General features: G+C 36.8%; 1 protein-coding gene across 3 annotated transcripts; it reads left to right on the top strand.

Moving 5' to 3' along the window:
* Positions 1-27,870: 27,870 nt before the first annotated feature.
* On the top strand, positions 27,871-85,413 carry HGF (hepatocyte growth factor). Of its 3 annotated transcripts, none has more exons than XM_027795421.2 (18): positions 27,871-28,129; positions 40,201-40,366; positions 45,079-45,191; positions 45,791-45,905; positions 50,434-50,561; positions 52,263-52,383; positions 57,187-57,305; positions 67,257-67,431; positions 69,413-69,540; positions 71,081-71,183; positions 73,147-73,286; positions 75,382-75,420; positions 75,894-75,990; positions 78,711-78,785; positions 79,376-79,522; positions 80,234-80,340; positions 82,224-82,369; positions 84,563-85,413. In XM_027795421.2, the coding sequence occupies exons 1-18, from the start codon at positions 28,054-28,056 to the stop codon at positions 84,731-84,733; spliced, it is 2,166 nt and encodes a 721-aa protein (XP_027651222.1). In that variant the 5' UTR covers positions 27,871-28,053; the 3' UTR covers positions 84,734-85,413. The 3 variants fall into 3 exon arrangements, with proteins under 3 accessions (XP_027651222.1, XP_027651223.1, XP_027651220.1); XM_027795419.2 differs by having other exon boundaries at positions 27,872-28,129; positions 50,419-50,561; XM_027795422.2 differs by lacking the exon at positions 84,563-85,413 and having other exon boundaries at positions 50,419-50,561; positions 80,234-80,404; positions 82,224-82,355.
* The last annotated feature ends 58,766 nt before the right edge of the window (positions 85,414-144,179 follow it).

Genomic DNA, 144,179 nt, shown 5'->3' with positions numbered 1-144,179 from the left:
AGACTGTACATTGCAGTACAGTGTCAACTATTTCCATGTCATGTTGAAACTTTTAAACCTCAGCTATTTCTTGGGCTGGCCTTTTTTAAAAAAGGCACATGATGTGGAATTTTTTTTTAAACAGGAAAAAAAAAAAAGTATGTATATGCATTTTCATTCTAATCAAGACCTCATTTGTACCAACTATAAAAACTTGCCTTTTGGAGCTCAAAACAATTATAGTGTAGGAGGTGGGAAATTATATCCAAGAGGAGGATGTTCCAGTAAGCTAAGATGGTCTGAAGAGCAAACTTCATAACTGACACAATTTTGAAACTAATTACTTGCTACAGTGTGTTTGAGAAAAGAAAGTGACATCAGCTTGGCTGTTTCTTTTTTTTTCTTCCCCCTCCCAAAAAATACTTCTGGTCTACTTTAGATAATACTTCAGATGAAGAATCACCCATCAAATAAGGCTATCCCTGACTCATATATTTTGTATCCTAGATGTATTCTGTCTCCGACATGCCATTAATCTATCTCATTTTTTTTTTTGCCAAAAACACCCTTTCTTTGCATTTGGGGTGTAGAATAGCCATTGAGGTAAAGGTCTAGTGGCAGAGTTAGTAGTTCCATCTGCTAAGGTGCTGAAGATAGGAGTTCAAGCTTTACCCCGGACTTGCACTTAAATCTCAGCTGTATAAGGTTATTGGGAAGGAATCAAAGGTGATGCTAACCACACTAATCTTTTTCTTCCCAAGGATGTAGGATCTGGTGCCCTATAACTATCCTGGCCTGTTAGGTGACTTATCCTACCATATGGTCTTCGCCTTCTTTCTGATGTGGCAAAAAGGAAGGAGTTGGATTTTAGATAAAGTGTGAAACATTCTCATAGATGTTTCAGATTTCTCTGTAGGTATTTGATACAGTGCACTATAATAAGGAGCCACATTGGCTATTTCTTTGTCTCCCAAACAGTCCATACTTCCAGTGGAAGCAAAATGTACTCAAACAGCCCTTGAACTCTTATGCTTCCACCAATATGGAGATATGCTAAATTCCTTCATTTAAATTCGTCCCAGTAAGAAGTCAGTTGGACTGTGAAATTACTTTCTCTTTTGTTCCTTCTTAGAGAATTCTTTCTTTTTCTCTTCTGCCGTGCCTTGTAGTTACAATAAAGGATAAGAAATAAGCATAAGAAAAAACTTGTAACACCTGCTGGAGACAGCAAAGCAGAGATAATTTTGTACCTTTTGTATAACACCTTCAAAAATTCAACTCATACTGTCTAAGGATTTTTATTTCCAATTCCATATGATTCCTCTTACAGGTTTCTATTGCTAATGATTGATAGCAACATGGTAAGCACATGACTTCAGGAAGAAAAAAACCACAGTTTGTGATGAGGAAATTGATTAAACAATATGAAACTGCCAATCTAAATTTAAATGTGCCCTTCAAACAAACCCATTTTCTCTACCTCTCCTTTGCAAGCGCTGTAAATGTGTCACTTCTGTTTTCATAGTTTCAGACTCTTCTTATCTATTAAGAGCCTCATGGAAGTATCCCACTAGCTCTTTTCCCCTTTTAAACATGTTCAGTGAATTAGGGTTACAAAAACCAGGGCAACACTGAAAAACTTCTATTTTCATGATTGTATCTGTTGCCAGTTTTCACTGCTGCTCTCAATTTAATCCACACAGCTTATTTTAATAACAATAACAAAGTTTTTGATATGCACAGTATGGTTTTTTTTGAAACCCTTTTTAAAGAAGTAGGGTAAAAATTTCCAAAGGCAGCTTTTAATTCCTGGTGCGGTGATGATTTAAGCATCCAAATTAAGACAAGTGAGAGCCTATTTTAGAAGTGCTGAGCGTCAGCAACTCTGAGTTCTAGAGCATTAAAGCTCAGCACAGTCAAAGGATCAAGAAGGCACATACAGGCAACTCCAAATCAGAGACTGCTTTTGGAAAATTTAGCCTTGTTTCTTAAGGGTGAAATCTCAGCCCTTCAAAGTCAATTACAAATCTCCCAATGACTTCAATAGGCTAGGATTTCACCCTTTATATTTTATAGGAAAAAACAAGCAACATCATACAGAAGTTTCTCTTTTATGATTTTCTTGATGTTTGCTCAACCCTGGCTTCCCTTTAGGTAGGAAAAATCATGGTTTTAATTTAAACTCCATAAAAACAAATAAACAGTAGCTTAATTACAAGGGTGGATGGGATGTTTCACAATGCTTAAGCTAATGTAGTAAAACACCAAGTGTTTGAAAAAACATTTTTAAAGCTCAGAAAATTTTAAACTGTAGTGTGTTTTCTCCTCCCTGTTCCCAACAATGCTGGAGTTGCTAATTTTACAGCACAAATGAGAAACTGAATATCTAGTAAAGTAGGTTCCACTTATTTTGGCAGATGACAACAGCAGCACTATAGGATAACACTTTAAACTGCATTATTTGTAACACTTTTTAGGTGCTTCAGTGTATACCTGTAACATACATTGTGTCTCTGCTCCAGCTATATATTGATCTTTTCTCAATCACTTAGGTATGATCATCTCCTCTTTATAAACGTCTTATGTTTGCATAAAACACATTTCTGTGCCTATAGTTGACCACACTATGACATTAATTTATAAAACGCTGGTTGTCATCCTTAAAGATGACATCTTTACTGATGATTCAGACATGGAAATTATTGCAATTTAAAAGCTGAAAAACAGACAGTATATAATTTTTTAATGCAGACACTCTGCTGGTCCTTGAGTTACTGTGGTCAGGTAAAAATGGACAATGTGCTAAATAAACCTTAGATTCTATAAAATCCCCAGTAAGATTTAAATTTTCTTCTGTTTTACGGCTATAACATACTCAGAAATGCTATGGTGCTGCCAGTTCAAAGGCTGAATGTATGGTTTAGCTATTCCAGTCCTCCCACTAGCCCATTTCTTCAGGTGTTTTCAAAACAAGAGTTGGCGATGATAGGGTTAATTAACATACAAAATATGGTTCTTTATTTTTGATTAGTACATGTCCTGTCTCTGTAGACATATTTTCCATAAGAGGATTAGATATGGAAAGAAATTATCTGACAACTTTCTGAACTCTCCCTTTAGGGTCTAAAGCACAACCAAGAACATTGTTGGTCTACATATTGAGCATCCTTGCATGGAAGACAGCCTTGAGAAAAATCATGGCTGTTCTTTGGAGGAGTAGGAAAAGGATCACTCTTATTTGAAAATTATGCTATTCATCTTCTGTTTAATGGTCAGAGATTTGAGGACAGATTTCCTTTTCCCTGTAGGAGGTGGTATCAGTGGTGCTCACATTACAGTGTTTTAATTTCACTTGGTGCATCAACACGAGCAGTCATACAGTCAGAAGCCTTATTTCCTATTTGGGTGATTTGCTCCCTAAGCCAAGCAGCCTACTTAGACTACAGCTACCCTTTATAGGAAAAAAGCACAAGAAAAGGAAGTTTGTGCTCCTTTATTTCAGTGCTAGGTTGTTTTAAATGCGTTGGTGGTGGTGTCTATGGCTGAAGGGTTCCATTTGTGGAAATGCAGAAGACAGGCAAACTCTGATCATCATGCCCGAAGCACAAAACTGGATTCCATTTTAGACCACAAGAGTAATTTTAGAAAATTACAACAGCTAGCAAAGGTAAAATAACAAGAATATGGAAAAGACTTTCCTTGCTGTATGCCTAGAAGTCATGTTTTCAGCTGAGCTCTCCAAAGTCTCAATTTTTCCTTTCGTAAAGTACACTTATTGCCATTCAATATCAATGCTAAATTGGAGTCATCCTGTTAAACAAATTTTTTACTGGCTTTTTAACCAACCAAAAATCTACCAGGTATTTCTATAAATAAAGGACAGCACTCACCCTTTTTTTATCTGGATCTGCTTTTGGGTGCTGTAAGCTTGTTTCCAGGATTTTAAAGGTCTCTTAATAGATAGAGTGTACCCTTACCTACCCACCTATCAATTCTGTATATATAATGTGCTTAGGAAATGTGCTGCGCTAGTCTACTCTACCTTTTCCCTGGCAATACTCCTGAGGCATCTGTTCTCAGATCAAGGGAACATTGAAAGGCCTTAAATCTGATCTCTCAGACAGCTGCGCTAATTTAACTAAAGGGGCTACAAGTGGGGATGGAGAGAAATCTATAAAATATTTGGCTGACATTTGAAAAAAGATAGGATGTTTTCTTGTTAACCTTTAGAGCAGCCCATTACATAAATTGTGACAATGTTCTCAGATTAAATGAGACTGTATTCTGGCTTAGCTTTAGATTTATCACTCCAGCAAATGAATTCTACTGTAAAGCATGGCAATATATCTTTTAAAGAATGCTGTTTATCTCACTGGGGAAGGAGAGTGCTGATAAATAAGGGGCATAGCCTTTTGGATGAAACATGGTAAAGATGGATTGGAAAGAAGATTCAATAGCATTGCTTTCCTTCTTCAGTGTAGGAATGTTCTGTGGTATATATCTGATTAAAATGAGAGATTTCTCATAGCACTTCTGCAAGTTTTGACATGATAAACAAAAGTATTGAAGAAATGTTACCTTCTCATAACATTTGGATTATGTGAATTCTAATTGCATCTGAAAAGCATTTGCACAGGATTCAATGATGAATGGTTTTTCGGTAGTAGCTGCAATTCCTAGTTATGTTTCCATTCACTCTGACTTAATAAATTTCACCAGTTTATGTCTAGAAGAGAAGATTGAACACTGACATTTTAAATAATATGATTTTAAGCTCCACTAAAATTAAAATAACTTCAGTGGAATTTTTTTGATTTATCAAAAAACTAAATCCTGCACTAGCTTCTAAGCAGTGAAAATTTCTTTGTAATTACCCAAACCTGGAGTAATATGAGAAGCTGTAAATATAGAGCTCTTACAGAAATCTAAAAGGCCTATGTGCATCTTTCAGATGAGAGAAGAAAAAATTTTGAAAGATTATTTTAGATTAACTAAGAAGAAAATTGAAAATACTGTACGACAGTATGAAATATCGGAGAAAGTCAGTTTATAAAAAACGTTTTATGGTAATTAATTATTCAATTTCTGGAAGATTGTATTTTAAAAGATCAAGAAATTAGGTATTAATAAGGCAAAAGATAATTAACACAAACCTTAATTAAAATGATGAATTTTTGAAACCTAAGAAAAAAATATTTTCAATGTTAGCTCCTAAACTGCACTGAGGAAGCTGCTGTGAGTTGCCTAAACTTTCAGGGAAAAGAGCTTACACAAATTACAGTGTTCAGAAAGACCCTGCTTATTCAATGAGTAAAATATCAGAATTGTTATAAAGACTATAAGTTTCAAACTGTAATTGTGTTACTCATAAAAGTAAAGCCTACTTGCCTGAATAAAGCAAAGGATGGTTCTTCCTTATAGGGTAAAACTTATTTTCAGTAAGATTTTGTGTTCTGGGGAATTGAACATAGCTGACCAGAAAGCAGAAGTATATAATCCTACCAGTCCCACACACTAATTTTGTTGAAGGTTGCACTGTCTCTTTATTTTATCTTTATTTACTGTAAAAAGTTTGTTGGGTGATGGTGACTAATAGTGGAACATCTGGATGCAGTGACCTTTAAAAGCCTTTAGTCATTACTGTGCCCAATTAAACTCAATATCAACAGAAGTGCTTGCATTTTGACTGGACTAGTATAAATCACTTTGCAAATACATTGTGCAAACAGGGGGAAGTATTACCATCCTGGGCTCATTCCCCTCTAAATGACTTCAGCAGAATGGGTCAGGAGCTAAGGATTTGTTTTTGGGTTTTGCTTCCAAAGTACAAACTTTGACAACTAAGAAAATTAATTAATGAAGTTAACTGGACTAAGTAGCTCAAAAATTTCAATGGGCAACGAGTGGAATTTATCTAAGTACGTCAAAGGTACAAAAATTATCTGGGACTCACATCTCATCCAGAGAGAAAAAAATCTTTTAAGAAAGCTTTTTAAAGGCCTAACTGGATAAACAACCATCTCATAAAAAGGATATTAGAAGTAAACAGGGAGCTTATCTGGAATGGGGAAAGGACTGATCATTAAGGGAAGCTGTACTTTAAAGGTCAAAAAGTGCAAGCACAAAGTGACAATTTCAAAAAGCCAAGTTTTGTTGGCCTTCACAATGGAAAATAAGTGAGCAAGAACGTCTACAACTTGGAAGTCTGACTCCTATTCAGCGAAGGGTACAGATAAAAGACAATCTCATGTGGCACCAAACCCCAACATTCAACAGAGGAACTGTCGGAATGAGGAGATCGATATCTGTAGTCATATACAATGGAAGTAAAACCCAGATCCAATGTCGGTCAGGGCACTGGGTGGGCCGGGGCTGGTGGCTCCCTGGGCCTGGGTCTGTCAGGGGCTCCCCAGGGCAGCAGGTCAGGCCTGGCTGCCATGGCCCATTCCTTGCAGCCAGGGCAGGCCAAGCCAAGGTGGCAGCTGAGGCAGCCCCAGCCCCAAGCCTCGGGTACCTCACTGGGGACAGTGACAGGCTGACACCAAGCCATGGCTTTGGTGTGCAGGTGGGGATCAGGATCCAGGCCAATGTAGGGAACCAGGGTCAGACCTAGTCCAGGATGGCTGGGCAGGGCCGTGGGGACAGGCATGGGTTGAGGCCAGGCTTGGACTTTATCCTGTGGTTGGACCCAGCTCAGCAGAGCCTATGGACAGGCAGGACAGGGCTGGAGACAGCATCCTACAGCCTTTCTGGGGCAGGCACTGAGAGTCCTGGGGGCTGGAATGGGGTCCTGGGCCATGGGCCGGGAGGGGGGAGCCCCGGATGTGGGCAAGGGCATTAGGGCTCCTGAGCCCATTAAGGCCCTTCGTGGTTTCCCCAGTGTTAAGCACTTAAGCAAAGCAACCAGAAGACTAGTTTTCCCACACACCTTTAAAATCAATGGAAAAAAAGTCTATAAATAGCAATTCAAACTCCCTGAGATCTAAACTGGTGTCTGAAAATTCCAGTTTCTCCATTGATGAGTAGGAGGTCTTTGGGCAGTGCCTGCATCTGTGTCTTATGAAGTTATATGCTGAATTTGGGAAGGCTGGTAAGCATCACTTCAGACCTTTAAGAAAACTGAGCCATAAAATGTTCAAAGAATAATAAAAAAATTGTCAAGTTTAAGATTGTCTTTTATAGCTAGAAGCTATACAATGCAGAATTTGTATTTAGAAGAAGAAAAATGAGATCTTGGGTGGCTGAGGAACAATTGTTTAACTTTTGTAACATGGAACAACTGGAGGAAAGAGTAACTCGAAAATTTTACAATAAACAGAAAATGACATAATACACAATAAGTTTATAAAGTTAATCATGACATGCCAATGGGAACCTTTTGCTACCACTGTTTGCTAGACTGTGCATTTATCCAAGGAGCATTTGATATAATTTCATGTAGGAAACTTAATTTTACTACAATAAAACAGATTATGAATTTGTGAAGGTAAGATAACAATAGATTTTGATGAAGGTAACTATCAGGGCAGAGAAAGTGCAATCTTTGGAGCTAATGTTGTTTAGTATTTCTAATTAGTGGTCACAGAACAAGATGTAGACACATTTCCATAGAGCTTGTTAATGGTAGGTTACCTAGGAGATGCTGGCTGTGTTTAGACTGGGGTCACATTATAGTACACAGCCACCAAAAGTCCCAGTTCTTGAATTGTTTGCATTGATGGCCTACCTGGAACATATCATAGTTCCTTTCTGGTCCAGATATCTGACTTTCTTCTGTAAATTGAAGCTTGGCAGAGATGAGACTGCTGTGTGCCTGGATCTTGCCCTGAGGTAGGGTTAGGAGAACTCTTAACATCAAGCAGGTTAAATATAAACATTGTCATTGTAAGAATGATGACTTAGAGGACTGAAGTGCTAGGAATAGATTGAAATTCAACAGTACAATGTGCCCAGGCTACATGGGAATCTCATAACAGAGAATTACCCTATAGTTCATCAGTCATAAACACAGAAGCAGAGGAAGATCAGGTACCTAAATTTAGGCTCTATGAATACTACTTGAAAGAACTCGGTCCATTTGCCCTGGTAAAAAGATAAATATTACTATTCTCTGGGAATGCATCTCTATTAATAACAGGAAGGCAGAAAAGTATTTTAAGATAGGCTGCATTTTAAGCACAAGAAATTGGCCATGAGCACCTTTAGCATGAAAATTAAACACTAACAATATAAAGATTTCTAAGCATCAGAGCAGCAGAATTTTGGAAAAATCTTTCTAATTTTTTCACATTCATAAGGTGAAGATTGATTTATTAATCAATTTTTAATGTATTTTTTCATCATTCTTATATTGAAAGACATTCAGATATAACTTCCTAAGAACTTCAAGAACACAGACTTTCTGTATGTTTTGCAGTGATGAATTTTGTAGAGTGATGCCCATACTTCAACCATTTTTTCTGTACATTGAAATAGGTGCCCTCAGGATGTGCCAAAGGAACCCTTTTATTTCTTCAGTAGGCAGGTCACTTCTCTGAAGAGAATGATGGACATCCTTTGCATTGCCATTCTTTACTATGCTTTTGATATGAAAAGTAATGTAGAGGTAGATTATCTGAAGATGAAAACTAGATTGTATCACTCTTTGGGAAGAAGAAGAAACCCACAGCAGATATAATAGGTAGATTGTTTAGTATTTATGCATGATAAATCTTGGTAAAACTTATAGGATTCTTTTAATCTCCCTGAAGTATTAATGGAAATGAAAATAATCATGGATTCAGTCTGTTGGTTTTGGCAGCAGTAAAATGATAGCAGGGTGAAAGAATTCAAGTGTAAAATGCATGCCTAAAAAGATTAAATTACTAAGAAAGAAGCAAGAATTAAAATCTGCTAGCTGGCAAAATAAAAAGTGATTTGGAGTCATTGACCCCAAGTTGGAAACTCTATAAGGGGCAAGTATTACTTAGAAGACACAAAGGCTTTACAATAAAAAACTCCTGTTATTTAGATATAAAACCTATGTCACAAGCCTAACTTTGAGGCAACGCCTAGCTGAGTAGCTTGACATCTGATTAGGCCTAATATAGATCATGTAAATTTGAGAGCCACATTCTGCATTTCAGTTTTCCTTTCTGCTTCCTGTCCTTCTGAGAAGGATTAATCAAACCTACCCATAGTAGACATACTGTCCTATCATGAGCTAGCACAGGTTTTCTGTGCCATGTATTGATGAGTGGCATTTATATCTCATTTCTTCTTCTTCCCTCCCCCTTCTCTTTACAGTATTAGCAGGTCACATTGACTGGTTATAGTGGTCTCAAAGTTGGTCCAAACTGATCTGTAGGTGTGAATGCAATGTGAGTCAAAACCTTTATACCTAGTAATTCAGATTAGGGAGCAGGACTGGACAGTTGCTCTGATCTATTCCAATTTCCTGGGTGCTACTGTCAGAAAACTAGGAGCCGAGAGGAGAAGGGAATATCATTTGTACCCGTTATGGAATGAATGCTAATGTAACTGAAGGAAGCAAGTGTTTCATTATTTGGGCAGCATCTAGTTTTATTAATTACCTGTAAGTCATATTTTCTCTGTGAGTTTCCCCCTCCATTTCATTCAAAAATTCATTAAGAACATGGTGTTTATTTCTATTTTCTAAAATATTTGTTATGTATTTGAAAACAAAGAAACTTTTTAAAAGTAATTTTAAATGTCTTTTTTTAAAAAAATACTGTGATGTGTTTACTGTGTAACATGCAATAGCCCAAACGTTTGCTAGCATTTTTTATAATGAAAGTTTGATGTTTACAGAGAAACTGAACTGAAGGTTCTACCCAAATTTAGTTGCCCGTGATGTAGATGTGTATGAGCTAGATATATAAGATCCTATTACCATCACTGGAGGTCTAAATTCACATCAATTAAATGCAGGCACTAAATTTGATTAGCTGACTAGGTTCTTTTGACTCTCTTGACTATGCTACCAAAGAACTTGATTCAATTGCATACACATAGGTGATTAGTTCAATCTGAGATGCTGCAGAGCATCCAAGACCATTGCACAGGATTAGAAGATATCATAAAGGATTTATGGGAGATCCACAACGGTGGGAGGTCAGGTATGTTACCACATTAGTTGAGATTCCCAGGGTATCTACCTGTATTTGCAAAGATTATGTAATTTGTCCCCTACATTTGCAGAGATTATAATGAGTTTAGTCACATGCAGACACAAGGAGACACATACAAATTCATGTGTCTAAATGTCCTGTCTAGTCTGAATTAGAATCCAACTCCACCTAGCTGGAAAACAGCTTTGCAAAAAAAGACCTGCAAATCCTGCTGGACACTTAGATAAACATGAGCCAGCAATGGGCCCTTGTGGCAAAAAAAAAAAAAAAAAAAGACAGGAGTATCCCCAGCTGCATTAGGAAGAGTGTTGCCAGCAGGTTAAAGGAGATGATCCTTTCCCTCTACTCAGCACTGGTGAGTCCAGACCTGGAGCACTTTGTCCAGTTCTGGGTTCCTCAGTACAAGAGAGACACGGACATACTGCAGAGAGTCCACACAGATGCCACAAAGATGATCAAAGAACTGGAGCATCTCTCATATGAGGAAAGGCTGATAGAGTTAGGACTGTTTAGCCTGGAGAAGGGAAGGCTCAGGGGAGATCTTACCAATCTATATAAATACAAGGAAGAAGACAGAGCTAGGCTCTTTTTAGTGCTACCCAGTGACAGGGAAAAAGGTAATAACCGCAAACTGAAACACAGGAAGTTCCGTCTGAACTTAAGGAAACAGGTTTTTTTTTACAGTCAGGGTCACTAAGCAGCAGCATAAGTTGCCCAGAGAAGTTGTGGAGTCTCCACCCTTGGAGATATTCAAAACCCTTCTGGACAATCTGGTCTAAGGGGCCCTACTTAGACATCCATAGGTCCCTTTCAACCTCAACCATTCTGTGGGGTTCCATGAAAATTACAATTTTCAGCCTCATAATCTCTTTGATATAGTGTCTTCCTTTACGGAACAGTAACCAGAAGAACTAACCAAAAATTTTTGAAGCCAAAAAAATGTTTGTAAAGAAGACTGAAAATCCTCTCTAAATAAGAATACTATGGCAAGCAGAGTACTCCAAATATATTAATCATAATGTTATATGCTGTCCATTTAATGCTTTGGGTTTTTTTTCAATGTTCTTGAAAATATGAGTTTCAGAACTCCTTAATGCGGATGACTAACCTTACTCTTCATTTAAGAGCACTAACTGAGACTTTTAAAAGTAAGTACGTTCTAGAATTTACACTGAATACATTATAAGTAAGTCAACTAAACCCTCCTTCCCAAAAAAGGACCCACAAATGCCAACTTAAACATTTTCAAGGCTCCCATTCATAGTCAAGGACTATTTAAATAATAAATGTTCTACAATTTTACCTGATGTGCTTCTCTTCTGAAGAAAATAATTGTCAGGGAAATCTCCGAGGCAGAGCATAAGAAGATCTAGATTCCTTTTCTGAAAACAAGACAAGTCCTGAAGTTCAAAGTAAAGCCCTCTGGATTTCTTCAAGAACTACAATTTGACCTTAAGTAGCCAAATTTAGGGACTTTGAAAGAGGAGATAAATGATGTAGTGCCACAAATCAAGTGACCACAAGGAACACATGCATATAATAATCCCATAATCATTAGTGAGTGGTCCCAATCAAGAAGAAAAGGCTGAGAGAAAAAAAAAATAAAATTAAGAAAGTAGTAATAGGAAAAGACATGGAACAATGTCTTCTCACAACAGACAAAAATTACAAACACAAAAATACAGTCAGGTTTCCCTTTACATTTAAGCCTCCATAAAATATTATGTTATGTAAGGTTAAAAATTGGTCTTCTCATTTAAGTCTGGTTGAAGAGTGAAAGATAATGGAATATATTTAAGCAATTAAGTCACATCAGATCTGTAATCAAAACTAAATAGGCATCTAACTTGACTTTTAAATGTGCTTGACAAATATGTACATTAAATATAATTAATCTTATCATCTCACTTTGTCTTTCTTATGAAAAGTACCACAGAGAAAATGAACTGAAATTTTCCTAACTATGTAAGTACCCACATAGCAGCCATTTTCTCAGACTTTTCCTTGCTCAGACTGGAACTGGTAAGCGTTCTTCTTCACTGCCTTCCAATGGACCATCTGGCTTCATCTTTGTTTTTCTCCCTCCTTTAGTTTTTATAGTCCTATTTCAGAAACAATTTGGCAATAAACTTTTTTTTTTTCACCCAGTCTGTGACTTCCCCACTTAAGATACTCACAGCCCACCTGTGGAAATAAAAGAAAGAATGTGCTATTATTGAATTTTATAATTAATGTCAGAGCTGATCTCTGTGAGTGATCTTAAGTTCACGAAAGAAACTGCACACCAAACTAATCACAAGACAATAATATGAAAAAGACATACAAATAAGACCAGTTGCTGTTTTCAAGTGATGTTGCTCTGTATGCTACAGTGAAGTCACCAGATTTATACCTACAAAGGATAGCTTTCTATATGTGTTTATATAAGTTACATAAGCAAGACATTGCATAAACCTGTGTTGTGAAGGACAATCAAGAGCATTGTCCTGAGACAAGACATGCAGCATGTTGGCTTGGAGTCATGGTTTCAGATATGTTTGGAAGGTGTCTCAGTTCAGAACTCCAAGCCTCCTACCTCAGGAAGATCCACAAACTGCTGCTGCTGGCCATGTCCAACCAGGCCCTCCACGAGGCAGCTTTGCGGAGGGTAAGAAATATGCACTCTTTTCCTGTAGAATTGCTCCTTAGGAAATTTGCAAAAATCACTATAGTCTCAGAAAGAATTAGGGCTTCAAAGGAAAGAAAAAGCTGCAGACAGTGACACAGTGCAGACCTCACCTCGCATATATACTCTAAATTGTTAAAGGTGGGATTTTTAATAGCCTTTGCAGCTGTTCGTGATAAAATCAATTGGCAGGTTTCACCCTAGATACATTGAGGCAGAAAGAGGTTAGCACTGAGTGGCAGTGATAACATCATAAACCAAAAAGGAATCTTCCTGGAACAGCCCTCTGTGCAAACCCTGGATTATCACACATTCCTGAAAATATCTGTGGTAATTTGCTGTGACTATGAGGAATTGTGTTCCCACTCACTGCATGTTTCAGCAACTGCAGCCACTCAGATCCTATATTTTGTGTACTTGTTATCTCTCTCCTGGTAGGTTACTCTCAGAGAAAGAAACAGTATGTCATAAGAGACTATACATTATCAGTGGTGACGATAGCAAATAAAAAGTGCAAGGTGCTACAATGTATTTACCTTTGACTGCAAGGTCCTCTGGATTTAGCAAATTAGCTTCTCAGAAATTTGCTCATCTGAATAGCAGCTGTTTGCCACATGGATCAAAACTGCATTTGGCAGATGGAATAATTTCCTCATGCCCATCTGATTTTCATGTACAGTCATATATCTGAATGTTTAAGGGAGGAGTTTGCTACTCTGCTGAGGGTGGTTTAGCTGGGAAGTGTTTATTTTGAATCCCAGGGTTTTTTTATTGGTTTATTTTTGTTTTATTTTGTTTTGGTTTGGTTTTTCCCAGAAGGATCTTCTGCAGAAAACTTGCAACAAAACCAAATAAAAAGCCCTAAACCCAAAAATTAATAAAATAATCTGAGGAAAATGAAAGACAGTGGAAAACTGAGGAAGAAATATTTTTTAATCTTAACAAAATAAGCCAAATAAAATATTCTGGATGAAATTCTGGCTCCAAAGAACTAAGAAACAATGTACTTCTTGTATCTTCTAATTACTTGATTTTGATCAATAAAATCAATAATTCAGTTAAAGAATAAATTATGATGATGACTGCCAGTTATAATACTATCGCAACAAACATTAATAGCTGTAATAGTTTAAAATGTTGATAAGGAAGTTCCCAATTTACCTAAGTCTATTAAACAGGATTGTGCAATTCTATAGAAGAAATACCCTTTTTCTGTATGGGTTGTAATCCTCATAACTTTTTTTTTTTTTTTTTTTTTTAGTTAGAGACTTCTAGCACTTCTAGCACAGCAGATTTCCTGCTTTTAATGAATGAACAGAGCCTTACAACACCTTCTGGATATTATGGGTAAGAATTGTTGCAACCAGTAGCTGAAGTGAGTGAGACTAAGAAATTTATTCATGGACATAAAGTATACCCAGATTTATATATTATATCCACATGTTCCTATGTGGATTCCTACACTAGCAACACAAATCAAGAACATCAGAGAGACAATAAATACATAAACATTAGGTAACGTAGGATTGTGGATTCATTTATTATTTTGGTGCGGTGTCCTCCTGACCAGACCACTGGTTTCATTGACCTTTTGAGCTCTTGAGTCATGACTTATCTAATCAGAACCATGGCTACACAGGAAATTACTTTTTATCAGCATAAGATTTTTTCCCTTTTTACTTTTCTAGGTTTTTCCTCTCCTTGATGAAATATCAATATCTGATCATTTGGGGAACTGATAATAAAAATCTATTGAATTGCAGCAATTAAAATGATTCATTCTATTTTAATTCTATTCTATTTTATAGTTCTGTCACAATTTAATTCTGATTTTAATTTCAAATATCTAGAAACTTTTTCAAACTGGAAAATGTAATTTTAAATTCTGATATCTGTCAAAAAGTTCAGATTGTTTTGTAATTTCAAAGTTCCTTAAAAACAGAATAAAGAGACTTGTGGAAGGTACTGGTTTTTCAGTTTTGGTTTGATTGCATTCTGATTTTAAAATATCTGACCTGCAAATTCCCAGTCAGTTTTAATTCATATTAAGTATTCTGTAAGCAGTTTGATGTAACTTCTATATACACTATGTATATTAGCAATACAGATAATTTCATTATTGATCATGCTCTGGAAGTTTAATTTGTTCAAAATAACATTCACAATTTGTCATATAAATGTTGCAAATCTCCAGCTGGATTTTTTCATTCTGTTTTTGGAGCTCCATTAACCTCTGTTTTCATCAGTTGTGATAAATTCAACAAAGAATGTAAAAGGCAAGGCCTGTAGGATTTTATAAAACTAGGGAACTAGTCCCCTTAAAGGAATCTATGACAGAGCTGTACACCTGAGCTACTTAGATTTTAAGAAGTTGCTTGATGTTCCAAGTTGAAAATATTCCCTTAGCTACCCTTGATCACATCAGTACTTTCACATAACAGAGTAGAACAATTCAGAGTTCTGCCTTTGGCTCCTGAAGAAATATATGCATACTAGCATGGTATACCTGACAGGTTTAACTTAATCTCAAACAGTGTAATTAGCTCAAATCCAACACAGGAATGTTGTGCCTCTTTTACTTCTAGTTCTAGAAACAAACAGGTGCAATTTTGGAGATATCCTTGCGTATATCAATAAAGATATATCAAACCTGGGTGTTAAACCAAGAAGAAAACTAGAAAAGCTTAAGTATGGTGATTAAGCCATGTTGGTTGTTTTTTTTTCCAGAGTTAAATTCTTGATTCATGTTTTCAGTGTCAGGGAATTAGAACCATTAAGTGAAACAGTAGACATTTAAAACAAGTATTGAAAAACTGCAGCTGAGGTCCTCCTTTTGTTTTGCTGTGGTGTACATAGAAGAACACTGAGAAAATGTGAGTTAACATCTCATATTCCCCCAAAATTGTGATTAACTAAGACTTAAGAAATCTTCATTTCAGCTTGTAGAGTTGCAGGATGGACTCAAGCCTGAGTCCTCTACTGAGCCATTGTGTTATCTATCTTTCAAACCAAAATCTGAAGTCCACAGTAAATTTTTTACAAATTCCCGAGAATTCTGTAATACATCATAAATATATGAAAATGGCAGTTACATGTGAGACCACTGGTTTCAAAATGGTTTTCTAATTCATTAGAACTCTTCTGCTGTGCTAGAACAACATAACTTCTACCGTTTACCTGCTTCTTGCTGCATTGGATGTATTTCCTTAATTCTTAGAACTTTTTCCTACTCTCTTCAACCGTTAATTTCATCATGTTCTTGCAATCAAAATCAATGAATAAATTTCAGCTAAAAGGAGTTATGTTGAATTCATAGGCAGGCATCTGAAGATCATACCTAAAGAAAGGTAGGCATCTGACCAGGAGGATGTAAATACTTTCAGGATACCTTGAGAGCAGCCTGAAAGTTGCCCTGAAAGTTTATTCTATCCAGTCAGATTAATTGTGCCCCAAAATGCCTATTTATTTCTGGCAATGCTACAATGAAAGCTAAGTGATTACCTCAGACATAATTTCCAAAAACATAGATATCTAGCTTTAGATAAAATGAATACCACCCAAAATTCATAGCTAGGTAGAAGCGAGAGGCCCATGTAAACATTTCCATTGCGAAAAGAGCCTGTAGTATTGAGTCATTATAGATTCTAAGTTTGTTAGTGACCAGTTAATATGCATATGTCATTTACCACGGCAAAATGGGGTGTGTGCTTTTTGGAGTTCGGTGCTGAACCAGTCGCTTCCAGCCCAGCTGGAAAGGTAGCTGAAGGCAGCACAGGGACAAACAGGTGTACACTCAGGAGGAGGCATGTGCACCCAGGAAGGAAAGCTTCCTTTGTACGGCTGGAGGACTACAAGAAAGAAATATGTTTGAAATATGGGGTATAACATGGCAGAAATACAGTGTAACTCAAGCAGAAATATGTTTTCCCATCTATTTATGATAGAATCATTGCTGTCAATGGTTTGCCTCCCTTGTAATATTTTTACAGACTTTCTGGACTAGAATATATCTGAAAGTTTTCTTATGTTCCTTATTTTCATTTTTGGTTCCCTGGTGCGTATATAAAAATGCCTTTTAAAATAGATTTGTGGGTAGGCAACCTTCCATTCCAAACACTGATGGTACAACAGCATTTATTATTTAGGCATGCTAAGTGGAACACTTTTTTACAACCTATTGTAATTTTTTCTTTGTTCTCTCTGGCTTACTAAATTTGGATATGATACAGTGACTCTTTTATTTAAAATAGAACATTTGTGCTTTATTACCTATATTTTTTTAAAAAAATGAATGAACTGCTTTATCCCTTTACTGCAGTTGCTATTCCACAGCCTTCTTGCCTGCAAAGATTTTACCTACAAAGAAGGCTGTGTCATTGCCTCATTGTTCACCAAGCATGTGATCAGTCTTGGCTTAAACAGTGTGATGCACTGCTGAAAAATGCTATTCCTTCCTGTTGCAGTTATGAGTTTGAATACTCATTTCACCATGGTTGCAATTTCCCTGGAATTCTGCTGGCCAGAAGACCTATGATTCTTAGTTTCAATGTGTATTTTACTGTCCTAACATTCTCTTCTTCGAATTACATCACAAAAGCTAGATGTTGATTCAGACTTGATTTTACAAGAGTGAGATTTGTATTTAATCAATTTTGTTGTGTTTTGGCTCAGGATAAATAAACAGGCTTTCCACTACACTCTACGAGTTTCTGATCAATAGTTTGTAAGATGTTTCGGAGTCAAACTCCTTTGAAGTAGCTTCTCCATTTTCATAAAAAATAATCCCATCTGCCTAGACCCAAGAAAGTTCTTTTAAATACTTGACTAAAAGCATGAGTAGTCCAATAGACATTAATGGGAGATAGGCAAGGATTTAAATTTGTAAGCATGTTTTATTATCCCTTGAAATGTGTCACACAGAACAACAGCTAGTTTATATTATTGATGATGAAGGATGAAGTTTAGGGCAAATCGAAACTTCACTTGCGTTACACTTTTTCTAAAACAGCAGTGGCGTGAAGATTCATGAGAATCAGGATGTCAGGTAGACTTTTACATGCTTTTCTGAAGCTAAGCTTTTATGTAGAGGAGAGAATGGCTAAAAGCAAAATCTAGAAAACTTTGGAGTTACAACAGTTGTTACAATTACTACTCTTTGGTCCACAGGATGCTACAGAGCTTATACAATATCACGGGCTCGGGGTAATATTTCTGATGGGTCCCTCTGTAATGCCTGCTCCCAGCTGTAACACCTTCAGTTGTGATCTCTGTGATCAGTGTAAAAGCTGGTCACCACTGCTAACCTCCACCTTTTAACTTCCCTGTAACAGGAGAGCCTTGGATATAAAGATTTCATAGGCTGTTGTTTACTGGGCCAGTAATTTATCTATACTAGATGGATGAACTGATGTAAAAGATAGAACATTTCAAGATATTATTCCTTTACTTTCTTAAAAAGCTTCTTTGACAATCTATTGCACTTTGGAGACATATTTTCTCTGGTTCTACTGTAACTTCATACTTCAGCAGTCATTCTGGTGCCTGCAAAGTCAGGAAAGAAGGCAAGTAACAGGATGGTAGTTAGCATATCTCAATATGCCATGTAAAATGCCTACTAGCTGGGGTTGTAGTTGCTAAATTTTGCCCCCAGATACATGATACTTTGTAAACTTTTCTTCTAGTGTTTGTTTCATAGCCCTAGAATTAATTCATAGGTCTTAGCCCATATAACTGTATTTTTAAATTGGCAATAGGCAGGAAGACTTCTGTAATTGTTTTATAAAACTTTCAGAAGAGAGGAATAGACAGAGAAAGAAAAAAGGGAGGAAGGAAAGAAAAGCAGAAAGGCAGAGAGAAAGTTAGAGGCTGATGGAGAGAAAGAAGTAGAAAGATAGAGAAAGAAAGAGAAAAATAGAAAAGAGATCAGGACAAAGAAAGAGAAAGTGAAAGAAAGAGAGAGAGAATGAAAGAAAAAGGAAAAAAAGGAAACAAAATATTATATTCCATATACATTGTCAGCTACTGCCAATGAGGCATATAAGTGGTTTACCAGAGTAATTAGTGCTCAAATATTTTTTTTTAAATGTGATATACAGCATTGCAAATTTTGGTTAATTATGCCTCCCATTAAAAATCAGAAGATTATTTCCAGATACAGAGTCAGCTTTCTACACCAGTGCTTTCAATGGGAATATATCAGACATCCTTGTCATAAAATACAGATTAATTGTAGATAGTGTACTTGCTATTTTAATCTTGGAAACAAATACCAGATTTAATTTTTTTTTCCTCTGGAGAAACTATAAGAAAAGTAGTTTAAATGTTGATCATCTCAAGCTGAGTGACATAGCCTTCTATTTCCTGTGGGTGCTCAATGCACATTCTCAGTGGTTTATTTGAAGTGATTCCATAACTGAAGGACATGTGCATAAAATAATCTCAGGCAAAAATAAAGACAGTATGTTGCCATTGCTCTTTAATATACGAATTGAAACCACATTGTTTTATCTACTGGGAATAAATACATTGGAATGGTAAACAATAGCTAATCAGATATGTGGCATGTAAATCTACATATTTTCAGAACTGATGGTTTTATTTTCTTATGAAAAATTGCTTGTTCAAGTGTTTACATGAAAACCAAGTAAAGGACAGAAGGTTTCTTGGGTTCTGGTTTGGTTTGGTTGGGTTTTTTCTTCTTAAGGAAAAGTAAAAAAATTATAACACTGAACATTTATTGTTCCATAGTATATGAAAAAGCTATTGCTTTCCAGGGGTTTATATATAAAACATTTTGTACCAAAAATAAAAAGCAACTCACAAGATTGTATATTTGAAAATTCCTTGTCCAGCTGATTTATCTCATTTTTTTTGTTTAGCTGTTTACATCGGAACCTTGGTAGGCTGCATAAAGAGAGAAAAAAGTAATAAATCGCAATTAAGATAATTAATTTCATAGCAGCAAAAATTGGATGACCATCAAATGTTGGCAGGTTGGAAAACATTCTAAGGAAACTATGACTGCAAACTGGTTCTGTTTTTATACTTTTCCCTAGACAACCTTCATTGATTACTGTCAGATAAAATTTCTTGTCTATGTGGACTTGTCCTTCAACCTAGTCTGTAGATTCTTAAATTAAAAACCAGTGTTACTGATGTGGGGAGTTAAATATACAATGAGTATTAATGTGCATATCGTTATTTTAAGAAAAACTTGAAAAAAATTTACAGTAATAATACAAAGTCAGAAATAATGTTTTTCAGTTTAGGATAAACCACAACTGCTATTCAGAAGAAAAAAAGTATTTTTCTGTAAGGTTTTTTTAATGCCTCTATTGTAAATGCATTTGTTGCTTTATGTTAATTCATAGCAATCTGATTTTTTAAGAAGATAGTTTTATTTAATAAACTGATAAAAAACATTGAAATAGACCATCATACCGGAGTGCTTAGCAGTGGTGTTCAAATTAAAAAACTTATTCTTTAATTCTAAGTTTCATTTTGGACATGAAGAATGGGATTAAAACTTTGGGGAAAGCTGAGAAAAGCTGATGCACATGAACAAGGAGACAGCTTTAGATGTGTAAATTTAGCCCATAGATATCTAAATTCTGCTTCAGTCTTGTTTTTGCTGAACATAGTACCAAAAAACTCAGCAGAATATGCTAAGGCAAGAATATACTCTGTCACTGCTTAATGTGCAGTGAAGCCTAATCATCCATGCTCAAGTTTCACCTATAAGGGAAAAGACTGGCAACAATTAATCTCTATGAAAAGCGGTGATTGGGTACTTTGTAAAAATAGATGCCATAATGTTGAGGTATGGAATACTAAAAATACCATAGAGAAAAGGTGCGTATGTTATATTGGCACAGCAAACATAGAGCAATCACTGTTACCAGAGTTATTTCAGTACCAGCATTGCAATACCTGTGGTAAGATCTTTAAGAGACAAAACTGTACTGTAAAATGTTTCTCTTTAGCATATAAAGAAATGGAAACAGCAAAGAAATTTAACAGTTTGCCCTAGTCTTCCTTTGAGAGTTCCTGTTCTGATTCTGCAGCCACACGTCCCTTTTCCCTACTTGACTATTTTCCAGTAGCTGCATTACAAAGCTCATATCCCAAACAAGGAGACTTTGATTCAAATAAAGTACCCAAAAGCTTGTTCTTGAAAAGAAGTCAAGCTGAGATTCCTTCTCTGATAACATCTTTTCTGATGTCTTGGCAAGCTTCCTGTATCTGGGGTTACAAACCTTCAAGCAGGAAAGATCAGTGCTTTATGGCCATCAGCTGCGAGTTCTTTTTTTCTTGTTTGTGTTTTCTCTGAGCTGCTATTAATACTTCCTCATGTCTGTGAGATTGCTAGGAAACTGATGAATCTCTGTTCAGGTTGCTTTCTAAAATCTTTAACAGGACCCTAGGCAGAAGTTCTCCTCTTTGATATGAAATCCTGGAGAATTTACCCTTGACAAGCAAGTTCTGGAACTTTTCATCCTCTGGAATTCAAAGGGCTGATGCTTTTGTCTCTGGATTTTCAAATTGCTGAAGTTATTCCATAAAGTACAATTCACAGTCAAAGACCAGCTTAATTTTATTCTTTGTTACTCTAAACATATTGAAAATACATTTTAAAATGTCTACCAGTCTGAGAGATATTAAAAATACTTCTACAGCTATACCTCAGTTTTTTAAACCTCTTTATATTAATATTTGTAGCTGGTCTTTCAGCATAAATTTCGGTAGGGTCTTTTCAACATCTTAATGATGTTTCTTTTACAGAAGCATCATATTGGAAGCTGTCGGCTAACCATTTTACATCCTTTAAAGGTAATGTGTACTACAGAGAACCTGTTTTAAGCTTTTCCCTACTTAAGAGCACACATTTAAATTGAACAAAACAATACATGGATTTGCATTGACATCCCTGCATTGTTTTTGTCAAAATTTTCCTGGAAATCCTTTTTGTTTGTTTATTTCTTTGTTTAGATATTATTTTCTTTTCGTACACTAATTTTTTATGGTTTTATTTATAAGTAAAAATGCTGTACTGATTTGAAACCCTTCAAAAATATTTTATTTTTAAAATGAGAGCAATTACTGGAAATAAAAAAAAAAACCTGCAGGAAATCCAAAAATTGCTCTCCAGTTTGGGATTTAACATATAAAAAGATCTAAGAAAAACTACCCTGGTTTAGCCAGTGAAATGAAAAATTATTCAGTCAGGTATGTTCAGTGGTTTTACTTAAGTACACCCTTGGTTTTTCACTAACTTAAAAAATGCAGAGGGAAGGCACTAAAATCATTGAACTGCTTTATAAAGCAGGTGTTTTAAAGATCAATGTAGTTTGGAGATTTCCGTAGTGGTTGAATAGTTTGGGTTGATATTTTCAAGGTTTTCAACAATAATAAAGATGAAATGTACTTAAAAATACATGTACAAATATAGATTCACTTGATTGTAATTAAGCTTTGTAGTTTACCTAAAAATGCAAAGGAATGAAGGCTTTCTGAATCAAAAAAAGAACAACAGCTGGAAAAAAGGAAATATGAAATCAGGGTGACAACCACTAATTTGGACAAACCTTTGATTTTCAGACTACTTTGTCCTAGAGAATATATCTTCTAATAAGCATGAAAAGCTTCTTTATTTGCTAAAAATGAAACACTTATGGAGAAGCACAAATGGATTCTTATTTGAATGGCTAGATAGTATCGAAAGTAACTGCCCTCAGAGAACTAGCTCTAACTGCAGCATGTACTTTAAGGGCTTCTGGGGCTGTGGTTTCATATCGAATTTATTCAGCTTCGGGGGTGGGATGGGGGTGGGGGTGGTTCCAAAGGCCAGTACCACAACTTGATTTTAGTAGACCAAGGTCAAGGAGAAGTTAATTTTTTCTTACACTCTTGCACAAAACAGTTTTTGTAAGGGTTTTGCAGATCAAATTAGGTCCTGAGTAATACAAGCAAAGCACATTAGAATCTGTTTAACAGTACCACCAATGACGTTTATCTTTTCCAGACTCTCTTGGTGCTGCAAAGACTAATAGAAAAGGAAACAAACAAACATAAACAAAAAGTTTAACATCCCCAGTCAATAAACCTCTGAGTATATACAAGGAACAATTCTTCTGAGTGAGGAATTGATTTTTAATTCCTAAAATTATATATATTGCTGCAATGTAGCACCTTCCCAAAAGCTTCAAATGGATATTACTGAGAATTTTTATGAAAATAACCATTTTGCATGCACATTTGTTTGCAAAATTTATCTCCTTTATAGATAAAGCATTTAGGTGTGGAAATACCTAAAATTTGATCAGATAAAATGTGGACAGATAATTCCTAGTACTAGCAATGTGCTGTATATAGGTTATTGCATTTTTTAAATAATTATTTTTTTCCCCAAAATATATGAAATATTTCTTTCCAAGCTGATCCTGAAGGGCTATATTATCATCCGCTGCTGCTGGGCACTATGCCATAAATGGCTTAAATGGCTTTCATACTGTAACTTAAGAATTGTTTTGTTATTAATCTTAACTATTGTTAGTAAGCATATAACATATATGTAAAGAGCAGTTACAGTATATGTCTTACACAGGAAAACCATAAAGGATTTATGCTATTATCTGATTGCAGGAATAAATGCTGGATTACCTGACCAGGGTTTAGGACCCAGACCCGAGCACCTGGGATTCTGGGTGTGGGGAGAATTGTGAATTATGTATGTTTGAATATTATGAATGTCTGTGAATTTTAAGGGGCAGAACCAAGCACAACCAAGTCACTTTGGAGCACATATTCTTTTTTAACCTCAACAACTTAAAAACTATACTTTTCATTCCCCAGGAGAATGCATCTGTGTATATAATGACAATATAGATTGGTTTGTATTTTGCATGTGCCCTGCATTATTTTGCATGTTTGTACCATGAAAGTGCTCAGTCAAGGTGTGAAGCTGCTTGCACAGGTCTGTTTTGGGGTAGAGGAAAGTGCAACTGTATAGTTTCAAGCCAATTCGTACCATACCTTGTGCCTACAAAGCTAAGTAGTAGCCCCTGGTTAATTTTTATTCATAAGCACTGATAGGAGGTGAAGAAATAAGAAATTTCTTAAAGCTATACAGTTTAGGTTATTAAATACACATGGAATTTTACCTGTGAGTGCCATCCCTGGAGAGGTGATTGCCTCAGGACTGTAGGTCAGAGCCTGCATTGCCAAGGGAGGTGTCTCTCGTCTTGGTCCTTGGGTTTCCCTGGTGCTAATCAACAGAAAGCCTCATCTCAGGTGCCACACTCTCCCACTTCACTGCATGGGGCTCAAAACACTTGATTGGTGTGGTGAATTTGCTCGCTGGGACTAGCACTTCAGATCTGCAGCATTTAGTATGATGACAGGCAAAATCCTTTGGGCTGAATCTAAAATGGGGGACTCAGGGGAGTTCCTGAGCTTCTGCTTTCAACTAGACATTAATCCCTATGCTTGGATCTTGTTATCCGCTTCTTCCTTTTCTTTCTTTCAGCTTTTTGGCCCTGTGACTTTGTCTTTCTGCATGAGGAAGGCTTGGGGATTAGGCTGGAAGGTGCCATGTGTCCAGCTGGGGCTCTGGCTGAGGTGACTGAGCAAGTATTGACCCCTGGCATGTGCTGCTTAAACTCTGCCTTTTCCAGCAGTGCTGAATCTCATAGCCCATACCTCAGTCTTTTCCCTTTCTAGTCTCAAGCTCAGTTTGTTAAATATATATATATATATATAAAAAATTTATCCTGCTTGAAACATGAAGCACAATTTTTTGTTTTAGACTTCTTGGGCAGCCTGAGACATTTAATCAATTAACTCAGTGTTGAACAATAATTAACACATGCATTTGCTTATTTTATTGGGCTTATTATCCAACAGGACTTTAACCTTCACCAGATAAATCAAGAGGTAAAACCATTTATTTTGAACACAAGAGGTGATTCACATGACAGATGCTGGTTCATTTAGAAAAGCTTTCTTAAAAGTTAATTGTGACTTGGTATTACTCTGTGTGTGTGTGAAGATTCCTGCCAAAACTGTGAATAGCTAACATTTCTGAATAGCAAGTTACATCTGATAAACAGATCCAACTGTGGTTATGGTCAGAAAAGGGAGTATAAAAATAGCAGTTTCTATGTATTTGGTCATGTCTGCTTACTTTTCCAACCAAAATAAAGTTTTTCAAGCTTTTTTATTCATGTAGGCAGTCCAGAGCAAATACATCTTTGGTAACTGTGCAGTAACTCTATTCTTTTTAGATATCTTATACAGAAATGTTATGCTGCTTTCCTAATACAGACCTACACTGATTTGAAAGTGAGGTTATCAGGGCAAGTTTGCAAAGCTGCCAAAAAAAATAGAAAAAAACCAACAAAACAAAACTAAAAATCCCCTCTCTCAGCTAAGCCCCCAAACCAGAGAAAGATAAAGAGATCTGTAAGTCAGAAAACATGCCCTCAAAAGGTCAGAAAACAAAACAGAATATTATTGCATAAAACCTACAACTATTGATTGTCATATTTAGATCTTTAGTTTCTCTATGCGCAGACTGAAACTTAACATGAAATTCTTCTGGAAAATCTAAGCATGAAATGTAATTTTTGCAGCCTTCCTTCATATTGAAATTCATTTCAAGGTAAAATTTGACCGAACTAAAATCTTATGCTTCAGTTGTAAAATACATGGGGCAAGAAGACACAGAAAATGGATCATACTACATTTTGCAGTATATGATGCGGAACCAAAGAGCATTTTCATTTCCTCGATCCAGATGCAAACCCTTGTCTTGACTGCCTGCAAACAGAGCATCTGAATACAGCATGTAGAGGAGCTTTCCCTTTCTAATCTCATTTCTGTCCCTGGCCCTCCACTGCGTGTGCACCAGTTTCCACTCAGGGGAGATATATAGGGCTTATGCAAAAGGCAGAGCTGTCCTCCAGCAGCTCCCCAAAATTGGACAAATGGAGAACCAGGACTATTGAGTTGCACCTGCAGCCAAAGAAGCTTATGCCCATGACTTGAGCTCTCAAGCAGAACTGCAGATACATCATGAATAATACACAGGACCATGTATTAATAATAGGAATCCATATAGCAAAATATTTTCTCCATTAGGGTGCACCCTAGTCGTCAAGAGACTGCAGAAACCTTCCTAAAACTCAGAAGAAATCTGACTACAGGCCAAATACTCCCCTCAGGGAAGTCAGTGGCAAAAAAAGTCTGCCTGACTGTAAGGGTGTATGATTTTCTGTTTTATACAAAAAGAAGGTCACTCGTCACATGCATGGACAAGTCGTCAAATACATCTGGTTAATAGAATGTGGCTATTTTGGGCTCAGCATGGTGCTATGATTTGCTATGATTATTTTTGTTGATATTTTAATATATATTTTATGTTTATGTATTTGTTTATATATCTAAATATATTTAAATATATGTTTATATATTGTTTATGTCTATGTTTAAGCACAGGGAGAAAAACAGAAGACAAAAACTGAGATATCCATGTTCCATCAGTTGCAGTGGACGCAGATTTCACACAAGGTCGTTGGCCAGTGGAATACATTTTCTGTGTTCTCATGTTGTGCATCTCTAAGGAACCCCTGTAAATTAACTGTTATTCTTTGGAGAAAAACAAGGACAGCCCCCGCCCCCCCAAAAAAAACCCCAAAAAACAACTCAAACAAAACCAAACCAAAACCAAAACACAACCTAGAAATAATTTTCATTCTGCAGCAGAAAACATTTTTTTCTCACAGAAATGTGTTTTCCCTGTAATGCCAAATGTTCAAAATATTTTCTTCACAGACTTTCAACTCCTTTCTGTCCCCTTTGTCTCACTTACCAAGGCAGTCATTCCCAAATGGAAATTTTATTTTTTACCACTGGGCGTAAATTGGGTGAAAACTATATGTTTTGTGAACATAGGAAAAAAATGAATAAAATTTAACAATGAATATTTGTGGCTTGGGAAACCACTCATTTTTGAGAAAAGTTGTTTCACTCCAAGGTGAACATCAGTTGTATGGACAGTGAGTCTGGGCAAAGGAGTCTGGGCTGGATAAGGAGACCTGTTTTCTGACTCACATGGCACGGGACCACATGCAGGTCTCTGGTTTATTTGTGGAAAATGGAGGCAAATGGTTTCCTGTCTTGTCACACAGTCATGTTGTAGATGGTAGGTGGGTGCATGGGAGAAAGGAACTGTTTAAGTTAAGGCAGAACTTTTCTTGAAGTGTTTATTTCTGAACACTTGTGTGTCACGAAGGCCGGTCTCATGACTTTTAAACAAAAACCAACGCCATTGCTTCCATGAGGTTAAAATGAAGTGCAACAGAAGAATTACAACCACTTTGCCTGTGACAGAAGAAGGTCAGGCTGCGCATTGGACTGAGGCTTGTCTTGTGGAGCGATGCCAGCCAGCTGATACTTGACCTTTAGATTCCCCAGAGTTGCCACAATTTTGGGGAAGTGGCATTTGGAAGATGGCCAAAGAGGGTGACGGAAAGGCCAGGCTGGTAGCCAGGGGCAGCCGTGGGCAGGTTGGTGGAACGGTGTTTCCTTACTGAGAAATTGGTGATGCTTTGCCCCTGGCCATGGGATTGGGAAGTCCTGCCGGAATGGCTGTGGATGAGGGTGCTGCCTGGGGATGGGGAGTCCTGCCGGAATGGCTGTGGATGAGGGTGCTGCCTGGGGATGGGGCCGAGGGGGAGGCGGAGGAAGGGGCAGATTGTGAAGGAGAACGGCTGCCGGGAGGGACAGGTTTGCCCTGGCTGCAGGTAACAGAGCAAAGGGGGCTGTGGGCTTGGGTGGAGGCTCCGCGGGGCTGCGCTGCGGCAGGCACCAGCCCCGGGACAAGGGCTGGGGGCCCCGGCCCGGCCCGGCTGCTCCTCCTGAGCTCCTAAGGGATGGAGGGAGGGAGGCAGAGGGGAAGGAGGGAGGGAGGGAAGGATGGAGGGAGGGATGAGGCGGTGGGAGCCCTCTCCCTGGGCTGGCCGCGGGGCGGGAGGGGAGGCAACTCCTGGGGAGGGGAGGAGGAGAGGAGGCAGAGAGGGGATGTTGTTAAACAGTTTCTTACCGTAAGAGGGAGTTGGGACCCAGATCTTTCCAGTTAATCACACAACAAACTTAGATCATCGCAATAAAAACCAGCTCGGCTCACTCTGCCTCCTCTAGTGACCGGCTGTGCACAGGGTCCTTCCGAGGAGCCATCTCCTCGCCTCCTCCCCGCCAGCCGCCGGGGGGGCCGCCAGCACCATGTGGGCCACCCAACTCCTGCCAGCCTTGCTGCTTCACCAGCTGCTGCTGCTTCCCACCACCACCCCTGTGGCAGGTCAGTTTTGCTATCACTTCGCCAGTGACTCCCCTCCACCTCGCAGCTGCATCATCCTCCCGCTCCTTCCCTCCGCCGCGGCGCGGGTGGGCGCTCGGGGCGGCGCACCGGGCTGGCCCCCCGCAGGTGGGGCAGGCGGGGAGACCCCGCCGCCTCCGGCGCCCCTCAGCGGCCCGGGCGGGGGCTGCGGTGCGCCGGTGCCCGCCCAGCGCCTCCCGCGCCCGCGGAGCGCTGCGCTGCGGAGCGGTGCGGTGCCGAGCGGAGCGGGGGGCAGCGCGGCAGGTCGGGACAAGCCGCGCTCTGCCTGCGGCAGCGGCCCCGCGGCCCAGAGCTTTGCGGGGAGACGCGGCGCGTTTCGGTGGTTTGCGGAGGGGCCGCTGCGAGCCGCCCCCTCCTCCCCGGCTGAAGTGGAGCGCGGGGTCGCTCCGGGAGCGCAGCCCCGCAGGCACCGACGGCGGGAGAAGGGAATCTCGTCGTTGCCCATAGGTGCTGCCGGCCGTTACTAGGACGCAAACACGCATTCTTAAATTTCCAAGGCGTAGAATAAATGTTAAATAACAGAAGTTGACAAGGAATAGCCAAAGCACAGGATGTTAGGCTGCTGAGAGGGAATGTCCTTGCTGAAGTTCATCAGCATGAATGTGCTATTTCCATACTTGTAATTTCATTAGACATTCCCGATGAAATCCGGGAGGCGGACAGGGGAGAAGGAGCAAACAATAAGAAATCAAGTGCTGGAAGCTCTCTAGGTGAATTTCTTTCCTGAAGTGTCCCCCTTGGACTGGATATCTGAAGAGCTAACTCAGTGCTTCTATCGGTCCTCTGGGGAGCCGCTTCAGGAATAAAAAAGTTTGCAAAGGTTTCTACAAACCTTTCCTTCCTTCCTTCCGACAACATTGTTAAGGTCAGACCTTTGCACAGACAGAAACAAAAGAGAGCCACAATTCAGGGAAAGGATCTGCCAGGAGCGGACAGAGCCAGGGCAGGCACACGCGGCGTCTGGGTCCTGGGGCAAGGTCTGAGGGCATCAAGCAACGTGTATGGCAAGTGATGTTAATGGCTTCCAAGACACGACTATGTTTTCTGGTTAAAAAAAAAAAAAAAAAAAAATCAATATTTTGAAACAGGATTTCAAAGTGGAATGTTTTGTGATCTGAGTGGGCAAGTCAAAAAAAGACTGGCAGCATCACGTGCAGTAAAACCTGTCATTTTTCCCCTACAGCAGAAGTGTGATTCTGTAGGATGTTGAGCATCTCACCAGAGCTTCTGTGCTCAGTCTGCTCAATGATGATTTTGGTTTTGTGGGCATTCTGAGCAGGTGACACAGTGATATCGAGACTGTGCTACTACACTTTTCTGAACTCTTTTTCCATGTACATGGTGATTTCCATGTTACGGACATGCGACCTCTCTGAAAAGTGATGACTAGAACTGGTTAAGAATTTTCTGAGGACATGTGTTGTGTTTTTTCTTACTAGACAATGCTGACTCATTAAAAGTTTTCACAAAAATAATTCCTTTTAAACAGAAACTTTCTTTGGCTTGGGTCTCCCAAATCAAATGAAAGATAAATTTACAGGGGGAGACATTCACAATAGATTGTGGTACCTGCTGTTGAGAAACCCTGACTTGTGACAGAAACTCAACAACTGATGGGCTAGTTTGAAAAAACCAAAAAAACAAAAACCCCCAAAAAACCCCAAAACACAAACAAAAAAAACCCAAACCCAGAATAAACACCTTCTCCCTAACTTTATTCTATAGGCCAAAGATACAGAAACTGGGTTATAGCCAAGTTCAGAAGAAGGTAGTTCATGCTTACTCTCTTGATAGTCAGGATGTTTTTCTTGAATGAAAGTCCTTGTTCTCCCTGACTGTAGGCTCTTTGCGCTGGTCTGTAGTTTACCAAGCTCAATGGTTATTTAATCTAATATTCCAACAGGAGAGATTGAGAGACAGCCTCAGTACTGCCAGTGTCAGTAGGCTGATGAATAGGGTTGTGCTCTAGCCAATGGGCTCTCCTGTTAAGGAGTAGATGGTTCATCTTGATGTGGAAGAAAATAAGAGTTCCAAAACTTCAGAATTTTTCACATGGTAGAACTTGTTTTCTGGCCAACTTTCATAGTGACAGTTTCTTGGCAACCCTCTCTTTCTTAACTTTCCCCCCTCACTCGCCTTAATATTAATCAGTCCTATTGTTTGCCTTATGGGCAAGAAAGATGACTCTTACCACACTGCCATTGTGCTTACCTTTGCTTTTTAAAAATCTATGTTCTTCAACAAACAACAGTCTGGATTTTTACAATGCAGGCAAGGGGAAGTTGTGCCATTCCTTTCTGAAAATATATTGATTTCTTTCTAAATATACATGCTATCATTGTACAGAATGTTGAATTCTTTTTACTAGGATGTTTTAAGAAAGATTATTATTTGCCTATATGTTTATTGTTTTTATATATGAAAAACAAGCTAAATGTTGAAAACATAATTTAAAAACAGGAAAAACCCAAGCCTTTTGCTAATGTATGTTCATACTCCTATTACTGCTCTGTCAAAGATGATTTGAAATGTACATAATAATGAATGTTGTTTCTTCCGTTAATGGATCTTTTAGGTTTAGAATCCCATGCCCTAAGTTCTGTGTGAAGACAATGTCCTGTGCAACTGAGGTTGCTGACTAATACATTTGGGTTATATTAATGGGTAAAGAATAAGGAGGGTAAAGAAAACACTGAGAAATTTTAATGTCAGCAAGCTGTCTACACTATCAAGTTCTGAGTTTCTTTTTAACATATAAAAGATGAAATGGTGATTGGCAAAAGATAAATGTGCAATGTTCCTATAGACTACTTGCCTGGTTATTATCAATATCCTATAAGTCTCTGTCACGTGCATGAAGAAATTAATCTGTAGCTAAAAACTATCAGGGAGGTTATTTCCCTGTTTCAGATACTTTTATTATTCAGTATTCTTACGCAGTATGTATTTAATAATGTTAATGTAGCCAAACTAAAAATTACTTTTTAACCAAAGGAAAAAGTATATCAAAATATTGCAAAAGAGTGAATGTTAAAGATGTATTTAAGTTAAATATGTATTTGTCTGTGAAGACACTGTCAGCCAAATTGTTTATCCAAATTTCTCAACACTTTCTGTAGTTTGGATTATCTGAAGCAGTTGCTAATGAAGATGTGGGAGTTGCACTTAGTTCCTATAAATAACAATAGCTTAAAAAAAAATAATCCCATAGCCATAATCGATGTATGAATGTTGCGTATTCCTGTGGTCTGCATAGCTAAGTATATTTTAAAAATTTAATGTGATTTATACTTTCCCATCCCATCTGTAGATAATCATTATACTATATACTGTCAACAAATCGAAATGATACTCTGCCTATTGGAAGACTGTATTCCTTCTGTTTAATGGAATCCTTTTGGTGCTCAGTGCCAGGGACTGCTTGTTTTGCTCTCCCATGTAATACAGCACTTACTCTGCTTAACAGATTTTCTGTTTCTATTAATGCCATTTTCATAAGCCACATAGCAGGAAAATATAGAGTTGAAAGACACGAGATTAAAATGTTGCATAAAATTCTGGAAAATTGTGCACTGAAGTCAAGGAAAGGAAAGCCTCTTATTGGAGAAGCTCATCTGTCATTATTGTAATACTTCAACTGAGGCCAGGGTTGGAAGGGAAATGTGCAGTCTCCCTCAGAGGGTGTAATATCTCCCCTTTGGATCTTTATGCTGAACATTACTTTGCCACCTAAGCATTTCAAACTTTTCCAAGATCTGAAAGCAGGATGACTGGGCCTATAGATGGGTAAAAGCTTGATGAGGAGAGGAGAGTGTTGCCCTGAACATTTTGCAATTAGTTGTACTGGTGGAGTGTTAGAATTTCACTTTCTCCCCATTGGCACTGAGGTGGGGTTGAAGGGCAGTAGAAGGCAGCATGGAGGTGAGAAGGGACTGATCATAGAGGTGAGAAAAGATTGATCTCCATGCTTGCTTGGGAAACATGAATAGTAGGAGAACTGGAATCATGTAAGCAATGTTTGTTCCTTGCAGTGGGGAAGTATGGCAACCACAAAGAACTGCGAAGGGGTGAGGACATCCTTGCTGTTACCCCATCTTTTTCCTGTAGGTTTTTTTGGCAGTGTACTTAAAGGGTAGTACAGCTGTTCCTGAACATGGTTAGTACCTACACGTAAAGCAGCACTACAGCAAAACAGAGCTGGGAACATGCTCCAGATTAGTCAGATGTGTTGGCAAAATCTAGCTGCAGTTTTCTTTCAATGGCTTGTGGGCCTCCACCCATGTGTTGTCTGATGAGCCCGGCCATGCCTGGCAGTCCTCAGTGCTGCTGACCCAGCTGGGGACTGGCTGCTCCCTCTGTCTCCCCTCAGCTCCAGCTCTTACGACTCCTGGCCTTGGCCAGCAGCACTGGTTTTATGTATACAACACGCAGCAAGGCTCTCATCACTCCTCACAGGGCTGGTTTGCTGCCCTCAGCGGTCCATCACTTTTTTTTTGCCCAAATCCCTGCCCTGCCTGCTTGTGCTTTTCTCTTTCTCTCACTGCATGCCCAGGCACCCTCAGCGGTGGCTGAGACCCTGTTGCAAAAGGAGTGTACAACGTGCTGGGTGCCTCGGAGGAGACACCAAGTGCTTGTAAAGGTTGTGGAACGCCATGTAAAATGGTGGGGATTTAATTCTTTTGCAAAATGCATTAAAAGGGAAAATCCTCTCAGTAATTTAGCCAGGGGTTAGATACAGCAAGTCAGAGTACAAACTACAGAACATTTGTTTCTGCCAATGGGTCCCAGCATCCTGCAGAGCAGATAACCTTGTCTTGGAAGAAAAAGAGCTGTCTTTTGCATCTACCATCCAATTTTAGAATACACTATCAGCTGTTAGCATTATCCTTAGCTTGTTGAGCTTTCACGCTGACTATAGGAGAGGGTTACAAAGGTAGGACTTAGCATAAACATGAAGCTGAGTTCCAAGAAACATGGCAGTTTTTGCAGCTGCTAATAAAGGGTGTGTGTGCATGTGGTCTGTGTGTGTGCATAGTAATATGCAATGTAAGGCTAATAAGAAATACCATTTTGCATTTCATGAATCTACTCAACAACTGGAATGAAAGACAATGTAAAAATAAGGAAAAAATATCTCAGTATTATATATCTACAGTTCAAGCTACTTTCTAAAATTGATATTTTTTTTTTCCATGATGGCTCTTTTGACAAGGAAATAAATTTCAGAAGTTAAAATAGTCACATCATCATCTGGATACCTTTCTGAGAAACTGTAATTGTGACAGACTAGGGATGCCTCCTTGTACAACTGGTTTTATTTTGGTAACTTTCCATCTATACAGCTGACTGCAGTATTTATGGGTATGGTTGGTAAACTTCTTTCACGCCAAATTATTGTCTTAAATAACCACATTAAACTTAATCTGGCATCAAAGTCTATTCAGTCTACAAAGTTATTTTCTTGGGCACATTTCAGAATTGCTTCAGTTTCTCCTTATGCTGGTCTTCTCTTCTTCCTTTTTTTCTTTTTTCTTCCAAATGAGAAGTCATTTGGAAAAGGTATTAACCTTTTTGCATTCTAGCCAGGAATCTGCGCATTTCTGATACTGAAACAGGCATAAAGAGAAGTCAAAGTAAATGAAAGTAAGTTAAAAATAAGTTAGAAGTGCTGAGCATTATTTTTTTTATCAAAGTGACTTTGTTAGGACTTGCTTTAAGAGAGAAAGTTGCCTTTAATGTATTTGTTTAAAAAGTGCTTCCTAACTGTTCTCATAGATAACAATACTTTGATGACCCTATTAATGATTTTAGTATCAACATGCACCTTTAACATCTTTGCTTTTACTACTGTCACCATACTGTTAATTACTATTTAATAAGCATGTGGTGTCTGAAACCATTTAGTAACAACTATTTTCACCATCTGGTCAAGTTTTGTTGGTTTTGGTTTTGTTTGGTTTTTTTTTTCTTTTTTCCCTTAATGAAGCCAGTATATTTATACTGTCATAGTATATTGGATATTGGAACAATATGCAATTTATTCTTGATGTTTATATCCTTTGAAAAACACTGTCTTAGAAATACATTATTGAAATATAGTAAAGTATCCCTTGAACCACATTTTATAGACAAGTTAAACACCTGACTGCATTTACATACTGTTTTTCAGTCTAAATATGCTGAAAACTGTTGCTTTATTTCAAACCCCACTCATTGATTTTTCTTCTTACACAAGCTTTGCCAAATGCAATTCTATGCGTATAGTTAAACATACTTTATTTTTTGTTTTCATATTAAATTGTCATTATTTATACTGAGATAAGCATTCAGCTGTGATATCTCTTCTAAAAAGTGTTGTCTGACACTATGATAATCCATGGTTTTGCATATTTTTGCTTTGTGCATTTTATTGAGATCTAACATTTGCTTGTTTCTTTTTTTTTTTTCCATTCAGATACATACTTATGAATACATTTTCTTGGGTGTTACTATGTAATTTTTGTTGAGTATGGTGTTCCCTGATAAAATGTTTGCTATGTTTATTGTGTTGAGCTGTGCTTTCCTACATTTATTTCACATATATTTAGGGTTAGGGTGGGGTTTTTTTTCCACTTTTTTTTTTTTTTTCTTGAAGGTCTTTCATATGATGGTAGATTTCTGATTCCCCGCCCCCTAAGTTTTAAATCACATCACATGAAATTCAGCTTTCATATTTTGTTGTAACACAACTATTTCAATCTCTAATTAGTGCATCTGTTAATTGCTTAAGATCAAGGGACTTCATTACAAACATGTTGCAAAATATTAAGCAGAGATGTAAAATGCCAATAGATACTAAAGAAAGGGACTATGTCTCTTTTATATTTCTCAAATAATTGAGTCACTTTTTATGACCCTTTTTCTTCATGGGAATATATTTTGAATCTTCAGCTTCTCTGATCTTCCTACAGTGTGTGGACAATTCCCCCTTTTTTAATTTTTTTTCCCAATGCCATCTTATTTTGTATTCCATTCTCTATTTTGAAGGACAGCAGTTGATTCCTGCAGTTCTCTGACAGCATCTGCCAGCCTAGGGAATATAAGTATCTTCATTTTCTTGATTTATTTTTTTTTCCCAAAGATTTAGTTTATCTCTGACATCTGACAGACATAATGAACAGTGGTGCTGTTAGGTGACTGTTCATATTCTTTTCAAAACTGAAAATTATAAAAGGTCTTTTTTCCGTCCATGGTATGAAGACCTGTACCCAACTTACTTACATCGGTAAATATGATAATAGATTAAAAAAGTATCATTACCACACACAGTTGAAAATCTAGCATAAGAAAATAAATAACTCCCTAGTAAAAAGCTGAAGTTCTGCAAGTGTAAACAAACAGAATAAGGAAATAAAACCTGATACCAAACCATTGAGATTTCATTAAGAAGTTTTATTTAACCATAAACCTTTAATTTGAATGTATTTTCTTCTCTTTTGGAAAATTTGGTCTTGAGTTGTATGATGTTTGTTCTGTATAATAAAGTGGGATGTAAAATTAGAAAGAAATGAAAGGAATGTGGCTTCTCACATTATCACAAGACTTCACGATGTGTTCCTTTAAGAAAGCACTAACTATTGCATAGACTAGAATGAAACTTGGAAACTCTGGAAGCTGACATGCCGAACGCATCGTAATTCCTATTTAATAAAAGCTTTCGAGAGTCTATGGCAGGTTCATAGAAGTAGTGATTTTTCTAGGGGAGACAGCCAGCATGCTCTGCTTGTACTCTATAAGACTGTAACTCCGAAGCCTAAATATACATCTGTATTAGAAAAAGCTGGGCTGGCAGAGGAAGGATAAAGGGGTTACCAGTGAGGTATATAGAGCCAGATAATCTAATTGTAAAATCTTGCTGTAGACAATACAAGCATTGTTTTGATCTCATTATAACGGACAAAGGTGATCTTTAGGCCTGTTGATGTCCTGTATGCTATTTTGATTACCAAAGCAATGATATCATATTGGTTATATTAGTTTTTTACTGCTAAACAGATAATGAAAACCCAAATATTTGTTATGGTCAGACTAAAATCTGAGTGTTCGGAACTTGCATAGGTATTTGAACTCTAAGTGTCCTGAAATTAGGCTTATACTGAATTTCTTGACTCATATAGCTCAATATCAGACCTATTGTTTTCTGCAAGGTGCAACTTTTTTATTTAGATATAGAACATAATCAGGTAGTTTCAGGACTGAGTGGTGTGGTGGTGTGGGAGTCCAAAGCCCTTTTTGGTGGGGAACACAGGGCCAGAAGAGAAAAGGAAGTTATTTTGCTGCCATTTTCCCATTAGCCTGATGAGTAGAAAATAGCTAGTGAGCAGGGGATCAAAATGCAAACACTTCTGCGAATTCAACCTATTTATTTTGTTAATTAAGGAAGTGTCTTAATTTCTATGATATTGAATATTGTGGTGTCCATTACTCTCAGTACTTGGTGTTTTACTTGTTCCATTTTGTATAAATATAATTAAAATTACAGTTAAGTATGTTCTGGAATACAGGTACTGCAACCTCATAGTGAGTTTTCTCACTAAAATGCTGTAGAAAAAAAAATTTGTTTATCTCTGATTATGGATTTGACATGGACTGGAACTGCTCCAAGAAAAGGTGTTGGAAATCTCCCCCAGACACTCTATAGTTTGAGCAGTCTCAGTTCATGGTTCACGTCTGAGAAGATTGTACAGACACCTTATACAAAACAGGTACCAAGGGAACCCAAAGGTGAGTTCTTGTAGCTCCCAGGTAAATATCTTTCACTGTGAGGAACGTTTCTTCAGTAAATATTTGCATTTTACGAAAATGGAAGAGCTGCAGCAGGGAGACTGTGGAAATCCCAAATGAGATTATGGAGTAGTTTTCCAATGCTGCATCCTTCTAGAGCAAATGTGGGCGTTCCCATTTCATTGAGCACTGGCTGAGCTATTTTTTCTCTTCAATCAAGGTTGCTATCATGTTCAGAAATATAAAGAGGCATCACCCACATCTTCTTGAGGCATTTTTTAAGACAACTGAAGAAATATTTTTAGTTAGTCGTTGTTTGTGTTGAAGAAACAAAATGTTGATTCATGTTAGACTGTATTCTTTCGTGTTTTAATCAGCTGCTATTTTTTTCCAATCTAAGTGGAATGTCAGACTTCCTTAGTAATATGATATTCAACTACAAGAAACATCAGAGGACATGGCCCACAAGATAACCAAAATCCTGACTGATCAAAGTTTAGGAAACCAAACGGAATGGCAATCACAAGTTAGGAACATTAGTTATAGCACATTGCATGATAATGTTTAATGTAGAACTTTTCTAGGGCACTATTTGATTTAAGATTTTAATAATAAACCCACCTAATCTGAAGTTAAAAGGCTCAATTATTTTTAATTATTTTGTTGTTAGAGTTGTAAAAGTAATGTTTTGCATTATTCTGATGATTCTAACAGTCACACCATGGATGCATTTGGCCCTTTGCCTTTTGGATTATAGGCAAGTTGTAGAATGTTGTTTGAAAGCTAAAGTAAATCAGGCTGTTATGAATTGCAAAATGCAAGATCAAACCCATAATCCTCTTTGGACAACTGCTAGGAAAAGAAGAAAAAATAAAACAGAACTCTGAACTCAGGCAGAACAGAATTTATTGATTTTTTTAATCATATTCTTGCATGTTAGCTGGTGAGTCTAAGAAACGCTTATCATCCCGAATTAGGATAATGACACTTATCAGTAGATGGGAAATGTTATCATCAGGAACTGAAAAAAAAATACTTTCATATTTCCGTAGAGATTCTTACCTCCATTTGACATAAAAGTCTTGGGTGAGACAACATAGAACTAACAAATATGTCTTGTAAGATAATAGATTGAGAAATTTACTATAAAAGCTTTATAGAAGACTTGTTATTCTGTGGTTGTCTTAAAAAGCAGATGCAATCCCACTTGCAGCACTTTGGCACTATCACAGATACAGCAAAAAATGAAGCAGCTTCAGTGTAGATGCAACAGTTTCCAGCAACAGAGTGCTGATACTTTAGGCAAGAGCATCCTAACAACATTTCCCTAAACATAATGATTCATTGTGGGTGCATGTGCACTGCACAAATACATCACTGAAAATGCTTAAGAGAGCTGATATGAGTCCCTAACACAGCACCAAAACTATTAATGTTTGATCTTTTTACCAACAGTTTCTTCATATAATAACAATATGGATTTGGATGTAAATAAAACCTTTTTTTCTGAAAACATTTGTAGTTGGAATTAAAATCGTGAACTTTTAAGTGCAGAGGAATAGCATAGTTCACCTTCAGCAGTTCAAGAAGAGTAGGATGGCGTGAAAATTATTTTATAGGGACATTGCAGCAGAGATATTCTACTCCTTTGATTTTCTTTTTTTTTTTTTTTTAAGACTGAAGCTTGATGAAATCTAATTTAAATGTCTTTGGTGTATTTTTAGGTGTCTTAGGGATAACTCACCACTGAGAGGTGTGATTTAGCTGAATCCAGTGGAAATGTCAGCTCACTCAGTGATCAGGATGGAAGTTCTGCAAAGGGAACCCTCTTTGGCGTTACAATATGTGGAGTTGTCAGTAACTCCTTCAGAGCCTAAATGATTGCAATTTACAGAAATATTCTGAGCTCTGCACAGAGTGCGCTGAGCAAAAATTTACTGACCTAAGTGCGCTCTGCACTTGCATGAGATATTATCTATTCAGGATAATAGAGCATTAGGTTGAGGTTTCATATGTTTTAAACACTCTGGCAAAATTTAATAAATTGATCTTGTGCATTCATGTTCTATAATTTCAGATTTTGTAAAGAAAAATGAAAAGACAGCTCTGAAAACAGTTATATGTAAAGAAGTTATGAAAAATACTATTACTTCATAAATTAAGGAGGGGTTTGTTTACGTAACCTTACCTGGATTAAAAAAAAAAATAAATTAAAAAAAAAATCATCCAGGATCATTGAGTAAAACAGGAAAAATAGATCCAAAGGGCAATTTGTCCTCCCTGTGTTACTCATCTGTCAGAGTAGGGAGAATCACTCTCCAGATGTATTCATCTGTCTTCACTGATGATGGAGCAGCCTACATTTGCAGACTGGTTTCTATGGAACAAAAATAAAATTGTGCATATATATTGGGCAAAATTGTGGGGGTTTCTTGCAAAAATCAAAGACTTTTTCTCTTTCACTTTAGCCAAGCATCTCTAGCCAATCTTCCCTGTTCCATTTTATATCTGTTCCTCTGGGCCTTTCCATAGTCAAGGAAACCAGATCAGTGCATTCTTTTTTGCAGAAATCTTTGCAACAGTGCAGACTGTTCCATGTACAGCCTCTGCCTGCCCTTGTCATCTTTTCTGAGGGTTAACAACTCTAATTTGGTCGCACTTAAACTGGACATAACACTCACACTGAGTCCTCACTGGAGCAGAGGGAGGAGAAATGATTATTTTGTGTCACTTCCAGGCTCCACTTCTTTTCACAATTCCTGATAAAAAGTTTACTGTTTTAAGAACAGTTTATCACAGATAGCGATTCTCTATATCTTTTCCTTCTGATTGTAACTCCACTTTGTCCATCCAAAAAAGACCTTTGTTCTAGATTTTATTCACATTTTTAATGGAAATATTTAAAAGATCTCAAGTTATTATCAGGTCTATTTTGGGGGTTCAAAAAAAATTTTACAAAAGATGAAAAACTTTCCTCTTACCCTTTTCCAGCATTCTGCAAGGCTTTATTTGAAAATAGTATTCCGATAATCCCTATCATTCCTATCTTGAAGAATGGAGACAGCAAATAAAAAATAACCAATACTTCTTCAGTATCTGCTTATACCTTATTTTTGGGAATTTCTTTATGCTTTAGGTACTGATATTCCTATAATTCCTGATAAATGTTATTCATATTTAATGCCACCTTTAATCTCAGCGCTCTTCTTTACAGTGGGTTTTTGCTCTTTTTTTTTTTTTTTTTTTTTTCTTCTTTGCTTCTTTCTTAGAGGGTAAAGGAAGAAGGAGAAATCCTCTTCATGACTTCAAAAAAACAGGAGAGTTGATGCTCATTAAAGTAAACAAAACACTGGAAGTAAAAACCAAGCTGTTAAATACCACTGAGCAATGTGCCAAGAGATGCAGCAGGAACAAAGGCCTTTCGTTCACTTGCAAGTAAGTTATCTACCTCTATTATTTTTATCATTTTTTCCTAGTAGAACCTCTATAGCACTATTTGACCAAAGATGTCTCTGTAATTGTCATCAGTGGTAGCTTGTACTGAGGAGAACCTAAAGCCTGTGCTTTTTGATTTCCATGATCTTGTTCTAACTGTCCAGAGAGTGTCAGTCTTTTCTGAAGCTTTATCTGAGTTGTTCTGTCTTGTTAGCTTGTCGGTGTGTAACCTTTTCCATAACATGGCGGAAAAAATGTACTCATGTTAAGATGTGGCTGACTTGTGCTGCACCATAGTGTTCGGTGAACATTTCTGAGATTTTTATGTCTCTTATAAAATGGTTATTGTCATACATCACAGCTGCAGTATTTCAGCATCACTTCAGACCATATTCTGTCTTCATTCTTTGCACATTACTCTTGCTGAAATCAATGGGAACTTCACACATGGAGCACAGATACACGCACTGCTGAAGTTCACTGGCAAGTACTATGATCTGATACAATGAAATCAAACCTTCTGGGCTGCACAGTCGTTACAAGTATATGATAGCTATTCTTCAGCATCTGCTGTCTCTTAGAAACACATCATTGCTTGTCTGCCTTGTACATATTCTCTACTATTTTTTGGAACAAATCACTATTATTTTTCCCATGTATTGGGCTTAAATTATTCCCCTGGCCTCTCTTAGTCTAGACCATTAGCAATAAATGAAAGGACACGAACACAGGAGAATCTTGGAAAGAATGGGTGACTTCTGTACTGGTGAGTACTGGGCTAAAGCTGAGCCTGATCTTGAAATGTGAGTTTTGACAGTTGCTACAAATGGAAGCTAGACCAGATATGATAACAAAAGCTCTTCCTCTGCAGAAAAGGTCCTTGACTGTAATTTAATCCTTCTTTAAGCCTTTAATTCTAGTGTTGCAAGATCTAGTTTTGTATCATTTTGTACTTTGACTATTTATATATGTAAACAATAAGCAGAGTTTACTTATTTCTGTTAGAAAATATTTCCCAGGCACTAATATTTTTCACATGGTGCAAGCCACTCATTTTCCTATTGGCAGAGCTTCCACTGGTAGCATTGCCAAGTGGATCAGGTTGTATTCAATACAGCAAGAGATCCTTGAGTTCTGATGGTCAGCAGCAAGAAATATTATAAAACTAGAATTCACAGTATAAAACAATTCTGAATGATGCTAAGCAAACAATAATTCTGTATTCCAATATCTGCTTAGGCAAATTGTCTCAAGCTAGTTGTAGCTGCCTGGATGGTATATTTTGTGTTCTGAAAATAAAAAAAATAAGTTAATATATTTGTTGATTCTATTTTACATGACTAATAACCTAGAATCTCTGAGTTTTTAAAGCTTTCTCACCTGTGAAGACCTTTTTTGCTATTGGGACAGTGTCTGATGGATTCGTTAAGGGGCAAATACTCCCTGCCATAATCAGTCAATAAAGCAACTTAAAGGAGCCATGAGGGACTTTGAGAACACAGCTTGGAAGAGTCACAGACAGCAGAATTGCAGTCAGTCATGTGATTATTTGGCACTGAAGATAAAAAAATAAATTAGAAATCTGGCTACTCATGCTCTGAATTTCCAATTTTTCCTGACAAAGTTTTAGCAAGGAGGGCTAGTAAGAGAGGTGTAGGTGATTAGGTCTTGCCTGTGCTACCACTATGCTGCAGAGCAAGAGGGATTTCTCTATCTGGGAACATTCTTGTGGTTTCCCATTTGGCCCCAGATGGGTCCTGTTGTAGTGTGCATAGCTCTTTGAGGCCACTGTAAACACATATTTGACATGTGTTCCCTTTTAAAGGAACCAGTGATTAGTAATGTTTCCCTTTTATTCCTAGGATCCCCAGTCTTTAATTTCATTCCAGGATATGTTTACTACAAGGTGAAATCTGTTGCTATCACAAAGTAAAACCAATTAGTTTACTGGTTGCTGTGGGGGCATTCTAAAATAAGAAGAAAAGTAATGCAAAATGGCATTTTAAGTACTTTAAATATAAGACTTGGATTTTCCTTTGGTTATTGATGTTTTCATGGCTCAACTCAGATACTCCAAATCCATGCAGTAGTTCTCCACCACTTGTGTCACAGCACTGATGTCTTGTTTTCTGGATGCAATCTCATTTTTTTTAGCATTAAGGTCAAATAAAATAGAAACGCTTTGTAACATAATTGTGACAGTAGCACTGGGAACAGTGACACCTAGGTCTGTGCCCTGTGAGGCACACAAGTAAGAAGAGGGTTGGGCTTCTTTTGTGCCATAAAGTGGTAAAGTAGCAGATGCCAGGCATTACAGACTTATAAAGGATCGGCCACACCTTATTTTCTGGGCAGGAGGGGTGGAAATAATATTAAGACCACTTTTGACATGATATTTTTTGTATCACTTGCAAGTAAACTTTGGTAATCATTAATCCTTGCTGTTTTTAACTCTGACACCTTTCTGTTGGAGCTAATACATATCACTTCTCAGAATGGACTTTTCCTCTTTTCCTTTGCTGTCACGCTTGCACAGATCTTGATCATTTCCTACTTAGTTACAAGATCGTTATCTAGACTTGTTTTTTCTTCATAACACTATTCCTAAAATCTCCCATCAAAGTACTGCTTAGATTCACTTGCCTTGTCTTTTTGACCTCATAACCCTCTGTGCATCTTTTTCTGGCTTCCCTTTCAGCTTCATTAACCTGCTGCTAAGTTGTTCTTATTCCTTTGTTTCACCACCATATGCAGTCCATTACTGAGTTTTCCTTCAGTCATCCTTGCAGCTTTCCCCCCTACATTTCTTATGGATGAGAAAAAGCTAATATAATTACAATTTTATTGGCTATGCAGATGACATTTGCAGACATGTCACTGCCTTACCTAAAAAGCTGTACCTGTTTTTTCCTTTGTTATCCGCTTAATTTCTAGAGTGTCTTTGTATGCAGACAGAAAGGGATTCCAGTACAGACCACAGGACTTTCAGAAAATCTACTGATTATCTCAGTACAAAGAGCAACAACAAAAATTGTTGTGATCGGCAGTATCAGTAGAAGAAAGTCCAAGGATTTTCTTAACTGTGTTGACTTTGGAAGTGTAAAAACCCTCCGGATTTGGGTCCAAGAAAAGGTTATTAGAAACTTTTATGTGCAGAAGTGGCTGAAGCCAAACTGGAAAGAAACCAAAAGGCAACTGAAAGGCAAAAACTGAAAGAAATGTTTGTAAACAGTGCATTCTGCATTACCACTTTAGGAGGCAGGAGAGGAAAAGAGAATGTAATTGGAAAGGCAGGAAAGGTCAAGGATATTTTTGTGAAGATGGAGTTAGAGGCACTTGGATACACTCAAATTTGAGAACCAGCCAGGAGAGAACAGAAGGCTGAACAAGGGCAGAAGGATGAAGGTTAGCAGGTTGGAAACATTTGGAGTCAACAGAGTAGAGAGAGCAGTTGGATGAAAAATCTGTTTGGTGATGGAAACGATAATGAAGAGGATGTTTTAAAGAGAGGAGTGGGGAGGTTGGATAGCATCTTGTAGTATCTTTAACTGAAGCCAGCAAGATCTCACACAGAAAAACTTGTATGGTGAATTAAAGGAAGATCAAAGAGTTTTGACTTGAGGCATTTAGCACGCCTGAATATGGCACAACCAAAGCATGGATGAAGTGTAGGAAATCTGTATGTATTTTGGGTAATATCAACTAGCGCTAAAATGCCTTCTAAGGTAGAATAAAATATTTCAGAAGGCTTGGGATGACTGACAGAAAGGTAGACTTGGTGGTGGGTTGGAGAAAGTAATATTATGTCAGTGATTTGGTTCTAATGAGAAAATAAGGAGGGGAAAGGATTTTTAAGGGGTTTTTTGTTTGTTTGTTTGTTTGTTTGGGGGGGGGTGTTGTTTGTTTGTTTTTTAATTGGAATAACTGTTCCACCTACCTGGACAGTCAACTGTGTTTTTAAAATACTTTAAAATATTTTACCTACACTTAAGGAATTTCCTTTCAAAATGGTGTTGGGAGAAAAAGGTTTGCACATTTCATTTAAAATATTGAAAAAAAGTAATTTTATTTATCTATTTGTTTTTCTTGTCCCCTCAAATCCACTCAATCCAAGCACACATTGTACACTGTCCTTGAAAGCAGTTAAAAACCAGAGAAAAAAAGAAACCAAAAGCAAAGCAAGGACAAGCTGTAGGTACGCTATCATAGTTTAGATTATTCATAAAAATAATCTTGTTTTTAAACAGCTCTGTTGCTCTAGACAAGAAACAAGACACCTTGTGCTTGAATTTTCCTTAAGCCATCAGTGTGAGATACTTAACTATTTCAGGCACATACTGTAAGCCCAGCAAAGATGTTTCAGAGTCTTCCTTCCCCCCTCCCCCCCCCCCCCCCGAAAGCAGCACAACTGGAGACACAAATGGTGTCTCAGTCACATTTATCTCAGTTTTAAAATAAAGATCTCTAATGACAAGGGAACTCTTAGATTAGTGTGAACAACCAAGTTGGTATTTAATGTAATGGCCACATCAATTTAATTTCTTTGTTTCTTTGTTCTTGTCAGCACAGTTGTGGGTTTAAATAGTAATTTGGACTGTTTCTCTGACTTTCCTAGTAAAAATAAATCTGATGTCATTGCATGGTCCTTGGCAGGCCATGTGTCATTATTATAAACCACACAGATTTTTTTCTCATCCAGATTTTCTTTGCAGGGCCTTTGCGTATGACAGAGTTACAAAACGGTGCCATTGGTTATCCTTCAACAGCTTGACAAATGGTGTGAGAAAGAAGCAAGACCATGCGTTTGATCTGTATGAAAAGAAGGGTAACTGATTTATTTACTGATTATTTTTTTTCCAGCTATGGAGGGGGAAAAAAAGGCTGAGGCCAGTCAGTGACTTTTTTGGCTTTAGGAGCATCCTGGGCATGGGATGGTTTTATGCATTTGGAAAGCTGTATCCTACAATTTTATTTACAAATATCCTGGTTTTGGTGTCATGCAAGTTTGTCTGCATATTTACTCTTACTCAGTTTTCCAGCCTAGATCTTTGCTTGCCACCTTATGTCCTAGTCAGAGTCGCTACTTCAGTTTACTACATAAAAGCTCAGTTTTATGATTTACTGTTATTGACTTAATATTGTTGTTAATTACCTCATTAATGAGTGGGGGACTTAAGTCCTCAGATATGGACTTTTGGTCAATCAAACACCTTGGAAATATTTTCAGTAGCTTTCATTGGGAAGTTAGTGATCAGTATTTTGAAAAAAAGACAAGAATGTACATGGGCAATTAAACAGTATTTTGAATAATGAAGTATTTAAAGGCTATCAAAAATATATTATTTTAATGTGAAAACTGATGATGAGCTCAAATTTTAAATGCATTAACAAGCCCCCTAATTTTCTTCCCTTTTATTTCAATAGACTATGTCAGGAATTGTATCATTGGAAAAGGAGCAGACTACAAAGGAACGATATCTGTTACCAAAAGTGGTATCCAGTGTCAAGCCTGGAATTCAATGATCCCCCATGAGCACAGGTAAGAGTTCAGGAGCAGAGACAATGGGAATAGTGTCCAGACAGCTTCCATAAAGCATGGTTTGACTTATTAGCAGAAAAAGAATTTATGAGAAAACTGACTTTAGACAACAAAATCTCTTAGGTATATTCTTGCCTGTCCCCCAGAGATGCCATTCTCCAGAGCCCAGAAAATCCTCACCTTCTTGGGCTTTCTCCAAAGAAGTCTCTTCTAATGCCAGCCTGTGTCTTTGAATCTCTTTCTTTCCTGTGTCGGCTTTTTTAGCTGCTTATATCCTTTTGATCTCTTAGCTACTGACAGAAATAAAACATCTGTGGAACTGCAGCCAGGGGTCTGGAAGGTTATCACTGTTTTCCAATATGACTCCCAGGAAATGGGTAATTTAAAAAAATGCATTATTAGGAAGGGAGGGATATTAGGGGTATTAGCCCATCTATTTGATCAGCATATACTTATTGTTACTACATTTTGCATAGTCAGTATTAATTCTCTGTTATTTGCAGAATATGTTAAACACTATAAAGCACTTAGACTAGGCAACAAATATATGGGCAGTAATGAACAGATTATTGAAACCCTTTCTTTTCAGATCATGCAAGCAATAAATAAAGTCTGATGCAGTAGGTATGAGACTTTTGAGTTTAAGACCAGATGTAGTGAGGAACTGAGGCCATATCTACACCTTGAGAGTAGACTTAGTTCAAATATATCGGCTAAGGAAAAAGAGAAGAAAGCAAAAAGCTGAAGCTGGTGAGATTAATGGTAAAACCAGATTCAACCACAGCAAACATTACTGGAAACTAGCAAAAGGACTATGAAGTATTGGTCTATAACTCTTTGACCATTTTTCTTTGAACGTTTTTGTATTGGCTTTCACCATTTAGATCATAAAGCCTTAAGAGCCAAAACCCTCACCCATAAGCTCCCTATCCACGTTGCTGTCTTTTGATCTGGACTCCCAGCATCAGCACTTTTTTTAGGAGGAGTCAAGCTGGAGATTGCTAGTGAGGAGCTGGGCTGTGGATTGCTTAGTCCTGTCCTGACTAAATCTATCCAGTGTGCAAGATGATATCTTGGAACAACATTAAAAGGCAAAGGACACTTGGGTTCTCTCCTCTTATGATGTGTTAGAAAGCTGAGCCTCAGGCTTGGACTTGACTAGACTTGGCTGCTTATAATATAGATGGTAGTGTGTTTGTTTTTCAGTGTGGGACCAGACTTCTACTTAATTGTGAACATAAGATAAATACCATCAGCTTCCACAGCAATGACCTCTTGAGGCTCAACACCTGGAAGTATACAATCCTCATCTTCTAGAAGTGAAAGAACTCTCAATAATAACAGCCTAAGCAAGAATGAGCATTTATTCTATATGATATACCTATGACTTTATATATTTAAAGAAAGAAAAGTGTCTGGATAGTATATATTATCACTAAATTGCATTTTAATATACAACATACACAATTTTATCTAATACATTTGGACAGCCACTCTTCTATGATGAATTTTATGAGAATGACTTTTCTCCTGCCTTGTGCAATAAGTTTAATTTTTAAAAGGTCACTGGATAAATGAGGTGGCTGCATGCTAATTTTGTTTTTCAACATCAGAAAATATGATTTCATCATCAGAGACATGAGAGAGATGGGAAGAAGCAGACAGTAGTGGTGTGTTTGGAACTTATTAGTATGAAAGGCTTAGATTTTTAGGTCAGTTTTTCTCAACATCTGATTATCACAAAGTGACATTGAAAAATAAATCCCTTTTTCATATACTATACTGACTTCTCATTATCTTTCTAGAAAGAAATGAAATAACTTCAGACTTTAAACTGGTACTTGTACTTAAAAAAATATATTTGTATTTATTTGTATTTCAGTAGAACCTGGAGACTCCCAGCTGAAATCAGGGTTCCATTATTTCTGTCTCCATCCCTTCCATCCCAGTAGAGATTACAAGACTGTCTTCACCCACACCACCCCCAAGAGTTTTTTTTATCTGAATGGATAAAGCCAATGCAAAAAGGATTCAAAGAGAAATGGTCAAAGAGTAGATTGGTACTGCAGAGGCTTTTGCTAGTTTCCATGATACTTGCTGTGGTTGAATCTGTTTTTATCCTTACTCTTACTGGCTTTAGTTTTTGGCTTTTTTCTTTTTTTCCCTTACCTAATACAGTTGAACTAAATTGGCACACAGTTTTAGGTGTGGCTCTGTCTTCCATTTCTGGGTGGGTCTTTACTGCAGGTATGTCTTCACTCCCTCAAGAATGTTGCTTCAGTACTTGTTGAAGCCATTTGTATATCTGACTCATCTTGAGTTTTTAATGCTGTTCATTTAGACTTTTTTTTTCTTTTAATGTTCTGACAGCATATCTGACATAATTTCAAATGCCTTTTCCCTATATTTTCTAATGTCCAGTAAGATCTTCCAGCAGGAAAATTAAATAGAATATTTTAAAGTGCACTGACATATGAGATTAACGCATATGCAGGTTGCAGTGTCCCATCAGAAAAGTTTGCCTAGGGCTGTCTTTAGCTAAAAAAAATCTGAAAGATTTATATTACAAGACTACAGAGGAAAAACAGAAGCAACAATTTTATAGGCAGCAGTAATGACATAAAAATTATTCTCTTCAAGCACTGAAAATAAGAAAAGCACTTTTAAGTAATGCTTCCACATTGCATTGACTAGAACCACAATGTGATTAACAGAGGTATTTTCCACTTCAGTTAGTTCAAAGATTTCATTAATGGGAATAAAACATGATTAAAGTGTCACAAAATTATTTTTGTTTCTTTCTCTTTCTTTCCCTCTCTGTTTTAATTTTTATTTATTAATTTGTAACATACAATTTGCCAAGGACAGCAGGAACCATACATTTCTCTTCTGCTTTTGTATATAAATTAAATCAGTGTCTGTGTATAAAGACTGTCCCAAGTGCTTTGTTTAGTTTCCTAAGTTGCAAGTTTCTGCAGTCTTCTAAAAGAAGTTAGGTGAAATTTTATTCCTGTTTTCCCCCATCTAGAATACAGATACAGCTGAGTCCCCTTGGTGATTAAAAAAAAAAACAACCCAACACACCAAACCAAAATGAAATAAACAAACAAACAAACAAGACACCACTACCCCAAACAAACACCCAAAATAAAGTATTAGGCATTTTCAGATTAAAAGGTGCACTTTATCTGTGATATTTCCACTAGAATTTAAATATGCTGCAGCAAAAGACCCAAAACAAATCTTAGCTCAAAAATTAAATGTGATTTTTTAAGTTGAATTATAGGTATTATGTTATCCTCTATGTATTTTGCCCAACTTTTCAATTAAAAAAAAAAAATCCTCATGGAATTGAGCATAACTCTGAATTTAATGTGTTTTTTAACCACGGAGATTTAGCTGCTGTTTAAGCATCACTGCAGTGAAACTGGCAGTGAAGTGCCACTGGGTTTGTCTGCAATGTGCAGCCTGAGTGTGGTCATGAGCTCTAGCAGTGCCGTTGAAAAGACCAGCTCTGGGGTTGGGCTCCTTAGTATGTTAGCTATTCTCTAGTTTGTGGGGAAAAATAACTAGTATCAGTTTTATCTATAAATATGTGTATATATATACACACACATGCCTACATATATCTCTGGATTTTTTCTAGAGGTAAGCACATAATTTTACAGACAGCTAAGAATACAAACCTTTGACCCTGGACAGTTTAAGTCAGCTAGGCTGCTGTTAAATGACTTGACTTGTACAATTACAGTGATGAGCGGATCTATAAGTAGCAAACCCCAAGGTGGCAACAGTGGGGCTTGTGGCAGAACATAAAGCAAGACAGCTCAAGTGGGATCTGGAGAAATTCCTGATGCTGAAATGCAAAGCAGTCTGTGTTTCTGGGTGGTGAAAGCCTCTTGGCTGTGGTGTGTCACACCTCTGGGTCATGCTCACATGCTCCTGATGCCCAGTTGTGGCTGCTGCCTCACCAGTGACTGGAAGAGGTTTCTCTGCTTGTGGGCTTTAGGTTGAAGGTGCACACTAATCCCAGCCAGGCCTGCTATATGTGCACAGCATGCATAGGAAAGGCAGGTCTGACATGGCTATGGACCCAATGAATTTTCCCCCTATGCACCCAATAAATTTTTCGCCCTTGTCCAAGGGCCTTCCACCGTTGTGTGAGCAGGGACAAATTCACGAAGGAGAGTGCAGTGTGGGTTGGCAGGGAGTGTGCTGCTGCCTCTGGCTCTGCATCAGATAGCTGGCTCTGGATGCCTGAGGGTTGGGAGTAATACTTGCTAGAGCAAGCTACAGGCTCAAAAAATTGTCCCAGTTTTAGGCTATTGATTGAGTAATCCTTACTGAAGATGTGTATTTTTGTATGGACAGATATTCGGATGTGTGCATTTGTTTAGGCAGGGGGGAGGGAGAAGGAAGCAGAAATGTGATTGTTTCTGTTTGTAAAAAATAATATGAGTAAGACCAAAGTTTGCATGCTCTTATACTGTAATGATTGTCATTTTAAAACTAGCTTTTTGCCTTCGAGCTATCGGGGTAAAGACCTGCGGGAAAACTACTGTCGAAACCCCCGAGGGGAAGAGGGAGGGCCCTGGTGCTTCACCACTAGCCCAGAGATACGGCATGAGGTCTGCGACATCCCTCTCTGTTCACAAGGTAACCCGTCACGGCTCACACAGAAAGTTGCCTTTTCTCTGCTGACAGCAGGTACGCAGAATTTCCAATAGTTTCAGTGACACTTGCTCACGGACTTTGGAGAAAGAATAGGTGATTTCTCAGCAAGAATAACTCAAGTAGCAAGACAAGTTATTAGAGAAAGAGGAGATCTTGTTATGTTCCAGTTCCCTGGAAGACTTGAACAAACTTTCATGCTCTGCAGCTCTTTTTCAGGTCATAGTGGAGCTGGATCAATGAAGTTGTGGTGGTCGCACAACTGTGCCCTTTTTTTCACTTGTCTAGTCTGTAGTGAATCCATTAACGATTTCAGCATTACTCTGTGACAAAATCATCTAGCGCCATTCAATGGTAAAATAAACTCATTTTTTGGATGAAAAAACAGATACTGAATTACAGGACAAAAGCTCAGTCTAAACATGCATTAGGATTTTCAAATGAATACTCAAATCTCATTCAACTTTCAAGTCACAGAATTCTAGAGACACTTCATGTGCATGATTGCATTTGTTGACTTTTAAGTTCTGTTAACCTCCAAACTAAGCTCTTATATCTTGCTAATCAGCCAATTCAGTTCCAATCAACTCATTTACATTCTCAAGATAGGATGCCTTTAATTTTCCTACTTATGTGTCATGTGCAATAGCTATGCAGTGGAGGGGGGAAGAAAAGAGAAGGGGAGGGAAGGAGGAACAGAATGATTTACAAGTAGCTTGAAAATCTATTGGAAGTTAACATTTAAACACCAATTTAAGTGAGCTTCAAATGGGATAAGACCTGGAGCTCACTGAAGGATGAAGACTTTGGTAGCAGAGGTTTGGACTGAAGAGCGAGATATGTAATTGCATAAATTAGTATTTACTAAGTGCTCCTTCATTACAATTACTCTAATTAGTGGGAACTTGAGAAATGTGACTATAGATGATTATGGTGAATTTATTTTATATTTTAAGACTTCTCATTCTAAATTATGAAGCATATTTTGTTCAACAGTGATTTCAAATCCCTTTGGTAGCTTTTGCCCACTTTCCCTTCACCCCCCACTTTCCCAAACCAGAGCTGAAAATGTATCATAGTTTAAGCTGCCAAAAAGAATTAGTATTGAAAAGAAACAGTATCATATGTAGCTGAAAGTGCTGGGAATTTAGGAAGACAGACTACTTCATTGAAATTATGATTCAGCCATTATTCTATACTTGTGCTGTAATTATACTATGACTTAGAATGATTTAGAATGTTGAATGTTACTTAATTAGAAAATCTCACCTCTAAGAAATACCCCTTCCTTAGATATGTGTCTCTCTGTTACTAAACATAAGTAAGATTAAAAATCTGCTAGGAGCAATGAATGCCTCTAGCAGCTCTCACCTACCTGCCTTGAAACCATAAGTGTCCTATAAAGTGATATCAGATTTAAGCATTTGTATTAGATCTGAGAAAGAGATGCAATTCTATTCCAAAGGACATTTCCTATATCAAACTAACTAAAGGATCACTTTTTTATACCTCTTTAGGTTTTTTTCAATTTATAACACCAGGGATATGACTGAATTTTTTTGTTGTTGGGTTTTTTGTTAGTTGTTTGGGGTTTTTTTGGTTTGTTTTTTTTTTTTTTTTTTGGTGCTACAAGTCATCAGTGTAATAAAATACTCATACCTTTATTTATTATTTTTTTTTTCCTAGTTGAATGCATGACCTGCAATGGAGAGAATTACAGAGGGCCAATGGATCACACCGAGTCGGGCAAGGAGTGTCAGCGCTGGGATCTTCAGAGACCACACAAGCACAAATTTCGTCCAGAGAGGTAACCTCTCTTCCTTCCCAAACAAATCCATGTGGTTATAATTTGAAAATTACACATGTTCTGGAACCAGTTGGGCAAAATCAGCATTAGCTGAACTGAAGTTTATGAAGTTCACCAGTTTTAGTGGCTTGTGCTCCTGGCCCATGGTGTGTGCAGGGTGGCTGCTGTTACGATGGAGATGCAGGATGGGGACTAGAGGCTGTTTTGTGCAGTTGTGCTACATCCCATGGCTGTGTAGTGTAGTGATACACATGTGCTGCATTAATTGATCAAAATTCCCTCCCTAACTTCATTGACAGTAAAAAGTTAACCTCTGAATGTTTCTGTATATGTTGTTATGCAGCTTCAGTCAGCTTAAAATACCTTAAAGTAATCACAAAGTAAAAGATTAAAGTCGTAATTTTGTGTTAGAGTTCCTAACACAACTAATGAATATAGACTTCCAGCATTGTCAAGTCAGAGTATGCTCCTTTTTTAAAAATAAACAGCTTTAAAGCTGTAGATGGTGTTCTCTTGTAATCAGGTTTAAGTCTCCAAGTTGACTAAAACATTTGCCCACTAGTGTTTTTCAGCTTGGGAAAGGAGTTCATTGTTCTGTTTAGTGTTTTATGCAGATGGATTTATATTTTATACTTTTTATTTCTTTTTTTTTAATTTAGACATATATACATAATGCCAAAAGATGAGTCAGAAATAGCAAGACAAATTGCATCCCTGTTAGGGTTTGTCCTAGAGGGTAAAATTCACCTGACCGCAAAGGGTCATCTATAATACATCCTTTTGGAAGGATTTTTTGTGGGGGTTTAGGCCACACAGGAGAGCCTTTGTGCTTCTCTTAAACTGAACTAAAGTTTCATTTTAGTTTTACTCTGGATTTTGGATGATCTCCATGTATGTAGCAGATTGTATAAACTTAAAGTGCCAGAGGAAGATTACAAGAATCAACGAACTCAGAATGATTGAGACCTTCCACTGAAAGTATCTATATATGTTTAACTGTTCCACTAAATAAAGCATCATTTTTATACTCTGAAATTCGTGTGCTGGTAGATTTTAGAAAGCCTGATTATTCAGTAAAACATTAAGGATCCGAAGTTTTGGAGTTTATGTGATATAACATCTCTTTCCTCTTGGCTCAGGTGATCTTCATGAATAATAGCAGGCTATCCCATAGTTCTGCTACAATAAATATTTTGTATTAGCAGACTGGGAAGGTAATCTGTTTCTGAATTCTGCCATGTGCTTGCTGTGCAGTCTAGAGTAAGTCAGAACTTTATTCCTTGGGAGTGAAACGTCTATAGAGCTTCTGGGTACAAACAATGATCATTTTGCTGTCAGGAGGAAATTTCTTTTGTCTGTTAATTTTGTATTGTTTGCAGAATGACTTTTCAGACTAACTGCAGTCTCACAAATGACTGCATTCCTCCTTGAAAGATTTCCTTCAGAAAATGTCTTCTTGATAGTTTTCAGACCGCAATAAAAATGCTTTTTTATGAAGAAGTGGCCCTTCCAAAATGAATTGATTTCTGTGTGCTTTCAGAAGAGTAACTGGGGTACAGTACCTTTCTAATACACTGATATTAATTAACTTCATGGAATGGTCACTAAAGGTAGTGATAACTATATTTTGATTATACTAGCTTTTAAAAACATTGTGGGCTTTGGTTTGCTTAGGCTTTTTCAATAGTCATTTATGCTGAAAATAAGAGAGGAGATCTGGAACAAATGATCCATTAAAGCACAGCAATCTCTGGAGAGGCTTATACTAGATCATCGAGGGGTAATGTGAATAACCTGGAAACCAGGAAGGATTAGCTGGGCATATTTAAACTTATTTTCATATATGGATTCATCAGTTACAATAATGAAGAAAGAGAGGTAAAAATAGTAAATTTTTGAAATGCTTCAGTCTATCTGCTGCTGGACAATTTTTTCAGCTTAGGGTGAATACAACTCACTTTCGCTTTTTGTCACCTCAATGAATTGTTCCACATTTATTCCCTTCAGAGGTCAGTTACTGAAGAAGATTGATAATACCTGTTTACTGATGTAATTCAAGGTAGCAGTGGGAATCCCCTCAAAGAGCTTCTTCATGACCCGGTTTTAGCTACTAGTGGATACAGGATTGTATTCTGAAGTTCCAGTTCTCTCATGTACTCTTCACAGGCAGGATTATGTCTCAGTATGGAAGGAAGACCGTTGAGGATAGTGACTTAGATAGGCATAAAGCAGCACAAAGAAGCAAGAGTTTTCTGCTCTTCTGCTCATATTTTCCGCTTAATATCAAATATGCTGTAAAAATAGGTGCTAATTATGTGCAGGAAAGTAGGATTGAAGTGTGGTATAAGAGTTTAACAACTGCAGGTATCCTTTTATTAAAATACTCTATTTTATATCTCTTGTATGAGCATTTACTTTGTACAAAATCAGGTTTCTAGTTCTGCATGTCTTTTAAAACAAAAAGGGGAAAAGAAATATTGGTGAACAATTTTAGACACTAAAGCTCCAGCAGAGCTAAATATCAGCACCTGTCTCTTTAAAAAGAATAAATGTTATCTCTGTCTAAAACTCTTTTTTTCCACCCTAGAAACTGAGAAAAAGTCTTGATTTTGACACCAGATGTGTATCTTAATGCTTCATTTCAATTTCAGCAGTGGAGTACAGCTACTATAGTTTCAAGGGTGGGGGTGGGGGAAGATATATATAGGGTTCTGAAAGATCATGGAAACCTTAGGCTCTTTGTTGGCTCTAAATAAGAGAACTCTGCTCAAGCATGCCGGGAAAGGAGCACTGTGCAGAGCAAAGGGATGAGCTTGCAGGGAATCCTCCGTGATCTCACTTTGAATTGTGTGGAACAGATTGAAGCCCTGTTGCACATCTTTTCCCTAATATTTGTGTCTTAAAAGTGTTAGTTGGCCTTTTCTGTAGGAACTGAGGAACTGTTGCTTGCTGGATATGAAGGGAGGCAGAAGCATGCCTGAATATTGTCGAAAGAAGCAGTGACTAGGAAGGCTGCTGTTGCTCTAGATAAGGGCATATAGCTATGTTAGGTGGAAAGAGACAGTTCATGGACACTACTTCATCCCACAAAGACACTCAGAGCTTGATCCTGGAAGAACTGTTACATCTCTACTTAAGTTTCAGTTAGCAAACAAAACTTTTGTGTCATACTGGAACCATATAATATAGTATTAGGAAGGAAAGAGCATTTAGTGCTGTGAAAGACACTCACCTTCTAGAAAGTGAATTCTTTACATCCCCAGTTGTTTTGAATGTTTTTTGAGAGCTAGGACTGCAGATACCTTGCCATTTCTGGACTCACCTTCGTTCCTGGGTAGTTCCATGAACTCTCCATTGCTAAATGACATGGAGCATGTGCTGACAACATCAAAAGTCATCACTGCACCTACTGGGTGGCCAAATCCATCTCATTTTCTGCTATGTTATTAACCCATTAACTGTTTTCTTATGAAATCCTTGGACACAGTGTGTTCCTTTACAGTTTGTCTTCTACCTAACAGAAAACAGGGCACTGCTGCTGGATCTGAAACTACCACATTCTTTACTGTCCTTGAATTCTCAGTTTTGTGAGGTTTTTCCTTAGTGGTGGATTTTTTGAGTTGTTTAGGCTGTGGTGGTTTTTTTTTGTCTTTTGTGGTTTTGTTTGTTTTTTTGTTGTTGTTTTTTTTTTTTTTTTAATTCCACTTATATCCTGTCCCTGTCCCTTGTATAGATGGAGGAACCTGTGTTTGTTGGTTTTTTTTTTCCCCAAGGAATGGGAGAACAAGTTGTAAATACACGAATCAAAACTGGGATAATTGTTTGACAGAAAAAGCATCCTAGGAAGAACATATGCGTGTAAATCATATTTTCCTCTGCTTGTACAAAACACATCTGCTTGCAGTTGTAAATGGGTTCAGGTTCCCAGGTAGTTAACTTTATTGTTCTCTTACATACTTTTCATGTTTCCCTCAAGGGTAATCTATTTTTTGTTTCTTTTACAAACATGTTTCAATAAAACTGGAAATCCAAGACAATTTGTATTCACTGGAGAAAAAAAAAAGTATGCATTTATCTCCTTCTCTTTTAGTTTATAGATGTTACTACAGCACATTTATACAAAAAGAACCTCCTTATCTTGAATATCTGCCTGATTGTTCAGTGATGGCAATAGGGACATGGAAACAATTAAATGGCACAATAGTTTGAAATCTTAATGAGATAAAGTGAGATGGAAGTCAATTCCTTATTTTTCTCCTTTTTTTTCCCCCAATGCTTGAAATGAGGGCATGACCTAGAATGAGCTCTGTTACAAAAATGGAGCTATCATTAGTAACATAGCTATTCAAAATGGCTTCCAGTTTGAACCCAGGGCTGTTGCACTGAAGAACCTGTTTTCTTAATGAGTCCAGCATGCCAAGCAGTGTTTATATAATCCACACTTAATTGGGCAGTTTAAAAAAAAATGAGTGGCTTTAGAGACTGGTCATCAGTTGACAGACACAAGAGCACAAGTGTAGCAATTAGCAGAGTTACCCCATCCGGTATCCTGTGCATTAGCACAGCAGGGAAACCCTTCAGTGGAGGTCTGATTCTGCTGCGTATTTGGAAAGACATTTTATGTTATTAACTTTCTAATAATTTAAAAGAGTCTTTGCATCCATATCACAGGATCAGACCCAAGGTTAATAGGAACTGGTTCTTGTTTGCCTCTGCCGAAGGTTGTCCTTTAGGTACCTTGTACAAACCAGTGAAGCGTTGCCAGGAAGACTTCCCTGACACATTTCTCGTTGTGGTTTGCAGATATCCTGACAAGGGCTTTGATGATAATTACTGCCGCAATCCTGATGGCAAGCTGAGACCATGGTGCTACACTCTTGACCCTAACACCCCTTGGGAGTTCTGTGCAATTAAAACGTGTGGTGAGTTCAAGCAAAATTTATTACTTCCTTTTCTTTTCCAAAATCTGGATGCAGATAATTCAAGCAATATAGGACCACAGCTAGTTCATTCATTGCCCTTCACTGACTTTTAAAACATAGCTTTGAAAGAGGATGTCCTATAAAGACATTATGTTTAATCTGGACAGGAAATAAGAGTTGTGTATTACTTAGCACTGGATTGTGTTTATATTTTATGTATAGGAAATTGCATTAAAATGTAGGAATATCAAGAACTAAAAAAACTGAGGCAACATTATCATGAAGTTCTCTATATAGAGAGTATTAGTCTGGCCATGCTGGTCATCTGCATTACAACTTGGGAATAGGTGCATGTGGACATTCCCTACTCGGTGCTCCTTTTCCAACAACCATTCATTGCTTTGTTTTCCTCTTGCATGTTGTGCAGTTCTAGGCCTCAGTTCCTACACACTGTTCAGCCTTGTGCTGAAGACAGAATTATTAATTTCCTCATGGGTTTCTCTGTGATATTCAGTACTCCACTATCAAAGCACTCCACAGGCAATTAATTTCTTTTTATCTGTCAACTACAAGATGCCGGGTTTTGTTATCCACACTTTACAGACAGGGAATAGAATCAAAGTGACATTAAGGTGTAAAAATATTGGATGCCCACTTTGAGATGCTTTAGTTCAGAATTTTCCATCTTCATGTTCCATCTTCAAAGCCTATATCCTCCTAACTGTTTTGGTAGCTCTGAAAGTTCTGTTCTACTGATAATTAATGTCTTAAATGAGCAGTACAGGGGCAATGAGAAATGTAAAACTACTGGACCTCCCTTGAGAACATGAGTAAACCGATTTTTCTAGACACTCACGGTAATGTTGGGGCTGAGGCAGATGATAGAGTTAAGTTTTGTTAGGACATGCTTTAATCAGGAAACTGAGATTTGCACCCCTGATATTGCTTGCCTCATTCACAGCTTGTGGGATTTACAACTGATAGTCTTCTCTCTTATCTCCCATCTTACTTATTTCCCATCCTTCTTACTGCCAGATTTGGGGTCCAATGTTTTGCCCTTAGTAAACTGACGTGAAATAATCCATGCACAAGCATGATATTAAAGGCAGTCTCATAATACCTAGGCAGATTATTTTATTCTTTTTACTCAAAATACTTTACTTATAACATCTTTTGAAAAAAAAAAAAAAAAAAAAAGGCAATTTCTGAAAATAAGGCATGACTTTAACTGAATCCATACTGTAGAAGCCTGTCAGCTTCATGTGCCCCAGCCCTGTGGCGGAGCCCCCAGCAAAACTGGCAGAAAAGGGGAAAAGAGTATTTTTGGATTTTCTGTCAAGGAGAGGCAAAGGGTAGCTTCTAAAAGGGCTCAGTGAAACTCAGTGTCATGTTAGCTCATGAGAAAGTCAGTTTCTGTTAGATCTGCGGTGTTGGAAACTACAATTTCCTTTGTTGTCCTGCTTCAGTTTTGACTAATGTTAAAAGTTAAAAAAAATCCCCAAAATCAGACACTCTGCTTTTCATCTAGCTTTAAGTGTCACTCCAGTAGGCTTATGTCATTGTAAAGTTCATTTGTCTTTCTTGGGAAGTGGATAAAAGAAAAGACTAGATTCTATTAAAAAGAACAATAAAGCTCTCCTGGAACTGGGTTTACTTGAGAATTAAATAAAAAAAAAAAAAAAAAAAAAAAAAAAAAAAGAAGGGGGGGGAGAAGAAAAATAATAAGCATAAAAAGAGTTATTTTTAATGACTGTTTCATTTTCAGGGTTCACTGTATTTTTTTGTTGTTATGTAAAACATTACTTGGGCTTCTAAATACCAGATAAAATAGACACAGTCGCGAATCTTACAGAAAGTGTTTCCATAATGTACTCTTGTATTTTTTCTATAAAGTTAGCATGTATATAAGTACTGGGGGCAAAGAGAGAAGAGGGAATGGCTCTGGCATGAACCTTTAAGTGTGAGCATTTGCTAACTAAAGGGGGAAGCATGGCATTCGCCATCTTCACTTGGAATGCTTACCAAACCAAATTATGCTGTGTTTTCTGCTTCCACCAGCAAGAGTTCAGTTTTCTCTCCTTCCTTGTTCTTTGTTTAGGCCAGTATAATGTCTTAGAGTGTCAGTCACTTCTTATCAATTAGTCAAGTGTTTGAAATCCAAAGGCTGAGTAAGAATACTCTTAATGTGCTTCCCTATGCGGAGTATTTGAACTTATTCTGCACTATCATATGTCATTATAAATCCAATATAAGGTAGTTAAAATTAGCAAAATTATTACACTGTAAAAAATAAGGGTTTTTTGCTACTTTGGACAATGTCTGTGATCAGATCCTCCAGACAGAAGAAACTCAACAGGACTACTGCTTATTTTGTGTCAAGCACCCGTGAAGTCGCACCCCTGTTGAAGGTCTTGCCTGTGAGCTATAGTATTAATTCATGCAATTGTACCTGGAGTTATTGATAATGTTTGGTCTTGGGGAAAGATCAGTCTTTTCCCATTGTAGACAGTCTTGCTTAGCTCTGTTACTACCTTCCCAATTATTTAGTCAATTCATGAAATTAGGGGTTGTTTTGAAGTTTTGGTTTGTGGTTGGGTTTGGTTTGGTTTGGGTTTTTGTTTGCCTTTTTTTTTTTTTTTTAACTAAAATGTGCTTCCTGCATATATCTAATTATTAGATAATATATTAATCATATGTAGCATACTAGATCTGTTCTTTTCCTCTGATAGAAGTGGTTTTATTATTTCCAAAGTTACAGAGTTACAGCTGACTTTCACAAATGCAACTTTTATAAACCTTTATCCTTTGGCATTTCCTGAGCTGATGTGTCAGTGTTCTGAGGATTCACATCTGGCTTTGTTGGTCACGTAAGCTCTACAGTCCATGCAACTTTCAGTATCTACAGTCTGGCCTAAGCTTTATAAAATAGTTGGATGGGAGATCTGTAGACTACTGTAATGTCACCTTTGTCTACCCAAGTCACAATTAGACTCCTGAAGGAAAAGTAATCATCCAAATGAAGTTCAAAAAAACCAGTCCACAATGTAATGATTTTAATGTTGTGATGAGAGAGCCTTTTGTCTCATTTCTAGGTAAACATTGACTGAATTGACTACAAATTCTTTTTTTCATCTTCAGTTAGAAGGTATATTAAGAGCAGTGGAAATTTCAGATGCAAAACTGTATTTTCACTGCAGAAAACTGTAGATCTTTGGAAATTATTAAAGCAATCTATGTGAAGAAGAATACAAAAATAGTGATCTTGAAAGTGCTTAATCCGGCAGATATTTTCAAAGGATGTTTAGCATAGGTATGGTACTGCCCTCTACATAGGATGGATGTGATGCTTCTTAGTGCTTTCCTTTATAACCCAGAGAAGGAGTTTATTGCTGATAGTACTGTTGTATCACCAGCTTGGTGACCAGAATACCAACTCAAAATATCAAAGCCCTGTTTTCAGTTTTCTGTTTTTCTTGAGGCATGTAGAAAAAATGGTTTCCCCACCTCCTAGCAGGGATCCCAAAACACTGGGCCATTCTGGGTTTCAATGGCTGCTCCATTTTCTGAAGCTGTGGCTGTGTGCAATCTCACTAAAAAGAGAACATCATGAGTTATATGTCTTTATAGCTTTGTGGTTTGGATTCTCACACAGGTTTTTAATTCCTATGCTGAGGACTGTTTATATATTTTACAAGAAATACTAATTAGAAAAAATGCTTTGCAAATCCAAGTCCTTGGACTATATACAAAAACGTAGGTGTCCTCTCTTTGGGGGAGTGACCACAAGGCAGCATGCTGCTTGTGGCTTTTGCTACATGTCATGAGTGCTAGTATGCTCTATAGCCAAAATGCTGACAACAGCTCATATACAAAATTTTCGGTGAAAAAGTCAGTGGAAGGAAGCATTCAGAAAATAAATATGTTTTTAAGACTGAAGAGACAGGAGGGCATTGTAACTTTATTTCCAAGCACAGAAAGCAGCATAAAACATTGTGGCTTACAGCCAGGGCTGTGAGAAAGAGATGACAGGAGCAATTAGGGATTAGAGATGGCTCAAGCTGCAAAAATTGGATCTGGATTAAGACTTCAGGGACCTCAGGACTGGTTTGAAGTTGCTCACATATGTGTCTGTGGTTTTGGCTTGAGACAATTTTTAGTTAGAAGAGAGGATAAAAGGACAACTATAACAGCAAAAAAAGAAGTGTAGGATGAAATGAAGAAATGGAAGCAGTGACAGCAAGTATATAAAAAAAGAAAATTACTTACTTTGGCATGAATGAGGACATGGACTACAGAGAAGACAGGAGTTGAGAACTAATACTCTTTTTTTTTTTTTTTTTTTTTAAAAAAAAAAAAAAGAAAAAAAGAAAAAAGCTGCATTTCTGTGGATGAGCTATAGGGCTATGAGAGAACTGCTGAGGGCCAGAAATGAAGCGACATATGTCAATCATTTGAGAGCTGCAGAGCTATATGGAATTACTATGGTAGGGACAGTGTTTGGTTGCTGCCTACCTGATTTCCAGCCAACCCAGTTGATTTTACCATGGATTTAGCCCTTGCTGTCAGTACTCATAGGCTACAGGCAGCAGCGACTGCAGCCTGGAAAGCCCTGAGAGAGTTCAATAAGGATTTGGGTTTGATGGGAAAGAGCAAGTAATGAAATAGCAAAATTGAGAATCTAGGACTGTTGGGAAGTCAATATTAGATTACTCATTTGTTGGAAGCAGAGATTTCAACTGTCCATTTGAATGTGAAGTTCTGATTAAAGAGTTACTTGTTGAATCATAGTATGTAAACAAACACGTGCCACTCAGTTTAAGCTTAACATTTATGTAGGATAAAATTGTTTATAGAAAGGAGGCAGTGAAAACAGACTGATATTTAGTAGTTAATGAAAGTGTTACCTTACACCTCACTTCACATGGGGGTCCAGCAGTCACTGGATATGTAAGGGCCTAATATGCGTTTCCTCAAAAAGGAATCTTTCATAGATCCCTTTCATCATTTCTGTGATAGTTTTGAAAGTAAGATTTAAGAACGCTGAACCTGAAGAGATCCAGATTCTTGTAAATGGTTTTAAACTTAAATTTGTTCAGATTTAAAGTCTAGTTGTGGATACTGGAATAACCTGGAAAGATCTCCCTGTGCTCAAGGACAGATGGACTTGATTGTGCAGGTTTTAGGTGACAGTGAGTTCCTCAGTTCTGTGATTCTTGAGCTTGGGTCTAATTTATTTCTTCACTTTCTCATATATTTTTATGGACACGCAACCACACCCCCTGAAACACTAGAAATTAATGAGATTTTTTTCCCTCCATGTGTCATGTACTGTGAGACAGTACGTTGAAGGAAACATGGAAAGAAAAGAACTGCCACTATCATACTGCCCAGAACTGTAGATGGTATTGCTTGAGGTAGGGACGTCTGGAGACAGTGTAACTGAGAATAAGCAGCTTCTCCCCGTAACATCTTTCAAGTTTCTTACTGATATTTGCAGAATTACGTGGATCATGTTTAATGAGGACTTTGCTGTGTTTAGAACACTTTCTTTACATAGTTAGGCATGTTTAAAAGCTACTTTAAAAAATATTTTATTACAAATCAGGGCACATTTTCTTTTTTCTTTTTTTTTTTTTTTTTTTTGACTGACACTCCATGAAAGACATTGCAACAATGTAAGCAAAAGTGGGAATTTTCCTGATGAGGTAATTTAGGACTCTGCTTCTTTTCCAACTATGTCTTTTTCCAAAAATACATAGAATTACTATGAAGGAACAGAATACTTCAGCAAATACCTACCTTCTTTTATGTCAGTAAGAGTTCCACCATTGACCTAAAATTTGTGCAGGATTTTCTTCTGGGTTGTTTGGTTTAAAAACTTCACTTTTAGAATACTAAAGTTAGTACTCTAACTGATTACTTCAGCTGTTGAATGTCTCAGGGCCCCTGCTGATTCCTTCATGCTGGCATTACTGTGAGAACCAGAACAGAGAAGACTATCTGTGGCTTTACAGATGAAGTTCTGGATAGTGTTTCATCCCTGTACTTAAGCATCTATGAATACGTGAGCTGGCCCTTATTAATAAGTTTAAATATTTAAAGTATCAAAATAAGGAGGGGTTTATGGAAAAGATGGAAACTTTGCATTATTGCACTTCGGTTGGGGATTTCAGAGTGAGCATGTGAAGGTGGAGATACTACTAACAGGAAATCCTTAAGTAGCTGTCTGAATTTCATGGTTAATTTTTCATCCAGAATAATAATAATAAAATAATAAAAATTGCAACAAAATTCAAAAGTAACAAAATGCTGCTAAAAAATTAGCAAATTCTTCTGTTCACATTAACTTCATACAGTAATAATGAGCAACATTTAATTAATAATTAATATTCTTTATCTCAGTTCAGAGCTATAAAATCTGAACTGGAACAACAACAAAAAGGGTACTTCTAGGATGGAATTAAAGTACTCGCCTGCATAGTGAGTATTGCTTATTGAATTTAGATTAATCTTCTAACTTAATTCGTAAAGTCTTTCTCACTGGATGAAGCCTTTGGAGTTGCAGGTTTTAATTTATATTTGAGAGGAATTGCTAGGATAAGGATGGGAATTCAGCCTTACTGATTGTTAGCTTGATCTTGTTTGCACCTTATAAGAGAACTGATGAGTCTTGTCTCAGGGCTCTTTCACCAGTGCTCTGCACATCCGATGTTCATACTCAGAGTTATTAAACTTTAGATAATTGACTATGTGGGTGACAAGAGCAATTAGCCTAAAGAAAAAAACACTGAATGGAGATGACTATATAAGTTGTAAGCTTGAACAACCTGGGTACTTCTTAAAGTTTGGCAACAGCCTTAGAGTCTGCAGAGCACCTCTGTAATGCCTGGTGAGACGGGTACTGCTCCTCAGGCTCTTGCATGTCCCTGTGCGCACCCAGTTCACCTTTCATTAACATAAACAGGGAGACTGTTCCCATCATGCCTGTCTGTGTAAATCACCGACTGAATGAAGGATTTCTTGAGCCTCTTGATAATTTTTGGGCTTTCTGTGAGGCTGAAGAGCCAGAATAAGAAATGTTGTTTCTGAAGTACAAGCCCTCAGAATTTCAGAAATAAATTTCAGAATTAAGTTTAAAAACTATTTTGGAGTCTTGTTTTTTGTGTTTGAAAAGTAGACATTAGTAGGAAATGCAGGTGATAGCAAGAAGAGTTTGAGCAGGGTTCTGTGGGCTTCTGGAATGATAGAATTGCTTTATTAAATCAAATAAAAACATTTGAATGATCCTCTTCATCACTAGGATTCTTACTGAGACCTGCCACAAAGTAGTAGTAGCAGATAATCCATCATACATTGCACATTTTGAAATCATTTCTCTCTTAGCTGTTATAATATAAGCCGTTCCAGTAGTGGCTTGGCTGTGCAAATATTCATGACAATGTGAAAGTTCAGTCTGTCAGGTTCCTTTAAATAGAATATTTTGATACTGACAAATTGTTGTAAAATCTGATCTACAGATAGAGGTCACTGTCTAGACACATAGTGTAAAGTTTAGTGATGAGCTGTGTGTCTATGGGTGTATAAGAAGGAATGCTCTACAAAATGACTTTATGGCCTTGCTTCAATCAATCAATGCATTAGTTATTTCATTTCAGGAATGTGATACATAATACACATGATTTACATCCTGATTACATTTTCCCTAGTATGACTGAGCACAGAGTAGATGTGCTGTACAGTTCATTACAGTTGAAACAATAACTTCTTGTGTATAGTCTTTGTAATGGCTTGTATTCACTTGAATTTTTATGCATTATTACTATTGTTTAAGAAGACTTTTTGCTAGAGTTATATAGTTGTGATTTATTGATTTACTTAGGAAATATTATGCAGCCAAGATGGCATATGTATGCTGAAATTTGTCATGACAGGTAGCTGTTCTTTTTTTCCAAATTATAGACCACATCTCTTTCATGTTTAATAAAAGCATTGCATTTATTTTTTAAAAACACTAATATGTATTTGAATGTGACACATCAATATTCAGTCCTAATAGCTCCAGCTTAGGAGCTGTTTTAGAATGTAATTCCAATTTGTTTTCATATAATAGTTATGATGGAAAACTGAAATATGCAGCTATGTATTTTTATTAGAGGTATGAATTTGTCCTTTTGTTGTCCAATTTATTTTAAAAGTGAGCAATAATGATTAAAAATATAGTTACTAGTTTGCAAGCCCGCTTGATGAATCCACTAGAAAGGGTGTATTTGTCAGCCTGAAGAAGCCTGTTCATGATATTTGCATTGTCATGTCCTTTTGGCGCTGGAATGAGCTTGGAACTCACAATCCCATTGGAACAGGACAACCTTTGCAGACAAAGTACCTTGGGAAGGAAGGACAGGAAATTAATTTGACTGTGAATCTCTGATGTAAGAACATCAACCAGATGAAGAGAGAAAGGGAATTTTGCTCTAGCATGGAGAAATCATAAAATCAGAGAATCATAGAATCTTGTAGGTTGGAAAAGACCTTTAAGATCATCAAGTCCAACCATTAACCGAGGACTGCCAAAGCAATCACTAAACTGTGTTCCTAAGCACCACATCTACACATTTTTTAAGTACTTCAAGGGATGGTGATTCCACCACCTCTCTGGGCAGTCTGTTCTAATGCTTGAATGTATAATTCAGCTGTACAACTTGATGTTATCATCTGACAGGCAAGTGATCTGTAATGTAGAAGATTAGACAGCAAATCATCCAAACCCATCTGTTATGACATTTGGTTTCCTTAAGATCCATATTCTCTGCAAGTTCATAGAACTGGCTTAAGTTACCAGGGATGAACTGTATTATGAGTAACACACAAATACTGTTCTAATCACTGGACAATTTGAGGAATACTAATTTAGAAACTTTATTGACATACTTATTGCTAGCAATTAATACTTTTAAGGCAATTAATAAAATTAGTGTTGTGAGCAATAGCAATTACAATCAGATGGGCAGTTACTTACAAAAATATTACCTTGGGAGTTTTTGGGGACATTGTAGAAGTGTTGTTCTTACTGCAGTGTCTTTAGTTTTGTACTACTTTGTATATATCTGATGCAATATCTGTGCCATTAATTTGCAATTATGAAAATTGCCTAAGAAATACAAAAAGACTTTCAAGTTATGTGACTGAGTCATTTAAAAAACCACTGTTTTTCTGAATTTAGTTCAAGACGGCCCACACCAGGGTGAATGCAGAGTATATCAACATCTGTAAAAGATCTTGAGTCTGATGAATTTGTTAGTCTTTAAAACATTTGTTTCTCTGTAGAGAATACTGATCTTTGATTTCCAAAAGCTGGCTTGGTTTTTTCACCCCTCTAACTATATGAGGCATAAAAAGAGAAACTTCAAGGAGGATTTAGCACATTATAATAGGATTTATCTTCCCCCCCCCCCCCCTTTTTTTTTTTTTTTTTTTTTTTTTTTATCTGCATCTTTTTTCCTGTGAAAATATTCTGGGAATTCTTTGGAGAAAACCAATAGTATTTTAATCCTGCAAACATGTATGAACATGTTTACCAGTGTGCACATGGGTGGTCACTCAGTTTTGTTAAGCTAAGCAAATGAGAAAATATTTGCTGAACTGGAAAAAGTAACCAAGAGTGTCTCCTGACCTCCGATGGTATAGCATAGGCCAGGTGTCTCACTAAACAAAAGCTCTTAAATGTTGCAGATTCTTTGTCTGCAGGTGGATAAACTAGCATGAGGTCTAACACCTCTTTTGATTTCATGGATGTAAATGTGAAGAGGAGAAAAGTATTCTGTAAAAGACATCAGATTGGCAATTTCACCAAAGAACTCCACGATTTGAACTGCAATATAGAGTTCGAACCTGAAATCCTATCCAGGCTCAGTCTTAAGAAAATGAAACAGCACTTTTTCTCTGGGTCTGCAGATGAAAGTGTCATGAACAGCACGGAGGTGGCAGCTGAGATGACAACATGCATTCAAGGACAGGGTGAGGGGTACCGTGGCACGGTCAACACCATATGGAGTGGAATCCAGTGCCAGAGGTGGGACTCCCAGTTTCCTCACCAGCACAACATTACTCCAGAGAACTTCAAGTGCAAGTGAGTAGAGACATGCAGATATCACTGCAGTGGGAAAAGAGCTTAGTTTTCAAATGTTTAGAAATTCATGCTGCCTAAGTAGACTGTAGGATTCCAGTTCCTGCTCTGCAACCTGGTACCTTCGTCCTACTTGCTGATGCTGGAGACCATTTGAACATGGGAAAACCAGTTCTTCAGATCTTAAAGCATTAGTTCTAGATGAACCTGTGTGAAACTGTAGGGTTTTTTATGAACTTTTTCTTCAAGCATGTATTCACCATTTTAAACAATTGTGAAGTGTATGGATGTTTTCCAGACTGGGACCTGAATCCCAATAGTGCTGGTACATTACTATTGTTTTTCTTTCATGAAGGTAAGTACTTGTTTGCAGTTGGGTTACTGACGTTAATTTAATATGTCCTAAATGTTACCTAAGCGTAATCTCCTTGACAATACCTGACATTTTTAATATTTGACAACACTTCTTTTATTTTCCATCTTTTTAATCCTTTTTCTATCTCATTAATAAATGTGCTTGCATGACTAGGACTGCTTTTACTTGTCATCTAACCCTTCTGTACAGTTCAAAAACTCTCAGGATGTCAATAATGTACTTACTTTAGGCAGTTACCTTAGCCACAGTCTTTCAGTTCTTTTTTTCACTAAGCATAGAGGAATCCTGGCTGACCAGCATGGGCCCAAAGCCCATTTTGTACTAAATGTCTTTATTGATGGCTAAATAGCAGTCTGGACTTGTGCTGGAATTTAATAGTATGGTTCTTTCAAGGCAAATAAAATATTCTTGTCTCAGTTCAGATTATCTCTCTTAACAACAGCTTGTGTGAGCAAAATGGTTAAGTTTGTTGTCTTAATCCCTTCACTACTCTTCAGTTTATTGATTAAATACTGTGCACTGTAACAAATCTACTGAAAATGTAACAATCACCATTGTAATGGAAAATATGAGTGATCCTGAGCCTCCTCTGTCAATCTCAGGACCACCTTGAATTTACCTGGAAGTTATTGCTTGAGCCTGATCCTACAGTTTTTTCTCAGACAAACTGTCACTTAAACTAATTTGTACTGTACCTACATAATATTGCTGCAGGATTAGGCCCTCATGCAGTATTAACAATGTTCCTAGCAGTGTAGAGGGTCTAAGAATATTAGGATGGCTGGTTACACTGATGCTTGAGAGCATAGTGGCTATTCAGGCCAATAGCTTGAGTAAAATCAACAGAACTGCTGGTACTACTGATCAAAACTCACATAACTTAGAATTACAGTATTAGGCCCATTTCTTCATTAGTCTGTTATCAGTAAGTGCTGCAGATGGAAAAATACAGTGAAATATGGAGATGCACAGAACATGGCAACAGCTGCCAGGAGATGGGAAAATAAAACTTAGGTTTTAAGAGGTTTGACTATTTCATGCAAGCTGCAAGAGACATTTAAAGATGTTCCCTTGTGACTAACTTTTACTTTAAAGGTAACAGCTGTATAGAATTTCAACACACATTTTTTGTATTCCAAGGTTCAGTTTCTTAAATGAATTGCGGACGGTCTACAGAACTGTTTCTCTAAACTCAGCAGAACCATTCAAAGTACAGGGAATTTTAAACACTTCAGTAATCTTTGTGTTTAAAAGCACTTGTAATGGATTGCAGGTGTATCCAATGTGAGCTTGCATGCAAATTTTGATGGAGAATCCTGAATAAAAATAAGCTACATTGAAAATATTGTTAATCTTCAAATGATGTCTTGTATCCAGTTAAACATTCGTCCACTGAAAATTAATTCCCATAACCATATTTTTGTACAATTGCTATCTTTTTCTGGATGCTGTGTTCTTACTGGCTCTTAATCTCCTTGCACTTGACACTGATCAGTAACATACAGACCTTAAGGAGCCTATATTATTGCTAATTCATAATAAAAAGCAATAGAATGCATCAATGGTTTTAGGTTATCCCTGTGTGAGCTAACATATTTATTTTTATAGGGATTTGAGGGAGAACTACTGCCGAAATCCAGATGGATCTGAATCACCCTGGTGTTTTACCACTGACCCAAACATCCGTATTGGTTATTGCTCCCAGATTCCTAAGTGTGATGTATCAAATGAACAAGGTAACAGAGGGAAAGGCAATAACATGATTATAAGTGAATGCTGCACTGTTCCAAATGGCAGATAGGCAGGCTTAAAAACTGAAGAAGTTGGACTCAGTACATCTGTATTACACCTGTGTAGTTCCACTTTGGCTTTATTTGCATACTTGGGATTCATCATGGTGTAAATGAGATTCATTTCTCAGTTCATATTTCGATTCCAGCAGGGAAAGCTGAAGCAAAGATTTGCTATTGGATCTGATTTTTAGACAAGGTGAATCTGTGTGCCATTTTATATTAGCTGGAGATCTGCTCCACTGTTTTACCTTTCTTAGTTTGAAAGGCATTTTTCCAGAGCTGAGATTATTTCCTTGGTTCACAGTCCTTTTATAATTACATATGAGGCCACCAAAAGTGATTTGAGATTAGTTCCTTGGTTCACAGTCCTTTTAAAATTACATATGAGGCCACCAAAAGTGATTTTTTATTTTTTTTTCCCCATATACCCCCTTGTCTAAAAGGAGTTGAGCTGAAAAAAACCCCACATGGGACTTCCCATATAGCCTCTTATCTTCTAGCTGTCACCTCTGCCTGTAAAGTCCACTCTGAGTCTTCAAGCAAACATTGTTCTTCCTATGAGCTCTTCACATTACTCTAAGGAGATTGCATACTGAGAACTGATGCCAATCATAGCATCAACTGAGGCTAAGATCTCAGACCTACGACCCTAATCAGGTTACATGAAGATCTCCATCTTTAAATTTCAGCCATATTTTCTCTTAAATTCAAGAGTTGCACTTGAAAGAGTTATGTCAGAGAAAGGATTAAACTTTGACTTTCATTCTATTTTTTTGGTAAAACAGGAATTATCAAAAAGTAAAAATACTGATTAGTATGAAATAAAATGCTTTATACAAAAAGTTTTTATAGTAGCGATCATTTTAAAGTATCCTCTTGAAAAATCTCATAAAGGCTTGTGACAAAAGCTGATGAATAAAACATGACTTCTACTGGAGTAAACAGGCACATTTTTGAATTACATTAAAATTAAAGTCATGTTGATTTTTTGATTTTGCCAAAGTAGAACTTAAGTGTAGAACTATATACTGTTGCCAGTATCCAGAATCTATACAAAGGTAAGTTGTTTCAAACAGGCTAAGAGTGCCTAGTTTTTGAGGAGGGAGGAACAAAGGGGTATTTTTACTTTGTTTTGTATAAACCAGCTCCTGAAAACTTCTAGAACATTCTGTGTGGCCCTTCCAAATTATCCATGAATTAACTATTTATGAAAGGAATTTTCCCAGTTTATCTAAGTAAGACAAAATTTAAAATGCTACTGTGTTGAGAATGAAGGCCTCAGGCAGGAGATATGTATCTAAATTTGGAAACTTTTACCCATTTCCTTTCTTATTTATACAGTTGTCTGATTTATATGGTATAGTGTTTGCTAAATATAATACTTGTCTTTAATGATTTTGATTACTGATGGAAAGGAAGAGTTTTCTTTTCAGTGTTGCACAATCACCCTCTACTTCTTTTTGTCTCAACATTCTTTATTCAGATTGTTATCGTGGCAATGGCAAGAGTTACATGGGGAATCTATCCAAGACAAGATTTGGGCTAACTTGCTCCACATGGGACAAGAATATTGAAGACTTACGTAGGTGTGTACATATGAAACAGAAAGAGATGGTTCAGCGAGTCCTGAATAAATACTGCCTCCAGATGGCATCTCTTTTTCTTTTCCAGTGATTCTAAAATAGCCCCTTATGCCCTGGAGCTTTTAGTATCTTCTATTTTTTTTTTCTTTTTTTTCTCTTAGTGTTTAAATATATTACACAACATGTCTTTGTCAGGCTAACCACTAATTGCAGTCTTTGGGATGTTTTTTAGTGTTTAGTTTACTGGCCGGGTTTACCCCATCTTTGTCCTTGAAGTTTTGTTCTATGAGAGGATAATAGGAATCAAGTAGGATATGGGTGTCTCATCAATATGATCTCACAGCTCATGCTGATTCAAGCAGGAGGGTGGACTTGAAATCACCTAAGGTCAGGTTTCAAGTCTGATATTGAACCTTGAGTCTACAATCTAATGACACTGACATTAAATGCCATTAAAACAACTTGGAATTTCTGTTGTCTGTCATTACTTTGGCTTCATATTCAAGTGGTGGAAACGGCAAGTCACATTATTTTTTAAAGTAAAATCAGCAGCATATACAAAAAAAAATTGTGAGATTCCAAGACTTTTCCAGTCACACCTGGATCCTCAGTGTTGCCTCTGCTGGTTCAGAACAGTAGATCAATAAATCTCAGGAGTGAGAAGAACAATGACTTCCAGGTACTGCACATAGAGATTCATCAAAAATTTTAACAGGTATGAAATATTACACATTAGTGGTGCAGATGGAAACAGTTTTCCCTTTGTTTTCCTTTAGTTTCTGAAGTTGATGTGACTATGTCTATATTACTTTTAGTACTTGTTGAGTTAGTGCTCGTGATCACCACAGTCATAGTGCCCAACATACCAGCCATTGCCCTCTGAATTTTGCTGTCCCTGATTCCTGTTGCTGACTTGATGGTCAGTCAGGTGAAGGTGTGTAAGTCGGTAAGTCAGCCTTGGGAAAGCTGTGTTGCGAAAGACTTCAGCAGCACTGTCTGAACTCACCAACTGGACTATACGTTTTTCCCCACACAGGGTCGGAGGCAGCATATATGTTCCAGTGTGCTGTCCACGTGAGGGAGGCAGAAGTTTAAGATAATGACTTTTGAGCACTCCAATAAGTCTTCAGATCGCCACAGATGAGACAGTTTAAACCTATTGGATGCTTGATGAAATTGCATTCTTATAATCAGCATAGACCAGCCTTCCTTCTCTTACTCCCACAAATCTTCCATCTGGGAACTTCTTTGGGAAGCTATCCGTCTCACTCTAGCAGTTACTTTGGTTATGGGTGTGCTAGAAGCAGCACGCATGGTTGGTTATGAACTAAAAGAGCAGTGCAGCTGTAATTTAGGAAGCCTGTGTGCTTCTGTCTGACAAGCCAGAAATAAACAACTTTCCCTGCTTCAGATATGCACCCCAAAATTTCACCTTTCCTTGTGTAGGTTTGCAACTTAGTTGACCTATCGCTGCAGTTTATCTGAGCCATTCATCCTTCTCTCTGCCTGCTGCTCAGCTTTGTTAACTTTCTTGTGTTTGTCTTTGCTGAAGATTCAGCTTTCTTTGCAGATTCAGTGCTCCCTTGTGCTGTTAATCTGCTGGGAGCAGGTACCTAGGCTCCCAGCGAGGCCTGCAGATTTACTGAGGGCAGCACAGACATTCTTCTAATCAGTGTAATGATCCCGCCTGAGGGTATCCAGGGATTTTAGCTCCAGTGGGAGATCTAGAAACCTCCCAGATGTCCAGTGGACACAGTGCTTAAAATACTAACTGGAGGAAAGTTGGACCCAGATCCAGCAAATATTTGGGTCTCATCTTCTCTTTGATTTCAACCAGCCCTAAACCCTGACCTGTAGGCTTCTCAATCAACTAATACTACAATATGGAGCAATGCAACATTTAACCTTTGAAAATTTAGGCTATAGTATAAAGCTTTTCAGCACTTTGAATTTTTTTTCCCTGTAGGCATATACAAATATTCAGAGAACCAGATGTTAGTAAACTGAAGAAAAACTATTGCCGCAATCCAGATGATGATTTTCATGGTCCCTGGTGTTACACAGATGATCCTCTCGTTCCCTGGGATTACTGTCCTATTTCTCGATGTGAGTACTTGGTATGCCTCAGGCGTTGTCAACTGTGCAGTCCCAGTGAAGCCATGGTGTCAGATGTGTATGCACACCTTTCTGTTGTCACTTGTGGCAGCAGAAAATGTATAATTCTATCAAGAATCAATTGTGCGTGATTGAGAAGGAATGGACTGAAGGTGCTTGTGCAATATATGAACAAGGGGTCCTTTTTCCTTGACCAGCTTGGAGATTTCAAGGCTTATTTATGCAGCAGGAGCATAACAGGGCTATAATAGATAAGCAAACATTTTCCATCAGATCTAGCAATTGAAAGAGGGCTGGACAGAGACAAAGAATTTTCTAGTGGTCAGAGTGCTGTCTGTGGCCTCAAGAAACACAGGGACAGGTATCTTCTGTACTAAAAGCTTCATAGTCTCTTTGTGTGATCTGTGTTTGTAAAGTTGGGGTAACGCACTATTTATATGTTGAAGTGTATACGTGCTATATAGATTAGATTCAGCTCTCTGATGTTTATGGGATGATTTAACTCCTGGCAATAATTAGAAACATCACATCTCCAAAGTTGCATGTTAAAATCTAAATAGCTTAAATAAACAGAATTAAAAATCCTAGGGAATTCAGTAATAAACCATCATTCAGTGGAAAAAAATAGATTTATGCCGAAAAATGTGCAATTCACATTTATGTTCAAATTTTTTCTCTTCAATTCTTATTTCTAAATTGCTGTGCTGAATACACTGGGAGAACATTTAAATGGTAAATCAACCTTTTGAACATATGTCTGTGATCTCTAGAGGTTAGGGATAATGTTACATTCATTCTTAGCAGCAATCTGCTGCATTTTCTCACAGTCTGAACTGTAGTACCTCTAAGAGGTGATATTTGAAGTCTCAGGTGATATTTTGGCATCTATGTGAAGAGTAAACAAACTGTGCAAAAGGTTAGTTGTGTCAGTGTAGATAAAGACCGACGGCTGAAGAAACATAAGTTTTATTCACTCACTCTGAGTTTAACTGGATCTATGAATTCCTAAGGAAATATTTGTAGGGTATATGGCAATGGTCAGTGTTATGATTTCTGAAATCAAACTCCAGAGCTGGAATATGTCTGTTTTACAATTGTAATTTGAATGGACTAGTATTAAACTACTAGCATCTCACTCAGGTACTGATAGCCAGCTCAACCGGTACAGAAAAAATGCTGGCAGTTCCCAAGTGTACTTACCTCCTGCCTTTAACTGGTCTCCTCAAACTGCAATGCTTATATGAATCTATCTCTGTGTGCATATGTATATATATATATACATGCACACACACATGCATAAGTACAAATACACATAATGTATATGTGTATACATACACATGGAAATTTAACTGTGCATATAACTGTATATCTTTTTATATGTGTATATTTGTTTATTGCTTGATGATGGAAATCTACTTGGATGAGATTTTTTAAATTTTGCCTGTGCAAATTCTCAGTAGCTATACCTGTACATCCAGTTCATAATGCTGGGTCACTCTGCAGACCTCACTAATGGCAAAAATGTAGAACCAAGTTTAAGCAACTTTGTTGTAACTGTATTTTGAGTTGGACTAGAGGGAAGAACCAAACCAAATTTTGGGGGACAGGTTTTGATAAGTATAATTTTTTGCTGACAGCAATACAAAAGGACTTTTGAAGATTCAAAAATTTTAGGGAAATAAGAAATTTTCATTAAATCTGACTTGGATTTAATCACAACTTCTACATTTCCTGAAAGCTTATAGAAAAGTCACAACTTAATTTTTCAGCATTTGCTTATTTGAACATTTAAATTGAACATGATAGATAGCCTAATGTATTCAGGATTGAGACAAGGAAAAAAAAAATGCTTGAAACTACTGTTGCAAAATGTTTAATTCTTACTTCATTCTATTGGAATGAGATTCTGCCTTCTTGTTAATCCTTACCGAACTGTGCTTCTGCAGACTGTTAAAGAAATCATTGAAGTTTAAAACTTTAAGAACTATTAAAATTAACAATATGCCATTTGCTGTTTATCTTTACTCCATTCAATTTTTAGATGCATTTTAATTTTGTATTATGGCTATTTCATGTGTCTGCCTAGGTGAAGGTGATACAACTCCTACTACAACCAGCTTGGATGGTAAGTAATTTTGCAGATGTACTCTGCAGTGCATGTATTCTATCTTTTCAGACTACCCATTTCTTTCCAACTGAGAAACAAAAGAAAGATTAGTTAAAGATACAAAAAAAATATACAGCTTGGGAAAAAATATTTTTACAATAGGAAAATGTAGAATAGCTTTACTATACTCTTTTTATCTATTCTCACTGTCTTGTCTGCCAGTGGTGAATTATAATGATTTTCAATGTATATTATAGCTATGTAAATCTCTGAAAAATCTATTTAAATATATATATTTTATATTCTCTCTGAATATTTATATAGACTCATCCGGGTTCACTGAAGTAGTTTTGATGCTCTAGAAATATATTTCATTAGTGCAGGAAAGTTAATCTGTAATAAATTTTGACCTTCTTGTGGTCCTTATGTGCAACTGTACAGGTTTCCTACCGCTGTTTTTAGTAAAATGTGATCTCTGGACCTGCTTTCAGATACTGTCATTCCTTGTGCCTCAACAAAACATTTGAGAGTTGTAAATGGAATCCCAACACAAACTAACGAAGGATGGGTGGTTAGTTTGACATACAGGTAAATATCAGTTTGATTAGAAAGAAAAAACATCTATTAGGATACTTGTTTTGCAACTGTAGAAAATATTGACCATAATGAGAATACTTCTAAATTGCAGTTAAATTATGTGAAAGCAGAACACCGGCATTCCTGTAACATCAGGCAATTTCATAGAATTCACTCCATCAGTTAAATATATTTCATTATCAAAAACTTATGGGCTTGTAAAGCATTCATAGAATTCTGCACTTTTGATTAGCTACTGCAGACCTTTTCATAAGATTGGCTTAGCATCCAGCATTCAACTGTTTATTTTAGAGACTGTTACCAAAAAAAAAAAAAAAAAAGTTTCATATCAATATTTTCACTTTAACAGCAGTGCATTTAGTTGTGAAGTGTTGGCTTCAGAATTTATACCCATGTCAAATTTAGCTGTCTTGTTATATCATTGCATGCAATTAAAATTTATTCTGTATTAAAAAACTAAGCAGGATCTATAAGGAAATCTTTTTCATTCTGTAAAACAAGACCCTAACATATACAGCTGGAAATGTGTATTACGTTATGGTAGATCTTACTTTGCTACTGTGTAAAAGCCAGAACACGGAATTACTGTTTCCTGCATTCATTACTCTGGTTCATAACTCATCAGCTGGAAGTGTGAATCATTAATGTATAACAGGAGATACATCGCTTGCGTCTTCTATCATGGAAAAAACCCCAAACCCACGTCTTTTTTGTCTGCTGGTACAGACTGAAGTACAGCTCATTTCCATTAGCTTACAATTTGTCATTTCTTCTTAAACCATGTTGCAAAATAGGTTTTAAATGAAAAAATGGAGTAAAGGAAAAGGTAAACCCCCTATTTCCTACATTGCTTTATTGTTAGAGAAATTTGAGAGGCCCTTCCCATCTCTGGTAATCTTTGCATTTCATAAGATCTGATCCAATCAGAACTAGACCTTTCTGGAAGTGTAGTAGATAGTCCAGAAAGACATTTCTAGAGGCACATCACTCTGTTCCTAGACTAAACGACCAGAGACATGGGCTGAATCACTCTCTGGAAAAGTTGATCTTTGCACTGTTTTTAAAGCAGCCGTGATATTTGAGGAACTTTTAGACAGGTAAGGTGCATCCAGTCTGGGTGCCTAAAAAGTTAAATAGCTAATGTTAAGGTAGTTGAACCTTTATTTTGTGCTGTGCAACAAAATTCCATTAAGTAGATGAGTGCTTAAATAAGTTCAGATTCTTTTACAAAAACGGGATTCCTGGAATACTCCAGCCGCAAAATATATTTTTAAACATTCCATGTGGGCATAAAAATGTAGTTTTGTTTGTTGTTGTTACCAAGGAAGCAAACAGAATGTTGTCTGAAAAAAGTATCTTTATAACTTCAGGACTTTCTACGAAAAACTAACTGTACACCTCAAAATGAAATTGCCATGTCTGAATGGTAAAGGCTGAGTGATACTTAGAAACTTGTCCTCATATTTGGCAACCAAGGCCCACCTCTAAATTTTAAATTAATCAATGACATATTTTCTTACATATCTGATCCAGATTCTGTTATCAGGTATATTTAAACATATTTGGATGAATTTCATCTATTTCATGGAATCAGCTCTGGATTTGTCCCACATTTAAGTAAGAAGCTTAATCTTCCTATGTGTACTAGCCAATCTTCTAAAGCAGATGATGCAATCTTGTAAATTCCTTTTGATAAATAGTGATGTAAACATAACATAGAAGAACACATTTGTACTCCTGATTGTGACATTTTTATAATAAAACTGGGCACAATCTATATTTTAAGAAGAACCCAGCCTTTTGGCTCAGATGTTTTGTTCCTCAATCAAAATACAATTAAAAAAAAAAAAAAAAAAAAAAAAAAAGAGGCAAGCATCTGTGTTATTCTGCTGTCTTTGAACTCCATATAGAGTCTGGGCTCCTTCCAGCAGTTCTTTGCAAAGCTTTCAACATTTGTGTGATTTGAATTTATAAATTGTGAGATTTTAAGCTTTTCCCAAATTGCTGACAATTCTGATTCACTTTCCAAAGAGCTGCAGAAAATAAATGTGATTTTGGAGGCACAAAGAAGGAAACTAATTAATCTGCATTCCACAGACATCTTTATTTTTGAAAGAACTGTCATGCTTAATTGCTTTAATTTTACTTGATATATTATGCTTCAGGTTTTCTATAATCACATGTAGGATGTCATACATTGCAGATTGTTTCCAACTGAAGTATGTGGGGATAGAAATCTCATAAGGTTTGTAATCAAATAGGAACTCTCCACCTTGAGGTCAATGCTCTGACTAATACCTACATGAATAATGACCAAATGTTGTTTACATCTGGTGTCAGTTTGGGGACTTGCTTGAATGTTCCTATTACAAAGAATTAGCTTGCCTTTTTTTTTTTTTTTTTTTAATTAGGCGTCTTGTTACAAATTCAGCTTTGCAACCACTAAATGAACAGAATAACTGAATTTCTCTTTCCTCCTAGTTTTTGTACATTGGAGTAAATCTCTGCAAACTTGTGTTACTATAAGCGTTGAAACTGTAGAGCAAAGGGACAGAGACATGTTTTCACAGGCTGTCAGTCAGCCACTTTTCACTAGCAAAAATACATGGGGAGCGAAAGTACTCTTTAAACTTTTTGACTACATAAAGACTAATACTATTATATTTTTTTTAAATGTTTTTTCCTTATTTTTCTTTCCCCCCCCTACCCAGGAATAAGCATATCTGTGGAGGTACTTTGATAAAGGAAGAATGGGTTCTAACAGCGAGGCAGTGTTTCCCTTCTCGGTACAGTAGCCTGTAGTTTTGCAATATTGAAATACATCTATTTTCAGGAACTTATCAACACAATAATTCTTCAACTTAAATGTAGCAGTTTTCCCTCCTGTTTGGCTTTAACATTGTTTTTCTGATATAAAAGTCCTGTGGGACCTTGATATTTTCTGTTAGCATTGTTGTCAATCTCAAAGTCCTCTGGCTATTTTTACATAGAAGTATATTTTCCAAGTGTGATGGTTAGACAACTGACTCTTTATAAAAATAATCGCATGCTTCTGCTTAACTGGACAGAATAAAATAGAAAACTTGGACAACTCTCAAAAAGTTCAAAGGTTCATACTGTTTAAGGATTTAATTGTTTGTATACTATTAGGAAAAAAAATAGATTTTAGTAACAGTTAAAGATAAAATTGTGTAGTGGCTTCGGACCAAAAACTTACAACTGAGCATGTTGATTTTGGAATAGCAGTTGGCAGCATAATCCCATTTCTGGTGAAGAGTATTAGTTAAGATCTTCTAGCATATTCATATTAAGCAGAGGTTTTTGAGTTATTTTATTATACACTCAGTAAAATCCTAACCAACTTTGCCTCATTTAGGTACAAAGATTTGAAAGACTACAAAGCCTGGCTTGGAGTCCACAATATCAAAGGAAAGGGAGAGGAAAAGCACAGACAAATTCTGAATATCTCCCAGTTGGTATATGGCCCCACAGGGTCAGATTTGGTCTTACTGAAACTTAGCAGGTTAGTAGATATTATGAATTTCAGAACTTTCAAGTGACGAATGAGACTCTTCCTGAGTAAGTTTTGCAAATTGAGTTCTCTACTATGTCTGATACTGCAGATGATGTCTCCATGGGGTAAACTTTGAATTGAAAGAACTTTTACTTGATATATGCAGAAATTCAAGTTCATCTTCTTTCCTAAGAAAAGAGACGTTACTTCTGAAAAAAATTGTGCCTACGGTTTTTTTTTTCCTGATTACCGAATTTAGGTTTGTTGGGAGTTGTTTTTTTTTTTAGTGTTGGGTTTGTGTTTTTAAAAAACAACCAACCAACTAACCCACATTGACAAGTATATTGTTTTAATTTATAGAATAAGCATCAGATTGTAACTGAGATCCTTGTGTATATATGAGCTTTCAAACTTTCTCCATATTAGCAAAACTATATATTCAAATGAAATGCCATCATTACTTATTTCTAAGATGAAAACCCAATTAAAGAGCATAAAAGCGGTGACAGCATTTCAAGAAATCTTTTGACAGTTAACAGCTGTAGCAAAAAAAAAAAAGGTAGAAAAATCCGTCATATTCTTCAAAGATGGAAAAGAAAGGAAAAAATTGGCACAGTTTCTAATTGCTGTGGTCTATAATAGACTTAACGTCATTTTTAAGATACATTTTAGAATGTTAAGTAAAATCCACTACATCTATTATTTGTTTTCTCTTTTCAGACCTGCCATATTGACAAATTTTGTAGAAATAATCCGATTGCCCATTTCTGGATGTACCATTCCAGAGAAGACCAGCTGCAGTGTTTATGGATGGGGATACACTGGATGTAAGAAACTATTTTTAAAAACTAAATGAATACGTTGACAGCTTACTTCCTCTTGTCATTATAGGTGAGGCTGCTGGTATTGCCTGATGCCACGGTTGTCCAACACTTTTTGTTATGAAATACGGTTTCAAATTTTTTTCTAATTTTGTAAATCTTTGAGCATTTTATCTAAGATCATTTAATATGAAATATTTTCTGCTAGTGCATCTTTTTTTGTTTGTTTGTTTGTTTGTTCCAGTGATAGACAAAATGATTCAAGCATTACAAAGAATGAACTAGAGAAAAATATTGTTCTACATGTTTAAAAAGTATGGCAGAAATGGTTTGTAGAGTTCTAACCCCGTTTTGAAAAAAATTCCGATCCATCTACTTGAGCTGTCTCTTTCTGTATTCCAAAGTAGGCTGCTCTGTGGAAAAACTAATATGGAATCATGTAATCAAAGACATAATTAACAGACACAAATGTGGTGAACTAAGGATGCAGAGGCAGCCCTATGTCTGGCATTTCCTAACTTTTGAGTACTTGACTTTACAACCTTACTAATGTTTGCTAAACACAGTTTTTGTGTGAAGTAAATAAAAGTATGTGGGAGAACAGACATTTATTTAGTCTGGTAAATACTGTATCTGGCTAATTATGTGTTGATGATAAAGTTAATAGCTGCCAGTTGACAATAATTACTCCAATAATTACTATGCTCAAATGTCATTTTGCCACAGACCCTGAGTAAGCAGCAGCAACATACTCACACTGCCCTGGAAGCAGAGCAGAAACTAAACTGTAATTCTGAGGCTCTCTTCCTTGTAACCATTACTCTGCATTTCTTTGTGAGTGGCAAATAATCTGTACCAGCCCTGTCCCAGATGACTGCCTTTGATGTTCCCAGCATGGCCATATTAGCCACCCTCCGGGGGGGGGGGATGGCTGTCTAGGGGACAGGGAAGTTGGGCTGGAACATGGTGCAGTATCAGAGGAAAGCTTAGCTTAAGAGAACTGATAAGGAATTTCCAATGTGGTGGAGTTATGTAATACAGTACATATTTAAAATCTGTCACCCAAGGACTTCGTACTATATTTTATGTACTACTTATAATGCTCACAGCGTCCTGGTCAGGGAAGGAAGAAGTGTTACATCCATTTTTTTCAAGAAAATAGGATAATAAGCCAGTGAAGGGCAAGCCTGGCATTTTCTTTTGATGGCTGGACAGGGAACAGGCAGATCCAGGCCCTTTATTTATCTTTGCTGCTTGTACAGACTTGTCTTCGACGTGTAGAACAAGAGTAAGCTCCACAGGGCTCCTGCTTCCTGACCTTCACACTGATGAATGGAGATTGCACAAGGCTGTGGGTCTGCCCTTGCAGGCACAAAGTCATTCAGTGTAGCTGAGCCAGCACAGAATGAGAAAAACTCTGCTCTGCTACAGTGTTTTTCAAGTCACACGTCCTTCCCTAGGCCATGGCAGGCACTGTTGCACATTAACTCATGTTTAAGGCAGGGAGCAAAATCCTTGCTCTGCTAATGGGAGTAACAATATTCCCAGGCTCACTTTTCCAATTTCTGTGGTGTAACAGGGCAAGCTGGTGGTGAACTGTAGAGTAAATCCAGTTCCCTACCCCCTTCTTCTAATACAAAAAACTTCTCCAGATCTTGTCGGAGAACTGAACAGACATGCACACCAAACAAATTTCTTGAAAATCTCATTTGTAGCAAATATAAGAAATCCAAAAGGCAAATGCATGGTAACAGTGAGGATGGACAAAAATGTGAGTATTGGAGAGAAAGTGCAACAACTGAAGTGCCATAAGTTTATCCAGACTGTATCTTCAATTATTTTTATTCCCCTAAAGCAAAATAATGTTTTCGTTCACTTTTCAATCCTAGTAATGAACTATGATGGCCTTCTCCGGGTAGCAAACCTGTTTATTTTGGGAAATGAGAAATGCAACCAATATCTCAAAGGGAAGATCACTGTGAATGAGTCAGAAATCTGTGCTGTGGCTGAAACCATTGGTGCTGGACCTTGTGAGGTAAATATTACAGTTCTTAGTTCATTCTTAGGAGCCATCAGCCTGTCTATTTCTTTCCCAGAAAAAATAAATAATAGAGTTTTTTATAATTATTCTCTTTGCATTGAAGATGTACATAATAAAATATTTTAGTCTTTTGCATTGGAAAACAATTTGTGTTTCTAGTGATCTATTTTCTTCCAGAATGCAGGAAGAGGTTCCTTTGCTCCAGTTCAGTTTCACCATACCACCACACCAGTAAGGGATTTACATGAATGTTAAATATATTCATAAGACTAAACATTTTGCTAGAGTGGGACAAATTTTTGTTCTGTATGATAAGGGTTAAAGTGGACTGTGTGCTAACAACAGCAGTTTATTTTGAGTAGAAAGCAAAGGCTGGAGCAAATTTAACTACTTAGGTGTAAATTTGCATGCAAAATACAAAAAAGACTGCTCAACAGAGTTGATAAAGTTATGAAGGAAAGAGAAAAATCCAAAAACATACTGAGGTTCAGTGTTAGTCAGAAGGCTGAACCATTTGATATCTCTAATCAGGCCTGAGCAACATGTTAGTGAGGACAGAAGAACTGCTTCAATGAAACTATAGTTTCATACATTTGTTTTGCTTGGGGCTAATTTTGACGATGGAGAAAAGATATCTGAGGAGAAATTCTGTAAATCATTTATTACAGGAAGATATAATTTTTTGTATGGAAAATCTACCTGATGAGATGAGGTGATGTCTAGAAGGAGGATAGTTGTGAACATTATTATGCATTAAATACCTGGAGTAGAAAAAATGATTTCTTTATGCCAATGTTAACCAAGTAGTGAAAATTTCCCTACCCAAGAGTACTACCTAACCATGGGGAAATGAAGTCTTCATCAGGCTGAGGCCTTTTCCATTTATTATTAATATTCCACAGGATTATTTTGTTATTGCAAAATATTTTCTTGAAATAAAATATTTAATCATAAATGAGCTCTTAGATGTGTTGAGGCTTACAAATGAAACATCTGCATGGAAGTCTGCTGGGAATCCTGCACTTTGTTTTCCTCTGCAAGAAGAAATGGACTGAATTAATATTAGCAATCAGTCTTAATCACTGCATGGTTTCCTGCTCCCTGAGTTCCCCTTTGAAGCTTCTTTCCTCAGCAGAGAACAGGCAGAGAAACAAAATCAGATTGGCAGGTGAAACTTCGCTCCTGAATGTGTTTTTTGAGCTGCTCTGATGGTACTGACATAGTTCATTGTTCAAGTGGGAACTAATCTGCAGCCACTCAGAACAAAAACCCCAAACCAAATAAAGGTCAAGCATTGTTATTTCTCTGGTGATCCAGAGAAAATATAATGCTAATTGTCAGCTTTTATTTTTTGAAACAGTGTCTCATTATCTGATATGAACATTTACTGTCTAGTTTCACATCTAGTTTGCCAGGTTCAGTATAAGTTTTACCTGGGTAAAACCCCCAGCATTTACGTCCAAGTGCCAAATCTGTGTGAATCTATCTAAATTACTGTTTCAATCTAATTTAAACTGAATGTACTTTAGTGCTAAACAAGACCCTGATCTGAGTCGGCCATACTCCAAATTTTCACCAAATATATATACTAGTGCATAGATGTCTCCTTCACTCAGAATAATGAAAAAGAGTAACAAGTTATGTCTGAAAATTGTGTCTACAAAATATTACCCTTTATTATGATTGGGATTCCCCACACACACCTGCCTATTTGTGACCAATAGATTCTCATCCTGGGGCCTTGCAAGATGATTGAATGACAGAGAGATATTAATCTGGCTCTGTCATCAGTCTGATGCAAAGCCTGTTATTATAACAGAGATGTTTATGAGTCAACACACTTTCAGCTCATCTGGTTTACATGCACATTGAAAAATGTTATGCTCGCAGGTAGCTGAAAAAGGAGAGTAAGATCTGGTAGTGAAATCACTAGAATTACATCTAAAGATGGATCGCAGGGTTTAGTTTGCCAGGAAAGCAACCAAAGGTCAAAGGCCAACGTGCCATTAGTTCTCGTAAATTCAGGTTGTGAAAAACATATTGGAAGTTGGGTTTTGTTCTATGGCAAGAATAACTATTGCCTGTTCATTAAGCTAGGTCATCCACTAAAGAAACCAGTTGGTGAGAGACAGGTGGGAGCTGTGTCTTCAAGCATTTTGAGAAGTGACGCTCTTTATTTTTTTCTAGAGAGATTATGGGGGTCCCTTGGTTTGCGAACAAAACAGGCTCAAGATAGTAGTTGGTGTCATTGTTCCTGGCCGTGGATGTGCCATTCGAAATCGTCCTGGAATTTTTGTACGGGTCTCATATTATTCCCGGTGGATACACAAGATTATGATGACCTACAGAAAACCCTGAAAAACTCATCAACTTCCACTCAAAGAAAAATTTTGGACACCATGGAATTAATGTGTAATGTAAAGATCAACAGTTTTTTTACTACTTGATAGTCACATTTGTTGAATTTCTTTTAATATTTATGGGTGTTTTTTGGTGTTTTTGTCTACCAGTGTTGTTTTATAATTGTTGGAGTGACTTACAGTATATGCAAGTATGGTGACATATCTCCTGAAGATACTTGAATGGGTAAACAATTTTGCGAAGATATTATTACTGGATGATAAATGGTTTTATAGAAATAAATCATATGACCTCTTTAATGCTGCTCTTCAGATTATCTTAGAAGGAGAAAAAAATTGCGGTTTTATTTAATACATCTAATTCTTTCTGTGAGCCATATATTTCTCTTCATATAAGATGAAAGACCAACTGAGAGAAATATGCATCTGTTAAGGACAGCACATGTGATTATAGTTCTCTTCCCCCCCTTATAGAGGTCAAAGATTTCAATATTTCATTTAAAATAATCTCTTTAGAAATTAATATTTTAATTATTGATGGACTCTGACAAGTCTGTCATAAGCAGATTTCTCATCAAATTCAATATCAATTCCTTTTACACAGTGCTTATATACTAGTTCTGTACTTGATTCCTTCAGGATATATGTGGTCCCCTAACGGATATCTCAAAAACCCTTTCGGATATCTCAAAAACCCTTTCGGATGAGGGAAGAGACACAGAAGTGGGTTGGTTAGCAAACTATCAATCATTTGTTTGAAGTTAGATCCAGAAATATCTGTGAATTTACAATGCTGAAGAGAGTATTTCATGCAGTTTGAAAAATTAATCCTAATGAGTTCCTGTCAGACTTTGGCATTTAAAAGAAATTTCAATCAAATATGTCCAAATCTTTCTCAAAAGAGAAGTGTTCAAAGTTCAGTTGGTTCTAGTTATTTCATGAAACTCTGTATTTACAGCAGGAAAAAGAATAGGTGAATCTGGCACCTGGCTGAGAGACTTAATACTGGGAAAAGTAAGTTATACATTAATAGTCTTTCAGAGACTTCAGATCTTTGATAAAACCTTACCTAGATTTAGACAAAATTATATCTTTTGTATAATTCCTTTCAGGGTAGTAAAATTATTGCAAAGATTTATATGATCTTGTATGCAATATGGAAAACATCACCAATAGTTTAATAGCTTGTGTTTCTTACTTGTATTTAGAACCATCATTTTTCCTTTATGTTGACTGGAAAAGGGAGCAAATAATCAGCATCTATGACAAGCGCTTGTTCTCCTTTAGGCATTTAGTTGTATGGCTGGGAGTATTATACAAATATGTTGTTAGAGGTGGCACCAATTACCCTGTAATTTCTGAAAAATTGATACAACATATATCCAATTATTAGTATTACTACTGTACCTGTAATTGCATAAGTTACTGTTACTTTACTTGTGACTACATAATTGTAAATGTTTCCAGTAGCAAACTGTATGTTATGCATATCATATCTAACTGCATAGCCACTAAGCTGACACCATGGTGTAGACATATAAAAGGACATTTCATTCAGAAGACGCAGGGTTGAATTCTGCCCTGGCAGAAAGTAACCACTTCAGGGGAGCTGTCTTGGGAGGCAGCCCTCATGCTGACTCGCCAAATTATTTTCCTCAGCAGTGCACTTGACTTCAGTGGGACTCAAATATGCTTACATATCCTGGTGAACTGGGATGTGTTTCAGGCCATGCTTAAGTGGCTTGGCTTGGTGAGATTTGTTTCAAGCATCCAGCAGATTCTACTGGCACATAGGAAGACGTCTTCCAGCAAGCAGAGCTTCTGAAACCCCTCCTGATGTAAATAGTCTCTTTGGACAGGATGCAACTTCTCTGTACAGCAGAACTGAGGCTGTGGATGCTACACAGATAGTCTGTCTCAACCTATTCTGGCTGCCTCTGAAGGCTTCATGCTCCTTTTGAGCTCTCTTACTTACCAGGCCTAAAGAGGGCAGGATTTAGCCTGTTGTATTTACAGTTAATTATTGCCATGTATGTGAAGAGTGTATTCTTACTAAGTATATACTGACCATATCTTACTGAAAGGATTAACTTTTTAAGAAAGACTTTTAAAAAACTCCAAGTGAGTTTTGTTTTCAGTCACAAGTAGAATGTGGATAAAACATGTAATTCCATGTTCACTCTTTGTATTCTAAGAATTGTTACGTGCTTACTGTATTATATTTGCAGGCATTTTGTTATGTCTTATCTAAAAAAAATCAAATCCTAAAATATTTTAGTTAAAAGCTTCTGCTGTGCAGAAGACTGTGATTTTTATATATATATATACACATATATATATATATATATATGATAAAAATACTGTTTTTTGTTAGACAACGTGTAAGGATTTTTACCTGTTTGTTCTGGGCAGCGCCTCAGTAAAATAAATTGTACAGAGTTGATGCTCCAGAACTTAACATGTTTGTATGCACTTGCTTATCAGGTGCCCTTGCCCTCCCTATCTCAGTATGGAGGGCATGCGAGACTCTGAAGAGCAAGGGAAGAGAAGAATAATGATATGTGGTAATGAATTTGTACTTCATTTATTCCTGTGAATATTTCTTGTTGGTACCAATGGTACCGTACCAGGCAACTGTTATAACTACAGGATTCTCTTAAGAAAGGACACTCTATAGATATTTTTTCACTGCTCTAATATTTTTGTCTCTGTAATAACAAGAGAACATAAACTAGTGCCCATCTAAATTGCTGGAAAGCCTCTAACTAACTTCAGTAGGATCTGGACTTTACTTTGTAGATGTGATTTTATTCATATTAGAATTGAAGGGTACAGAACTTAAATTCTTATCTAAGGACATTCTTAAAAGTCCATTGAATTTCACCTTCATTTTCCTTGCTGTAACTAATCCTTGGTCTCTGAAAAGTGTTGTAACTGGATATAAAAGTTTGGAATTAAAACCTAAGAGCTGATTTTGTGCTACTGAAGTTAGTTTGACTTAATTACTGATTTTCTTTGGGCATTGGAACTAGCTGACACTTCCTCCTTTCATTAATGAAAACAAATTTCCCTTAAAAAAAAGTTTTGTCCCTCTATCTCTTTTTCTTTTATAAACCTCATGACCCTCAGAGAAACTGTAGCTCTCATTGGGAATGTACTGGTCTAGATTTTTGCTGCTACTGCTGAAATCTTTTTCTCTAGTTTAAGATTAAAATTCTCTGAGGCGTTCTGCAAACTCTTGCTGCAGGTAATGCCAATATACTTGACAGAGCTACTCACTTGAGTTAGAGCTTTTCAGATGAAGGTCCAAATATATCTCTGAGGGTCAAAATCTACTCAGGCAAAATGTCCCTTGAAATCAGTGAATGTGATTGTCAAAAGAGCGGGGGCTGAAAGTTGCTCAGTGCTTTTCCCTATGGCTGTGCACTGAACTACATACATGCTTGTACACTGAAAAGCACATAGATTCTCAACTCCAAGACAACTGCAACAGGAGGTGAGGCTTTATCGCCACCCTTCTGGAAGGCTGGTTGTAAACTCGTTGACCCCCATGGAAACTGTATGAAACCTATTGCATTGGTTGTTTAGCCTTGTTTCTTTATCAATTATTTTCTTCCTCCCTCATGTGCACTGGTATATTATTGTTTTATAAATGTTGGGGCTGCTGGCAGGAACTAACATGGCTTTTCACCCTAAAATTTTACAGTGTTCCTTTTTAAACATACACTTGGGCATTTACGTATCGTGTTTCCTTGCATGGGATCTAACTTCAGGGAGCTGCCTGTGGAATTCAGTGTATGATAAGAGTATTTTTTCATATTTATGTGGGAAAAATAATGCTCCTACTAAATTCAACTACCTGAATGCCTAATGAAAAGGGAACACTGTGGTTATAACTTGTATTAAAAATCTTCTGTAATTAACGGCCTCTTCATTAGTTAATAAAGTTGGTATTTTTGTAACCTTGTTTACTCTTATTATTCTTAATAAAGTATTTTATAAAAAACAACAAATTAATTAGCATTATCTTTCTTATTTAAAGAAGGTTTGGAACTCCATTGCTAGGCTCCCAATTCTAATTTCAATTAGAGATTTTAGTGTGCAGAGTAAGGAGGACTGGTACTTTAAAGATCTTCATGTGTCCAAAAGCAGAGTGGCACATAAAATGGAAAATACATCCAATTCCATTCTGTGATCCTGCCAAGTCTCCCCAAGACCTTCCTGGTGGGATTCTGCACTGAGAATGGCCTAAGCATATTACAGAGAGAATATATTTGCAGTGAAAAGTATGTGCTTGACTTAACATGAATATTTACCAAGAGGTTTGTAGTTCCTAAAAATTTCTGTTTGAGAAGCCTGGAATTTTAACTATTTCTCATAATATACTTTACACTTCAGGGAAGGGCTCTTCTCACTGTATTACTTAGTACTAGTGACAGTTCAAAAGATGATGCAAAGGAGACTAATAACTTGCACAAACCTAGGTGCTGCTGCTGCACTTAATATCAAAACCAGCCAGCAGCAATAGCTAGCAAAAAAGGAAACAAGCAACACTATTACTAGCCCAACCCATTTAATACCTCTGTCCAGCCAAGTTCTGTCAAGCTCTATAGCGTCATAGCATGCTGGCTCAGTAAGTTCAAACAAGGGACAGTAAGTTCATTACTTCTTTTTCATTATCCAGCTGAAATTTCAAAGTTCTAAGCATTTCTGGTTACACTGCAGTTTTGATGATTTAAACTTATATTTACTAACTACTGCAGCTATATCAACAGTGAATCATTTTTCAAATAAACTCATATGCAGTGTTTGAAGTTTGATTTTGGATTTTCCATGGTAAACATCGCTTTCTTTTTGTTTGCAGTCCAAAAAATGGGATTTTCTAATTGATTCATAGAATCAGTGGATTTTATCAAGAACTCATGAAATCAATGGGAAACTTGCCAATAACTTCAACCATGTAGGGATGCTTCCAAAGTTATAAAAATCTAGAAATAGTCCATATGTCAAAACCATATCTTGCTATAGTTTCACATTCAAAGTGTTAAGGATGTTCAGGTGACCTCTCTACCTCCTGGAAGCCATAAGAATTAACTGTTTGTACAGCACTGTGCACAACAGAGATCTATAAAGTGATATTGCCTTCATATTACATTCTGTCATGGCTTTATCTTTGGTAGTTGCAAGAACACTATAATCTGCAGATGATAAACGATGAAAACCCACATTGATGTTCAGTACTTGCTTTCTGCTCTTTGTTACTTAACAAGCCTCATGTAAACAAAGGAGGCCATTTAGTAGAGTTCAGTTGCATAACTATTCTGCCTTCAAAAGCACCGATTTCTGGACGGCTACAGTTCCAATAAAAAGCACGTGCAATAAATAGGAAATAAAACAGCTGGGAGAGAAAAGGCAAACCATAAAAAGGTTAATACCAAAGTAAGCCCTAAAATGAACTGATAAACCTTTTTTTCATGTTGTCTAAGTTTTTATAATGTAGGATATACGGTGTGAAAAGCTGCAATAGAATAGCTTAATAGCCTTAGCTTTCCTAAAGCTGTTTCACTCTGGTTCAGAACACTTGGGAAAGTGCAATGATTTCTCCATATGGTCACAGAAGATGTAGTGCAAATTGTGCTTCTGTGCCTGAGGACCTGATACTACTTGCATTGAAATTACTGTCAAAACTCCATCTAGGGCTAATGGGTAGGTCCTAAGTCCTCCTTCTGAACCCCATGGACCTTGTCATGGAACTGTTTCAGATCCTGACTTAAGCACTCAGGGCACTTTCCAGACTGGTATGGCATGACAGAGGAGAAAAGCATGTTTTGTTTCACTTCAAACCTGGGCATCAGAGTTCCACTGCAGACTATCAACTTTGCCCAGTCAAAGCATATCTAGTCAGAGTCTAATTAAGTATAAGGATTAGTCAATTTTCTTACTATTAAAATATTTCTCATTAAAATAATAATAATATTTAAAAAAACATTATGGATGTAGTTACTATTAATGTAGCTTTTATAAAGATAATAATAAATTCCTAAGGGAATTCCTTAGGGAAAAAACTCTACAGTAGAGCAAAAAAACTGTACCACTTCAAAGCCCAAGAGAAGCTGGCATTGCTTGAGATACCTCAGGTTGTGTCTGTATAAGCTAGTGTTGTCCTCAATTATTTGATATATTCTACTGGGAGAAAAAATATATACAGGACAGTGCAATTCACAGCAGCTTACTAAAAATGGGGAAGGAAATACAGCATTAGAGGCACGCATTGGATTAAACAAGGCTAGTGTAACACACAAACAAGGATATAATCCTTCTGTCCATTTGAGAGAAGTTTTACCTTGAGTAACATATGAGTTTATAATGTTTAACCTAATTCAGATTACACTAACTGAAAATTTTCCAGATGGTTTTCTTTCCTCGAGGATTAATGTCAGCATGATACATAGACTGAGCAAATATGAATTTACATCGACATTGCTATTACAAACCATGTCAACAATGGTCTCATGTCTTGGGCGTATATATGCCATCTGCTGTTCAGCCTTGTGTTTAACAGTACTGTAACTTCACATAGCAGTTATAAAACTGCCATCACATAGTTTCTTCGCTCCTTTTTTTTTTTTAATTAAATGAAAGCTCAGAAAATTTGCTGTTCACAAGTTCTGGAAGCTTTGCATTAAACATTCACTTGAAAGCCTCGGTTTTCCATTGCTGTGCATCCTTACAAGGCAATTGAGTGCCAGTTATTCCCTAATCCTATAATTTTTTGAAATCTAGATTTCTGTGGGCAAAGTCCCCACATAGCCTTAATTGTTCTTGATGAAAATGTTCAGAATATGTCTCTAAATACCTGTAGGAGGTGAAAACTCATTACAGTCCTGAAATATCCAGATACCAGCCTTTGACTATCCACACTGACCTTCCTAGCTTGCCGTCAAGTACATTAACACAAGGAGAGGAATATGCGAGAAGGCTAGATGGCCTCTGCACATCCCACATCAGTGAGGCTTGAGTGCTCTACTGCCCTCTATACCAACCTGTCCATGCATAGCCAGAAGTTTGATGTGACTAAGCACTAAAGTACACAGATTACACATGGACACATAAACAAATGTACACCACACCCACATAAATGCACCTTCACAATGGTGCCTAGTGGACTAATTCAGAACTTCTTGGCCTACACAGATACTTCAGGTAAAGGTTTATAGCCTTGGATTTTCCCTGTCCCTCAGAGCTGTGCTAACTGAAGCACCTTAGTATAGGAACAGGACAGCCTAAGAAGAAAGGTCTTCCTACCAGGATCACTTATCTCACTTTGACCAATAGCCAAGAATAACAAGGGAAAGCTTAGTGGTGACAGCCAGAAGTATGAATTTTTCACATCCTGAATTTGCACATTTGTGATAGCAAACTTCTGTAGTGTAGGCCTGAATTGGGAGGAAAAGTCTTAGGAAATACCTTAGCTCCATTGCCCATGCTCCGGACTAGCTATATCCAAACCAAACAGTTCTGCAGTGATAGCATGTTTACATATTGCCTTTCTGTGCGTATGTGTTTATGTGTGCATATACACATGTATCTATTCTGCCTGAAGCAATGTTGAAGCTCTGGCATTGCTGTTTGTTGTCCTGGAAGCAGACCTGATTAGTGTTTGGCCAGCTGTGTACTGGTTTGGACCCATCAGTATAACTATAATCTGAATGTGAAGGACACAAAATTTAGGTATTAAAAAGCTCAGCCTTGGCTCTTCAGCCTTGGCTCTTCAGGTGCTCACACTCTAGGGAATCAATGCTAAGCACCTCATGTACACTACTAATTGAAATGGTGCACAGGCCTTTGAAGACCCTTCTGTATGCTTCCCCCCCCACCCCTCTTTTATTCCACTTTAATTTTGTTAGGTATCACCAGAGGGTGGTCTTAACATTAAAGCTGTCTTAAAAGCAAGTATTTTTTCTGTAGAAACCTGCTTCCTTACTGGAGCTCTTCCTGGGCTGTAATGTTAGTTAATTTGGTTGGGAGTCTCTTCTAAAGTTCTGGAGGGGCTTTTCAGGCTGACTTCTCAGTTTATCTTAGCAAAGATGCCAGGATGTATTTGTAAGCATGGCGTTCTATAATCCCCTCTGATACCACTTAGTGTTAACAACTGTTTAGTTCATATAACTCCCTAACAATAATCCCTGAGCATGAATTCCTTTAACTTTCTACTGAAGTTTTTAATTTAGCTTTACCTTTCTGCCTGGTTTATACGCGTGCTGGGGGCAGGGGCAGGGGAGCGGGGATAAAAAAGAGAAAAAAAAAAAGAAAAAAAAAAGAGAAAAAAAGGAAAAAAAAAGGTGGAAAAGGGAACAGGGTGTGTGTGTGTGTGTGTGTGTGGAGTGGGGGAGGCTTTTCAAGTTTTCTTTAGCAAAATTTAGTAGTAGTAATGCAAAGGCCAGCTATCGGTACTTTTTCCCACATCTTACCAACTCCGTCTGCAGGAACATGTCAGTTTTATTGGTATGGTTGACAGAGACCAGGCTGGTTTCCAGCTGAAATCCATTTGTTTTCCCTCCAGTGTGCTTTCTTACCTCCCCAGGCTCCCGCTCTGTGCAGCTTGCTCCAAAGAGGTATTTCACTGCCTATTTGAGTATGGACCGTGCATTCCCTTTCAAAACTGGCAGAAGAGTTCCCTGTCTTTCCCACTCCATGCTGGGGAGGATGGACTTCCCATTTCCCTGACAAATTCTTCAGGAGTGTAATATACTCCTTACCTTTAAAGCAATTTCCAACTAAATGCAAGAAGGAATCTGTGAAGCTGATGTGAGCTTGGGCAGCCAAAACTTACAGGAAGACACCTCACTTGGGCATAAAACAAAAGTTTTGGATGCGCTTCCCTTTATAATATTTAAATATAGTCTTGGAATCCCTGTATTCCTCTGAATGGTTATTTCACACACTTAAGAGTTTGTGAATTCCTTTCTTGGCTTGAACGTGGTGAGGCAGTGGTGTTTGCACAGGCTGCAGCACAGCGCGATCCAAGGGACTCCTCAATACTGATGACAGACAAGGACTCTGATTCTTTTTCTTCTCTGCTGGGTTTTCTTGCTTATTTTCTTGTTTGTCTTGTTTGTTTACTTGGTACTTTATTATTCTGTTTTAATGCTGACAGGAAGAAAATAAACAGGGAAGAGTAGGGCTGGTGCAAGCGATGTGTTTGAACTGGCTGCTGGGTAAGATTTATGGTCTGCTAAGGACAGCTTTTTGGAATGTTCTTCTCTTCACTCCTCTCTTGGCAGTTTTCTTGGCCTCCTCAGCTGTCTGAAGACACTTCACTTTCACTATTTGGAAAGTGCTTTCCTCATTATCATCTCTAAGAGTTGAAGTGATGAAGTCACTTTGTCTCTCTTCCCCCCTCCTCCCAGTCCCACACTGCTATCTACGTACCTCAGCACAGATTCAGCAACAGTACTGAGCACTTCATTGCAGTACATTTTCCCTCTCCGAAAAACAGAGCAAAGGGCTACTTGAGCATGGATGTGTTGCAGAACAAATATAGAAATGCACTGAGTGGAGCGGCATTTCTACATCTGCATTACACTCTCCAGAGATCATGCTGTAAAAACATAGTTCTGTGGTAGCTGAGAAAGCAGAAAAAAGAAAACTCTGGAAAAGAGAAAACCTGTTGGGAAATAGCTGCCCATACAGTAGGCTTCTGATTGCTCTTCAAGATGGGCTACTGCCTGCACATGAGTAGTAAATCCAAGCCTGGCTTGAAGTTGAGAAGTTCTGTAGAGACAGATGATAAGGTTAGAGACTATCCTCAGGGAATATTAGGTGTGAGAAAGCAGGGCAATAATTTTAGGTTCCAACCCACAGGAGTGGTCACTGAGGAGCTTAGGAATTATGCAGCTTCTGACCACAACTCATGATCCCTATTGTTGTCAGGTCTCTTTCTTTGGAAGATCAACCTATGAGAAGAAATTCATCTTTGAGTGAGAAATTTCAGCAAGCTCTGCTTGTGCCACTGAATTTCCCAAGAACAGCCCTTTGCACAGGGAGCTGGTTTTGTTTGGTTTGTTTTTTTCTGCCTGCAATGGACAGATTGAAAAAGTGGCCTGAACCAGTTTATGTTTGTATCTGAATTTAGTCAGTCTTTTGACACCAGCTTAGAAGATGAAGATCAAAGGAAGTTTTTTTCAAAAATGTTCTCTTTCAGGCCACATCCTTCCTATCATTTTCCCAATTTCACACATCCATTAAGAGAGGAAATATAGAAATGTACATAAACAAACCAAGCCATCCAAGTAAGAATATACAGTGATTTCATTCAGAAATACTCCTTTTAAGGCACAGGGTCTATAAAAACCACACCAAGAGAATACTATACTCTGGTCATTTGTTAGTAAAGCTGACAGGAAATCAAAACTGAAAGAATTCTTCTGTAACTGCCAACTTGCTGCAATGGAAGCCAGGGAAAATATGTTTATCTGTTTACTTGACTAAGAAGAAAGAAACCAAAACATGTTTTCCCCCAATAGCAGAGGCAAATTAGACTGTTAGTAGTCACTTGTGTGCTAGACTTCCCTCCAGGCCTTTCCTAATGTTTTGTCTTACATTCAAGACAAATAAAACAGCTCTATGGAAAAGAAAAAATCTCATAGAGTATAGAAACTAACAAGTTTTCTAAGTACCCAATATTTCACCTTTACAGCTTTCAGGATATCATCCAGTACTTCACATTATTAAGAACTATCCTTTCATAGATGATTTTTGCACAATAGAGATTGCATGTCTGTAATCTGGCACAGAACTGCAGCTGCAAAGATGGACAGCCCATTTAGAGTATGACTCACTAGGCTTGGTTTTCCCTCCAAAATTAATTTTTATTCCATTGAAATACATAGCATGAACTAGAATGTATCTGATTACAGGAGATACTGTAACCTTACTTAGGGCTTATTAGAATAGGTGCTAGGTCGGTTGAATCATATAAGAGAGACTACTACCGATGTGATATTACATGTGGTCTCTGTAGGCAGGATGTCTGTAAGAAACAGTTACATGATGATGTGAAGAATAAAAATAATCTGAAATATTCCAAGGGCAGGCTCAACTGAGGATTTTGTCTTTTCTGCATTGCTCTGATGATAGAGCTGCCTTTCTTCAACTGCTGCATTTACAGCACGTTTGCACTGCCATGTAGCAGGCAAAATCAGCTGGCAAATCTTGTCAAAGATATTTCATTTGAATAATTCTTCTCTCTGGGCAGATGCAGTGCAGTCTAACAAACCATAAAAAAAAAAAAAGAAAAAATAAAGAAAAAAAAGGAAATATTTCCTAGAGTCTGTTAGCTGGGTAAAACTGTGGTAGCTAGAAGAGGGCAAGAATCAAAAGTAGATATTTTTCCTAACAGTATATCTTTAATGTGAATCTTAACATAACTCATTTTAGGGAAGTTGCATGAGAGAAAGCAGTCATTTACAGTGTGCAAGATAGCTGAACCAGCTAACTAACAGATTACATTTCATACAATTTAAAAATTCCACAGCAGGAACCATCATACTTGTAGCAAGAAATGAATCCGTACATGTTATCATCATGCTGTGGTTTTTTGTGCTTTTCAAATTCTACCGTAATGTTCAAAGTGCTGAGAAAGAATCTTATGCATAGACTTTGTGACGTTATTCCTAAAGTAATGAGTGCACCTATAGAAATTCAGGCAGAGTAGGTAGACTGCCACTTCTGACATATTTAGTACCATAATATGGACATGTAATAGATTAGTCTCTAACAGTTTAGGTCCTCATTTGGGACGATAATTAAACATATGTTTAACTTCAAGCATAAACTTAAATCCATTGACAAGTGCCTTCCTTTGAAGACACAATTAATCCAGTGAATTTGTAAAGCATTGTGACTTTGGCTGAATGAGGGTAAGGATTCTAGCTGAGTATGGGACTTGTTTATACAGTACCTAAGCCAGCAACACCATAAACATAAAAAGGACTTCCAAAACTGACATTTTTAATGTTAATGGCTCTGTTTCATTCCTCTTCTCTTTTTAAAATAACAGCTTAAAATGACATTCAAAGGCTCAACCACTGCAGCTATATGAGAGAGGACATTCTAATTTACTTCTGCTTTAACCACAGTTTGTGTAACTCCTGTGAAAACAGATGTGGTGTTGTGGTTCAGAGTCTTATTAGTTGCCTTATTATATGTCTTTGTGTAGTTGAAAGCTAGTGCAGAGAACATTTTAATATGGTTGCATTTTAACGGCATTCAGTCCAATTATTGAGAGTCTGTTGGGAGCACCTATAACTGGCCTGTGCTCTGAAGCTGGATTTAGAGTATGTATCTCTGCAGCATCTGTATTACTTGTCTAGACATATCTCTGAGGATTCAGAATTACAAATGACAGATTGTATACCAGGTCTGACATTTATTTGATAGAATATAGAGGCATATTTATAACATGATGATAACTGTATCTGATACCTGCTTGCTTCATCTAAGATCAGAATGAAGCCCCAAACATTCACATGTGGCAGGGTCAAAACCTCTTTATGATTACATTATAGAATAAAAGTGTATATGTGCTAAAGTCCCAAATTTTGGCTTTCCAAACATTTTTTTCTATAAATTAAACTCTAGTCCATCCTCAGAAGGAACTCTGAAGATTAAAAAAAGACTTGAAAAGTACAATTGAAAAGTGTACTACAAATACTTTAGTCACATAAATTATTTGATCAACCTAATTGAATTATATTCAAGAAATTAAGTTTAGTCATATAGCAAAGCTCAATTCTACAGCTCTGCAAACAAGGCAATTGCTTTGAGATTAGCACAGAAAATTCATGGATTAAAACCAAATGTTGATGACAAGTGAGGATTCACATGGAAGAACCTGAGGACATGCTCCTCCCTATTCCTATCCTAGGAAGAATAAGCTCCTAAATAGTCCTTTGCAATACAGGTATGTATTAATACTTTATTATCATCAAACTTTTTTTTTTTTTTAATGACAATACAGATCATGCGACTGGAATTTACTGGAGTTGTATTCAATTCTTGTCTCTGCCTCTGGCTTGTCAAGAGTCACTTTGTCTTTGATTATCTGTGGAGACCCTCAGCACACCCAGGGCCCCTTAATATCCCTGCCCACCTCCAGGGCTCCCCCTGCCCTACTCATGGCCCAGGACCCCATTCCAGCACCTGGGGCCACAAGTCCCTGCCCCGTGAGGCCATAGGATGCTGTCTCTGCCTGTCCTGGCCCATTCCAGTGCCAGCTTGCCCTCATTCCCAAGGAGGTGCCTGACACCCAGGGCTGGGGCTGCCCCAGCAGCCGCCTGGCCTTCCTTGCCTGGCTGCGAGGGACAGGCCCTGCCCTGCTGCCCTGGCCCCCACCACCCCCGGCCCAGTGAACTGCCGGCCCTCCCAGAGCTGGGATAACATTGATTCTTTGTTTGTAAATAATTGTAGTAGTTTCTTTTCAGCTTAGTGGAAATGCAAAATCAAGAACAAATCTCCTGATAATCCTTCCTGCTGTGGTCAAGTTTTTGTGCCTGCAAAAAGGAGTGTCGGCCTGAATTGCTTTGTTTGATATGAAATGTCCTCCACGCCTTTTCACCATTCAGTAATTTAACTCTTCAAATTCCTTTTTTTCCTACTAAAAATCATTAATTTCTTATGGACAACTTTGTTTCAAAATGGAAATCAAAGACTGCTCATTAGAAAATGCAGGAAAAAATTGCTCATAGCAACCTAAATTGAAGGGTTTTTTCTTAAAAACACTCCCCTTTTAACAAATATCTTTAATCTTATTTCAGCCATAATTTAATCTAATTTAAAAAAAAACACTTTCTATTTTGGGTTTGAGTGTATTAACTTCAATGACACAACTTCATTACAACCCCTTTATGTTTAATGCTTCCAAATGCTCTACAAAATACTGTTGCTTTCTTCTGAATCTTCACAAGACCATAGAAAGGTAATTAGCAGATATTGCCTTGATTTTACTAAATAAAATATAGATGAAGCTATGTTTTGTTTGTAAGTTTTCAGCTATTTCTAGCTACTTGCAGCAACAATTTTACAAAGAATATGAAAAATGTGAGAAAATAGTACAGATTTCGAAGAAGACAGATGACAGAAGACAGATGAGACCCCTACATCCCTTATTTGTCTAAAAAAACAATAAACTTTGCATTTGTGGTTTTTTACCTGTATTTCCTGAAGAAAATTTTACAAATTTGGGAATTATTGACCAGTTCTGATTTTTTTTTTGCATTTAACTGTAAATCACAGTTACTGATACAAAATTTGGAGAGAAAAAAAAAAAAGAAAAAGAAAAAGAAAAAAAGAAACAGGAAATCTAACTTTCCTCCAGCTCAGTGATTATTAGGCATGAATATAATAATTATAAGCATCTTTAAGAGAAAAGGAAAAGCACTCTCACTGTCTTTTTTTATTATTAATAGTCTTTCTTTTTGAAAGTGACTACAACTCCCCCTATTCAGTATTAACGCTAAGAAATTTGACAGATATTTCAGGATTCTGCAGGATTTTCATTTCACATCAGGCTATTTCTATAAACTGATTTTCAAAATAACTTCCATATTGTTGAATTAACTAAACAAAATAGTTGCTGTACCCACCCTAAGATGAAATGCACACGTTTTGTACAGCAGCTCTGTACAAAAGTTTGGTACATGAAGTAATATATTCAAGCTGAATTAAAAGCGTAAGGGAAATTCTAAAGAGGTAGAATGCAAGTAACATTGAAAGTTGGCAAAGACATTACACAGTTTAACACAAGCTGTTCCTCTCTAATATCATAGTGACAGTTTCATATAAATGACATTTCGTGAGTAATAAAATGACAAATACATCATTAAAATTAGAGACAGATTGCTAAATGGATTAGACTGCAAGTATCTTGGGTTTTTTTCTTTTTTCTTCCACACGCATATTTCATCTTGCTGGAAAATTATATGCCAATGTTGTTCATATTGCCAGATCTTAAAATGAGTTTTAAAATTCATTCAGTTCTACCATTCAACAGCTCTCTGAGGGATGGAAATTCAGCACTGACTTTTTTTAGTATCCTTGAACAAACCACCGCAAACCCTGTTCTGAAAGCTCTTAGATATATGAAGTGCCAGGCACATGCCGGACCTTGTACATGTATCAAGTAATTGCAGAACAATGGTAGGGCTTCTCTTTTCTGATGATCTTTCAAAAAATAAAATCTTCTTTAAGGCTCAGGTTAGAGCATCAAAGGTTGTTATAATGCTTGTTCTCAGAGAATGTAAATACACTTGAGGGTTTAGAAAAGGAATCAGTCAAATAATACACAAGATACAAGGAAGAAAACCAAATAAAATAGATTCTTGTCACAAAAGAGGCTAAGAGGCTGGCAAAACATATTTAAAAAAAAACCCTAATCACATAGCTATCTAGACAGACTTCTTTAGAATTTATACATGAAGATACACAGAAAAATTTATAACAGGCAGTCAGAATTCTGTAGTATAAAAATACAATTTTCTTTTGGGTTTTGGCTCATTAAAATTGTTTAGTGCAAGAAATAATATTCATTATAGAATAATTTAGGAGTAGTTTCCTTATCCTCTTTAAATCCTCCAAAAGTCTACTGATTTTAGGGTATATTTTCATACATGATTGGATTGCAGACTTGAGCAACCTGTCAAGTGTGGCTTTATTATGTCTATAGCCCATGAAATTACAATAAACAAGATGATGTTCTATTAACAGAGGAATTAAGGAAGTATTTCCTATGGCTGTATCTTCCTTAAATATCTTACTATGGGGCAACACCAAATCTGCATCACTGAACACCAGGGAGCAGTGATGTGAGTTGTCCAGAGCTCTGCATCTGCTGAAACATAATTGTTTTTTAAACTCCTATCCTTCCTTTAAAGTCAGTTTGATCAGAGGATGCAAAAATTGTTAGAGGATGGACCAGCAGGTACCTGAACAGTGGGAGTATGACCATGAGCCAGCAGTATACTAACACAGCAAAGCAGACCAAGAGCCTCCTGTGCTGCAGGGCCACAAATATCTTTAAGGTCTTGAAGCGTATGACATATAAGGAGAAGCTGAGGGAGGTGGAACTGGTCAGCTTGGGGAAGATAAGGGTCAGGACGTATCTCATCAACAAATACAAATACTTCATGGGAAGGTGTAAAGAAGATAGAAGCAGACTTTTCAGTGGTATCCAGTGACAGGACAAGAGGCAATAGGCACAAACTGAAATACAGGAAATCACATTTTAAGGTAAAGATACATCCACCCCCACCACATTTTTACTATGAGAGTGCTTGGACACTGGAACAGGTTGCTGAGAGATATTGTAGAGTCTCAATCCCTGGAAATATTAAAACGTCACCTGGACAGTGTCCTGGAAAACCAGATGTAGGTGACCCTGCTTTGAGAGGGTGAGTTGGACAACATGACCTCCAAACATCCCCTCAAATCTCAACCATTCTGTGATTTTATCATCCTGTTTCCTTAGAAGATCCATCTAAACACATATATTAAAAATCTTCAAAATATCTGTGCAGCTTGTTCATTCTTGTTCACTCATTCTAATGGATCAAGTAATTTTGGTTACTGGAGGCTACTCACATGTCCTGCAAAACCCACCATTTGTAGAATATACAGAGAGAGCATCTGAATGAAAAAAAACTTGCTGGAAACCTCTAGATTTGTTAGAAGTGCCATATGTTTATCTGTCTTTATCTGTCAGTGATTTGTTAACCAAAATCCTCTTTTATGATAACACTAAAATACCTTTTACTAGGGAAACTAATGGGCACCTTATCAGGCAACGTTCTTTACAGTGTTCCAGTGGAAACAGGCAGGGACTCATTTTAGAATTATTGAGCACAAGAGAAAAGAACCAAAATTTTCTTTTTTTTTTTTTTTTTGTCTGGCAAAACATTACTTTAGACTATGGAATTTATATATTCTGATGCTAACGGAAGCCTGTAGGAATAAACTTATTTCACTGTGAAAATGTTTCTATCTTTAATGAATTTGCAAGCTATTAAAAAGGAAGTGAAGATTCCACCCAAATGACTGTAAAGAAATATGTAGATCTTACACAAACCAGGGCTATTTAGTTGCTAAGTTGATTCCACTTTTTTGTTAATGGACTGTGGAAATAAGAATTTATTACAACTGACTAAGGCATAGTGTTTGTAAACATCTTCAGGATTGCATAGGTCTTGGATCTAGTCATGTGAAATTGTTTTTATTGCAAAGCATAAGTGCGAGAAACTGCACTGAAAAAGTTATAGAGCCTGATGGTGGAAGGTACTGAATTACTCTGCTGAAGGACTAAGGGCCCTCGGCTTTAGCTAAAGCAAAGCACTGTGCAGGATGAGGACCTTGCTCTGTAAAATAATCTTCTGATTAAGCATGTGGGTTGGTTTTTTTTTTCCCCCTTCTGAAATGAGTGTGTGTACATTAACATCTGTAAAGGTCAGACAAGTGATCTGCTGTATTGAGCAGTCTCAGTTTAAATCTAATGCATGCCTTAGTAAAGATACAGATGCTTTCTGTGGTTCTATAAAAATGTGCATTTTAATGATGAATGGGAGAGTTTATAGCTCCAATTACTTTGTCTCCTTTGAAGCAGCAAAACTGGCAACCCCTTATCTAGACTTTAGCAGGTTGAGATAAACCTTTATAGCAAAAAGTATCTGGATTGTCAGAGCTTTTAGCTGCAGTAAGCTACTTAAACTAAAAGCAGCTGTTAGTCAAAAAAAGAACAATATCTGTTCATTCGAAAGATGTTCTGTAGTGTCTGGGATACTATTTAATGAGTTTTTTCTTCAGATGAGACTATTGTAAAAAATCTAAGTGACACACATGGACACTCGCACAAAGATATGCACACAGTGATATAAAACATGTAACATTTGAAGGAATCTTGTTTGGCTAACACACAGTAATCATTTGGAAGAAACGATCCATGGAGATCACAGTGTTCAGAAAACTATAGTTTAGTTCCAACAATATAACAGTGAGATTACACTTCTTGTTATGAAAATGTTATTGTTGTTTCTACAGATCTGTTATTCCCATGTGATGTCTGGAACAGTAAAATTGTCCTCACTGAGAAGTACTATTCTCTTTGCTTCTTTTTTGTTCTTAAATATATTGAAATTACGTGGGCAATCCAGACTTCTATCATACCTTCTGACTCATTACCACTGTATTTCATTGTATTACATAAGACTGATTCTGACTCTTTCTGGGTTTTGTAGTGTGTTTCTGCCAAGTTTCTGTAAAGTTTTCCGGTGTAAATTTAAGTCTGCTTTAGTTAATAAGGCAAACAAGGAAAGATTCTAATTCAATTTGTAGTATATCTTCAGTGTGCTCACTTTATTTATAAAACACTGTTCTGCAGTTTTAAAATTCTGCATGGACCCATTTGGTCAAGAAAGAAGCCTCCTGTATTTGTGAAATATCTCCCCCAGGTCTCTGAAAATGTCTACATCATGCACACTATCTCTGGTATTCTAAAACTTTCTCCTGGAAATATGAATAGCCAAATCTACAAGACCAAAGCCTTATCTGACAAACGGTGGCAACAGTCCATCTGGTTTCCGAGGGGTAAAAATTTATACCACTTAAAAGTCTTCCTTCTGACTGTGAGAGTCTTAGTTCTGCTTGATTTTCCCATTGTTTCTGCACAAAACCAACTTCTGTACTCAGATCTCAATCAACTTTGCTTGGATTACTGCACATTTTCCTTGGAAACCAGTTTGGACACTCATGAAACTCAGGTTCCTGTTCAGGCTGTCCTTCCTACAGCCTATCCTCATACTTGACTTTACAATGACAAGTTAATGTCAGTACACTTTTCTGGGATTTCTGTTAGTTCACTATTGTCTGCAAGACAAGGGTAGGGATCTAGTGGGAAATATTAGGCTGGCAAAGGAGGTTTGGGTTATTATAAGGTAACTCCTCTGCAATTTGTCTACACACATCTGCCAAAGCATCACCCTAACTACAGAGTAGTGAAGAAGCACAGTTTTCCTTCCGATTCATTCCTATGAAAGCATCAACACCCAGATGAAGTTCAAATCTGCATTCAACTCTGAAATTGAACCCTAAAGAAATATTTTTTTCTGACAGAGAGGAAATTACAGCCCATGGAAAGCTGAGGCTTAGCCTTACCCTTTTCCTCATATTTTAGCATAAAATCAAACTTGCCTACTTGGTTCCCAGACAGATTTTCCTATTTTCAAATGCATAATCTTATTCTTGCCATGACTTATGCTAGGACTTGTCAGGATGATCCACAGTTGTGAAATTCCCTTCCAGACAAGGACCTTGTGCCTCTCACGTGAGCCAAAGACTTGAGTTCTGTGCATATGAAGGCACAGCTCCTAAATGAGATCCCCCATTGCATATATAAGTGCTGGTTATATACAATTGCTTATCCACCCAAGTTCTGCCCCAGAACGTACCTATGTGCAACAAAGCACCTTCACAGCCAGTTCACACTCCACCAAGCTGTTTGCTTCCTCCATGCTCATCTGAGAAGATCTCACCTTCCCCAAAAGTTAAGATGTGGGAGGCTTTCGGCACGCTTCTCATTGCAGACAGGTGTGCACAGAATGATAGGCACACCCCTCATTGCAGCCAGGTGTGGCAGAATGCCTCTGCAACCTGGCACACAGACCATGCATAAAGCCTTTTCTCAGAAAGGGCCCTTACAGAGTTCCTTCCTTCAGGATTTCCTGTTTAATGCTATAATGTGGTGGTGTCTAGTTTACATGGTTTAGGCACTGGCTCATTTCCAGTTTGAAGTGCCTGTCCCCAGGAAAGGGAAGAAGGAATATCTGAGCATCTCTAATGTAGCTTCCTCCATCACTTCAACACTTTTGAAAAGAAATAGGCACTTGTGAGATCTGCAGATGGAGTTCCAGTCTACTGAAATCATATGTCTGCTTGATGGCCTGTATATGCAGCTTAGGTTGTATATACATATATACCAGCTACTAATCCAGTGTCTATCTTTTTCCATTGAGAACAGAGTGAAAGAACAGGAAATGCTTGTCTCCTCCGTTCCTTTAGGATGTACCCTACTAATTTTCTCTGTGCAAAAGTGGAAATCTCCAAATCTGCAAAATTAATAAGACTTTGTGTCTGCAGGACTCTAGGCACTGCTCAGGATATGATCAAATAGCCCAGCAGTGTTTCCCTCCCTGAGGCCATGGTCTGCTGACCAGAATCACTTTGCAGGCACTGACCTGGAGCAGTCAATGAGCATATGGTACCTCATCCATACATAACCATCTGTCCACTATCAAAATTACCTTCAATACGACAACATAAAACTTTCAGGGTTTGTCCAGAACATTGAGACAGATTTCTAGTGTGGTTTGCTGTAGAGGAATGAAGGCAGTGGGTTAATTAACATTGATAATATGCAGCTGTGGGCTTGCTTCAGGGGCGGTGGGTTGATTGACATGAATGTTACACAGCTGTAGCTCCTTCTCACTAAGTAGTTAAATAGCCCTGAGGATTGTGGGAGAGGTGACTAGATAGAGGAGGAGCAGCAGTGTGGTTTGGCTTTTGGAGGATGGAAGAAACAGCATGGACAGTAGAATCTGACCAACAGTAAAGCCTTGTTGCAGCCTGATAGCTTGCTTGTGCTGTAACAGCTGGCCATAAACTGGGTTGCAGCAGAGCTTTAGCTGATATTTAAAAGACTGCTATTTCATCAGAAGTACTTGCGATCAACCTGAGGTAAGCTTTAAGGCTGTGAAGGGAGATGGATCACAAACACAAAATTAGGCTGGTCCTGGAAAACAGAGCTTCTGTTTTGGATGTGGAACACTAGTCCCAGCTGGTATGGGACTTATGGCTTTAGGATTTCATCTTTTGATGAAAGATTTTGTATGTCCTTTATTTCCAGCACTAGATAGCATGGTGGTGTTTGTATGAAAGAGGGAACAGGACTGCCTCTTCTATCCTTCCTCATAAGAAATTTGCTGCCAGTTGATACATTTCTTGTTAGTCAGGTATGAATAATGAGTACAGGTGTGTCAAATAATACTACTGAGCAGAACTGAGTTTCCTGGATTTTATACTTTCCATAACTTAACCAAACCATTTATTCTACCCTGTGCCACTACTCTCCATTTGCCAATGAAGTAAGACACCCTTACACATTAGGGTTGCTGAGAGAGTGAAAATCAATTTTAAAAATATGGGTTAAAAGTGTAAGTAGTAGAAAAAGAGAGCAAAGACAGACAAACTTGTTACTTATAGCGTAAATATGGATTCAACTCTGTTATGAAACTTCATTTTAAATGTTTGTATTACTATAATGCCAGATATTCTGATCCTGCCAGAGCCAATCAGATTTGATGAGAACATTAACTTGGCTTGGAGCCAGGAAATAGGTGTAAACATCAGATCTCATTAGATTTTTGTGAACTGTATTGAAATTGAGGTTTATTTCATGCCATGTATAATTAGACAGTTATTGTAATTATTCCAATTTATTTCACATCAAGACTTTTAGATTGCATCCTTTTAAGGGAAGAACTGAAATCTCCTATGCCCCAAGGCAAATCAAAACAAAATTTGTCATGTCCTATCCATCTAGAGGACAATCAACATTTGTATTTGTCCTCCGATAACAGCCAACTCCTGATGCCTCAAAGGATGACAGAATTTCAGCAGAACAGAGAATGCTTGTAGATGACATCTGTGTATGAGAAAGGAAGAATCTGCATTCTTTAAAGAGTCTTTTAAAACAATAATTCATTCATTTTTAAATTACTTTGTAGACCGAGTCCATCTTGAAGTGTCTTTCAGATACATACTTATGAAAAATGATTCTGCAGAGCTGGTTGACAGAATTGAATTATTTGGGCATAAATTAATTCATTAAAGTTGAAAACTTTTTCTATCTGCCACCCTTGCATGCACAGCCTGCTTTCTAGAAAGACTTTTGACAGGTTTAAGCTGACTATGTTTTTGTATTTAATTCAGTTGTACACAGCAGGGTACAGCATCTACAGACAGCATCAGGGCTTAGGCTAGTGGCTCAAAAAGAGTAATAAAAATACTGTTTTCCTAATAAAATCAGATAAACTGAGGGAACGTATGTGTGTTAAGAAAGGAGATGTCATTTTTTCATTTATGCTGCTTTCTACTGCAAATCCTTGTGTTTGCTGTTCATATGGCTCTCTTTAAGGATTTCCAGACCCAAATCTACTTCTTCCCAGCTTTTCACTATTGTGGTCTGTCTGCACCAACTTTGAAGAGAATTTCCATCAAAATCTCTTAAGACCCTTTTCTCCTTTAGTCATTCAAAACCATGCAGTTACTTGAAAAAACATTTTTTATATTTTGGGTCACCAGTTGTTATATTTCCTGTTGCTGTTGTCTGAGAAATCTTGAAGGATTTTTTTCTCCAACAGCCCATGTTGTTCTGACATTTGAAATAATATTAAATTTTGTTAGGTGGTTTCTTTAAAAAAAAAAAAAAAACACACACAAAGAAAATCCAACCAAAAACAAAACAACACCCCCCCCCCCCCCCCCCCCCCAACATAGTTCTGTACTACCTGGATTATTGTTTTGCTGCCATAGTCCATCCACTTTCTACTCTCTGGAAATTCATGGAGTAAAGGGAAAGTTGTGCCTCTGTAACCTACCGTGAAGGAATACACATCCTATTTTAGCATTTCCATGACATGCGATCACCTCCTCTCAATTAATAAGAGCATAATTTATATTCTTCAAGCCTGTACTGTTTACTACTTTTTGCTTCATTTAGTATGAAAACTGATTGTATAATAAATATGCTATATGTGTTGCCAAGACATATCTCTTTTTGAGGAGAGGATCTTCAGTGATGTGCTGCTCTTTACATAATCAGTATATCAAGATTATCCATAAAATACTGCAGAATCATTTCAGACTTGGAGGAACACAGTTTTTTTGAGAATGTAGGGATTGGAGAAAAGAACAAGTATAAAGTTAGTAATAGCTGACCAGATTTACGTGGTTACTTTTTATGGCCATTCACTATGACAATGTGATACTGATTGTTTGTCATTAAATAAACTGATTGGCAGTCTTGAGGTTTTACATGTTACATAAGATTCTGAAATAATCTATGTAATGAGATGCTGAGATCACTTTTTAGCTCTTAAGGTCTTAGAGCTTTTAAGCTCATAAAGTTGGGGTCAACTTCATGGTCTATTGTTAATAAAACTGTTCTGTTGAAGTATTTTATCAAAGTATAAGATTTACTTTGGTTGGGAAATGTGTCTTCTCAAGGAATATCCTTCTGAAATCATAGTTGTCCTAGCATGATTAGAAAGGGGCAGAAGATGAGATCCCAAAGCTATTTCTGCACTGCTCTGATTTTTGAGAACACAGTTCCATTGAAATTTAGACACCACAAATTAACCTCAGAGGTTCAGGGAAAGTTTGCCTAGCACAGAAGTAACAGGGTAGATGCAACTGCAGCTAAACATGGTTTGTTTCATGCTTGGTATTATAGAAAAATGTGTAAAAGCAGGGCTGGATCAAAAGTGAATGTACTACAAGTATAAAGTATGTGTATTTCACACATCGTGAAGCATTATAAGGATTTTGGATTGTAATACATTTGCAGTATCCTCTCTCAATACTAAAGTAGGACACTTGTTAACAGACTGATAGGCACTTTGTGGCCGTATGTGCTCTCTAGAATATTGTTTCTTCTGTTGTGCTGACTCTGATGCACCAACACTACAAAAAACCAAGATAATTCCTGCTTCATCTATGGGTCCTGCTATTTCCTTAACTTTCTGTTCTTGCAGTTTGGTAATGACGCACAACCTGCCCTCAGATCACCTCTGGCTCACAGAAACATTAATGACAATGCGTCTCACAACTTCCACTACCAGTTGTGAAACCCAAGCAACACCTTATCAAAGAAAGCATGGGGCAGAGAGAAGGATTTTGAGTAACATATAGCAAAATTAAAGAGCAAGACACAATCACAAATTTCATTAGCATGAGATTTGCAGGAGTGTGAAACAGCAGGCCAAGAGGAGTCATGGAAACTTCAAGGGAGAACACATTTCAAATGATATTGTACTATGGGAATGAGAGGAGTATATGAATAAATAGGTCTTGCTCTGATGATTCATAACATTAATTATAACAAAACTTGAGGACAATAATGCCAGTAGTATTTGATTACAGCTCTGATTATATCAAATAGTAAGACAAAAGCACTGTCATTGTCATTATATGCTTGCCTAGCTCTTTGCCTTTAAGTAGTTGGAAAGATAGCTGTACTGGGTTGAGTGGCTAAATGTATCTTCAGAAATTAGAAGCAAAGTCATGCAAACCAGGACTGGTGAAGTCATCACAGCAGTTTATCTCTTGTACAAAAAAAGTCTTACTTCTTTGTCCCGATGTTCCCCCTATCAGGGCATGATATGAACTTTATTCAATGAAGATCCACAGTGACTCCATGAGAAAAATTAATTACTTGCTGAGCCATTTTGCCATTAACTCTGGATACCAAAGACACAAGGGCTGATTTTGAAGAAAAGTCCTGATTCCATCTTCCTTACTTTAAATCTGTTCTTTTTTATGGATTTTTTTATAATGGGACTTAAACAAAAGAAAGAAAAATCTTTACATATTTTCATCCCTTGTCTTTTTTTGACACTGTAAGTCTTCTTACAATGCTTCTACAAAGTGAGAAAATATTACACTCAATGGTAATTGAGGTAAAGAGAACATCTGTCCCAAAACATGTACTTTCTATTCACAAATCTGTCCATTATTTTCAAACAGTACTAACGTAACATTGCCAATTCCATTACAGTAGCTTGCTTTTGTTGTGCAAATTCTGATTAGACTTATGTTACATTTTATACAAGTTTTCACACTGGTTTCCACAGCCTTCAGGGCAAAATACCTACACCTGCTTTTTGGCTTACTCTTATTTAAGTTTGTGAAAATTAGGCTAGCTCAAGTAACAAATGGAAGAACAAAGAATTTGTGTTCTATCTTTTTGCGCTCTCTCCAAAGAGCTTTCTATTTGGCACTTTTACTACTTCTCAGTCCTAGTAATGTGAAGGAAGTGAGTTTAAGCCATATTATGTGACTGTGAAATAAAAGGCCGCATGCTCAATCATCTGAGCAATCGAATAGTAAAAAGTTTGTGTAAAGGAAGGGCAGCACTTTTTTCGCCTTTACCACTGTAAGAATTTGCATATACTCTGAAACTGCTGGTCAACAAATGTCAGAGTTTAAGAAGTGTTTTGTGAGTCTAGAAGGAGTAAAGTATGAGGTGGCCTCTAAGCGAATTTACAGTATTTTACTCAAAATAAGCACATGCCTTAGAGCAGAATTATAAGGACTTCACAAAGAAAATTCGGAAACTGAAAGGTTTTTAGAAGCTTATGTGGGGATCTTGGAAAGTGACTAGTTTAGACTAGAATCCTATATTTAAACTGGCTAAGGCTAAGTGAGATGAATTTTAAGTGGGAGTTGAACTTATATGCTAGTCTGTTTTGTGAGTCAGGCCAAAGTGCCTGTTATGACTAAAGTTATTTGAGACTTTCTAGGGGCTAGATCACTGGAGACTTACTCAAATGGCTGAGTCCTCACATTCTCATCTAGCTGATGTCAAAGGCACTTCTGAGAAAGGTCAAAAACTTGACTCTTTTCAGCTTATCAGTTTCACACTGCTTTCATACTATCATAGTAGTACAAGAGGAGGACTTCTCATTAGTTAAATGTGCTGTCTTGGATTAAAGGTTAGTTGTGGAAGGGAGGTCCATCATCAGCTAATTTGTTTGTCTGCCTGGCAGGCTGCTATTTTGCTGTGGAAAAACCTTAAGCCCACAGTATAATGGCATTACTGTCTGGTATTCGTAATTCTAGCTGCACAGTCCTCTTTCTTCAAAACTCATCTGCTCATTATTTGCTGAAGCCAACTTTATTTTTTCTGCAAGATGCAACAATAAGTAAACAACATATGTTGTTGATTCAAAGAATTAAAGAAAGAGTGGGGCTTTTTTATGCTCAAAAATGTCTGTTGAGTGTGTAATATACTTTCTGGTTTTGTTAATTTCTCCTGCTTCTAGGTGTTTGCATTCAGAAGCTGAAAAGGGTTTAGATGTTAGTTACCCATGTGCTTTGAGTCATGAATTTATGCTTCTAAATAAGTTATATACACTCACACAAATTCCTTTTTTTTGTCTATCATTGTACAACCGTACAAACCCAAAAATCTGTGTTGATCTTTAGGAATGTATTGTATATGACTGGTTAAGTTGAAGTTCCTATTTTCTGTACTGCAATATGATTTCATCCCTGGAATAGTGATGCTATGTTTAATATACATGACTTACATGTTCTCTAGTAGCAGCCAGCAGCTTAAGCATGCTTTTACTGACATTGTTTTTAGTGGTGCAGAATAGTTACTCAAAGGTAGTCACATTTACCTGCAAGGATTCCAGACATATTATAAATGTGATAGCGGAAACAAACTTTTGCATCATGCCCAAACTCATAATGAAGACCATAACATTAAAATAAATTAAAAATATTAAGCTGGAAGACATTGGTAGAAAAATCCATTTAATCTTTTTTTTTTATGGCTCTTTTCAGTCAGCAAAAGTACAAAGTTATTGTAAGCTAAGTTCTTTCCATTAACCTTACCTACCCACCTACTTTGCAGGAAAGCCTCTGACTAGCATCTTTACTAATATTACCCCACTCTTACTTTGTCTAAATTATTCTTTGGCTTAGAGGAACATTTATGTCATTGTAGTGTTTATGTATGTGTTCCTCTAAATCTCAACCTACAGGCATATTTATGTACAGAATTATGATTAAATATCAGCAAACATAATTTGTAAAATAATCATCCAGACAGGAGATGGAGCCATGTGAGTCCTAGATAGCCAATCAAAAAGTATGAGTGATGTGTAATGAGTCACATGAATATTCAGACTGAGCAGCTGGCAAACAATCAGTCTGAAAACTAACTTAAAAGTAGAAATTAACTAAAAATTGAAGAACTTAAATAGTAAAGAGCTTAAATAAAAGTATCTTATTTAGTAAAATTAACCTATACCCTGGCTTCTCACAAGCAGCTTGCTAAAATCTCTGTTGTCAGACTTCTTTTCTCAGTGCTCACTGTTGTGCTCATTAGCAGTAAAATATTCTCTTGGCTTTATATAGAGCGTATTGTCTTCTGCTAGCACTAGAAATCCATCCATGGCAAAACATATCCTTCCAGATACAGTTTAGAACATTCTCCATGTAAAACGTACTGCATAAATTCAACCCTGTGTAATTCAACATATGACTCGATATTTAGTTTGCTATGCCTGTGTGAATAAGGTAGTAGTAGTAGTAGGTGTTGTATGTTTAGTATTTATTCTTCAAAGTACAGATGGAGACATGTATCTATATTCAGTACCCCTAAACTATGAAAATGGGTTGTGAAAATGATTAGAATAGAGCAAATTATACTGTCCCTTTATTTAACTCCTATATTCTTTATTAGGCATTGATACACATTCTACATAGGACCTGTAAAATAAAAGTAAAGGTATATATCAGTGATTATTGAAAGTTTTCATGGAGTTACAGTAAAAATTCCAAAATAAAACAAAGAAATTGAGATTAAAAAATACCACAGCAAATGTATTTTGCAGTTATTTGTTGATTATTAACTGATATTATGGTAGTAAATTTTTAAATGTAAATTTACAGTTTAATTTTTTTAGGATAAATATAAACATGTAATCCTTAAAGGCATATTTTTTGTCTATAAATTAATAACATATGCTTGATTCTAATGGTGCTAGCCCACAGAAAATCAGAGAATGGGAATATTCTCTCATATGTCCAATTTAATCAACTATTCCACATTTTCACAATATGTTTGTACATGGCATACACACTAAATATTATTCATTTAAATTACACAGTCATCAGGTAGAAAGTAATTTATTTTTTATCTATATTATCTGTGGACACTGCACATTTAAACTATGCACACCTATTTGCATAGAATTCTATCAATTGTACTATATCATAGTCTGCTTTTCATTGTCTCCATCTATTCAATTATTTCTAATCTTTTTTGACATCCTGTCCATGAAGACCTGTCTGAAATCAGGCATCTGCTTCTGATTAGAATCAGTTGTGATTTACACATATCAACTTCTAATCTTGTTTTAGTCACTGGACCTTCGTGTGGTCACTAGTCCCTACTGGCTGAATGATTTCTAATTTGATTATCCTGCATTAGTCACCATCTACCAGATGTAGACATGAAAAATTTCCCAGTAGGTTTATAAAGTCATTTATGACAGGAAACAATTTTTCAGTGCATTCATCACTTCTGTCTCCATCACGCCATTTCTTTCAACAAAGACTTTTTGAAATATAATACCAAAAAAGGTGAAATCATACTGCTTCATCTATTGTAATGATGCCTCTGAGTTTTTCATATAGGCTAAGCTCAGCTGTGTTGTTTGTTGAAAAGCTATTCTTTTATTTTTCTAAATCCTTGATCCTACCTTCTATGTACTTCTGCTTTTACTTCTATTTATCAGTGATTGTTTTATTTGTGAATACATTAAATTTAAGTGGTTATTCACAAAGTCATGATTTATTTATTCTTAGTGACGTGATTAATTTCCAATCATACTGCACTAAACACATTATATTAACACTACATTAGTTGCTAGTCACATTTCATCTATTTTCTATTATTGACCTAAAAATAAAAGATAGACTTGTGGGTAACAAAAACCAGATTTCTTTATTAGTGAATTGGTGTCCTTGCTGAGACAGATCCCTGTAAGGGAACACTTTTATTAGAGCATTTGATATAGTTTGAATAAACAGAGTTTTCAGCACAGAAGCTTTTCTTTAGGTCTGAAATGGTGCAGGCCTCAAAGTCAGAAAGAGACCGCTCCAAGGTTCATTAACATATCATCAGTTAGACCTTTTGAGAAAAAAGGTAATTAGTAACTATGAAACAAAGATGAGGGATGAGGTATTTGCAGGGAATACTAAGTTAGCTATGTTATATGGGAAAGAAAAAAAGAGATAGGTGACTTACCATGTATAGGACATGGAAGAGAAAGATATTATGTCATGATATTAATGGGAAACATTCATTTTTGAAATAATAATGAGAGGTAAACCCGAACATAACATAAAATTTGGCAAATACAGGAAATCATGGGGTGCAATGAAAGCTGAAATATGGGGAAGAAAATATGTCTTTATGTTCACCATTTAAAGACTTTCAGAGCATTATGGCCCTTAGACTAAAACCAATTTTCAAGTTTTTACTTTTTAATATGGGCCAGAATAACAGATTATAAGAATATAAATCCATGTGGTTTCTGTTTTGGAGTCTGCTTAAACTATTTGTTGAGGAAGTGATAATGTTCAAGAGAAAAGTCGCTATGGGCAGAGGAGCCATCACATGATCTGCATACTTATGGTTCAACAAGATCTACAATGGATTTTGGATTCAATAATGGTTTCATTATTGCTCATGACTTTAGTATCTTGATTTCCAATTTTATATCTAAATCTGCTCTAGCTGGATAGCCTTCTCTGAGGTCTCATTCTTAAAGCAAACTCAGCTGAATATTTTCTATTTTCAGCCTCACAAGTGAAAAGTCTATGTAAAAGTGCTGTGGATACTACCACTGCATCCAATAGCAAACAGCTGTGAGTTTCCCAGCAAGATGAAGCCAGGGTTAGTAGCATCATATAAGTTACCCAGAGTGAAATCTCTCCTACTGGCATTAATCTGTGCCTACCTGACAAGAGCCAGAGGGACTACTGACATTCCACAGCCTTAAGGTATCCCATATTAGAATATATACTGAAGACCAGGAGGGAAAATGTAGATAACTTAAGATGAAAAATCAAGAAGAAACTATTTTTAAACAAAAACTTGACTGAAACCTTGAAGCATTAACTATGCAAATACTTCTCCCTTACATGACTCCTGTACCTTGTTTTACCTATATAGCTGATTCTTCTACTTTGTATCAAATGTATGCATAAATAGGTTGCATAAACCATCCTAAAACAGGGAATCAAATGAATTCCCAAGGCATATATGGTGTGTACAGATTCTTTTTAAAAAGTTAAATTCTATATTAATTAAATCTGCATCCAAAAAGGATCACTGGGGGCATGTGTGTGCTTTTAAAGTGTAATAAACATAATGGTTTAAAAATTAAGTAAACATTTATTATTGAAGTTTAAACCCAAGTTGTTTAGATAGAAATGTTACCAATAAAGGTATGTTCATGGCAAAAATATAATATATTAAAACTGTTACCAAATGGAACTTTTACAGAAATGTAAAGTCAACATCATGATAGAAATGGTCACTTTTACTGTCATCCAACTATTCACAGGTATAGCCTTGCAATTAGGACAGTGAATATTGAAGCATCAGTGTATATCCTTTAAATATACAATAGTCATTTTGCCTTGTCTGACCTTTGTTTAAATTTAGTTTCAACAGAAATTTTTAGTTATTTAGTTTTACATTGAAATACAACTATATATGAAATGATTTTATTTTTTTTTTCTAAAGACAACCTCAAATGGAATTGCTTTTACTTCTGTTACTATATAGTGCTTGTTTTAACTGGAATGGGAGCTTTACATACGTATTAGGACCCTTCCAACAATCTATTCCTGTTTCTTTGCAATTAAGTGTATGGATAATTATGGTCCCATTCATAAAAGAGCTCCCTAGAAGCTGTTTGACTAATTCAGCTGAGAAAAGAATATTTGATGACCTACTAAGGCCTATATAATTTACTCATGGCTGGGTCTTGGATTGAATGAAATGAATATTTTAGAAAAATATGCAACTTGAGTTCTCATCCAAGAAGGACAAGATCTACCTTACAGCCAGGACATTTCAAATATCAGGCCTCAAACCCTGTCAGCCATTCAAGACTTTTTTTTTTCTCGCATCAAGAAAGTTAGTTCACCTGTTTTTTCTGGACTACTTTATTCCCCAGTGTGTATCTAGGGAATTACACCAAAGCAGGCTGAACTGAAAGCAATCATTGTGTAGATTTAGCTGAATGTCCGAGTCAAGACAAAATTAGGTTTTATGAAATTGAGAATGGAGTATGATTAAGGGGGAGTGAAAGAAAGATAGGGGAGGTAGAAGCAATAATATCATTCCTGCTCTCAGTTTTCTTCCTGGTAGACATGAAATTTTGCCCAGAGAAAATTTGTTAATATATACATTTTTAAAAAATCTTTTCCTTTCCTTGAAACAATGCAGTACTAAGGAAAAAACAAACAAACTGTTAAAAAAATTCCTGAGCACTTCATCATTGCTTTTTGTGGGGAGGAAATCAGTCTGAAGGGACTAAACTGAACACTAAGCGTGTAGCTTATCTCCCTTGTCTGGCTAATTAAAGGCTGGAGAAAGCTAATCACTTGTAACAGGAGAGTTTTCTATTATTCTTCCCTATTTCCAGTATTTTCTTTACTCTCAAAATCCAATTTTAATTATTTTTAAGTCGATAAATAGGAATCCTGAGAAATCTCTTCAGCTATGACAAAGGAAATGAATTGTATTTTGTTGGACCTTGTGGCAAGCATCAGTTCTTCATGTTTTTTACAGCCGGTGACAGGGAATACCTTAAGCAATATGAGGTCCAGCATTCACTGGAAATGTTTGGCCTTGAATTCCACAGCTTATTTTGATAGAAGGTAATTAAGCATTGCCTAAGGCAAGGAGATGAGTGTATCTTTTTCTTTCAGGGGTACATTGGTAAAAGTATGAGATGGCCTGCTCTTGGAAGGCTTTTCTGTTTATTCTCATACTCAACGCCAGCTCATATTTCTGTTTGTTTCTCTATGGGCCACTTTGAGTAAAGCAGATATGTATTTACTTCATGATCTACAGCTAAGGCATATCTCCTTAGCTGAGACCTGACTGAATCTGAGCTGAAATCTGACATGTGGTTTATTTTAATGGAAAATTTCTTTTGTTTCATCATGGTATTTGTCATCTCAAAGTAACTGCAAGTTGTACTCGTATATATCTTCTCCCTTGTGTGGGATTTCCCATGTGATGGGGAAAAAAGTAGCAGAGAATCATGAAATTTGAGTACTGAAAGGCAACACCTTTTCTGTCTCCAACTGTTTGAAACACAAAGTAATAGCATCACAGCAACAGGACTGTTGCTTGGCAGGCTATTATCAAAGCTTACTTTGTTTTTCACTTTGACGTAGTACAGGCAGAATGTCTCTCACAGAAGGTCCTTTAAAAAAATAAAGTAATTTTGAGCTGTTTGAAACACCTCAAGACTTGCCTGATTCAGGCTTGATTTTTTTATTTTTTATTTAGAAAACCTTGGTCAAGACTTATTGTATGGGACCTATGAAAATTCAGACACTTTTCTGTAAATAAATCTTTTTTAATCAAAGTTGGAAATTATAGCTATACACAAAGTATTACCTGGTTTATGGATTACAGAGTTTGGTAACTGGCCTCTGGGGTCTAAGAGACTCTTGTAGCCCCTGGAACCTAAACATATGCAAACTGGCCAATTGGGTGAATACTCAAAGTCTATAAGGGTGACTTAATGACTTAAGTAGTTTCAGATGAGACTGGACTTGGCTATGAAGTGAGTATGAAAGCACATTCTAAAAAAGCTGATGCCTCTTTTACATTCTTTGAGAGTAATACTATGATGTAAGTATAGGTTAATTAACAATTTCTAAATCACTGATTCACCAGTTCCCTGATGAATTGGAGCTGGAATTAGAGGAGTCCTGAAAATGTTACAAAGGAGCTAAAAGGTATTATAATGCAAAGGAAATGTCTATTTGGCAGATCACTTTTAACCATATATGGAAAAAAGCATATGTCTGAACCCCTGTACACGAGAGGGGCAGTGATGTGCCTGGGCCAAATAAGAAAAGATAGGACTTATGGCATACCTAACAGATTGAAACCAACACTAAAAAATATGAAAAAGTCTTCATTGTGCTTTCAGTAAAATTTCTTATAAACTGTGACTTTTTTATTTTCCCTTCAATATAATTACTCTGTAGTCCAATGACAAGGAAAGAGTTCAATGGATGAATAATTTTCAGTGGTTTATTCATATTACTGAAACAAAAGAGGCTGGAAAAGGTGAGTTTAAAACAATTAAAGACTGAAATTTTCACATGCAGAAATGTCTTACACACTTAAAAAATGCTACATCTTGATTTTGTTGGCCATTTCAAGTTTTAATAATCATTAGAAATTATTTCAACTTCTTTTATAACTTAGTGTTCTTAGTTTCCCTCCTTGTTTCTAGATGTCTTCTCACCTTTCTTCTCATCCTTTTCTTTGTTCTTTTTCTTTTTTCACTTTTTTATTTTAATAAGCCAAGGGAATCTAAAACTATTCTACCATCCACACCTGTCCTAACTAACTGTTACGATGGAACTAACATGCCTAATTTAGAATCCTAGGTCATCAAGGAAAAGGGACATGTACTTCCAGAAGGAGAAATGTGGTCCTGGTTGGACTGATTTGATCATAAACGAATGTCAGTTTCTCTCTATGGGTATAATCCAAGGGTCGAAGATGAATGGGGATGTCCTTGTGTAATATATAGGCCCAAATAAATTTAGTCGGATGAAGATGGTCACTAAAGACTGAACACAGGGGTTATGTACCTAAGGAATTGTGTGCAGGGTAATGGGAACTCACTAGAAACGGAGACAAAAGTTAAGAATATAAATGCATCTGGTTTTAGTCAGATTTAAAACTAATCTGTGCCAATATCATACTGTCAATAGCGGTCAGCAAATGCTATGGTAACTGCGCAGCCATGCAGCTTCCAGCCATCATTTTTTGTGGTTTATTCAAACTGAAGATTGCACTACATCTTCAGGTTTATTAGTTTTTGATGGATCTTCCAATCCTGGATTTGTTTAATGTGTTTTTGAACCCATTTACACTTCTGGCAATGGAAGCTATCTGTGGCAGTGAGTTCCACAATATAATGAAATGTTGTTAGAAAAAATACTCCTTTCATGCCTTCAAACATACTGCCTGATAATTCTACTTGGTGCTTTCTCATCCTTGTGTTATAAAATACAGCGGATTATTATTTCTCGGCCACCTTCACCTTCTCCAGCCCATTCATGATTTTACAACTTATCAAATCACTCTCAGTTCCTTTTTTTTTCTGAGAAGAGTTCTAGTCTATTTAAAGTCTTCTCATATGAGAAACATTCCTTACCTCTCATCACCCTTATCATAGATCTCTATACCTTTACAAGTTTTATTATATTTACTTGGAGGGGGAGCTGGTGAGGAGTACTTGACATAGAAGACCTGTGTTTGCCACGGATTTCTACAGTGGTACAAGGTGTCTTATTCTATCTTTAATAGCATCATATTTTCCTCTGATTGCTGATGAGCATTGAACTGGTGATTCTACAGAAATAACAATGATCCAAAAACCCCATTCCTCATTGAAAGCAGTTTATTTTAAGTCCATCATGATACATGAGCAACTAGACTTCCTTTTAACTATTTTGTATTTATCACTTATCACATTAAATTTTCATTTGACCTTTTAATATCTAATCACCCAGTTGCATATGATATCTTCAACTCTCTAAAGTCTGTTTCTGCCATGACTGCCTTGAAAAGGTATCAACAAAGTTTCTGTGTTCCTCTTCACCCTAGGCCATTTATGTTTAGCCACATGCATTGAAGTGCAGATCTTGATGGATTGCCACTAGTAACATTTCATATTATTTGTTCTCGTTATTTGTTTCTCAGCTTTTAACTGATCATTAATCTGTGGGGGAACCTTTCCTGTTAGATTAAGGACTTTGACGAGGAGCTTTCTGATATTTCTTGGAAAGTCCAGGAATAGTACATTAGGCAGCTCACTTGTAACTTGTTTCTCTCAAGTGGTCTGTAGTGAAGCACAATTTCTTTCAGCAAAACTCATGCTGATTATTCACAATAATGTCATATTTATTCATGTGGTTAGTTACGCAGTCCAGCTACTTGGTCCAAGAAGAAAAAGATTTACTCAGTGTGTACTTTCCTGGATATATCCTAACAGGTTCTTCGAAAACACACCAGTTCATTCAGTACCTTCAGTCTTTCAGCATCCAAGCTGATTTGAGCAATTCTGACAATCTCAAATACAATCCAATTTTGGATTTTCAAGGAAAGAGTATTTTGCTTGCTTCATGTTATCAAAGATAAAAAACTCATCAGAACTCTAAAACTCCTCTAAGAACCCTTCAGTTTGAGTTCTTGCCTTGGATTTGTCTGCCATAAGGAAAGACTCAGTGTCAGAGCTTACCTACATTCCTCTATAGTGAACACCAATGCAAATAATTCATAATTTCTGCTATGACTGCATCTTGTTGGAGAATTTTTTTTTACCTTTTATATAATCTATGAACCCTGAAGACAAACTGGCATGCTTCCTGCTTTCAATATGTTTAAAGAAGTTTTATTTGTAGTTTTTATCCCTCATGCAATCATTTAATAAAGTGATTTTTTGGCCTATCTTTTTCTCGACTTGCCAGAGTTTATCCTTAGTTCTACTTCCCTTGCTGGAAAGCATTTTCCACTTCTTTAAGCATGTCCTTCTGTTTCTAATACCCTGTGTTATTTTTCTGTGATTACTTTCTGGGGATCTTTTAAGGTCTCTTTGGGTAGGTGGCACAAGCTTATTATTAATCTTTGTTATAATGTTTTAAAACAATTTCCTTGCCACCTGTAAGCAGTTTGCAAAACATGCAGGAGGCAGACTTCTGTTAAAAACATATTTGAGGAAAAACTATTTTGTATTAGATGCTCATGTGTTCCACCATATTTGAGATTTGGATTCATGGCTTGGAAAACTCCTTGAACTATCTGATTTAAAACAAACTGAGATAAACATTAATGGCTGGACTCCATGATATTAAGGGTTTTTCCAACCTAAATGATTCTGTGATTCTATGATTAAAATAGTCATTAAGAAAGCAACAGCTGAAGCATTGTTTCAGGTAATGTGAAATGTCACTTCAGTGTTTTTCCTACTACTGAAAGGGTCAGCATCTTCTATTTTTTTCAGGGAAATCTTCAATAATTTATTGAATGTGAAATAAGGCATATGATCTACCACTCTGGACATCAGTAAAAAAATGGCAAATTTTAGTTTCTTCTCCAGGGCTCTTTATGCTTGTTTTACATAGAGGAATCATGTAAAACACAGAAACAATAGTGGGAATCAGGTCCCCTCAGCTGAACAGTGTTGCAGACTGGGAGGAGCAAGCTTTTTGCTCCAAATCCGAACAGATGGTATTTCAAAAGCTCCGCCAGGAGGAGCAGGCAACATCTTAAGAGTTTGGTAGTTCAGCCTCTCCTCTTGCAAGAGGAAAATGTCTCGTAGAGTTCACTTTTTAAGGAGCTTTGAATCAAAGTTTCTTGCCTCTGAGTATATGAACTGGCACCAAGAGAGATGTCAAGAAAAGAACATAAGTTCTTCTTCTCTGACAGCTGTCCTTCTGAGTGAATGCCCATGGCATTTGAGTTTGCAGGAGAAGTCAGCACTTCTAAGTAGAATTGTGTGTTCTCCGAGCCCAAGAAATGGCACTTTCAGGATTCAAACTTTTGCAACAATTATGAGAAATGTTTTGTATAATGTCTTTTATATCAGTTTGCACTTAAAGGTGTAAATCAAAAACATGTAATGAGTACTTGACATACAGGATGGGGCATAGCTCCTCAGTTTGTAAGGATATTTCCAGTCTAATGGGGAACATAGCCTGGTTCTGAGTAGCTCATCTTACTTTAATTAAATAAAAGGAAATGTACTCATGAGGAAGATTGCTACAAACCACTTTTCCTGTCCTGTGACTTCAGTCTAACATTTCTCATCATATTACTCATTTTCCCTTAATATCTTTTTCAGGATCAACCTAAATGAGGATAAATCCTGCTTTATGCAAAAGATACTTTTGACTCAGTGGTATTGTTTGAACTAGAAAAGAAAATAATATTTAGACACATGGTAGACAGGAAATATATTCCTTCTTTGTCAAGAGGTAACATAAATTTTTCTATATAGTAATAATCTTTGCATTTTATTAGGGGAAAGCCATTAACAATAAGAAACATAGTTTGGGACGGGGAGGAGTTGCTTTGTAATTAAAACAGGATGATTTCACCTACTTAACTGTCATGAGCCAACAAAATAAGCATGTTCTAATTTCTATTTTGTATGGCACATCATGATTTTAATGAGAGTTGGCTTCAAAAGTCTGAAGCAGTAAAGCCTTAAAATTAGTATGGAAAATTATTAAGTTTAATGATCTCTTGTTCCCTACGTGTGCCTATGCCTTCAGGAGGAACAATGAGTTCTACAAATTTCAGCTGTTAAGTTATGGTTTACTTTCTAAGATCTTTTCCACTCCATTTTGCAATCAGGAATCTAGATCTTCCTGTAAAAAGCATTAATTGTTCCACATTTGAAAGATATATATGTTACTTTACAAAAAAAATTGTCTTCGTTTTCAGAGCCCTGAGTTTCTGTTTCTCTGATTGTAAAACAAATACAAATCTTAACCTCTTTGGTTTGTGCTGCCTCAAGGTCAAAGTAATTTTAAACAATCACCATTGACACAGCTCTATAAACAGCAATTCAGGCTATGAACAAGCAAAAGGCATTTGCTGCTGTTATGACGCATGGAAGTTGTTCAAAAACCAGTCTGGATTTACACTTTGAGAGGTACCCCTTGATCTTGTTCCATTTGAGCTCCTGCCACCTGCACATTCAGGCAGGACTTCCAGCTTTCCATGTTGTTCATTGCTATCTGCATCAGAGGAGATTGCTAAAGGAATCATTTAGAGTGTAAATGTCTTGCTCATGCCAAATAGTTAATACATAGCTGTTGACTTACGCCTTGAAGCATAAGTTTGTTACGTATGTTTATGTTTCAATATATGGTTTAAGTTATTGTGCACCTTAGTTTGCTAGTGCTTTTAATCTTCTGTTCTTTGAGCCTGTTATGTAATTGTAGATTTAGTTTACCAGTTGGGCTGCCTGGCCTTAAAGCCCTACCACACAAGAAAAGGAACACTGTGAAGAGTCAGAGTACTGATATAAAACAATCTCTTCTGAAATCCCCTGTACATAAAGCATGATTAATCCCTCAGCTGTGAGTCAGACCTAGCCTCCCTTAGTGTACGCAGTTTATAAACAATGCATGTACATATTTACACATAATGAAACAAAGTAGCACAGAGTTTACTTGGCTAAGAACAAGTATTGCATCAGTTCTAATAGTTCTTTTATATTAATGTTGTTACAGTAGTAGGCAGATGTTTAATTCATATGTTGTATATAGTACTGAAAGCATGTATCTTTGTAGTGTAACTATCACCAGGATGCCGTAGATACATTGGCTTTTAATCAGGAAGCTTTGGTTGAGCATGCTTTCTCACAAAATAACGTATAGAATAAGAACACACGTTTTTTTAAAGTTCTCAATCCATTCTCTTTATTTTGCTGAGAGATGTGATAAGAATGGGAGTGCTTTTGTGACATATATTTTTTACATTTTTATAAAGAGTCAGAAATGAAAAAAAGACTGCAGGGAATATAAATTTCAAAGAGTTTTCACAAAGGGTTCTGAGTAAACAGAAATCTTAGCAGTCTGAAATGATGAAAAATATCTATGAATTGAAGTATAAAACCTGGGAAATTTTGACACCTATGCCAACCTTAGTTACTTAAAACTATAATTGCTAACAGGTCCAATAGAATAATGGTCATTAGTTCATGAATGAATTAGAATCAGACTTAAAAAATTGGCTTCACAATAACTTGAGGTTTTAAGTTGAAATTTGAAGACACAAACTTAATTTTGGAAACTACAGCTCTATAGCTTTTTAACTATGGTAATCACCACGTGCTGGATATTTTGATTTTCAGTCCCCAAATGTTGCAAGTGCCACATATTTCACTGATGTGCTTCCACAGAGCTGTCTTGATGCCCCTGCAGAAAAACTTGACAACTATACTAAGTTTAAATCCTAATGGAGTTTGGAAAATAAGACCCACCTCATAGCCTGAGGCATCTAAATGTGTCTACATCTGAAATAAGCATCTCAACTCCCATTACAATCACTGGCATTTATTAACAAAACACGAGCTTCTAGTACTCTTTTTGATGGCTGCCCTAGGGTGTCTCACATGCACACATGGATGAGACTGGTAAGATGCAGGACCCATGGAAACACTGTGCCTTTGTGGACCATTGACTGGATTCCAGGTAGGATACCTGAAGGCATCTCAGATTGCCCTTATATTAGTTTGTTTAGTGCTATGGAACTGGGTCCTCATACAGTGTAGTCTGTGACACCTAAGGGCTATTTAAGTCTTACTAATGTGAATACTTTCAAATTAAACACTGATATGTGGCAAGACCCAGTTGGCTAAACATCAACATCTAACACTGTAACTTGGTTATTTGCATAGAGCTGGCAAATATGATGCAGCTTTTCTGGGACATCCATATCCTTCTGACAGCTGAAGGCCAGGTGGGTTACCCCAGAGAATATCCAATGGTACTACTTCCCTATGCCTATGCATGGGTCTTACCCCAAATAGCTCTCCAGATTCCATTGACTAGCTCTTTATTTACCTCACTCCTGTTAGCATTTATATCTAGGTGTCTTTGTGAGGATGGATTCTGCCTCCAGTTTCCTCTGCCTGTCTGCTCCAGTGACTGTCACATATCACATGTCTTAGTAACATGCCTCATGTACATTAAAACAACATCCTTTTCATTTGCTGCTTTAAGGAAAAGATATTTTAAAGTATTGAGTGAAACATCTCACGTATTGTTGCTCTACCATCAATCCTTAAGTTATCAGAAGGGCATTAGTAAACTGACAGAAGTAGAAGTGGCTAATCCGTATTCAGTGGGCCAGTGATATGGCCAGGAAGAGCACTTAAATCTCCAGAAGCCCCAGCACGTCCTGGTGGATGCACCAAGTCACCCTGTAAGGGCTTCAGTCACTTTGTGTGTCTTCAATTTCTGTGTCACCTAAGGTAATTCTGGAAATTGCATTTATTTTGTTCAGTATGAAATATTGTTTACAAAAAATCCAAGTTAATTTATGTATTATCTTGATAAGTATCTCATTAACATGGAAATCTGTGGGTTTAATGAATCCAATATCTATAATTTGTTTGGACTATCATTATATCTATCTATAACTATCAAAAGGACTACCAAAAATAAATTGAAAATTACTTTTTGTCTCATTGGGATACTTAAGTTACTTTTTCAGGGGATCTTTAGTTATTCCTCATGGTAGGCCTGAACTTTTGTTCAGGGGAGAAAAAAAAAAAAGTGATTCACTGTCTGAGTCAGAGCTCCTCTTCCTTTCTCCCTCTTCCTCTCTCCCTCTTCATTACTTTCTTCCTCTCATGCACCCCGGCCCTCTTAAATGATTTCTTTTGAAAGTTGAAAATAAATGATTGATAGCACAAGCTACTTGGCTGCTCTGCCTTGGTCCTCTTCTCTTGGTAACTGAGTCAATCCTATTTTCAGCTGTTCTGAGGAAGTTTGAGACATGCATGTGTTGGTGAGTGCTGTCTGGACCAGTCGCTCTGTGTCTGTGAGTTATAGTCCTGGAAAAGCACAGCCAGCCTGAGGCTAGGTTGTTTCTGTCTGGTGAAAAAGCAACTCCAGGTCTGGCATACTCCAGCTATGGAGTACCTGACTGCAACTTAATGTGATTTTAATACAAGTAAGGGTTTTGATGCCAATTTTTTATGTAAAAACATGTAGGAATCTGCTGACCTCATTTGAGGGTGTGCCTGATAGCTTTTCAACAAGGCCTGAGGAGAAAATACCCACCTCTAGGCAAGTATTTAAAGCTTTATTCACATCGGATAACACTGCTTTTTGAATGGCTTCAGTGATTTTAGTTATCTGACATGAAATGGAGAGAGAATTTGATCCTAAGCAAACGTGTGCATGTGCAAGACAGAGAGAGACTGAAATAATTTTTCTGAAACTGGAGCCTTAACTGATTGTGTTTTTAGCATTCCTGTCTACAGTGGAAATCCTTTCCCCGCAGTCAGTCCAAAACCTATTCAAGTCAATGGGTTTTGGATCTCTGTCATCTGCAGCTATGGCAGAAAAACAAAACAAACTGCTATCAACTGTAATATGACCTAAGTATTTGCAGCCCTTCAGCAAAAATATGTCTGGCTTTGGGTCATTTCAAGGAGCTTACTGAAATGTTTGTTTCAACTATGTTCTGTTTCTAAGCAATTTCATATAAAAGAAATAGGAGAAAATACAAGTTCACAATGAGTTGTTCTGAGCATCTCAATCAGGAGTGGGTTTGAATAAAGTTTTGAAACGTTTATTTTTCTTGCTTTTCTGATATTAATAGGCTAGTTTAGCTGTATTTTGAAGTCAGAATATCACTAGATGTCCAAAGGAAGAATATAAATGATGCTTAAAAACATCCAAAGGAAATATGTGTTGAGCTGGAACAAGCTATTTTTCCTTCCTTTAAACACTGGTTAGGACCTAGCTCAATATATTTCCTTTTTTCCAAGTGCTTTAGATCTGTGACAACAAGGCCTTGAATATATCGTTAATCTTGATTATCAAAGCGTAGATATTTTGAGAATGAAACAATATAAGATAAGACTTGGAGACAATAGCTAACCAGTTTTAGCTTGTTCTTTTTTCTCTGCAAATTCCTGGTGTACCTCTTCACTTTTAACTTGGGGGGGGGGCAGTTAGTAATTCACTTTTGGAAGTTAACTTCTTGATAGCTAAACAAGAGGAAAAAATAGAGAATACAAACATCGCACTTTGTCCCCGTTTGTCATAAAGCACGTAAGGAGTTTGCCAGGATATAAAAACTTTATTAATTTTCTGATTGTAATATCAGAGAGAACAGATCTGCATAAATTACATTGGAAACTTCCTTTCTCATGAATTGTCCTGTCATCGCATCCTTTTGGTGAAAATTGCAATCAAACTGATGCCTTGTTTAGCAAGAGAAACAATACAAAAAGTGGAATGTTAAAAAATGGATTTAGATGACTTCAGTGAGTCACTAAAAAGAACAGGACTAAAACCTTTGGCAAATCAAACTGTGGTCATTGGAGTTTATTTTTTACCTTACCACTTTGCTGGACGATCTGAAAAGGGGTGACAGAAGAAAACTATGTTTGCACCTCTGAAGCTAGAAGTGGCAGAGCTGCACCATTTAATCTGTACTGAGGCATAAACACATTTTCATCTATTACCCCAGTTCCATTGCATAACTTCTGGCTGGCAGGAAGACAAAGTAGAAAGATGAGGGGGTTATGACTTAAACTGATGCAGCTGTTTGGTCTGGTGCATGGGAGTCAGTGCCTAAATAAGATGTTCAGCTAAGAGACCCAATTAATGCTAGAGGGAAGAACTTCTAACAGTGAATATCAGTTCAGTTGGTGTTACCAAGATATTATCTTCCTCTGCCTTTAAAAGGGTTTTCATTTGCTCCAGTCTTTGTTTACTTCAGTTTCTAAGGTAATCTACAGCTGATCTTGTATTTACCACTAACTTGGTGAATCTCATTAAGATCAAACTTGTTGCCAGAGAACTAAGACAAACTTACGATCCTATTGCTGTTGGCAGGAAAAAATCTTACCTAACTGTTGGCAGCTTGCAAGAATTCACTGCTGATTTGAGTGAGTTTCCCGATTTTCTTTCTACTCAATCATTTAAGCACATTTCTGATTAGCATCTTCACTGGATAGTCAGATTTGGAATCTGTGTTCATTCCATGGATGTAGCTTCCAAAATATTCTTTTTACAAAAGACATTCCACAAGCATAATCAAGTAGAGCATGCTTCTGTTCCACTACAATGTACTTCAATAAAGGAAACTTTTAATAAGTTTATGCAGACTTGACACTAGAAGTAAACAGAAGTTCCTTTGATTCATAGTTCTACATGCCCTCATGCACTTCCTGGAGTTTTACTTTCTTAGAACATGAGGTTCCAAGATAGGTTTAAAATTGCAGTTTATAATTGAAAACTGATCCAGAACAACCTAAGCTTGACTATGCCATTGCTGAGTCCAAAGCAAAGACATGTGACTTTCACCAAGAGAAAATGGAAACCTTACCTCCCATTTGTGCCCCATAAGTCTTCCTTTGTTTAATACAGTGGACTTTTCCCTTATTCTGTCTAATTGCATTCCACAAAAATTGTATGTATAAATGTGAGCTTACAAACTATCTAGCATGCATGTGAAAGACTTTAAAATATTATTTTAAAGAAAAATCATGTTTCAGATCTCAAGAAAAGCATACAAAAGTGTGCTTAAATATGTTTGTGGGTTTGTTTTTTTCAGGTGCTATTGTCATTACAAATAACAACATATTCAGTACTGAAACTGATGTGCAGAGCCACAAACTGACAACTTGAAAGAATGTTTTCTCCATGGGGAAAGAAAGCATTCCACAATAAATATTTTCTGTTCTCATGAAAACCCCACATGTAACTGATCCTAAATTTATTGAAGGAACATGTGAATGGTGATGCTTTTTCCCTCAAACCCTCTTCTCTGTAACTGGTGAAATATGAATGACAAGAGCTTTCTGAGAGAAAAGAAAACCCTGCCTGCCTTATGTCAGAGGCATACATCATGGCCTTTAAAGAAATGATCCAAGGGCTCTCCTAGGACAGGACCCTGGGAACGTTCCTAGGCAAGCATCCCGTCTGGCATGCTTTAAGTCATTTAAGTCAGTCACAGGACAATATCGTATTAACATTTAGGAGCAAGTACAGCTGGGTTTCCCCTGGAGTACGAACACTGGCCAGGAGAGTGCTACTGAAGATAAATCAGGTATAGAAGTGAAAATTTGGTCATTAGTTTTTACTCAGAGGCAATTCTGCAATGTCTTTAATGAATAGTAATACACAATTTAAGTCTTAAAATATCCTACTCCTTTTTTGCTAGCACATCTCCAGCATACCCCAGTGAGACCTACTCCCTATGCAGGAGAAACTTCAGACTTTATGAGCAGTTAGATTTTAACTTGTCTTTGAGAATGCTCAGAAAAGGTTGACAATCAGCTAGTGCTTATTGTAATGAAGTATATCTTCGTCTACTGACAGCAGAATTGGAAAAAAACACTTAGAAAATGAGATTAATTATTTTTCTGGATTACTGATTTAATTTAAAGCAGCTTCCAATTGTTCATGCTAGTGTATAAGCTGAGTCCATGGTTGTAATATTCCATGTGTAAGAGGAAAACCGTATCAGAAACTCCCTACTGTTGTTATAAAACTGTTCAGGACAGAATCTGATCAATGAACACCAGTTAAAGCTAAATTGAATGGAAATGAGGCCTTCTGTCCATTCTTGCTAGATGTTTTGATAAGGTTAAGTCTTCATTAACTTAAAACTTTTATTTTTTTAAACAAAAATATATTGAGATTGATTAGTAGTAATCAAAATTCATCAACTACTAAGGTAATGATTAAAGTCTTCATGTTGAAAACGGATTAAAAAAAACTTAGAGTTAGGCTTTGGCCAGTTTTCCAAATGTGTCCCAATTAACTTTCAAAGGATTTCCAATGCAAAAGATTAAACTAAGTGCCAGAATTTTGAAAAATACTTTTCTTTTGGACTGAACTTCTGAAACATTTTTCAAAACGTTAACTTCAGAGGAACCTGAAACAAGAGACAGATAGAACTGTCTGCACTGTTCATATTGTACTGTAGTATCTATGAACAGCATTAAAAAACAGACCAAACCAAAACAGCATTAATTTTTTATTTGCAGCCAAAATAGCTATTAATGAGAATTATTCAGTTTTCACTCAATCTGAAGAGTTTTCAAAACAGATGACAGTACTGAAAATGGTAACAGATAAATGATATAGGGAGACATTTATCTCTTCATCTTGTATTATGGCTGAAAGACAATTGCTGTCTGCAATTATTAGTTATCAACTTTTTTTTTAAGCATTATGGAAACAGACAAACATGATACACCCAGAACCACATGGAATCATAGAATAGTTGAGTTTGGAAGAGACCTCTGAAAATAATCTTGTCCAACCTCAGTGCTCAAGCAAGGCCACCACCTAAAGCTGATTGTCCAGGAGGCTTTTGAATATCTCCAAGGAGGGAGACTACACAACTTCCCTGGGCAACCTGTGCCAGTGCTCAGTCATCTTACTAGTAAAAAAATGTTTGCTGATGTTCAGACAACACCTCCTGTGTTTCAGTTTGTACCCATTGTACCCACTTCTGTTACTCAAACTTATGTATACGTAGATAACTTTATTAACAGGCAAAAGAATGACTAGAGCTTTAATACTTAGAATAAAGTTATTCTTCTGGGGAACTAATTTTTCCTTCCTCAGTGTCCTCAGTTGTGAAATGCAATTGTTGATAATGATGACTAAGACATGCAAAGTATGCAGAATAGGGCATTTGTATTTATATTTCATATTCAAAACTACCCCGTTTTACCTGGTAAAAACAGATATTCACATTAACCTAGTTGCAAACCTCTAGTTTTGGGGTGACAGACAGTAGTGTTTCCTCTAGAATAAACAAAACTTTGAGGGAGGCTGTTCCTTTGCATTCTGCTCATGTAACTGAAAATAAACCTGCTGGAAAGACTCTTCCAAGATTAAAAGGAAGAGAGAGATATGCAAGTAGTGTTATCACCTGTTCATTTTCTGAATGCCAGAACATGTCAGACACCATTTTACTTGGCTATTAGAAAGTCCAGTATTTTCTGTTTATATGTATTAATGATCAGATTTCTGTTTCTACAGAAGAATTTTTAGATTCTGAAGGTTAAAGTTCATTTAGTATTTAAGAGACAAATGAGGTCAGCGTTAGCACTGCAAACGTTATTAATTATAAAAATTTAGTCACAGGCTGGTTCAGAAGTTGAAAATACCATAAGGAGAGCACAAGACACTAATCTCCTTCATGACAGTGACAATTCCCAGAGCTGTTTAATACCAGTAAATGCTCTCACATACTTGAAAAAGAGCAGTATTTCATATGGATAGCATCCAAAATACTATGGTTCTTGAAATTTTAAAAGTGTTTTGTTGCGTTTGTTCTTCTAACTCACTTGGTAATCTTCTATTTAGTATCTAAGATAGATTTCAGGATGATTTTGGCAGGTGTTTATTGTAGTTGAAAATCAGCAGAACTAGGACAATCTCAGGAGGAGCTGTGGCTAAGGAACCACCCTAGAAAGTTGCTGAAATGTCATCTCTTTTAAACAGGTTTTAGATTTGTCTCCTTTCTTCAGCATGATTCTTTGAAGCCCAGATGTTTTTTTCCTGTTTTTAAAACTGTTATAAACTGCTGTTTATATGTTTTCAATCCAGCTACTCACACTTCTTACGTCGTCTTTCACATATTCATTTTATTCTGGAAAACTTCTGCCAGCTAAGATCTTACTTTAATTCAGTGTCTTTCTACCTTCAAAATAAATTAAAAATTTTTCCCAGCTTCTGTAGTATTTCAGTTTTTAGATCTTCAGCATTTAAGCCTTGATTCAGTATTTTCTTGATTTTGATTCAAGGATAAAATTATTATTTTTTCAGCACATTCTTAACTTTAAATGTGGGATTTCTTTAGTTCCAAGGATTCTTTGTTGTTTTGATTAAAAAAAAAAAAATCATTTAAGGATTTCTGTACCAAAATAATTTTGGTACCGAAGCAAGAATTAATGTTTTCATCTGCTCACTTGTTTTTGTACTTTACTGCTAGTGAGGCTACCAGAGATTTCACCAGAAAGAATACTGGCAATAATAATGTGAAGATGTTTGATATTTTTTTTATGCTCACAAATATTTCAAAAAAGACATTAAGAGAAGATAGCCTCTGGCTATTCACACAGCAAAACACTCCCTAACTAGAACTTTTGGTAAATATTCAGCTTTGGCTGGAAATTATACAAAAAAGCTATACTATACTCTACACTACCTGGAAATTTCTTCACTGTGAAAGAACCTTAGCTGCCATACTGGGTTGTGCAACACAAGCACCTGCTATATTCATTATCGATGTTTGAACTCTGTCTTTCCGTATAAACACTGTTGATAAATTTTATTTTCAGCCTAAGCAGTTCTGGTGGATTTTAACTAGACTGTTCCTAAAAAAAAATTCTTTGAATTCTGTATTTAAAATGTTCTCTTTAGAAGCCAGCTTCTGAAATCTCTTTTCCGTAAGGTATACTAAGCCAATATTATTATTTTTAAATAAATAAAAAGAAATCATAGGTTGTAATTCTCAAATATCTGGGAAAGTTAAAATTGCTACCAGCATAGTAGCAATCCAAGATGTATTTCAATGAGATCTCGCTCATTTTCCTTTCTTAAAAAAAGAAAAAAAAAACAGACAAACAAAACCACACCCGAAAATACCCAGACAAGTGGGATCATGCCTCCTCAGCCTGTATGACTTCAGAAGTCCAAAGTCTATCCCATGCCTTTAGAATTGAAAGCCACTTGAAATCTCTCTATTGTCTTCCACACACCAATTGTATCTTTGAAAAATGTGAATGTAAACCAGGTTTTTCTGTGCAAGCAGGCAAGTTAGCACTGAACTTCAAAGTTTATCTGGTAGAACAGTGTGATACAGCTACAAGTGTATGTACAAGGATTTCTGAAATTATACTTTATAAATTTTGTCTTCCTGTGTTGCCTGTATTGTAGACAGTAAAGATGAAATGACACAACCAATAGAAGACCATGTTAATATGGCAAACAAAAAGCAAATTCTATAGCATGTGACATGGAAGCTAAAGATACACGCAATGAAGATAATATTACTGTGACTAGTGTTGTGTTTCATCACGGCTGTTCAGCTGGCTTGAGAAAAATTAGGTCTAGTCACATAAATTTCAAGTAGCTTGAATCTATTTAGGTGGAGTGCAATGGAACTGAGGATCTGGAAGTCACCTCTGCCAAGATGAGAATCAGAATACATGCCTTTTGCATAACCCCTCGCTTCACAGCTGCTTTTCAAAACACAGCCTGGTTATATCTCCTTTGTGCTAGCTGTGCTAAAGCCAGGGGTACTGGATCCATTTGAACAAGTGCCCTGGCCTCTCTTTTTAGGTATTAAGCCAACCTTCTGTAGCAGCCAATGTAGATTTGGCTTGAAGAATTTTTCTAGGGTGCAAAAACATTTGCACATTACAAATGTACTTTGCAGTTTGGTAAACGCAATATTTTATGCACTCCTTCAGCTAACTCTTCCACTACCATGAACACAGAATATTTATCTAGGGGGGCGAGAGGGTTTATTTAATAATACTAAACAAATGAATGCCTTACATTAAGTAGCACTTGATCCAGTGGGCCAGAAAAACAGTGTATTGGGTGGCCAAGGGCACAGAATATTCTCTGAGCTAGAGAATGCAGTGTAGGACAAGAAAAAAAGCTACTGAGACATGGTAAATCACAGGGACACACTATAACAAAATTGTTCTGTATGGTAGTCAGTAGGAAAATGTTCTATAGCAATTACCAGCTAATCAAGAAATATGATAAATAATAGGAACGGGATGAGCCTTGTATAGTTGTTTGGAGTGAATACACTGTCATCTAGTCTGAAAAGTATAAGCAAAAAACCATGTCTTAATTTACAATAGGCATCAGGAAGGTCCATGCTAGCTCCTCATTCTTGTTCTGTTCTTGACCTTTTGTTCTGAGAGTTGTAAAGATAAAATAATTTGTGAAAGGCTGCATTTCAAGAATGAATACAGATTAGTACACCGCCAAACTTTGCTGTCAGTCTTTTAACTCTTGATACACTGCCATCTTGAAATCACACATGGCCTTTGTTAGGAAATCATATTTAACTATGCTTGGATGCTTATTCATTTTTCTTCTTGGAGTGTATTAAATTTAATGTCTTTTTAATTATTATTAATTTCATTGTAACCAAGTACTGTTTTGTTAGCTTTTGCCTAAGAACTATAGATAGTCAGTGCTGACAACTTTAATGCAATGCATATTTACATGTAAATAAAATCAGACCTTTCAAAAAATTAGACAAACTTGATTCAGTCGAAGCTATTTGTCCTATTTTTATTTTATGGCCTAGGCATGTCAGTATTGATTCCTGAAATGTATATCATTTCAGTAGATGTCTATACAGCTCTTGCAAGACATCCATATCCTGAAGAAACTCTTGAAATAGATTATAAAACATGCTGAGAAAAATGTCCTACTTTAACAAGAGAGCTGTATGTTTTGTCCTGATTTCTCTTTAAGAATGTCTGAATGGAGACCCTCATGGGAAAATTGCTAAACTGATGTGACAGGAGCTTTCTCCAGAAAAGACTTCTGAACTTCAAAACTTCTGTGCAGTCTACATTGTGAGCCTAGGCATGCCATTTTCCCACCATGTTCCCTGAGAAAGGCCAAAGATAAACAGAAGTCCATCTAAATCCTTGTGGAAAACACCAAGGTGGGGTGTCCCTGGAAAGATGGCATAGCCAGTTAGATCTATCAAACTAAACTTGAGAGCCGTTGCTAGAAGCATCATTTGAGCAGATGGATTATTGAATAGGAATGTCATTCAAATGTAAGTATTAGGGCATTCATTCAGCATGGAATGCAGTAATACACATATGTTGAAAGAGATAGTGTGCTTTGAGAATGGATTTTTGACTAATTATATATGTGGATGACTGCGAATGTCAATTATTTTAATTAGTCCTTTGTAAAATAAGTATTTTTCATTTACCTTTTCTTTTTTGTAAAGAAACTGCAATTGCAATATATTGACAATTGGACAGACCTCTGTGCCTGAATGCAACTCTTTGCTTTCTGTAGGTGTGTGAGACTATCCTACAGAAGTCATTGTGTGATCAAGACGTTGGAAATCCTGCTAACATTCCTAGCTGGTATTAGTCTCCTCATAACCTTAAAAGAGAAGAAAATGCCACTGACCCAGGAGGTTTTTCTTTTTTGGTGTCATATGTTCCTAATCTTTCTTCTCTTGACCTAGTCAACCCAGGGCTGAGTTGTGAAGCTCACAGCACTCTTGTGAAATTGCTTTGGCTCACAGCAGGTTGATATGTCTAAGTCTAAAGATATGTTCTTGAAACGTTATTGAAAGTAACCTCAAGTAACCACATTTGAATTTTTTGATGAAATCCCAGAGGAAAAGGGACTGCAAATAAAAAGACATTTTCTTGTCTGTGTCACTGCCTTCAGACACTGATTTTTCTTCGCTATACTAGCTTGAACAGATACCTAATAGACTTTTGATAATTTTGCATCCTCCTGGTTCACAAATCTAAATTCTCAGCATGTAAAAGATCACATATCTTTATAAAAGAATTCAGTGATTGCAGAAGCATCTTGATTGCTACAACTATAGAGTTCTAGTGTTAAAGTCTGTATAAATTGCATACATTTTCTTCCAAAAGACACAGTTTTCTGAAGTGTATTAGGAACAAGAGGAAACATTTTAATAATTTTGGCCCATTGCTATATGGAAGCTTTTCTTGTACTAACGCAGAAAAGGCAAGTACATTTAGTATGTGTTTCTGTGCTGTATTTAAAAAGCAGAAAGCTCTTTTTGCATTCAACTATAAGAAGTTGGGAATTTTTTGATTAATACTCTTATTTTTTAAGATGAGAAATCATTGGTGAATGTATATTAGTTTCCATTGGAAAACAGTGCACAATAGAACTTTGATCTGAACCAAAGAAAGGAATTTACACCCTAAGACAAATAGTACCCAGACTGGGAACTCACTGGGAATAAAAGTGATATAAATTTATATTAAATTGGGAACACTTGATCCTCAACCTTTGAGTCTTACAGTGAAATATAGTCACAAAACAGAAACAGAATGAAGTATATGGCCCATATATATTGTAATAGATTCCTCTTCTTGTGAGCCAAGAATTTTATTTATCGTTACATAGTTCAAGTAACATAACACACCAGATCTGTCCAATTGAGGCTGAATAGTCATACCTCTAAGCAAGGGCATCTTCATATATTTTTGTGTTATCACATTTGTATAAGGACAGATTTTTCTCCTGCTAGCATATAATTCCAAACAGTAGAGCATGCAAATAGGAAACAGATTTTCTTCTGTATTCATAAATCCTAAGACTCAGGGGTTGTAAAGTAAAATGATTTATAGTTCTGAGCATTATCAAAAATAAATGTTACATTATAAAAAAGTTTGGAAGTATAAAAATGAAAATTTGAAAGGATCCACAGTTTTTCTGAAGTTTGGAACTAGATCACTGGATAGATTTTGTTTACGCTATCTGTCCTCATATGATTAGCATTAGCTCACAGTATGCTGTTTTCAAGAGTATTTTTTAAAAAGGCATAAGGAAAAAAATCATGTTGCCCATTTAACTGTATTGTTTTTAACTTTTCTCTGCTGCATTCTTTAGCTAAAACAGCTACATTCTTTTTGGTGGATCCAGATAGTGAATGATTTGCAAAACCTCTGAACCAGCTCTGAGTTATGAAACCAACCCTAAAGTAAGACTGTAAAATGATCTGTAAACAATGTTTATTCCAAAAAGATGGTTTCTTTGTTAAATTCTTCCTATTTGTTTCTATTGATTTTAAAGATGAATTTTGCTTTAAGATGTATTGGACAATAAAAGTCCTGCGGAGAGGGGAAGAGGGTTAGACAATAGAAGTGGCAAGACTTCAGAAAGAAATTACTCCAGCGATTTCCATGGCCCCTTTTCATATATGAAATTTACCTTGCAGCTAAGCTGTTGACATGTAACTGAATTTGAGATTTATAAAACTGTGTTCTCAGTCCAAAACCATATACTAACACTCATTTTCACTACAAACTCTTTAAAACTGAAATTGAGGAGACATTCTTCTAGAAAATAGCAGCCTAGAAAAACAAATTTTAAATACAATCCCAGTGCAAAAACTGGGGAGACTTTCAGTTGATTTCATTGGGTTTCAGAGTCATAAGACATTTAATGCTACCACTAAATGGATTCTGCCAAAAAACTGAAGTACCACAGAATTATTATTTATTGTATATCAGAAGCTTCTCACTGTGGCAAATACACAATAACCCAGAGTACCATGTGGGATGCACCACCGTTAAAGCCTGCAAAAAGACAGATGTGGAGGAGAAAACACATGCAGGGAAACATTTAATTGAATTTTAGATGATTAGGTGTCTAGTTTTGAGCTAAATAAGCCTTATTTATATTAAGTGGAGCAAAACAGTCAATTTTGAGGTGTGTAACCTATTTATTTCATGAATCACATACTTGGGGTGACTAATTCTTGTCATTAAATGTAAAGCGCGCTTCTGTTGACTAGATAGTATACATTCATCTTCATGGAGATGTGCGTATCACACAAGTGTGTCTTGCTGTGTGTCCCCTGAGGCAAAGCTGAGGATGCTTTCCCTCCTGGATCTTACTAGGCACAGGAAGAGAATGAAAGAATGCTTTACAGTTGCTCAGAGGAAAGGGAAAATATGTAAATATTTTCAGAAAAGGTGTATAAGTTATCATATTGTTTTTCTATTCTGTGTAGGTTCTTATACCATATTAATTGCTCTAGTAACTGCAAGTTTCAGTCATGTTTTAAATAACACAACTAAAATGTGCAGCTCTGTTTTCCCTCTAATGATCCATCTGGGGAAAGCAGCTACACAGGGCAATTTTTTAGACTGTTAGTAACATACACCTCCACTGGGAGTATGTGAAGGAAGATGGGCATCTGACAGGGGTTTAGACTTTGTCCTGACTGAGACATGGATTATTTGCTCTCTCAGTGTATTCCATTTTTTTAAAGCAATTGGCAGCTTTCAAGTTATCATAGTAGGACCGACCAGCTTATGGGCGATTTTGGTGCTGGTCTGTATGCAGAGCCTCCTGACTGCACAGGTCTCTTAGTTATACCACACTGATGACTGAGCAGGAAAACTGACCAGGAACACTTCTTGTAAGGCCAATACCCTGGAAAGATGACACTCAACTTTCCCTCCTTGTCTGTGAGTCGGGGGGGGTGGGGTGGGGGTGTGTGTGCAGAAATATCATTAACAAAAAATCCTGCAGATCTCCAGTTAAAGGTGTTCTCTGTTCTGTCTGCCTGATGTTTTCTGAGAATGCTGCAAATGCATCCATCCATCAGCAATGGGTCTGTTCTGCAGTCTGTGCCCTTTTAGTCTCTAAACTTCTAGTATGAACTGTTGCCTCTGCTCCTCCTGCCACTTCTGTAAGGTCTCCATCCCTCAGCTTTCTGTATTCTTGGTTCAGCCAGTCCAACTTTGGGGAATGTCCTATGAAAATGCCTATAAATATGTATCAATTGCTTTCTTTAATTCCAGTTTCTGTCTCCTCTGTCATTGCCTTTTGTACCTGCATGTCAACCAGGAAGGGCATAACTGGTCAGGGAGGGGGGAGACTAATGGTCACCCAATGCTTTGTAAAGGCAGCAGGAAAAGCCTGTGCCAGTTGCTTCAGGAACTTCACTGGCAAGTATCCTGCAAGAGCTTAGAAACTCCTTCAGCAAAAGAAGGGATTGTTTTCCTGAGGTGAAATTCCAAAGGCTGTGGCTGAGAGAACCTCTCCCTTGAGGCAGCAAAATTCTGGACTCACGCATCTTATCAAGCTTTTCTCTCTGTTGTTCTCAGTTGTATAACATCGATAAGAACATCAAATTCATAGAACAGTTCCAGAGTCCAAGGCATGAGCTTGCTTTGGTGATACTGTATTTTGATTTTTCTTAAATAAAAGTTCTTTACAACTGCCAATTTTCTTGCAAAAATGAAGAAAAGTATCTCCATCTGAACTGCATAACTGTCTTGAATTTCCTGTAAAGAGGCCTATTCATTAATCAGTTGAAGCACTCATTAATATACAGAAGCGTTCAAAGAATTATATACTTGAGTCTCATGGTGATGACCAATTACAAAAACAAAAACCAAATGACAGTCGAGAAAAGCAGCTTGCACACAAAAGCACAGCCTGGACTGAAGAAAGTTAGGAGAGGGGTTATTGTTTCTGCATATAAATCCTATTTCTTTTATACACTTTTAGCATTTCCAGATGGTAAGTTGCTGTTACAGAGACAAAAACAATAACCAAAAAAATCTCCATACAAACTTTTTAATTCATGCACTGGCACAATCACAACATAAATCAAAACTATAAATAATGAAGATCCTTTTTTTGTCTGTGTAGGTAAGTACTTCCTGCGTCATACTTCTGGGATGCACTGAAACATGTTTAACTACATAGTAAATGGCCAATGGAGTAACCTGACTAGTCATGACTACACTGGAAAACTATTTTTTTTCTTTTTCTCTTCATTAGTATTCTGATAATCCCAAAACTTTAGTGCTTTTAAAATTATTGTTATTTTTATAAATGTAAAAATCACACAGTTTTATTACCAAGTCATATACAAATCAACAAAATAATTTAATCAATGTTCCTTTTGGAATGAGCCATGGTATGAAAAGCTGTTGTATAGAATATTTACACTCTGCATTGTTCATAATGACAACATCATTTTAGAAAAATCCAAATGATGTTAAGCCTTACCTTGTTCTGCCCCTTTCTTTCACACACAGATTTCAAAGGTAGGTGTTCTAAATATGGGAAAGAATGGGAAATAATCTGAGAAGGTAAAACAGAAGAGAAACATGGGAAGATATTGAAAAACTGACAAACCAGGAAAGAAAATGAAAAAAGAAAGAGCACAAAGAAAAGGAATAAAGAAATGTAGAAAGACAATAAAGGTGACTATGAGGCTGAGATGGAAGCATACATTTAATATTTTCAGTAGGGTATTTCCAGAATAATGTCATGTATCTGTAGGAATTTATCTTGATTATTTTTTGTTATGGAACAGAATTCCATGGTGTTTGGACTTCCATGCCTGTACTCCAGGCTTCAGATTTTTGGCACTTTTTGGATCTTCCTTTCTACAATACTAGTCTCCAAGAAATCATTATATGTTTTGCTGAGCTAAAGATTTTTTTTTCATATATATATATACAGCTTCCATTCAAAAAACATCAGGCTTAAAGTCGTATAGTTACCTTATAATACAATTTTATATTATAGGGAAAAAAAAATCTTGCATAAATACTGGCTAGGACAAAAGGATGTAGGAACAGTCCCAAAGCATATGGGTTAAATTAGCGCCTGCTGAGTTGCAGTGCCAGCATTTGTCTGATTTAATGACATGATTTTAAATAATTGGAGGGGGGTCTTGAGCATCCTCCATGTGATTTTCTGATGGATTAATTTTAAACAGAGGCCCAGGGAACATCGGGACCACTAGTGTGAATGTGTTTCTGTTGGTTAACAGTGAATAATTGGCCTAGTTTCTTGTCCCATTTCTTCTTCAGGAAAACATAATTAATTCAAATGTGTTGGCCAGCAATATGTGTAGCACTATTGCAAACTGTAATTATAAGGCTAACCTCTAGAGTAATTAAAGCAGGTCAGATTATCAGGAGTGGGACAGGTAACAAGACTGAATAAATAGGAAACAGTTCAATCAAGTTCAATTTATCCCTTCTCCTTAGGCCAGGCATATTTAAAAATATGAAGGGTTATTTACAATTAAACACTAATATAAAAGTAAAAGAACATTAAAGCTGACATTTTAGATCCTGATCATGCTTCTGGAATTTAAAAGTGAAAATAAAATGAGAAAGTCCAGCTTTCCTACTGCCTGAGGAGTTCTTCCTAATAGATGAATGAAACATAATCTCAATGTTTTGGGTTTTTTTTCGATTCCTTCAAAACCACTCTTCAGCATATTATTTTGCCATCAACAACCATCTTTTTTGTTTCATGATGTAAGATGTTATCTTGTTGTAAAGGGGTGTTTTTTAAACTGTTAAGACTAATAAAATACTGCAATTGTTTGATTTTCTCTTTTGGTTAACTTAGTCGGCAGGCGTGCAGATGTAAATCTGGAGTTTCAGTTATACAACAGACATCAAAATACCACCCAAAAATTATTTTAGGAAAATGTTGGAAAGGAGTTCATGTGCATACATTAAACATGGAAAGTAATTTAGGAAATGGAAGTGAATTATCTGATCAGAACTAACATAGCATGTTGCTTTTTGGTAAACACTGTCATTTATAACACACAAACAGAAGAGTGGATGCGTACTACGTTATTCTATACCTATACTACTTTGTTTTTAGGATATGGAAACCTTGGACTATGAAAATTAACATGTTCATTGCAAACCCAAAATTGAGCACAGGATGTGACCTACAATGTAATCACAATGACTATAGCTTTCTTGGAAGACAGCTCACTTTAAAGTCCTTATTTCATATATTTCTTCAAGTCAAATGCAACAGTCCCAAACTTGGCTGGAGTTAACCAGCCTATTATTTATTCAAGATTTTGAGTATGTTTTCTAACTTATAGTGACTTCCTGTACAGCTTAGCTAAGCGACAAGAAGTACCTAGATTGTTTTAAAATAAATGATACAGACCTTTCCTAATATAAATTCACCTTCTTGATAGTCTTTGAAGATCTAAAACACAGCAAGGTGTGTCCCATATTGGTGTGCATCTGTGCAGTTGCGCTATGTTTTAAATGAAAATATGGGCTACTAGAATCTAGAAATCAGACCCAAGGGGCAGAAGACTGGATGGTTATTGAGTGAACTATTTAGCCTATGAGCTGAGAAGAGTTTTGAGCCTTGAGTAGAACAGTTGGAATTTATAATTTTTACTTTGCAAAAATTTTACATTGCCTGAAAAAAAATTGTTTCCTGGCTGAAAAGTCTGCATGATTTGTTAAAGTAAGGAATCCCAACTTTTTGCTTTTGAATATAATTACAGACTGTGAGAAATTTCTCCTGTTTTTACTTTTTAAATTAATTTACCTTACTTGTGTGTGACTAATCAAATTATGTAATACAAGAAATGAGAACAAATGCAAATTTCCCTTTTCCAAGTGAAATCACTTTTATTTCAGAAAATTTTTTTTCACAGAAACTTTAAGGAAAATGAAAAGTTTTCAGTAGAAATGGAACAATCTTTTTTCACTTAAAAGTGTTTTGGCCAAACAATTCTGACCAGTTGTACTCAATAATAGTGACCTCAGTATGACCTCTTGCATCAAGATCATTTACATGAACCCAGAGAATGTAAATCAGCCTATTAAAGCCAAATGGTTTTATTTACGCTTGCGTCCACCTTGAAAAAAAAGTCAATTGAGTCCTTGTGTTGGGAAAAAAGTAAAAAAAAAACCATTAGCAATAATTCTACAGGCATTAAAGCCAGAGAAGACTTTAGTCAACTGGTCTGAGTTTTTTCTTTAACACAGTCCAAACTAGGAAGGTAGGGAACATGTTGCAGCCCAGACTCTGACCTCAGCTGTCTGACCTGATTTTTAGAAGAGTTGAGCACTCCAAGCTTAAGCTGAAGTAAGCAGGCCTTGCAGCTGTGTGGTTTGCTTGCCAATCAGGCTGTTGGCCTGAAAATAAGAAAATAACATTAAACTGGCAAAGGACTGGAGAAGACAATCATTGACTATTAACAGTAATAAAGTGGTATTACTCTTATAATAGCTTGACCACTTTATTTTAAGAAAGAGTATGCCATACAGCTAATTTATTTTGGAATAAACATTCATGAAGCTTCAGCTGACGTTTCATTTTAGTTAAGGTAGTAGTATTCATTTTACCATACCTAGGATAATGTTGTATAGACTTGAAAAGAAATCTCTGTGTCACAAGGGGGTTGTGACAAAGTCAAAACACACCTTTTCATTTTACTGATGTTTCATGTGATACTTCTTTCCAAGAGCCTGAAACTTTATTGTCTATACACCACATTCTAAAATTATTTCTTAAAGTACTGTTTAACATTCTTAGAATACTAGAACTGGTGAAATAATAAGAAAATATATTCCCAAAGGTGGGATTCAGAACAACTTGTTTGAGAATCAAGATCTGCACATTTTAAATTATTTACTGTTTTCATGGTGCAGGGAGAGCACACATATGACACCCTAAATTACCTTGGATGGTGCCTAAAAGCCCATCATCAATTCATGAAACTAGTAGACTCATAATAAACTTAATGGAGAAGTAAATGATTCCTTAGGCAGTAAGCTTCACCCTATTGCCTTAAATATACGTTGTCTGAGACTGTCCTACAGCCCCCACCAATTTTCACTTCAGAATAGTGGAGTCAAAAAAGATCAAGAACAATTACTGGAGTCAATAATGTTCCTAATTTATCTTTATTATTTGGAATATATTAATTAGACAAAAAGATCGAATTATTAAAAATTCAGTGGAGGTTATGATGGGTTTTATGCACTTTTTTCTCCATGTTATCTGTCCTCCCCTAGTCCTCAGTGAGGACAATGATGTGAGCTTAAAAAAGCTGCCCATGTGCAGAACAGCCTTTCGTTAACTCCTTGTTAGAGTAAACAAAGAAATGAAATTGTTTCCACCAGCATCAGCCACATCCTTGTTCTCTACTTTGTCTTTACTATCAGTTGGGTAGGTTTCTGGAAGTGTTGGGGCATGGGAGCATGAAGCCATGTTATGCCTAATCTCTGATGTTAACTTTCTCCCAAAGTCTAAAGACCAGTGCATATGGATCCCTTGCATTCCTAATTAGTCCCAGGACCACATTTCAGATGTACTTGGTGATATTTTTTCTTATTCTGGAAATTAAACTTGAGGAACTCAATAGTGGCAAACACACATTTTAAGAACAAAAACCCTTTCAAATGAGTTCTAAATTAAAACCCCGTGCACAAATGAAATGAGTATTCAAATAGGACAGTAAACAATGGAGGCCAGATTACTTTCAGTTAGTGTTTGGATAAGTTCAGATAATAACAAAGTATGAAGTGTATAGTGAGTAGTTGCAGATAAAGCCACTTGATTTACCTTTTGAGTTATATTTCCAGACTCCTTCACACACACAAGCTACATGGTAAAGAAAAATCCATTTCCATGCTTTAGTTTCTATCTAGGTAGTGTACTGTAAAACAAAATCTGTGCAGGTTTTAGACCAGGGTAGAAGAAAATGATATTGCAATTGCAAAAGGTTTTGCTGGACTGTTTAATGATTGCATAGGTCACAAGGGGCTGTTCAAAAACTAATAAAAAGGAAAAATCACTTTCTTTATTGCTTGGAAAAACTTATGTACTTACTGCTAAGTTTCAGTCTTAAACAGAGGAAGGAATAAATAAGTCCTGCCAAGATCTGAAATAGTATTTAGTAGATTGTGTAGGCTAAATATGCTTTTCCCTACATGAACTTTTCCCATTTCAATGGTTGCTTGTCTTTTGTTCTG

This window comes from Falco peregrinus, chromosome 6 (genome assembly GCF_023634155.1).
Source record: "Falco peregrinus isolate bFalPer1 chromosome 6, bFalPer1.pri, whole genome shotgun sequence".
Taxonomy (NCBI): Eukaryota; Metazoa; Chordata; class Aves; order Falconiformes; family Falconidae; genus Falco; species Falco peregrinus.
This window is presented reverse-complemented; position numbering and strand designations above follow the sequence as displayed.

Coding starts and splice junctions, on each gene's coding strand:
- HGF (XM_027795419.2), top strand. CDS start 28,054: ATGTGGGCCACCCAACTCCTGCCAGCCTTGCTGCTTCACCAGCTGCTG. Junction 69,541..71,080: donor TGATGTATCAAATGAACAAG/GTAACAGAGGGA, acceptor TTCTTTATTCAG/ATTGTTATCGTGGCAATGGC. Junction 73,287..75,381: donor TTACTGTCCTATTTCTCGAT/GTGAGTACTTGG, acceptor GTGTCTGCCTAG/GTGAAGGTGATACAACTCCT.